At 45.2% G+C, this 129589-nt stretch overlaps 1 protein-coding gene across 2 annotated transcripts; it reads right to left on the reverse strand.

Annotated features, from left to right (window-relative positions):
* Positions 1-11638: 11638 nt before the first annotated feature.
* SLC45A4 (solute carrier family 45 member 4) lies at positions 11639-117409 on the reverse strand. 2 transcript variants are annotated; one of them, XM_060681798.2, is made up of 8 exons: positions 117170-117409; positions 51480-52234; positions 28674-28862; positions 22579-22758; positions 18099-19174; positions 16839-16938; positions 14339-14550; positions 11639-12642 (listed from the first exon to the last, which is right to left on the reverse strand). In XM_060681798.2, the coding sequence occupies exons 2-8, from the start codon at positions 51718-51720 to the stop codon at positions 12277-12279; spliced, it is 2364 nt and encodes a 787-aa protein (XP_060537781.2). In that variant the 5' UTR covers positions 51721-52234; positions 117170-117409; the 3' UTR covers positions 11639-12276. The 2 variants fall into 2 exon arrangements, with proteins under 2 accessions (XP_060537781.2, XP_087747075.1); XM_087890949.1 differs by lacking the exons at positions 11639-12642; positions 14339-14550 and adding an exon at positions 16436-16717 and having other exon boundaries at positions 16806-16938.
* Positions 117410-129589: the final 12180 nt, after the last annotated feature.

The raw sequence follows: 129589 nt of genomic DNA on the forward strand, positions 1-129589 counted from the left end.
GCCGAGTACTATACCGGTTCAGATTTCACCACTGCTTCAGAAGTTGTGAATGCTCCAACAGTGGAAGTTTTTAAGAAGATGTTGGATAACCATTTGTCTGAAGTGGTGTAAGGTTTCCTGCCTGGGCAGGGGGTTGGGCTAGAAGACCTCCAAGGTCCCTTCCAACTCTGTGATTCTGAGTGTCCAGTTCTGCAGAGAACCCTGATGTGGATTGATAAATGGCTGGATTTGCTCCAGGCTTCCATTTGTTCTACCCGGTGTAGCCACAGCTCTTCCTAAAAGGATTTTGAAAGGGGTTTGAAATGTAAGGAGACCGGCAGAGGGAAAGCTTTGTCCTCAGGCAGAGGTGCCGCTGAATTGCTGCTGTATGGAGTTGAAGTGGGAGAGAGTTGATCCGTGGGCTCATCCTGTAATGTTATTCTGTAATAACATCACAGAATCATAAAAATTCAGAATAACAGAGTTGGACGGGACCTTGGAGGTCTTCTAGTCCAACCCCCTGCTCAGGCAGGAAACCCTATAACATACCAGACAGATGGCAGTCCAGTCTCTTCTTGAAAGCTTCCAGGGATGAAGCTCCCACTAAGACACTGAGCCTGTCGATCAGAAAGGTCGGCAGTTTGGTGGTTCGAATCCCCTAGTACAAGTCTCCTGCATTGGACTAGATGACCTCCAAGATCCCTTCAACTTTGTTACTGTTACCTTTCGAACTTCTGGAGGCAACTTCTGTTCCATGGGTGGATTGTTCTCCTTATTTCCAGGTTGAATCTCTCCTTGTTCAGTTTCCATCCATTATTCCTTGTCTGGCCTTCGGGTGCTTTGGAAAATAGCTGGACCCCCTTCCTCCTCTCTGTGGCAGCCCCTCAAATATTGGAAGACTGCTATCCTGTCTCCCCTGGTCCTTCTCTTCACTAGACCAGCCATGCCCAGTTCCTGCAACCATTCATCGTATGTTTTAGTCTCCAGAGTCCCCTAATCTTCTTGCTTGCTCTTTTGTAAAAGCTGTATTGTAAAATGTAATTTTACAATGTAAGTGAAAAATGGAAGGGTTGGAAGATCAGTTAGTCCACTGCCCTCATTCTAGAAGAGAACCTCACTCATGGAACCATTTGAAACATCCCACTAGAAATGGATCCCTATTACCGGTAGTCCTTGACTTATGACAACAATTGAGCCCAAAATTTCTGTTATTAAGTGAAATGTGTCCATCAAGTTTTTGTCCCTTCCTTGCCTCTCCGGTTGTTAAGTGATTCACTGCAGTTGATATGTTAGTAACCTGGTTGTTAAGTGAACAACATGGCTTCCCCGTGGACTGTACTTGTCAAAAGTTTGCAAAAGGCAACGGGACACAGCGACGGTCGTAAGTATGAACCAGTTGCCAAGCGTCTCAGTTTTGATCACGTGATCACTGGGAACGCTATGACGGTCTTAAGTGTGAAAAAAAACGGTCCTAAGTCACTTTTACAATGCTGTTGTAACTTTGAACAGTTATGAACTAAACTAAATGAACTGTTGTAAGTTGAGAGCTTACCTGTATTCCCACGGGAGCAATTTCCAGGCAGAGGAGATGCACAACAGAAAGCATTTGAGGGTGTTTTCCCCTGCGATTGTGCGAAATAGCCACACCAGGGCACTCTTTTGCACACCTAATGCCCCTGCAAGCTTTCGTTCGCTTCCTTGAGGAAATACCGTGTGGCCTCAGGAAAAGGAACAGCCGAGTCACCCTGGAAATCTCTTTTGTCTGCCTCGCTGCCTTTTTTGTTCTCTGCATTTTGCCTCCTTTTGATAAAGTCGTGTGATTAAAAATGACCCGATGAATAGAAGCTTGGAATCCGAGTCCTAAATCCGCTCTCAGGCCAATTTCCTAAAGGAGTGGGTGGATGAAGTAGGCAAAGTTCTTATCCAAGGGAGAATATTTGGAGGACACAAACTGCCCCTTTAATGGTCAGGGCTCTTGGTCAAAGGAGGGGAGGGCAGCCCTCCCCGTTTTCTAATTGGGAAAGGGAAGAACCAAGCAACAAAGTGCGTAGTAGTGGTAGCCAAAAAAGCCAATGCAATCCTAAATTGCATTAACCGAGGGATTCAATCAAGATCAAGGGAGGTACTAATACCACTCTATAAAGCCTTAGTGAGACCACACCGAGAGTGCCGCATCCAGTTTTGGACACCACACTATAAAAAAGATGTTGAGACTCTGGAAAGAGTGCAGAGAAGAGCAACCAGGATGATTAGGAGACTGGAGGCTACAACATACGAAGAAAGGTTGCAGGAACTGAGCCTGGCTAGTCTAGTGAAGAGAAGGACCAGGGGAGACATGATAGCATCTCCCAATATTTGAGGGGCTGCCACAGAGAGGAGGGGCTCAACCTATTCTCCAAAGCACCTGAGGGCAGGGTAAGAAGCGATGGATGGAGACTGATCAAAGAGAGAAGCAACCTAGAATTAAGGAGAAATTTCCTAACAGTGAGAACAATTGACCAGTGGAACAACTTGCCTCCAGAAATTCATTAAGTTGTCGTTTAGGTTTGTCTAATCACAGAACTACCAGAACACTCCCACCAACATGGATAGGGCAAACCACTTATGCGTAAACAAGAGAGCCAACCCCACTCCTTCCTAGCACTGATGACGTTCCCTAGTTAGGTAACGAAACGTCTTCAAGAAAACAACTCTCAGAGAGCACCAAGAACCTCACAAGCTCTGAATGACATTTTGGATCAGTTCATTCATTAGATTTATGTCCCTCTTTCCTTCTGGAGTTCTTCTGAAGCTCTCCCTTTATTTAATCCCCACAACAACTTGTAAAGTAGGATGGACCGAGAGAGGGATAGGTCAAAGTGCCCCATTGAGTTTCCACGGTGGAAGATGGGTTTGTTTGACCCAGAGTCTCCCTGGTGCTATTCCTGCTGTGGTCTGCCAGCAGCCTGTGGAGTCAGACAGTGAGGAGGCTGGGGAGGACAACGGGCCAGTCCTGGAGTCAGGGGAAGGCCTGGACGAGGGCTCTGTGTCGGAGGCAGAAATGGGGCCAGGGCCATCTGGGAGCGATGCACGGACTACGGAGCCTCCAGAGGTGGACAGCAGAGGCGCAGAGGAACAGGAGGAACCTGTTCCTAGCGCATGTATGAGAAGAGCTGCCAGAAGGCAAGAGCAGCTGAAGCAAAAAGGGCGACTCAGGAGTAAGGCCAGGAGATGATTGGCCCCTCCCAAAACACTTAAAAGAGCAGCGAGCCGTTGGGTTCTTTGTAGAAAAGCAACGTTGATTCCTGTGCTTCTTGTCAACGTCTCTTGAACTTTGTGGGGTTTTTTTGCCAAGAAAAGCCTTTGGCAGGTTGCCAAAGACATCAAAGGTTGGTGATAAGGCCGACGGACTGGTTATGAAGAATTTTGTTTTGGAGTAAGCTGAGAATGAATTAATTCTCAGCTGTTTTAATAAAATAAGTTTGTTGAGGACTGAATTGTGTTTGGTAATCACTACTTGGGCCTCGGTCACAACTATTCCCCCACCAAAGCCATACTACTACCTTGGTTGCCATTTGTGGTCTGAGTCACAGGGAAGACGGAGGGCAATCCTTCTTTACTCTTTGTGGTGCTCCCACTGTTTCCTCACTGTTGTCTTCTTCTTCTTATTTTTTGGCAGCACTAAGTTGGCCTAACGATTTATACTATGAAAAAGATCTCCCGAGTTCATCCTTTATCCAGTGTTTATATTTAGACAGCCCACTCCAAAGCATTTGGCAATCCCCTAAATGGACCTGTCCATCATTCGAATCTGTCAACACTTCAAATTTCCTCACATTACATCTCCAAAGTTACAGGCGTCTCAAAATCTCACAGCCCATAACTCCCGCCCTGCCACCTTCCAGTGATTTCTTGGCAGCTTTGGCTCTCTTCATCACCACTTAAATCTCGTAGTTTTCAAACCCGATTCTGCCGACGGGGGGAAAAAAATAGGGATTTTCTAAATCTAAATTAATCTGATCTTGGTTCAGATGTGAGTGCGCTATCACTGTAGGTTTTTAGAAAGAAATTGGCCAGTTCTTTGTCTGAAATGGTAGAGGGCCTTGATGGCGAACCTGTGGCATCTGTGCCACAGGTGGCACACAGAGCCGTCTCTGCGGGCATGCCAGCCGTCGCATCAGCCCAGCTCCACTGTGCATGTGCGCATACCTCCTACCGGCCAGCTGGTTTTCGGGTCTCTGCCACGCATGCCCAGGAAGTGGGACACATGGGGGACATGCACATATGGGGGTGGGGTGCATGTACGGAGGGTGTTGCAGGTTGGTGCAGGAAAATTTCCAGGCCCAAAATGGGGCATTGTGGGGCCTTGTGCACCCCCCCCTCCGTGCCCCATTTTGGCTTCCAGGTTGGTGCAGAAAACTTTCCAGGCCCAAAATGGGGTGCAGGGGGTGCCTCACATGGCCCCCCATGCTCCGTTTTGGCTTCCAGGTTGGTGCAGCCAGCTTTCCAGGCCCAAAACTTTGATCATGTGACTGCGGGATGTTAGGATGGTTGTAAGTCTGAGGACTGGTTGCAATTTTTTACAGCACCTTTGTAACTTCAAACAGTCATTAAACAAATAGTCACTAGTCGAAAGACTGTGTGTGTGTAAATATGCACTCAAGTGTTGTGGCTGTTGGCCGCCGGCCCCTCCAAAAGCCAAATCAGAGGAGGAGGAGGAGGCGTGGGAGTCAAAGCCAACATCAAGGCAACCCGAGAGCTCCGAGGGGGAAGAGGGAATGGAGCTGGCAGACAGAGAGAGGTGGAGCCTGGGCGGTCTTGGAGGTGGCTGATGAGGAAGAGGAGGAATAGCTGGGTCCAGTGCCTGACTCGCGGATGCACAGAAGGCAGAGGAGAGGAGAGCAGTGGAAATCTATGGGCTGGTCCTGGGGAAGGAAGAGCCACTGCTGCTAGTGAAGTCCACTCTAGCTCTGGGGATAAAAGGCGGGGGCGGGGGTGGTGGAGATGAAACCTTTCATCTTCCGGCTGGCTGGACTTGTTAGCCTGCAAGATAAACTTTTTGCTGGGGCTGCCGGCGCTCCTAATAAAGGAATCTTGTTGAGTTCACGTCAGAGGGTTTGTCATGTTTGGGGAGCTGAGTCAGAACCAGTGGTGGGTTCCTCCCGGTTCGGTCCGGTTTGGCCGAGCCGGTAGCGGTGACGATATGATGTCACCAAACCGGTTCTCCTCCCCCCCGCCTTCCCACCCCCCCACGTTATTCTTACCTTTTATTTGGTCCCACCCCCCAATCTATTGCTGCCTCCTGAGTCCCAGCTGATGACTAGAGGGAAAAAAACTGTTTAAACTCTTGCCGCGGGGCTTCAAAGGGCCGCCCTACAGCTGATCAGTGTTAAAAGCAAACAAATGAGTCCGGTTGTAAGTGCGAGGACCTTCCAGAAATGACTCTGACCAGCTAGCCACGCCCACCTAGTCACATGACCTCCAAGCCACACCCACAAAATAAGCCACGCCCACAGAACCGGTAGTAAAAAAATTTAGAACCCACCCCTGGTCAGAACAGTCCGGAACGATTTCCCCCTCCCCATCCCCGCAGAGATAAGACAGAAACCAATCTCTCTTATTGAAATGTTTATTAAGATTGAACAGTAGAACAATGGATTGAGCACATGTAACTGTGAATTTTTTGAATTTTTTTTTTTTTTTACATTCAGCCACTTCTAACGATACATGGGAAAAAAAACGAAATATACCAACAGATCAAAAGTGCGGAACAGTTCATCGGTTTTCTCATGCAATGAAGTCCAGGAAAAAAAACAAAAAAAAAAAAAACAAAACCCCAAAACACCAAAAATGAAAATTATCTGTGGTGAAATCATATTAATGCCAGGCGTTCACGCCACTCACACTCCGCGTCTCGGTTATCCCTTTTCTCTCAGTCCACGTGAAACGTTATGTGTTTTAACACACACTTATAAACATTGCTAAACTCAGCAAGAGCTAGTATAGTGCTCCAACTTAATAAGTTGATAAAAAAGAAGTTTCTTATGGCCAGTTCACAATGGAACTAATTATAGATATCTATATATACTTATATTTATTTATTTATTTTCTTTATGAGATGCCTATATGCAGCTTTTCAGTAGATGAGGCATTTATTTATTTTTTTCAAAATAAAAAACAAAACAAAACAAAAAAAACGAACAAAATTCAGCTGGCCATTTAACTACCAAGCAAGTGGCAGGTCCAAGGTTGCACCAGAAATGAAAGAAGAACAAAAAAAAATGACCAACGTTGGAAAAGCTACTTCATTATCACCCGTTGAGACATTGGAGGCTGTGAAGGAAACGGACCTTACAGCTCGCCAGGGCTACCTCTAATGAAGGGGACCTCTGGGAAAAGCTGGACATCTCAGCCCCCTTTTTCCTGATTCTGAAGAAGCAAGATCTCAGCTCTTGAGAAGTGATCACCCCACGCCATCCCTTCCCGACGTTTGGACCAAATCGATGTGACAGCGACAGGAGAGCTTCCAAAGTTGTGTTTTTCGGCAACTTTGGAGGACGCTACAGAAAACCGGTCCGTTTTGCGATTCCTTGGGGACCGAGGAATTATTCCAAAGGAAGATTCAGTGATCCTCTCACTAAAGGCAGTTGCAATATCAGGAACCAATATCATCCTAAATTCGTTCTGTCACAGGTGGCAAAATATTTCAACAACTTAATGGAATTCCAACTGTCTGGGGGAAGTGCTAAAGGAGGAGAAACTCCTTATGATCCCATAAACCTTTTTCCCAATTGCAGATTCTCCCATAATCTCCACCCAACCATCAAGAAGATTCTAGTAAGAGGTATGTTACTGATGGAAGTTGAAAGCGCAACATGGAAACAGGGACTCTGGATATTTTTTTTTGGAAATGACTTTTTTTTTTACCAATGTAGTTTGATCTTTTTTTGCCAAAAATAAAACAAAATAATAATAATCACTGCTCTGGGACTCTACGTGCAAAATCCACAGCTTAGGACACAGCCGAAACAATTTTGGCTCCCCGCTCCACTTCTCTGGGTGTCTCTTCCTTTCTGCAACACGAGCCTCCCAATTTTCAAACTTTCTGCAACTTTGGATGTCCCTAACTTTTACTTGGCTTATATGAGCGAGAAACCAAAGCCGCCTGAACGAATGAACGAAAACAACAAGGCGCTTCTCCGATCGTCCCTGGTTCCTACGCATGACTGGCAGGACTTCGTGCGAGAGTGCTGAGGAAGCTGCAAACTCAAATCGAACGTTGCCTGCCACTGGTTAGCAGGGCATGGAAAAGGTGTACGCCTTGGCAAACACAGGGCAATGGACGGCGCACGGGTTCAAGTGGTTTAAAGGAACAAGGAGGGCTCGAAGGTGAATTGACAGAAAAGTAAAAGAGATAGATGAACTTTCCAAATTGAGCTGCAATCAAATTGGATCTAGATCAGGGGTCTCCAACCTTGGCAACTTGAAGACTGGTGGACTTCAACTTCAACACCCAGCTTTGCTGGCTGAGGAACTCTGGGAGTTGAAGTCCACCAGTCTTCAAGTTGCCAAGGCTGGAGACCCCTGATCTAGAAAGTCGTCACCAGAAGCTTCTACCCAGGAGTATCTGCCAGTTCTCTGTTTGGTTTTTTTTTAAAAAAAGTGCAGTGGCACAATGGCTCCTTTCTCTTCCCTCTTGTTCTGCTTGTACCTGAAAGATCTCCTTGAAGGCCCAGCCTGATTCTCATTTGCTACCAGGAGTTGAAGCGAATCAGGCGTGATACACTTCAGCTCTAACTGAACTTGTTGTTGTTTTTTTGCATCTCTGCCGGAGATCTTTCCAAAACATTTAAAATCAAAGAATGCCTGTTCTTCCAAAGTTCTTCCCTCCAGGAGGTTTAGCATGGAGGAAGACCACCATGATGGACTGGAGATCTTGTCCAGAAGTTCTCCAGTGGCAATGAATAATCTAAATTAAATGGCCCATCCGAGGACCTGAAAAAAAATCAAATTCCTTCTCAAGATGAGCTGCTCGCCCAACCTCTATTGTCTTTCGGAGTGAAGGAGAGGTCCCTTCGTTGACAAACCTCCAACAGGGTCTGAATGAGGTACTTGAAACATTAGAGAACATTTGAACAGCTGGTTGGGTAAAAGTCTTTATAATCAAATAAGAGCCCATTTCCAAAAATAAATGAAAAACGATTATTGCTTTTCCTCCCCCCCCACCTCCTAATTCATCCTAAAATGATGAAAAGTCATATCCAATAGAAAATAAATTTCTGTACTTCCTAAAGAAAATCTGGTCAACAGCTAAGCAGGACTGCAGAGAGCCAGCCGAATTTGATAGACAAGATAAGATGCATCACATTGAAGGAAAAATGTGGGTTTTAATTAAACAACCTGAAGGGTTGAGGATTTTTTCAATGGAAATAGAAGCATTCTTAGGCTGCAGTGAATTTCGTTTTCATCCCAAGGCCCAAACCAATATTGCCAGGGTGGCTTTTTGCTAGTCTAAAAACTCTCAAATTACGCTTTCAGTTTTTGTCCAATATAATTTGGGGATCTCTGAATTGAATGAGAAAGACCCAAATCGTGTCCTGGGTTTTAATGACATGTGATTAAATCATTTTCAATTAAAAAAAAAAAAAGCAAAGGGTGTGTTCCATCATCTTCCAGATAAGACAAATAGACCTACGGATCTAAAGCTCAGGTCTAATTTCCATTTAATTTAATACCAATTTAATGATAGCCTGCACGTCACTTTTCAGACATCAGGGCAGCCAAGTTTGAAAGCACTTCGACGTTCTTAAGAGAAACCTCCAGAGATAAAAGGGGAGGGATTCTGCCAGGAACTCTAAAACATGAGCAACGCTGAGAAGATGGGACTTTCAAGCCAAGAGGTCCTTCCTCACCAGAACTGGGCAGGAAACTAACTTGGGTTTGGCAATGTGGTTTATCCAATGGCTCAAAAGGAGAAGGACCCAAACACAAATCCACTTTCCTAGCCCAACATCTGAGAGGCCTTCCCTTCCCTTTTCCCATCCCAGAACCAAGAAGGATGTCATCGAACGATGGGCGAGGCCTTCTCACTTAGCCAGGAAGGACCAAGCACTCTCTCTGATGTTTTGACTCACCCTGGCCTAAAGCAAGGGTCTCCAATCATGGCCACTTTAAGACTTGGGGGCTTCAACTCCCAGAATTCCCAGCCAGCATGTCCACAAGTCTTAAAGTGGCCAAGGTTGGAGACCCTCCTCCCTGCCCTAAAGGAAGTTGCGGGGGGCGGAGGGAACCACCACACCGTTGCTTGTTTGATTTTGAGTCAGGCACAGATGAAGGCTGGGGTGAAGACAAAAAAAATCAAGATGGCCGTTATGGGAATCAAAGCTCCTCCCCTTTTAAGAGGTGCAATGCATGTGCGGGGAAAAGGGAGCATGGCATCAATCATACAATCGTGGCCACCACCTTGAATGCTTCGAGTTTCTCTGCCAAGCAGAATGTGGATCTATTTATTTAGCTTATTGATGGAACGGAATGAAAACTAGCTTTCGGGGAAGGGAATGATCAACTCAAAAGAGCAAAACTCCGCGGAAGGGAGATAGAGAGGATTGGGATTTTTTTTTCTTCCTTGTTTTTAACTCCAAGAAGAGAAAATGAGCATGGCATTAGCATCATGCTAATTAGCATGAAATTAGCATCTCAATTCATATGAATCATCGAGACTCCTATTCAGCAGGGCCCTTCTAAAAAGGCCAAGCGTCGTAGTTAAAATTGCAGATTTAAAAGGAATTGCACTGAGCAACTATTCGGAAGGGGGAGGTGAGGAGAAAACCCCCTCTCTCATGGTAAAGTCTCCGGGTGCGACAGGGTGCGACAGGAGGAGAACACGCTTAGCTAAAACCTCCGACGTAAAATCTGTTTCCCAACTTCGATGGCCTTCAGGTCGCCCTCTTTAAAAACAAACAAACCCTTAAGCAAATGTTCCAAATGACAGATTTTGGAGGGGGGTGGGTGGATGGGTGATGAAGAGGGAGAAAGGAAATATTATTTCGGTCCTTTAAAAAATAGTTCTATGAAACTCCGGTAGAAAACGAGCTTCTATGAAAACGAGCTTCTATTTAAAGAGGTAAAAGGACCACTGAAAAGCACGAGACGGGACTGGCCGAAGACCGAAGATGCGGAAAAACAGGGACTGTCCTCAGGCCGTGGTCGACCAAGTCAAAGATGGGGAACCGTTACGGTGGGATCCACCCGTCTTTGGTTGAACTCCCTCCTCCGAGCTCTCCAAAACCCCAGCTGAAGGACGATGGCTACAGCTATGTAAAACGTGAAACGTTTTCTTTTAAAACGGATCGGCAATTCAAGTAAGAGATTAAAAACGGCTTCTCTGAATTGGATATATAGAGAAAGATAAATACTTGCTTCTCAAGCGCTAGGCTCGCTGACATGCGTTTTACAGAGATGTTACCGGAAGGAGCAGCAGGGAAAATGAAAAAATACCAAGAGGGTCTCCCAAATTTGCAACACTCCACCTGAAAAATCTGCATCGGAAACCGTTTATGGGAGGAGAACTTTCTAGAGGAGCCAAAAACCAAAGGGGTTACATGCCCCGCCTTTATGTGGTTATGGAATCAGAGTCTGGCCTACTAGGGGCTCCCCTGGAATTCGTCCCGAATTATGCCTTTGCTTTTTTAGTTTTGAAGTGCTGGACCTGCCGAATTTCCGGCTTCCTCCAGTCGCAGAATTTCAGCGCCTTCGAAGGACACCGTTGGAGAAGGTGGGGGCCTTACGCACGGACTGTATGCCAAGCGCTCAAATCAAACGTCCGATCCAAAGAAACGAGAAAGGCGGGTCGGAATTTTCGACTGAGGAAAAAAAACTGAGCAAGAATTTCTTTTAGACTCCGGCGACATCTCACAGACACACACCCCTTTTGAAGCCGAGGAAAAAGCCGCAGCGTTTTGAAAAAAAAAGTTGCGTACTTGAAGGCCCAAAAGCTTTTTCTTTTTTAAAAAAAAATAAAAAAAAAATAAAAAGCAAGCAAGGAAAAAAAACAAACAATCGAACACGTAGGCAGACAAATATTCGCTACTCTGCAAAATCTCAGAGGTAGGCCTTTGGTTTTTGCGAGATCACCTGTTCGCCACCGTTTCCAGCCTGGAAAAGTGCAATCAACAACCCTCCTCCTCCCTTCCCCCACACCCCCCCCTCCAAAAAAAAAAAAAAAAACCCGTGGGAACCCACACAATCTACTCGAAGAGACTGACGATAGAGATTCCCCAAGCAGCTTTGTCGCAAAAGGAGATGAACGGCGTTTAAACGCCACTAAGCTGGAAAAACAAAACAAAACCAAAAAAAATGCAAAATTCAAATTGACCCAGTTTGTTGGTATCAATAGTCACTGCTTTTTTTCCCACTATCTTTTCCTCACTATCCCAAATGGCTAGAATTCTCTTTCCTTCCACCAAAAATAGCTTCTATGGATCCAGATTGCCCGGGGGGGGGGGGGGGTGTTCCAAAGTGAAAATTACCCCATCAGTCTGAGTTTTATTTTTTATTTTTTAAAATAAATAAATAAACGAACAAGCGTTCCCGCTGTTAACTCGGCTGCGATAATTTCACATTAAATTTGGGGGGGCTGGAAATAGCAGTGACTCCTAAAATAATGAGTTCCAGGCCAAAGTTCAAGAGAGGAGAGGGGGAGGAAACACCCCCCCCCCACAACCAAGGAAAGCTGTCGATTTTAATATTGCATCGATTCTACAAATGCACAAATTTCAACCAAATGCAATTGATTGTCTTAAGAAAAAACCATGCGGCCTGGATAAAATAACAGCAAAAGCTTTCATTTTCCTGAAAAAGCGGAAGTTAAGAACGGCTTAAGTTAAATCCCAAACTTTCCAATTGTCCAAAAAAATAAAATAAAAATTACAAAATGTCCAAATGAATAATTGGCGGGGGGGAAAAAAAAAGAGAAAGAAGAATGCCGCAACTTTTAAAAACCAAAACCAGAAGGACATTTTCCTGCTTGTTGATTAAAAACCGCCTCGGAAATCCAAAAAAGCGTTTCTCTTCGTTAAAAACACCTCTGAGAAAGGGGATATTTTTCTGGATTGTAGAGAAAGCCGTCAACATGAAAATTCTCTGGGCTCCACAATTGCAAAAAAAGAACTTCTCCCACCCCACCCTAAAATCCCCTGCTGCAAATTAAAACAGCGGGGGCTGCCCGCTAAAAATTCAAAATTTTGAATTTGCTTTGAAGGATGTTCTGGGTTTTTCATCTGGATTGCTTGGAATGTGCATGAGGGGCTGGAGATGCCTTCAAACGGCCGACTCGCTTTCCACCTCTGGCGCAGCTGGATCTTTTCCGCGGGTGAGTTTGATCACCATCGGTTTCTCCTGGTTCCCGTCGCTGCTTTCCGCTGTGGCAGGCGGGGCCAACTCCTTCTGCTCTTCCTTCGAACTCTCCCCAACATCTGGGTAAATCACCAAGAAGGTGGCCGTCAGGAAGCCCAGGAAAGAGCCCACGGATGCCACTACCGGAATGACCCGGACGGTGCCCACGGCATCCACCACTCCTCCAAGGGCGGAAGCTACCAGGATCTGGGAGATGTAGACCTGGCACGACAAGATGGCACAATCGATGCCAAAGCCTCGCTTGGAGTTACCAGGGCTGTGATGGATGTACTGCGAAAAAGAGCACAAAAACGAAACAAAACAAAAGACAAGTCAAGGTGAAGGAGTTTGCATTGGTGGCGCAGTGGTGAGGATGCAGTACTGCAGGCTACTTCTGCTGACTGCTGGCTGCTGGCAGTTCGACAGTTTGATCCTCACCAGCTCAAGGTTGACTCAGCCTTCCAGCCTTCTTAAGTGGGTAAAACGAGGACCTGGATTGTTGGGGGCAATATATGCTGACTCTGTAAACCACTTAGAGAGGGCTGTAAAAGCACTGTGAAGCGGTATATAAATCTAAGTGCTAGTGCTAAAAAGGAAGGAAGGAAGGAAGGAAGGAAGGGAGGGAGGAAGGAAGGGAAGAGGCAGATCGGTAGGTAGGTAAGGAAGGAAGGAAGGGAGGGAGAGAAGGAAGGAAGAAGGGAGGAAGGAAGGAAGGAAGAAAGGGGAGAGGAAGATAGGTAGGTAAGGAAGGAAGGAAGGGAGGGAGAGAAGGAAGGAAGAAGGGAGGGAGGGAGGAAGGAAGGAAGGAAGAAAGAAAGAAAGAAAGGGGAGAGGCAGATAGGTAGGTAGGTAAGGAAGGAAGGGAGGGAGGGAGAGAAGGAAGGAAGAAGGGAGGAAGGAGAGAGGCAGATAGGTAAGGAAGGAAGGAAGGGAGGGAGAGAAGGAAGGAAGAAGGGAGGAAGGAGAGAGGCAGATAGGTAAGGAAGGGAGGGAGGGAGGGAGAGAAGGAAGGAAGAAGGGAGGGAGGAAGGGAAGGAAGGAAGGTGGTGTTACAGTGGTAAGAATGGAGTATTGCAGGCTAATTCAGCTCACTGACAGGAGTTCAATCCTGACTGCTCAAGGTTGACTCATCCTTCCATCCTTCTGAGGTGGGTAAAATGAGGACCCAGATGGTTGGGGACAATAGGCTGGTTCTGTAAAACCACTTAGAGAGGTCTGTAAAAGCACTGTGAAGCGGTATATAAATCAGTGCTATTGCTATTGGTGCACAGGTAGTTCCCCATTTCTCCATCGCTTCTTCTGAAGAACCTCCAGAACTGTATTTTTTTTAAAAAAAGTACAGGTAGACTTGCCACAGTTCGCTTAGTGACTGTTCGAACTGGACTTCCTTGTTTTTCCTTGAAGACCTTTCGCTTCTCATCCAAGAAGCTTCTTCAGTTCTAGAAACTTCACCCAAGAACTGAAGAAGCTTCTTGGCTGAGATGGGAAACGTCTTCAAGGAAAAACAAAATCTAGTTGCCTTTTTGAAAAAGCACCTTTGGGACAACCATGACCAGGGTGACTGAGAATCTCCATGGACATAAACCTAGTAATTGCACAACAGTTCTAAGACCTGGTTAGTCTTAAAACGGTGAACGTTTGGTCGGCGAATATGCTAAAAGATCCCAGGCCATTTGGTGATTTAGTGCAGGGGTGTATAACTTTCGCAACTTTAACACCCGTGGACTGCAGCCCCCAGAATTTTGGGAGATGAAGTCCACAAGTCTTAAGGTTGCTAAGGTTGGGCATCCCTGATTTAGTGGCATTATAGGAATCCAAAAATGAGTGGAAGGTAAGAGATGCTCTATTACTTTGATTGGAAAGCACTTCCGTCAGATCCCGGAGAATCATCTCTGATCTAACTGATGTTCTCCAATCCCAAAGGAGGTCCAACCCTTAAGACTTTGTGGACTTCAACTCCCAGAATTCCAGCCAGAAGGTCACATACCTGCTTGATGTCGTGGTACTGTCCCAGAAGGGCATAGGGGCAATAGGAGATGCTCATCGAAACGATTCCCATGGTGCTGATCATGATCATGGCCACGTAGACGTTGGGAAACATGGCCATCACCGCCGTGCCGATGGAGAACCCGAGGGTGCCCAAGATGTAGATCACTCGTATGCTCAAGTCGTAATTGTCTAAGTATTTCTGGAGTAAAGCTGGGAAATCAATTGGCACAAGTCACAGTTACACAACATTCTGAACATCTACTTACTTACTTACTTACTTACTTACTTACTTACTTACTTACTTACTTACTTACTTACTTATTTATTTATTTATTATTCGAATTTCTATACCGCCCTTCTCCTTTCGGACTCAGGGCGGTGAACAGCCAAAATAAAAAACATTTATACATAAGTACGATTAAAAAATAGATTTAAAATAATTAAATTTGGCCCATAGTTTAAAATTTATCAATTTAAAATCCATATCAAAATTTAAAACCAACCATAAAATCATAAAATCAAGAGAGACCAGCTAACTGAAAGAGATGAGTTTTTAGGGCCCGACGAAAGGTCCGGAGGTCGGAGATCACTCGTATCTCTGGGGGTAGATTGTTCCAAAGGGTAGGTGCCACCACAGAGAAGGCTCTCCTCCTGGGGGTCGCCAGCCGGTATTGTCTAGCTGACGGCACCCTGAGGAGGCCCTCTCTGTGGGAGCGAACTGGCCGGTGGGAGGCTATTGGTGGCAGAAGGCGGTCCCGTAAGTACCCTGGCCCTAAGCCATGGAGCGCTTTAAAGGTGATCACCAACACCTTGAAGCGCACCCGGAAGTCCACCGGAAGCCAATGCAGCTCGCGCAGGAGAGGAGTCACATGGGAGCGCCCAGTCGCTCCCATAATCCCCCGCGCGGCCGCATTCTGCACCAGTTGGAGCCTCCAGGTGTACCCCAAGGGGAGCCCCATGTAGAGAGCGTTACAATAGTCCAGATGCGGACAACCTACTCTCCAAAACTCTCCTCTTTCCCATCAGGGAGTCAACCCACCCACTCAACCTCTTCCATCCATGCTTCCAGGTTAGATGTTCATAAATTCTCCAACCAACATTGGCTGGTTGGGGAATTCTGGGAGTTGAACCTATACATCTTAAAATTGCTCATTGGTTGAGAGAAGAGATGTTCCACCTTGGTACCTTAAGACCTGTGGACCTCAACTCCCAAAATTCCCCAGCCAGCCATGCTGGCTGGGGAATTTTGGGAGTTGAAGTCCACAAGCCTTAAAGTTGCCAAAGTGGGACACCTCTGGTTTAGAGCAAAGAGAGATAATCCTTCCAGGGTTAAGAGTTGTGTTAAACTCAAAACTGTTGGGAGGAACCACCTTCCCAAAAGTGTGAAATGCCACATCAAGTATCAGGCAATAATGCAGTTGATTAATCTCACGTTAGTTAAGAGAATGTGAGATTAATCAACTGCGTTATTGCCTGATAATTTAAGAGTTACATGATTGGCTGATTGTGTCTTCTATTCTTCTCCCATTCTATTGCTTGAAATTTGAGAGTGCAATCCTCAGGCCAAGTTTTGACGGCAACATCAAAACTTGTGGATTTCAACTCTCAGAATTCCTGGCTGGCTGAGGAATTCCGGGAGTTGAAGTCCACAAGTCTTAAGGTTGCCAAGTTTGGAGATTTCAGGCTTAGAGGACCCATATATGGTCTATAGGATATATCTTGGGACAATGGTGGGATCCTGCCGGTTTAACATCTTACCTTCTGCGTTACTGCTGGGGAGCTGAGACAATCCACTCTACCATACGAATCAGGTGAGAAGATATAGGTCAGTAAAGCCCAGGGGCAGGCGAGTGCCCCCACCTGATCGTCGGAGCTACCGGTTCGCTCCCAGCTGATCGTCGGAGCTACCGATTCGTCCGAACCGGTAGAATCCCACCCCTTGTCTTGGGCCAAAGATCTTTCTCCAGCCTCATGCCCAGAACTACAGGGATTACAATTCTCAACCAATGCAATTTGAGGGCAGCAATTTGGAAACAAATGATTAAGGAAGGGAGCTTTAGCTTTGCGGCAGAGAACATACTTTCCATGCAGAATGTCCCAAACTAACTAAGGTCTTGTCTGGGAGATTCGCTGACTTTCCCATTCTAATATGGAGACGTTATCCTTCAATATGTTCTAGTTCACCATCAAAGCTGAGACCGGCCAGAGCATCGGACAACTCAAAGAAGTAGTGGAAGATCAGAAGAAGTGGAGAGACCACCTGGCCCATGGGATTGCCAAGCGTCGGACATGGCTGAATGGATAACATCATCATCACGATCATCCCCTGGTTTACCATTCTGCCTCCTCTTCCCAATTATGCAACTATTCACCCAACCTTGCTGAGCACATTGTAAGCCGCCCTGAGTCTTCGGAGAAGGGCGGCATATAAATCAAATTAAAAAAAAAAAACAAAAAAAAAAAACCTTGATCTAGGACGGTAGCAAAGAGCCTCTCACCGGAACACACAGCAGCAGTAGCAGCATAGATGACCAAGCCCCAGCAGCCCATCTGGACGCCAGCGCTGTAGTCCTGCAGTTCGGTAGAATTAGAAGGGGCCTGCCAGGAAAGAAGAAAGCTTTGATCAAAGGCAGAAGACTTGCAAGGAATGATGGATTATCTTCCCCGCCCATTTGCTAGCTCCACTTCTTTAAAAGAGACGATTTGTAGCTTGCTCAGGGTTGAACTGTGGGGGTCCTTGGTGCTCCCTGAGCTTGGCGGTTTTCTTGCAGATGTTTCATTAGGTAAAGGTAAAGGTTTCCCTCACACATATGTGCTAGTTGTTCCCGACTCTAGGGGGTGGTGCTCATCTCCGTTTCAAAGCCGAAGAGCCAGCGCTGTCCGAAGACGTCTCCGTGGTCATGTGGCCGGCATGACTCAACGCCAAAGGCGCACGGAACGCTGTTCCCTTCCCACCAAAGGGGGTCCCTATTTTTCTACTTGCATTTTTTATGTGCTTTCGAACTGCTAGATTGGCAGAAGGGACAAGGAACGGGAGCTCATCCCGTTACGCGGCACTAGGGATTCGAACTGCTGAACTGCCGACTTTCGATTGACAAACTCAGCATCTTAGCCACTGAGCCACCGTGTCCTTTACTGATGTTTCATTAGCCAACTAGGTAACGTTATCAGTGCTAGAAGGGAGTGGGGTTTGTGGAGAAGAGGAAGAGGAGGAGGACTGCGGGGTCCTTGATGCTCTCTGAGCTTGGTGGTTTTCTTGCAGACATTTCATTACCTAACTGGGTAACACCATCAGTAATTATCAGCGCTGATGATGTTGTCTAAACCAAGCCCAGAGAGCACCAAGGACGTCACACTTCCACTTCCTCCTCCTACAAGGCTATTTAGAACTTGCCCTTAATAGAAATGTTCTCAGTTCAACTTACAGATACAAAAAGGTAAAAATGGTCTATCAAGTCAGCTTTATGGGTACATCCCAAGCAGAAAAAAAAAAAAAAACATTTTGGAACGCTTTCTCCCTGGTTGCCTAGACGTTACTATCCACTTATCACAGACAACTAGGCACAGGATGTTACACAAGTCTGAATAACTCATGTACAATGTTGTGTTGCCTTTACAAATTTCTATTGGGACTAAATCTGCTTTTAAGGAGGTACCCAACCTTGTTTGTGTGTGTGTGTATGTGGCTGTGTGTTTGTAGTTGTGCAAACTTTCCTTTTCTGCTCATCAGCCCCTGGCGACACCAGTGCTGTTCTTACCTTGGGATCACCGTGGAAGATGACCTGCCCCATGAAGTCGGTGTAGAAGACGGCTTCGGCAATGATGGAAAACCAGGTCAAGAGGTGACAAACGCAAAGCCGCAGCAGCTCTTTGGGCATCTTCAGCATGGACAACCACAAGAGTCTCACGGTGGTTTCCGTTTCGCCTTCCTCGCTCTCCGTGTCTCCGCTGGAGTTGGTCGCGCCGCTCGGGTTCCGGTGCCGGTATCTCTGCCGCTGCCTCTTCTGCATGTCGTAGATGTCGTTCATGCTCCGAGAGGACTTGATCAAGACCACGGCGTTGGCCCGCCGGAAGCGGTAGTGGTGGGACCCGATCTTCCCGTAGTAGGAGAAGGTGTTCGAAGGCTGGCGGTAGAACATGTGTCTCCGCCGGCGCATGGAGTTCGAGGTGCACGACTGCTTCATGCCCATCCTGACGTGTCCGTTCAGGAGATCTTTTGGTAGGGAGCCGTTCCCGTTGGGGACTTTGGCCTCGTTCAAGTGATTCTCAAGTAACATCTCCTCCTCCTTCTCGTTCTCCCTGAGGAAAGCGGACAAGCGGTTGAATTTGGATTTCATGAGTTCTTGGCTGGTGCTGTGCGGTGTCGCCGGGTAGGACGAATCCTGAAAAATGGAAGGCTCGATCTCGTGAAGGAAGAGCAGCTCCGATTCCATATCGAGGGTGGCGTCCGGCATGTGCAGGACCGAATCGCTCTTACTCCTGACAATGTCCACTTCCAGGAACTCCAGGTTGAGGTCTTGTTCGGACTGGACCTCGTCTGGGAAGAGGGAGTTCCCGTAAGGCTCCTCCTCGTTGATGATGTTGAGCCGGTTGAGGGGAGGGAGGCTGCCGCTCAGCTTCACGCTTGAGAGGGTCTCTGCTTCGTCATCGATCCGGTCCTGCTGTGGGTTGTATTGCTCTTCTTCGATGCTGCAGAGGTGGAGGACAACGGAAACTGAGAAGATAATGGCGGCAAAGAAGAAGAGGACTTGCTCCTGGGATTTGAAGAGGCTGCCTAAGATGGTGTGCATCCAGTCGAGGCCGCCCAGCATGTAGCCAATGGCTCCTCCCAGGCCTACGGATGAAGAGAAAGGCAAAGGTACAAAATGGCCACTCTGTGAAAGGCGGGAAGATCGGCACAGCTCCTCCCCCAAAGAGTGGCGGATTGTGGGGAAAAAGAGGAAGAAAGTTCCTTGAGGAACATCAAAGGATTTTCACCTGGACTTTTCTTGCGCTCAGCGTTGTGGATCTGAACATTGTCAGCAGAATATTTGTAGCTCACGGTTGAACTGTGGGATCCTTGGTGCTCTCTGAACTTGGTTGTTTTCTCGCAGACGTTTTGTTACCAAACTAGGTAATATCATCAGCATGCCAGCACTCACAGAATACCAAGAATCCCTTATCATAAGCATAACCAGGCGAACACCACTCTTCTCCCAATTTGGTGATGCGCAGAGGAGCTAGGACTACTAAATCCAGGAGGCCTGACCAGCATGGATTTGGTAGTTCCCCTGCTTGGGAAAAGCTGCAGTGGGTTATTCATGCTATGGTCAATAGTTTAGTCCAGGGGTCTCCAAACGTGGCCACTTTAAGACTTGTGGACTTCAACTCCCAAGAATTCCTCAGCCAGCCATGCTGGCTGAGGAATTCTGGGAGTTGAAGTCCACAAGTCTTAAAGTAGCCAAGTTGGAGACCCCTGCCCTGCTTGAAGCATCTTTGTGGAGAAGGAAACACAGCATCGATGCTTGTTCAAATTAAACAAGCATCGATGTTGTGTTCCACCCTCCCTCAAAAGGTGAAGTCAACTGCAGACGAAGGCTGGGAAGAAAAAGAAAAGTCAAGATGGCTGACTGAGGAATTCTGGGAGTTGAAGTCCACAAGCCTTAAAAGTTGCCAAGTTTGGAGACCCCTGGTTTTATTTTTTCCTGCAGTTCCCTCCGATTTCTGGCAATGATCAGAAGGTCTTTCTTTCAACCATCTCAAACTCATATTTAGTTGGGGTGGGGGATAGGATCGTCACCCCAGTGTCAACTGCAAATTGTGTGTGTGGGGGGGTTCAGCCCTGACTTTGCCGCTGTTAGGCAAGAGTGCTTCAAATTCACACCACCAATAAACATTTTTCCAGTTGCCTCAATCTTCGGCCTGCTGCCATCCAACTTCAGCTGCAAGATTGGGCTGCAGCCTCTGGGGGCTTCTCCCCTAGTCTTAAAGCTTTTAAAAGAGAACACAACTGACGGAGGCAATTTCTTTTAAGTGCATTTGTAAAGCGTTAGGAACTACTTCGCTCTTGCTAAGATTCCTCTTCCAAGCATAAAAGACTCCCAAGCAAGGAGGAGGTGGCTACTACTAGTACTATTATTTTTACTACTACTACTACTACTACTACTACTACTACTACTACTACTACTGATCATCGCACAGTCAGCCAGATGTTCAGACTGGGTTCAGCATTCTTGTGTACCTATCGAGTCCTTACCAAGGAGTGAGATAAGCAGATCTGGATGTTGGATGGTGTTACAGGATGGAAGCTGTTCCAAGTAAAGCCGCTTTCTGCAATTGACTAATGGCAAATTTGTCAATGCCAATAGTGTTCAAATGGTGCTCCAGTTGTTTTGGAACTGCATCCAAGGCGCTTATTACTAGTGGTACTACCCTTCCTTGCCTTTGCCACAGTCGTTCTATTTCTATTTGTAAGTCTTTGTAGTTTGTTGTTGTTGTTATTGTACAAGAAAATTATTATTATCATCATCATTATTATTACCCTGTTTCCCCCAAAATAAGACATCCCCTGATAATAAGCCCAATCGGGCTTTTGAGCGCATGGCCATAAGGCCAAGCGCTTATTTCAGGGTTCAAAAAAATATAAGACAGGGTCTTATTTTCGGGGAAACACGGTATTATTGACTTAGTTTTCAGTTCGATTCACGGTCTGAACGGTGAACGATTCACGGTTTGAACTAGTAAGTTCAAAATTTCCATGTCATCTAGGCAGCTCTTTGGGTATTGCTCCAAGGACTCCTATTGGTACAATCATTGATATCTTCCTCCATAGTCGCCCAGCTTCCATTTGCAAACCACAGTATTTTGTTATTTTTATTACTATTGTTGTTATTGTATGGCAAGCCATTGCATAATTATAGTTTGGCTACCAAGTTACAGCTCTGTCGTAGGAAATGTCTGTGTGCTTCCCAAGGTGAGCCACAAGAGGGCGAGCTGGCTTTGCACCAGAGAGAAAGGCGAGCGGCTCTTTTTGCAGCGCCATCCAAGGCTCGGAGTCACCTTGCAAACAGGCGCTGAGGCCGGGAAGGTTCAGAGCTGGCAGGAATCTGACTGCCTAAACAGAGCACCAACTCATCTCCCTACTGAAGTGGTACCCATTTATCTACTCGCATAAAACGAGCTTTCGAACTGTTAAATGGACAGAAGCTGAGATGAGTGATGGGAACTCATGTTGCCCGGCGGTGCTAGGACTCAAACCGTTGGAGCAGAGACCATCTCCGGGGTCATTAAGCCAGTGAGCCACCACGCCTCATGAAGGAAATGGTCAAAAAATATCAAGAGGGTGACTACTAGTTTATAAAAAGTTGGGAGGATTTATTCAAGTACAAGCTAGAATCACACCGCTAGGCCACACTTGAATAAATCCTACCGCTGCCCTACAAAAATCGATGAATATCCAGAGGCTGGGTTTAGCAGCAACACCGCTACTTAGATTAGAGGGATAAAATGTAGGTTTCAGAACAGCCTGGAAAGCTGGCTACAAAACGGCAAATCTCAGCAGCATGTTCTTTGCTGTCCTCTTTTTTTAAAAAATAAAATCAAAACGGTATTATTAAAGTCTTAAAAACACGCAGGGGGCTTCATAGATCTACTTTATGGAAGTCTTCAAACGGACAAACAGCCAGAGAAAGAGAAGGGACTGATCTGTCGCAATGAGATTACAACAAATGCCTTTTAAAATTTTAAATAAGTGGCTTCAAAAAGAAAGGGGGGAGGGAGGAGAGAGAGGGAGGGAGGGAGGGAGGGAGGGAGGGAGGGAGGGAGGGAGAGAGAGAGAGAGAGAGAGAGAGAGAAAGAAACAGCCATGTAATGCAAAACTTCTCAAGAACTTACTGTATGTCACTTTTTCCACCTTTTATTTACTAAAAATCTACTGATACATGGGGCATATGAATTATTTCAGTATATACGTTTATTAATTAAATGGATTGTTTAATTATATGGCTGACCAACTCACACACACTCCCAAGAGGCAGGTGGGATACAACATTAGTGATTACATGGTTACTAAAATATATTATGTTAAACTAGAAAGAAAGGGGAAAAAAATGCCCAAATTCAGTTATGCTTCCTGTCTTTGGCTTGGAATGATTTCAGAGGGGACCATGTATTCCCCTCACCCCCCTCCCCAAGCTTTCACAACAAAGACCAGCCTATAAAGCTGCAGGGTTACCATGGGGAATAACGTAAACATCGTACCGGCTGAAAAAGCATGGATATTGAGGGCCATATCCTGCTCTTCGCTGTCCACCACGTCCAGCAAATAGGCGCGGATGGGCCCCTCGGTTGCATCAGCGCAGAAGTCCAGCACCACCACGCCGAGAACGGTGAGGACGATGCCGATGGGCTGCTTGTCTGGGACATCTCCGATTGCAAGGCCTGGAGGTAAAGAAGAAGAAGAAGAGGAGGAGGGTTGTGGGTCGGTTTGTGTGAGAGAAATTCCAGGAGGGAAAATTATATATATATATGTGTATATATATATATATATGTGTGTATATATATATATATATATATATATGTGTATATATATATATATGTGTGTGTATATATATATATATATATGTGTGTATATATATATATATATATATGTGTATATATATATATATATATATATATATATATATATATATATATATAATTTAATATATATATTATATATATATTATATACATATACATATACATATATATATATAATATATAATATATAATATATATATATTTAATATATTTATATTATATACACACACACACATATAATATATATATGTTGGCAATCTGGCTTCAGGAGACATCTTATGGTATGATGAAGTAGTCAGTTCAACTCTGTCACCCAAGAAACCTTTTAATAGATTGGAAGCCAAGGCAGAAGGGGCCTTTTTAGTCCCTGATGGGAGTAGAAACCTTCGTTTGTCAGATTGGCATAGAAAAAAAAAGCTGGTGAAGTTATCTTCTTCTATAAGAGTTCTATAAGATTGGACAATTTGTGAAAATATTAGAGCCATAACTTAACAAGCAGGAATGGAGGGAGTATTAAAAAGCCTGCGTGACTTCAGTCCTGTATTGTCAAAAACTGGGAGATACTACAGAACCCATCAGCATTGGAAATTTTTCAAAGAATGGAGAGCCATGCTGCCTGAGGAATTCTGGGAGTTAAAAATCCAATGGCTGCCTGAGGAATTCTGGGAGTTAAAGTCCACATGGCTGCCTGAGGAATTCTGGGAGTTAAAGTCCACATGGCTGCCTGAGGAATTCTGGGAGTTAAAGTCCACATGGCTGCCTGAGGAATTCTGGGAGTTGAAGTCCACATGGCTGCCTGAGGAATTCTGGGAATTAAAATCCAATGGCTGCCTGAGGAATTCTGGGAGTTAAAAATCCAATGGCTGCCTGAGGAATTCTGGGAGTTAAAAATCCAATGGCTGCCTGAGGAATTCTGGGAGTTGAAGTCCACATGGCTGCCTGAGGAATTCTGGGAGTTGAAGTCCACATGGCTGCCTGAGGAATTCTGGGAGTTAAAAATCCAATGGCTGCCTGAGGAATTCTGGGAGTTGAAGTCCACATGGCTGCCTGAGGAATTCTGGGAGTTGAAGTCCACATGGCTGCCTGAGGAATTCTGGGTGTTGAAGTCCACATGGCTACCTGAGGAATTCTGGGAGTTAAAAATCCAATGGCTGCCTGAGGAATTCTGGGAGTTGAAGTCCACATGGCTGCCTGAGGAATTCTGGGTGTTGAAGTCCACATGGCTACCTGAGGAATTCTGGGAGTTAAAAAACCAATGGCTGCCTGAGGAATTCTGGGTGTTGAAGTCCACATGGCTGCCTGAGGAATTCTGGGAGTTGAAGTCCACATGGCTGCCTGAGGAATTCTGGGAGTTGAAGTCCACATGGCTGCCTGAGGAATTCTGGGAGTTGAAGTCCACTAGTCTTAAAGTTGCCATACTTGGAGACCCTTGTCTTAATAGGAAAGCTATAGATATGAAGAAGGTCTTCAGGTCAACAGTGGAGATGTCGTGACTTCGGATAACCGATCTTCTTTCTACTTGAATGGTCCAGGTTTAAATTCCTGATTTTTCCATGCACCAGAGTGTCCTTCCGATGTTTTGGAATTCAAAAATAAGCCCTGGTCAGTACCACCATTGGTCAAGGATGGTGGAAGATGTAGCAGAAGCATCTGGGACACCACATGAAGTAATACAGGTAGTCCTTGACTTACAACAGTGCATTTAGTGACCATTCGAAGTTACAGCAGCACTGAACAAAGTGATATATGACCGTTTTTCACACTTACGACCACCGCAGCATCCTCATGTGGCCAAAATCCAGACGCTTGGCAACTGGCTCGTATTTATGACGGTTGCAGGGTCCCCCGAGTCGTGCAATGCCCTTTTGAGACCTTCTGACAAGCCAGGTCCATGGAGAAACCAGATTCATTTCACAACCACGTTACAACTTAACAGCTGCGGTGATTCACTTAAGAACCGTGGCAAGAAAAGGTCATAAAATGAGCCAAGGCTCACTTAACAAGTGTCTCGCCCAGGAGCGGAAATCGTGGGCTCAACTGCAGTCGTTAAGTGAGTACCTGCAGTTGGCCTTGGGAATGCAACCGCTGCCATGTCTCGAGGGTGTTTCCCTTTTAAAGGCCCTGAGAAAAATCGAGACATTAGGAGCTCCAATCCAACACAAACCCTCCAAGGAAGCTTCGGGATGGTGGCACCGAAGGGGTTGCAAGTCATCTCGCTCCGAATGAAATATTGCTCTGGAACCGATTCTCAGGGCTAAGTTCCTAAAGATAGTAAATTCCCAGCTTCAATTGTTTTCCTCACAATGTTGTTGTTGTTGTTTTTTTTTGTCGAGAGGGATAAAGGAAAAAAAAAAAATTCTTCTCCATTTAGACATTCGATAAACAACTTTTTAAGACCGCGTTATAATCTTTTTTTGTCCTTCCACGCTTGGAGAAAAAGGAAAGGGGGGGAAAAGAACAACAACAACAACAACACAAAACCCCAAAATGATCTGGGCTTTTTTTTTTTTTTTTTGGTTGTCTCTCTCTCTCTCTTTTTTTTTTTTCAAATAACGCTGGAAACAGGATGTCTTTGCCAGATATGCATTAAAGGGAAATCAGAAAACAACAGGAACCGTTTCCCTGTGAAAAGGTTCCCGCTGGGTTCCCATGCCCAGAGCTGCCTCATTCATGCCGATATATTGTGCTACAACACAATTATATTAATGGGAAGGAGGTGTGCTCGTGAACACATTGCGCTTGCCCTTGAGGTAAACACGGCAGGAAAACACGGCTTAGGCAGGCTAAGGGGCTCCGTCGTCATGGTTGATTCATCATGGGCAGCTAAAGAGCTAATAATTAATTAGTTACAGAACAGAGTTGGAAGGGACCTTGGAGGTCTTCTAGTCCAACCCCCTGCTCAAGCAGGAGACCGTATACAACAGTGTTTCTCAACCTTGGCCGCTGGACGATGTGTGGACTTCAACTCCCAGAATTCCCCAGGGGAATTCTGGGAGTTGAAGTCCAAACATCGTCCAGCAGCCAAGGTTGAGAAACACTGCTATACAAAGATGTCAAACTTGCGTTATCACGGAGGCGTCACGTGACGTATCGGGACTTCCCCCCCCTTCGCTAAACCAGGTGCGTGACGCATCCGGCCCGCGGGCAGGGAGTTTGACCGCCCTACTATACAGGTAGTCCTCGATTTACAGCAGTTCATTTAGTGACCATTGGAAGCTACAACGGCACTGAATGGCTCATGACCATTTTTCACAATTATGATTGCAGCATCCCCGTGGTCACATAATCAAAATTCAGAGGCTTGGCAACTGACTCGTACTTATGACCGTTACAGTGTTCCGGGGTGTTAACAACTGCATTGCTTTGCTTAACAACTGTGGTCCAAAAGTCGTAAAAACAAGCTCACGTAACAACCTCCTTGCTTAGCAAGGGAAAAATCTGGTCCCAATTACTATCGTTAAGTTGAGGTCTATCTGTAGCCATTATTCTCTCATCATCAAATCAGTTCTTACACCATTCCTGAGCGCTCGGACTTCCCCGAAGAATAAAATCAGGAATGTGAATTCTAAGTTTCTGTCATTTTTTTTTTTCCTCTTTAGGAAAGATTCCTAAAGATGAATTCCCAAAGTATTTAGATGCCTAAACTATTTTAGGAATTTATATAAAATAGATTCCTAGAGATGAATTCCTAAAGTATTCAGATGCCTAAACTATTTTACCAATTTATATAAAATAATGTATATTCCTAAAGATAAATTCCTAAAGTATTTAGATTCCTAAACTATTTTAGGAATCTAAATTCCCAGAAGTCGAGACCGACTTCTGCCACCAGTAGCGTCCCACCGGCCAGTCCACTCCCACAGAGAGGGTCTCCTCAGGGTGCCATCGGCCAAGTTATGTCGGCTGGCGACACCCAGGGGGAGGGCCTTCTCTGTGGGAGCCCCAGCCCTGTGGAATGAACTGCCCCCGGAAATACGTAAGATCTCCGACCTCCGGGTGTTTCGCTGCGCTCTGAAGACCCTGTTGTTCCGCCAGGCCGGGCTATCAATATAATAATTTTAAATTGGGGTATTTTAAATTTTTGGGGGTTTTAAATCGGCCAAATCTATTTAATTATTTTAATTTTTTATTACTGTTGTATCTTGTGCTTTTAAATTGGCTGTACACTGTCCTGAGTCCTTCGGGAGAAGGGCAGTATAGAAATAAAATTATTATTATTATTATTATTATTATTATTATTATTATTATTATTATTATTATTATTATTATTATTTATTGGTTAATCTTTAGTGAGATTCACAGCCTTTGAGGCTGGTTAATAGCTCAGCAGCTCGAGTTCTAACCAAGGACCTAGGAACTGTTAAGGTATCGTCGGAGGATGTAAGCTGTTCCGAGTAAGGTGGTTTTTTGTAGAGTCAAAATGTTCAAGTCCGGCAAATTTAGGATTTCTAAATAGCGGGGTAGCCCTTTGGGTATTGCTCCGAGGGCTCCAATTACAATCGGGACAACACACGATTTCTTTTTCCATAGTCGCTCAACTTCAATTTGCAAGTCCCGGTACTTTGTGATTTTTTCTTGCTGCTTATCTTCAATTCGTGCATCACCAGGTATTGCAATGTCAATGAACCATACTTTTTTCTTTTCAACTATTGTTATGTCAGGTGTGTTGTGGACCAAGTGCCTGTCAGTCTGAATCCTAAAGTCCCACAAGATCTTGAGTTTCTCATTCTCTAATTATTATTATTATTATTATTATTATTATTATTATTATTATTATTATTATTATTATTGTTGTTGTTGTTATTATTATTATTATTATATTATTATTATTATTATTATTATTATTATTTTACCAATTTATATAAAATAATGTATATTCCTGAAGATAAATTTCTAAAGTATTTAGATGCCTAAACTATTTTACCAATTTGTGTAAAATAGATTCCTAAAGATAAATGTCTAAAGTAGTAATTATTAAAGTAGTAATTAGTACAGATAGTTCTCAACGGTTTGTTTAGTGACCGTTCAAAGTTACAACGGCACTGAAAGAAATGACTTACGGCCATTTTTTCACCCTTGTGACCATTGCAGCATCCTCATGGTCACATGATTTACGTTTGAATACTTGACAAGGGGTCCATATTTATGACGGTCGCAGTGTCCCGGGTCATGCTATCCCCTTTTGCGACCTTCTGACGAGCAAAGTCAACGGGGAAACCTTCCGTCGCGCGCTTAAGATGTTCCTATTTCATCAAGCTGGCCTGACCTAAATTTTCCTCTTTTAAATGGGAATTTTAAATTTGGTTTTAAATTATTGGGGTTTTAAAATGATTCAGCCAAATTTATTTAATCGGTTTTATCTCTATTTTAAATTTTGTATTTACATGTTTTATTTTATGGCTGTTCGCCGCCCTGAGTCTTTCGGGAGTAGGGCGGTATACAAATTTAATAAAATAAAATAAAATAAAATAAAATAAATTCACTTAACAACCAGGTTACTAATTTAACAACTCCAGTGAATCACTTAACAAAGTGGCAGGAAAAGTCGTAAAATGTGGCAAAACTCCCTTAACAAGTGTCTCACTTAGCAGTATAAATCTTGGGCTCCATTGTGGTCGTAAGTTGAGGACTACCTCTAAGCCCATTCCACAAATCCACCCAGCACATTTTTTGGGGTAGATTTAAGTCCCTCCGTCCCTTTTCCTTCCGGCCATCGAGGGAGGGGCTTCATTGCCCAAACGGGGCTTACTCCGGAGTCGGTAGGGCATCACTTACCAATAACGGATCCGTTTAAGAAAAGGGCGACGCCAATGAGGACCCCGATGCAAAGGGCGAGAATAAACGGCCGTCGGCGGCCCCAGCTGAGGGTGCAGCGGTCGCTGGCCGAACCAATTAAAGGGGTAAAGATCAGGCCCAGGATTGGACTAAGGAACCAGGTGAGGCTGTAGTACTGTTCAGGAAGACCTAAAAAGAGAAACCAGGAATGTGGGTTAGTTCGCAGGAAGGACTGGCGGGAAAAGCCTGGGCTATTTCAATTGGAAGAGAAGGAGCCAGGAGATCGTGGCCGCCTACATGAAGGAAACAGAGTCAGGGATGCTTTTGGTGCGAGTTTGTGTGTGTGTGTGAGGCCATAATAAAGGTAAAGGTTCCCCACGCACATATGTGCTAGTCGTTCCCGACTCTAGGGGGCGGTGCTCATCTCCATTTCAAAGCCAAAGAGACAGCCCTGTCCGGACGTCTTCATGGTCATGTGGTCGGCATGTATGTAACTATGTACATATGTGTGTGTGTGGCTCAGTGTGGCTAAGTGGCTAAGATGTTGAGCTTGTCTATCAAAAGGTCGACAGTTCAGAGGTTCGAATCCCTAGCGCCGCATAACGGGGTGAGCTCCCGTGTCTTGTCCCAGCTTCTGCCAACCTAGCAGTTCGAAAGCATGTAAAAAATGCAAGTAGAAAAAATAGGGACCACCTTTGGTGGGAAGGTAACAGCATTCCGTGCGCCTTCGCCGTTGAGTCATGCCGGCCACATGACCACGGAGACGTCTTCGGACAGCGCTGGCTCTTCGGCTTTGAAACGGAGATGAGCACCGCCCCCTAGAGTCAGGAACGACTAGCATATATGTGCGAGGGAAACTTTTACCTCTCTCTCTCTCCCCCCCCCCCCACATATATCTGCAATGCTAACATTTAGCCGGTAGATGGTGCCAGCTGCAGAGTAACCTTTTTAAAGCTTTTTAAAAGTCACACCAAGAACAGGCCACTTCAGTTGAGAAGTCCCAATGAGCCATCAGACACCCGAGTCAGTTTTGAAAATCTATAGAATGGAATGGAATGGAATAGAATGCAGAATAGATTAGAATGCAGAATAAAATGCAGAAGAGAAGAGGAAGAGGATAGGAATAGGAATAGGATAGGGTAGGGTAGGGTAGGGTAGGGTAGGGTAGGATAGGATAGGATAGGATAGAATAGAATAGAATGCAGAATAAAATGCAGAAGAGAAGAGGAAGAGGATAGGAATAGGAATAGGATAGGGTAGGGTAGGGTAGGGTAGGATAGGATAGAATAGAATAGAATGCAGAATAAAATGCAGAAGAGAAGAGGAAGAGGATAGGAATAGGAATAGGATAGGGTAGGGTAGGGTAGGGTAGGGTAGGGTAGGGTAGGATAGGATAGGATAGGATAGGATAGGATAGGATAGAATAGAATGCAGAATAAAATGCAGAAGAGAAGAAGAGGAGGAATAGGATAGGAATAGGAATAGGAATAGGATAGGGTAGAGTAGGATAGGGTAGGATAGGATAGAATAGAATTCTTTATTGGATTAGACACACAAGGAATTTGTCTCCAGTGCAGAAGCTCTCAGTATGCACACAAGCAACAAGTGATAAATCATGATCATAGTCTTCATAAAAATACATTCATTATAAGTCAAAACACTCCCTTGATTCTGGGAGTTGAGGTCCACCCATCTTCAAGCTACCAAGGTTGAAAAACACTTGCTCTAGACTCTTCTTAAAAGCCTCCAGTGATGAAGCACCCACAACTTCTGGTGGCAAGCTGTTCCACTGGTTAATTGTCCTCACTGTTAAGAAATTTCTCCTTAATTCCATGTTGCTTCTCTTTAGTTTCCATCCACTATTTCTTCTCCTGCCTTTTAGTGCTTTGTAGAATAATTTGACCCCTTCTTCTTTGTGGCAGCCCCTCAAATATTAGAATGCTATTATCTCCCCTAATTCTTTTTTTTTTTTCTAGACTAGCCAAACCCAAATCCTGCAGCCCTTCTTCATATGTTTTAGTCTCCAGGCTTTTGCTCTTCTCTGATTTTTTCCGAAGTCTCATCATCTTACTGGTATTGTGGTGACCAAAATTGGTTGCAGTCTTCCAGGCGTGGTCTTACTTAAAATGAGGACTACCTATATTATATTTGAGCAGAAGATGGAGCAACCCTTTACCTGATGCCATTTCAGGAAGACCAAAACGATCCCAGGGTTTGCAGCCAAAGAACTCCATGACCTGATGAATTGGATTCCCCAAATCTAACTGCAATATTTCAGTGGACAGATTTCTGGTCAAAAATGAAGAGTTATCAAAGTTATCAGCCCAAGAATGGCCTCTCTCTCTTCCAGGCCCCTGGAAGCCCTTGCTGGATTTATCTGACTGGATAATGGAAATTTCAGCCTGATAACATGTGATTATGTGGTACAGGTATTCCTCGAGTTACAACTCTTCGTTTAGTGGACATCCAGATAAATATCAGCCAGCAGTGTGCAGCGGCAGCCAAAAAAGCCAATGCAATCCTAAACTGCATTAACAGAAGGATACAATCAAGATCAAGGGAGGTACTAATACCACTCTATTAAGCCCTAGTAAGACCACACCTAGAGTACCGCATCCAGTTATTGGTCACCGCACTATAAAAAAAGATGTTGGGACTCTGGAAAGAGTGCAGAGAAGAGCTACCAGGATGATTAGGGGACTGGACACTAAAACGTACGATGAACGGTTGCAGGAACTGGGCATGGCTGGCCTAGTGAAGAGAAGGACCAGGGGAGACATAATAGCAGTCTTCCAATATTTGAGGGGCTGCCACAGAGAAGAAGGGGGTCAACGTATTTTCCAAAGCACCCGAAGGCCAGGCAAGGAATAATGGATGGAAACTGAACAAGGAGAGATTCAACCTGGAAATAAGGAGAAATTTTGTGACAGTGAGAACAATCAACCCATGGAACAGAAGTTGCCTTCGGAAGTTGTGGGAGCTTCATCCCTGGAGGCTTTCAAGAAGAGACTGGACTGCCATCTGTCCGGAATGGTACAGGGTCTCCTGCTTGAGTGGGGGGTTGGACTAGATGACCTAAAAGGTCCTTCCCAACTCTGTTAATCTTTAATAGTGACCAGTCAAAGTTACCATGCTAGCTTAGGACTATTTTTCACACTTCTGACTGCTGCAGCATCCTCGTAGTCACGCAATCAAAATCTGGACGCTTGGATAATATGCTGGCTCGTATTTATGACGGCTGAAGGATCCCGGGGTCTTTTTTGACAAGCAAACCCAATGGGGAAGCCAGATTCACTTAACAACCAGGTGACTAACTTAACGACTGCAGTGATTCACTTCAACAACCGTGGCAAAAAAAAAAGATGAAAAATGGGCCAAAACCCATTTCTTAACAACCATCTCGCTTACCAGTGGAAATTTTGGGTGTAATTGTGGTCGTAAGTCGAGGAATTATGGGAAAAGTCTGCATCTGTGGAAAAACACCCACCCACTCACCCCAGCTTTATGTATGAACAAATGAAGTTAAGTGCCTCCATCTTTAAAATCCAACCATCAACACTATTACCACTACTATTGCTGTATTGTATTGCATTGCATTGCATTGCATTGCATTGCATTGCATTGCATTGCATTGCATTGCACTGTATTGTATTGTATCGTACTATATTTATTGTATTGTAATTTTAATTTTAATTTTAATTTTTAAGCAAATTTATATGGCCACCCAACTCACTCCCGGTGACTTCAGGCAGCTTACAGAAGTAAAACCCCAAATAAAAAAATCAATAAACACACACACACACTGCCAACAACAATAACAGGACTCCAAGTTGAGTCAAGCTGATACCTCCCTTTAAAGCTTTAGAAGTTAAATATTGTTCTCAGCCTAATGCTTTTGCCTTATCTGACACAGAAAATCACACGGCGAGGGTCAAGTTATGCAAAATAAAAAGAACTTCTGAATTCCAGACTAGGTTTAAAAGAATGGGATTTCATGCACCATTAGCTTGGAGGAAGGTGCGCTCCGTCTGATTTGAGCTAGCCAAGCACAAAATTAAAACCCATTTGGAATGTTCTTTCGGTTGACAATAGGAATATATGTTTGCCCGGAGACCAAGAACGGCGATCAACGAAGCAACAGAAACCGCACAAGGGGATCCAATAGGGATGCCGAGCTGCCATTTATGAATTTTAAAACCTTGGTTGAGTTTGTGTTTTGCTTGCACAAGAGATATTTTTACAACATCTCAGAGGCTGATCTCCAGTGCGAAGGGTTTGCAAATTCTATGAGTAACTCAGATACTCAGTAAACTGGAATTATTATAACAGAGTTGGAAGGGATCTTGGAAGTCTTCTGGTCCAACCTCCTCCTTGGGCAGGACACCCCCATACCATTTCAGACAAATGGTCGCCCAATCTCTTGATAAAAACTTCCAGTGTTGGAGCATTCACAACTTCTAGAGGCAAGTTGTTCCACTGGTCAATTGTTCGTACTGTCAGGAAATTTCTCCTTAGTTCTAGGTTGCTTCTCTCCTTGATTAGTTTCCACCCATTGCTTCTTGTCCAGCCCTCAGGTGCTTTGGGAAATAATAGAGCAGAAAAAAAAAGAACAGAACAGGAGCTAGAAGGACCTTGGAGGTCTTCTAGTCCAACCCCCTGCTCAAGCAGGAAACCCTAAATACCATTTCAGGCAAATGGTTGTCCAATCTCTTCTTTAAGGCCTCTAATGATGGAGCACCTACACAGGTTCTGTAGGCAAGTTGTTCCACTGGTTAATTGTTCTCATTGTCAGGAAATTTCTCCTTAGTTCTAGTTTGTTTCTCTCCTTGATTAGTTTCCACCCATTGCTTCTTGTCCTGCCCTCAGGTGCTTTGGAGAATAGCTTGACTCCCTCTTCTTTGTGGCAGCCCCTGAGATATTGGAAGACTGCTATCATGGCATCCCTAGTCCTTCTCTTCATCAAACTAGACGTACCCAATTCCAGCAACCGTTCTTCGTATGTTTTAGCCTCCAGTCCCCTAATCATCTTTGTTGCTCTTCTCTGCACTCTTTCTAGAACCTGGCCAAGCTCTACCATTTATGACCCAGGTTCTTGATCTCTAACTAGGCTTGCAAAGATAAGGCACGAAGGAGGAACCTTCTCAAGAATGTGGTCGCTGAGGCTTGCTCAACTACGGGCGAAGGCCAAAAGTGACCAACATCCTGTTATTGGAGAGTTAAGAAAAGGGATCCTCGCCTCACAACTTCAAGCCTGATTTGAGTCCTTAGGTTCTTGTGAAGCTACAAAGCGAGAAGCCTGGGAGTAGCTTTAATGAAAAGAAGGACTAAGGGTGACATGATAGCAGTGTTTCAATATTTGAGGGGCTGCTAGAGAGATGAGGGTGTCAAGCTATTCTCCAAAGCACCTGATGGAAACTAATGGATGGACAATCATTTAAACATGAGACAGCCGTGAGCTGCAGCTGCCAAAAAAGCCAACACAGTTCTAGGCTGCATTAACAGAGGGATAGAATCAAGATCACATGAAGTATTAATACCACTTTATAATGTCTTGGTAAGGCCACCCTTGGAATACTGCATTCAGTTTTGGAATGGTTGCTGGAACTGGATATGTCTAGTAAATGAAAAGAAGGATTAGGGACATGATAGGAGTCTGAGTGGCGTAGGAGGCTAATGCCTCCTACTAAGGCAGCATTTAACATCCAGCTGCCTGCAATTACTGCGAGTTCAATTCTCAACAGGCTCAAGGTTGACTCAGCCTTCCATCCTTTCTAAGGTGGGTAAAATGAGGACCCGGATTGTGGGGGCAATAAGCTGACTTTGTATAAAATATACAAAAGTATGAAGGTTATTGCTTAACGCATTGTAAGCCGCCCTGAGTCTCCGGAGAAGGGCGGCATATAAAAATAAATAAAAAAATAAAAATTATGAATGATAGCAGTGTTCCAATATCTCAGGGGCTGCCACAAAGAAGAGGGAGTCAAGCTATTCTCCAAAGCACCTGAAGGCAGGACAAGAAGCAATGGATAGAAATGAATCAAGGAGAGAAGCAACCTGGAACTAAGGAGAAACTTCCTGACAGTTAGAACAATTAATAAGTGGAACAAGTTGCCTCCAGAGGTTGTAAATGCTCCAACACTGGAGGCTTTTAAGAAGAGATTGGACAGCCGCTTGTCTGGAATGGTATACGGTCTCCTGTTTAAGCAGGGGGTTGGACTAGAAGAGCTCTAAGGCCCCTTCCAGGGGTGATAGGATACCAGTCTTCCAGTATTTGAGGGGCTGCCATAAAGAAGAGGGGAGGTGTCAACCTATTCTCCAAAGCACCTGAAGGCAGGACAAGAAGCGATGGATGGAAACTAACCAAGGACAGAAGCAATCGAGAACTAAGGTGAAATTTCCTGACAGTTAGAACAATTAATCCGTAGAATGGCTTTCCTTCAGAAGTTTTGGATGCTCCTACCCTGCATGTTTCTAAGAAGAGCCTGGACAGCCCCTTGTCTGAAATGGTATAGGATCTCCTGCTTGAGCAGGGGGTTGGACTAGAAGATCTCCAAGGTCCCTTCCAGTTCTGTTCTGATTGATTGATTGATCTCTTCTTAAAAACCTCCAGTGATGGAGCACCCATAACTCCTGAAGGCAACTGGTTCCACTGTTCTAACTGTCAGGAAATTTCCACCCTTAACTCTTGGTTGCTTCTCTCCTTGAATAGTTTCCATCCATTGCTTCTTGTTTTGCCTTCAGGCGCTTTGGAGAATAAGTTGACGCCTTCTTCTTTGTAGCAGCCCCTGAGATATTGGAAGACTGCTATCATGTCTCCCCTGGTCCTTCTTTTCATTCAACTAGACATACCCAATTCCTCAACAGACAGACAGTTGCCTCCAGAAGTTGTGAATGCTCCAACACTGGACGTTTTTAAGAAGAGATCAATCAATCAATCAGAATAGAGCTGGAAGGGACTTTGGAGGTCTTCTAGTCCAACCCCGAGCTCAAGCACTGACACTGATTTATTATCTCTCCGACCAAGCCAGGGTCTCCCTTCCAATCCTCTCTCTCTCTTGACCTCTTGAGTGGTTGCGGGTGGGTGAAGAGGACGGAGCCGACGAAGGAAGTGCTAGAAAACAATCTGGGGAAACAACAACAACAAACAGGGCACCTCCAACGGCTCCCGATAAGCCAATCTGATTGTAACGTTAAGGAACAAAAAAACAACAACAAAAGGCCGGTTCTGCACAAAGCTTCGGGTCGCACACCAATCAACACAAAACAATTTCATTTGTCTGCAGCCGCGGCTGCCGCTGAGACCCCGGCAGAATGGCATTTCCCAGCCAGCTACAAACAAACAGGACATTATACAGTAAATAAGTTTTATTTGTTCTCTCCCCCCACGGCCCCCCCCCTCCGACTCCAGACAAAAAAATAAAGAAAGAAAGAAAGATAACGAGGTTTGATGACTGGTCAACAATAGTGTGACCCAAAGAGCTTGCGTTTCACAGGAAGCCGAGAGGACTAGCTGGCTGGTCACACGACAGAATCACAAGTTCTGGTATTTTAGGAAGGGGGGTGGGTGGGTTGGGTTACTCCATGCTGGCAAAACTTCCCTGCTGGCAAAAAGTCTAGTACAGCTAGTCCTCGACTTACGGCCACAACGGAGCCCCAAATTTCCGTTGCTAAGTGAGACATTTATTTATTAAAGGGCCTGGTGGCTCAGCAGACTGATAGCATTGTGATTAACACCAGCTGTCTGCAATTACTGTAAGTTCGAATCTCTCCAAGGCTCAAGGTTGACTCAGCCCTCCATCCTTTCTAAGGTAGGTGAAATGAGGACCCAGTTTGTGGGGGCAATAAGCTGACTTTGTATAAAATATACCAAAGGAATGAAGGTTATTGCTTAATGCATTGTAAGCAGCCCTGAGTCTCCAGAGAAGGGCGGCATATAAATCAAATTAAAAAAAAAAAAAAGTGAGTTTGGCTCCCATTTACGACCTTTCTGGCCATGGCTGTTAAGTGAGTCACTGTGGTTGATAAGTTAGTAACAGGGTTGTTAAGTGAATCTGGCTTCCCCATTTGCTTGTCAGAAGGTCGCAAAAGAAAACTGCAACCGTCGTAAATATGAGACAGCTGCCAAGCATCTGAGTTTTGATCATAAGTGTGAAAAACGGTCATCAGTCACTTTTTTCAGCGCCGTTGTAACTTTGAAGGGTCACTAAGTGAGCTGTCGGAAGTCGAGGACTACCTGTAGCCCTCGACTTACAATGTTTCATTTAATGACCATCCAAAGTTACAACCGCACTGAAAAAAAGAGACTTATGATTGTTTTTCACACTTATGACCGTTGCAGCATCCCCACGGTCCCTTGATCAAAATCCAGATGCTTGGCAACTGACTCACATTTATGACGGTTGCAATGTCTGGGGGGAGTCATGTGATCACATTTTGCAACCTTCTGAGCAAAGTCAATGGGGAAACCGGATTCACTATTGATTGAACAACTGCACTGATTCGCTTAGCAAACGTGGCAAGAAAAGTCGTAAAACGGAGCAAAACTCGCTTACCACATTTCTCACTTAATGACATACATTTTGGGTTCGGTTGTGGTCGCACGTCAAGGACCGCCTGTAACTTTTCGGGTGGGGGGGTGGGCGGGATCTGTTATATATCTTTGAATGGTTTCTAAGCAACCAGTCATAAGCCAAGGACTCCCTCCTCGGTCATAAGCTGAGGACTCCTTCCTCAATCATAAGCCGAGGACCCGCTCCGCAGGCCCCTTAAGCGCATGTTCCGTCGTGCCTCAATGGTTAGAAAGGGACAATATTTTGGGATTTCTAAAAACCCTTCACCATGGGGAGGGCAAGGCCGAAACTCAAAACATGGATGTGATCCCATGACACATGGAAAGCAGGACTGATTTTTTTTTTTTTTTTGGACGATATGCCAATTTTAGAATTTACACTTGGGATTCCCCCGCCTTCCTGCCTCAAAAGAAGCAAAGAATTGCGCTATTAATGTCCAGCTTTTGTGCAGTAAGGCAGCTCCGAGAAGTGCAGAAAAACGGGACTTCTGGTGGCTAAGACTTGATTGATGCATCTCGGACGTTCGCAATTCTCCCGAGACTTTTTAATTCATGCCTTTGTTTTCATTCAAAATAGGTCAGTGCCAGCGATTATAATTTTGGGAAGTGCTGTAGGAGCTTTAATTATGGAAGTTCCTGACATAGGGTTTTTTTTTTTTTTTTGTTAAATTTTGTTGGGAGTTTTTCAACAAAGTTTTGGATTACTTTGATATAAATCACCTGCAGTGGTGGGATTAAAATAATTTAACAACCGGTTCTCTGCCTTAATGACCGGCTGGTTAGGCGTGGCCAGGGGGTGTGGCAGGCAGCATTCGGCCTCCTGCACCCCCGTTCTGGGTCTAGGAGGCCTCTCTGCACTTACCTGGGAGCCAAAATGGGGCGCGTGGGGACACCTGGATGGGGCAGGGTGGGGCCAGTCAGCAATTTAACTACAAGTTCGCCTGAACTGGGCCAAACCGGTTGAATCCCACTTGTAAATTCCAGGTGATTATTAACACAGGTAGACCTCAACTTCTGCCTGGCCCTGCTCAAGGTAATGACAGACCCTGAAAAAGTTGCTCATCACCTGGATTCATTTTGGTTGCTCAAACGGGCCTGGCAAGGATGGCTACATTTGCAGCATCCCACCGTTGAGAGAGAACGAAGGACAGGCAGTCCTCGACAAACACGACCACAATTGTGCCCAAAATTTCTGTGGCTAAGGGAGACAGTTCTTAAGTGAAAGTTATCCCGTTTTTGCGGCCTTTCCTGCCCCCGTTGTTAAGCGAATCACTTCAGTGGCTAAGTTAGTAACACCGTTGTTATGTGAATCTGTCTTCCTCATTGACTTCGCTTGTCAGGAGGCCGCAAAAGGAGACACTGCAACCTTCATGAGTATGAACTTGCCTTGTGTCCGAATGTTGATCGTGTATCCATGGGGGATGTTGCAATGGGTTGTGAAAAATGGTGATAAGTCACTGTTTTTCAGTGCCATTATAACTTTGAACGGTTGCTAAATGAACTAGGATTACCTAGATTCCGGCTCTTTCGTCCCCCTGCTGTGGCTCCCTCTCTGCTGAACCCATCACTGGCTGGACCCGCCCCTCGCCCTCTCCTCCCCGTCGCTCCTCGCCTGGCGGCCTGAGAAGGTAAGGGCAACGGCGGGGATGGAGACTTGCTCCATATTCCAGAGCGGGAGCGAAGCACCCTTGTACTTGCCGTATCTCGCAGGCGCTTCTTCCGGACCTTATTGGTGCTGCGCACACCTCGGTCGCTCAGGGAGATGCGCGACTTGCTCTCCGCCCCGAGAAACTGCCCCAGTGCGGCTGCGGCCGATGCTCTGCATCGTAATGGGCTCCAGGAAGAGGAGGGGGCATCATCTCCCCCATTGTGAAGCGCGCTAAATTTAACTGTGCTGTGCAAGGCGCTGTGAGAACAGCAGGCAGGCTATGGAGGTGGCAATAGCAGCGGCTATTGGCCGAGACAGTGTCTCGGGGCGGACAGCAAGTTGCGGTTTCCCACAGAAAACACCAACAAAACCTGGATAAGCGTGACTGGGGAGGTCATGTGACTGGGTGGGAGTGAGTGATGTTGAGTTGGCCACCCCACCCAGGTTTTGTGGCTCCCAGTGATTTCTTTTCTGTGGGAAACGGGTCCAAATGGCTCTTTTGAGTGTTTAAGGTTGCAGACCCCTGACCTAGACAGAGGTGGTATTCAGCCGGTTCGGGTAAACCGGTAGTGGCGACCTTCCGGTGGGCCCGCCCCCACCCACCCGCCATCCCTAGACCTGTACATTTTTTCCAGCCCTTTCATTGCAGAAATTCCAACTTCCTGATTTAACAGATTTAACTTTCCAATATTTCATGCTCATTAGGGGATTCATTCTAGCTTCTCGTTTTACCACCTCTTCGGCCAAGAGGTTGCAGAAAAAAATGCTTTGAAAAGCCTCTGACGATTCCAGCTGCGTGATCATCAGAGGCTTTTTTTTTTTACTTTTTTACTTTTTTACTTTTTTTACTTTTAAAAGCATTTTTTCGTCGGAAGAGGTTGTAGAAAAAATGCTTTTAAAAGTTAAAAAAAAAAGTCTCTGATGATCGTGCGGCTCAGCTGGGCATGGTGGGGGGGGGAACGCAGGGACTTTTGCTACTGGTTCTCCGAATCACCCGCCGCCATCGCTACCGGATTGGGCAAGGAGCATTTCACCCCTGATCCATTGCTTCTACCTTCCAAATGTTTTGGAGCAGGGGTGTCAAACTCAAGGCGTGGGGGCTAGATCTGGCCTACGGGATGCTTAGATCTGGCCCTTGGGGCTGCCCTGGAAATAGGGAAGGACTGGCCCGTGGTGCCTCTACCAGCGAAAACAGAGCTCGGGAGGGCCGCGTGTGGCCCTCCCGAGCTCCATTTTTCCTGGCAGAGGGTTGCAGGAGGCCATTCCAGCCGAAAACGGAGCTCGGGAGCCTGTTTTTGCTGGCAGAGCGCCCGGGCCACCACAGGCACCCCCTAACACAAGTGACATCAAGTTGGCCACGCCCACCCCAGCCCCCTGAGGTCAAACACAACCCTAATACGGCCCTCAATGAAAACAAATTTGACACCCGTTTTGGAGAATGCACATGGTCCTCAACTTACAAAGTTCGTTGACTGACCGTGTGAAGTTACAATACAGCACTGAAAAGTGACTCAGGATCGTTTTTCACACTTACGACCGTTGCAGGCCTCCCTGTGGTCATGTGATGAAAATCCGACTGCTTTAGTAACTGGTTCGTGACGTTTGCAGAGTCCCGGTAGTCATGTGATCTCTTTTTGGCGACCTTCCAACCGGCCAAGTCAACGGGAAAATCAGATTCGCTTAACAACCGCCTTGCTAATTGAACAACTGCAGTGTTTTACTTAATAACCGTGGCAGGGAAGGTTGTAAAATGGGGCAAAAATCCACTGTACAATTGTCTCGCCCAGTAACCAAAATTTTGGTCGTAAGCCGAGGACTACCCGTAGGCTGGGCTTTGAACGTGACATGTGAAACGCAGCATATGCAACCTTGAACTGATTGTAGGTGACTAGAGAAAGATTAACAAAGCTCTTTCAGGAGCTTTTGCAGAGAACTGCAATAGTGACTCACTCCTGGCCATCAGCCAAACCCTCCTTGACCCTCTCCCAAATAAGGAAATGCATTAATTCTGGTTCCCCCCCCCACCTAAGCATTACATCACCGTGTACCCTTGACATATCCAGCATTATTTAAATCAGCCGTGGCTTGCATTCAATCCCTCATTCGGAAGATGTCAGCTGAGAACTAAAAATCCAATACCGAAGGCAGACCGATTAATCAGTTTTATTATATCACAGCGGGTCTGCGGGCGTTAAAGAGTTAAAATAAGGTCATCCAGGAGGCAAGGGATAAATTCTTGAAGTGAGACTTTACGGGATGCCAGGAAGGGGCAAAGAAAGAAAGAACGGAGCTGAACCGAAGCAACGCAGCACGTCTGAAAACAGGAAAAAAAAAAAAAGCATCTTTTGAGTAGGCACGATATATTAAAGGGAAATAAAAGCAGCGTGAAAGCAGTTTTTCTGCGGAAGAATCGCGGAGGACGTAAAGTTGAAGTACCCGAGTTGCTAGCGGTGAGAAAGACACAGACGCTGCCCGCCTCGAAGCACTCAAAAGCTCCTTTTCCCCATCAAGGGGACAAGAAAAATAGCAGCCGTAAAAAGTGACAAAAAAAAAGAGATTTGTGGGAATCCAGAACCTGCCAACTTAGCACGGCACCGAAATCACAAAAGACTTGGTTGGCAAGGCCTGGTGTAGAGTAAAAACAACTGGAGGCAGGACTGCAATTTTAAGTAGCCAAATTTATACTTATTCTCACACAGTCGAGGCTGTGGTTTGGGAAATTTACTCTTTGGGGGCTACGGTGTTGTCCCACAGGTTCCTTTAGTCAAAGGTTTTTGAGTCAAGGGGTCCACAATCTCCTGGCCACAACCCACTACTAGGTTGAGGCCAGTAGTGGGTTCCAACTGGTGTTACCACCGGTTCTCTTTGCGCGCGATCGGGGGCGGGCGGGAGGGCCCAGTTCATAGTTTTAGAGAACCGTTCGCCGACGTAACATCATCACCATTACCGGCTCGCCCGAACCGGGCCGAACCGGGAGCAAACCACCACTGGCTGAGGTCTGTTTGAAACTGGGCCACGGAAGAGATAGGCAAGCCCGTGTGCGGGAAGCTCCACTCAGGTGAACGGCGAACGAGCGTGAATGTGCTCGCGTGCAAAGCTCCACTTGTGTGAGTGCAGGGCATTTGCGCTCGCCCGCAAAGCTCCATTTATAGTCGTAACTCAAGGACCAACTGTACTTTCAGTTTCCAGCAAATGCTGCCCCGCAGCGTACAACAGGCTCACTTAACAACCGCTGTTTTTGCTTAACAACAAACATTGCCAAAAAAAAAAAAGGTCATGAAACTAGGTGCGGTCGTGTGGTGACTCGCTTTGCGACCGTCACGGCTTATGACCAAAACTGTGGGTTCAATTACAGTCGTTAAGTCAAGGATTACCGTATTTCAAACCTCCAAATGAGTTCTTAAAAAGACACACCCTTGCTGATTTATACTCCCCGATGCTTCCAATGACGGCACAATCTTCTCAGCGCCAATGCGCAAACACGCACACAAAATCTGCAGCAACTGAGTGTCTTGTTGTTTTGCCAAATAGCTATTAAAATTTACACAACCCTTGTGATGATAGTGACATCGCTGGAAGTTATTGCTTCCTATTGGCTCCCGTGAGATGCACCAGCCCTAACCGAAATTGTGAGCTCCGTTCTGGGAGGGGTATATGTGTGTTGTCTGTCTACACCAGGGTTCCCCAAACTTGGCAGCTTGAAGACTTGTGGACTTCAACTCCCAGAATTCTCCAGCCAGCATAGCTGGCTGGAGAATTCTGGGAGTTGAAGTCCACAAGTCTTCAAGTTGCCAAGTTTGAAGACCTCTGGTCTACACAATCAGAGCATAGAGGAAAGCTTCACGTAGTAGCATATTGGTGGCTAACCGAAGTTAATTCAGGAGCAGAAGGTGATCCGGGCTTAAGGGCATGAAAGGGCTTTTGTGCCCGTAGCACTTAATGCTGCCAATAAAAAGAGAAGAATTTTATTCGGAAATAAAATCCCGCTGGCAGTTGCTCGGCTGGAGGCTACGGCCCGTACAATCCTCCACCAGTTTTTATTTATTTTTTATTTTTTTAAAATCTGAAGCGGAGAGGAATACGGGGAGTCCTTGACTTACGGCCACAACGGAGCCCAACATTTCCTGTCGCTAAGCGAGACATTCGTTAAAGGGAGTTTTGTTCCGTTTTACCCAAACCTTTCTTGCCAACCGTTGTTAAGCGAGCCACCGCAAGCTGTGAAAGTTAGCAACACGGCTGCTAACTGAATCTGGCTTCCCCGTGGACTCTGTTGGTCAGATGTGTGAACACGTGACCCTGGGATACTGCAACCGTCATAAATATGAGTCAGTTGCCAAGCATCAAAATTTGGATCGCTTGAATCCAGGCAAAATTTGAAAACCTGTTGAACACGCGAGACGCCAGGAATGGGACGTAAACGCAAAATGACTCGACTTAAAAAAACCATTCGTGCAACAGCCACATAAAGTTACGACGACCCCGGAAAAAGTGACTTACAACTGGTCCTCACACTTACGACCGTCGCAGCATCCTCATGGTCACAACGTTCGGGCAACCAACATTTACATGGGTCTGCAGGATCCCGGCGTTCCCACGATCTCCACCTGTCGCCTTACCAGCCAGCTTCCTGAAGAGCAAAGTCGACGGGGAAAGCCGGATTCATTTAATGACCGCACGATTCACTTAACGACTAAAGTGAATCGCTTAACAGCCGTGGCAAAAATCAGCCGTCAAATTAGGTGCGACTCACTTAACCGTAGGAATCCCGGTCCCAATTGTGGTCGTAAGTCGAGGACTACCCGTATATTCACGCACATCTGTCACTTTTTATGGCTGCCGTTTTTCTTGTCCCCTTGATGTGGAAAAGGGGCTTCGGAGTGTTTCGAGGCAGGCGGCGTCTGTGTCTTTCTCACAACTAGCAACTCGGGTACTTCATCTTTACGTCCTCCGCGATTCTTCCGCAAAAAAACTGCTGTGGTGCTTTTACGCTGCTTTTACTCCCCTTAATGTATTGTGCCTACTCAAAAGATGCTTTCTTCTGTTTTCCATCCGGGTTAATCTGAGATTTTGTTTTGTTCTGATCACTGTAGCCTCCCGGGGAGCATTTGGCTTGTCGTCCTTTGTGGTCTCGTTTGTTGGGCATGTCCACAAACGCTAGGCACTTTGAACAACCAAAAGTCACTTGTTTGTAACTTGCAAGCAAAGGAAGGGTACATCGTGTGCAATACTGCTTTGGAATCTTTGATGAATGCTCCTAAGACAGGAGGAGTCATTTTTTTGGCATTACGCAATTTGCAACAACATCCACCGATGTTACAGAACTCACCTTATGCCAAGACTGGGGGGGGGGCGCGAGGGGGGGGGATGAGAGATCTGACTTGGAAAAAAAATAAATCTACTAGATTACTAGGAGGCCCGATGGCTCATAGCCTGAGTTTGAGACCCAGTGCTGTGCGATGGGGTGAGCTCCCATTCCTTGCTCCAGCTCCTGCCCAGCTCACAGTTCGAAAGCCTGCGAATGCGAGTAGATAAATAGATACCACTTTGGTGGGAAGGTAACAAAGTTCTGTGCGCCTTTGGCGTATCGCCATGCTGGCCATATGACACATGATGGACACATGATGGAGAATGCTGGCTCCCTTGGCCAAGAAACTTACATTTACAGCCGTTACAGTGTCCCAAGGTCATGTGATCAACTTTGGCAAAATCAACGGGGAAGCCAGCTTCACTTAACGACGGTGTTACTAACTTATCAACTGCCGTGACTCACTTAACAACAGTGGCAAGGAAGGTCGTAAAAATGGGGCAAATCTCCCTTAACAAAAAATCTCTCACTGAATAAAATTTTGGGCTCAATTGTGGTCGTTAAATCGAGGACTACCTGTAACAGAAAATAGAATTTAGAGTCATCATCTGCCCACGGTGTTGTTTACTGGGATTTTTGTTTTGTTTTTAAAAAGAGAAGGAATGCATTTTTAATATTTTGCCCTGTTGATGTTTTCTTAACGTTTTGAAAGCCATCCAAGGTTTCTCGGTGCGTGGGTGGGCTTTCGAAATCAACTAAATAAAATTACATCATGATGTTCCCGTATAACCGTTTGGTGGGGTGTGTCTGAGTGGGACTGAAAAACTGGTCACTCCGCTTTAGCGATTTAAGGCTTAAATAAATAAATAAAGGCCGGCCCCTTGAAATACCTGCTCTCCTCACCCTGGAGAATACAAAAATTCCACCGTGCCACTTCTAAACAATATGGTCAGTGTGTTTTCTTTGCAATTAGCTCAACCGTCACCTGCATGTGCCATGCACTTAAATGCCCACATAAAACCAGCTGATGAGCTAATTGAGACCTTCAATCAGCTTTCAGGTTAAGAGTGAGAGAGGTTAGGTTGGAAGGCAGTGCCACTCTGAAAAGGGACCAGAAGCATTCGGGCAGATTATGTAACAGCTTCAGTTGCGTCAGGGTTGAGGTCTTTGCCTCTTTCGCCAGCACTTGTTGTTCACACCTTGAATGGAAATCCAATGGTTAACCCAAATTCAGAATGAAAATCCGATGGCTTCCCCAAACTCAGAATAGAAATCCAATGGCTTCCCCAAATTCAGAGTGGAAATCTGATGGCTTCCCCAAATTCAGAATGAAAATCCGATGGCCTCCCCAAATTCAGAATGGAAATCCGATGGCTTTCCCAAATTCACAATGGAAATCCGATGGCTTTCCCAAATTCAGAATGGAAATCCGATGCCTTCCCCAAATTCAGAATGGAAATCCGATGGCTTCCCTGAATTCAGAATGGAAATCCGATGGCTTCCCTGAATTCAGAATGGAAATCCGATGGCTTCCCTGAATTCAGAATGGAAATCCGATGGCTTCCCCAAATTCAGAATGGAAATCCGATGGCTTTCTCAAATTCAGAATGGAAATCCGATGGCTTTCCTGAATTCAGAATGGAAATCCGATGCCTTCCCCAAATTCACAATGGAAATCCGATGGCTTTCCCAAATTCAGAATGGAAATCCGATGGCTTTCCCAAATTCAGAATGGAAATCCGATGGCTTCCCTGAATTCAGAATGGAAATCCAATGGCTTCCCCAAATTCAGAATGGAAATCCGATGGCTTCCCCAAATTCAGAGTGGAAATCCGATGGCTTCCCCAAATTCAGAGTGGAAATCCAATGGCCTCCCAAAATTCAGAGTGGAAATCCGATGGCCTCCCAAAATTCAGAGTGGAAATCCAATGGGTATATATTTATGACGGTTGCAGAGTCCCGGGGTCCCTTTGGCGACCTTCAGACGAGCAATGTCAACGGGGAAGCTGTATTCACTTAACAACCAGGTTACTAATTTAAGAACTGCAGTGATTCATGTAACAAGAAAGATTGTACAATCGGGACAAAACTTCCTGAGTAATGCCTTGCTTAGCAATGGAAATTTTTGGGCTCCGTTGTGGCTCGTACGTTGAGGACTGTCTGTACATAAAACTGCAATCCCAGAAGCAAAGAGCTTGTTCCTACCGCCTTTGCAAAAACCGCAAGCGATAAAAAGATGAAAAAACAAAACAGAAACAGGCTGATCAACCATGTGGATATGATGTACTAATTTCCCACCGCAAAAGGCAGAGCCAACAGATTCCCCACCCACCCACCCCCAGGACTGTTTACAGAATATTTTTTTTAAAAAAAGAAGTTTTCAAGCACAAGGAAAAAGCTGTAGTTTAGCAAAGAATAACTATTTCTTTGTTCACAGAAGGTGCCAGATTTAATCTTTCGCTTCTTCGAGTAAGGATGGGAAAGAATTCCAGTTTGAAAATCGCTGCCTTGCAGTTTTCCGGGTTCCTATTATTCACTGGGCCTGGTGGCTCAGCAGACTGATAGCACTGTGATTAACACCAGCTGTCTGCAATTACCGTAAGTTTGAATCTCCCCAGGCTCAAGGTTGACTCAGCCTTCCATCCTTTCTAAGGTAGGTAAATTGAGGACCCAGTTTGTGGGGGCAATAAGCTGACTTTGTATAAATATACAAAAGGATGAAGGCTATTGCTTAGCGCATTGTAAGCCGCCCTGAGTCTCCGGAGAAGGGCGGCATATAAATCAATTAAAAAAAAATTTAAAAAAATCACGTGACAGTCAAAATTGGGAGGAAACTGCCAATAATACCTAACACAATCTTAAGTGTGTTACTGTCCTGGGTCTTTGTCGTGCAACATTAAAGCAGAGTACAAAGGAGAAGAAACGGGAATGTCAAGGTGCAACTTACAACTGCATTTATACGACAGGTTTGGGCAGAGGTCTTCAAACTTGGCAGCTTTAAGACTTGTGGACTTCAGCTCCCAGAATTCTCCAGCGAGCATAGCTGGCTGGAGAATTCTAGGACTTGAAGTCCACAAGTCTTAAAGGTGCCAAGTTTGAAGACCTCTGGTTTAGGGGAAACCTGGCTCAAAGGCAGTAACTGTGAGAGGGACCTTGGAGTCCTACTGTGTTTCCCCGAAAATAAGACATCCCCTGATAATAAGCCCAATCGGGCTTTTGAGCGCATGCACTAAAATAAGCCTCCCCCCCAAAAATAAGCCCTCCCCAATTTAAACGCAGAGCTGGAAATCAGGTAAGATGGCAAGAGGAGCCCCATCTTGCTCCAAGTGCCCCAAAATAATGAGACCTTCCCGAAAAATAAGGCCAAGCGCTTATTTCGGGGTTCAAAAAAAATATGAGACAGGGTCTTATTTTCGGGGAAACACGGGTAGCGGACGATCGCTTAAACGTGAGCCAGCCGTGTGCGGCAGCAGCCCAAAAGGCTAACACAATCCTCACTTGTATAAACAGAGGCATAGAATCAAAATCACGTGAAGTGTTAGTACCGCTTTATAAAGCCTTCGTAAGGCCGTGCCTGGAATGCTGCATCCAGTTTTGGTCCCCACATTACACAAAAGAGGTGCAGACTTTGGAAAAAGTGCAGAGAAGAGCAAACTAAGATGATCAAAGCAGTGATGGGATACAGCCGGTTCGGGCAAACCGGTAGCTAAATTGCTGGCTGTCTCCACCCCTCCCCTCCCCGCCCCTTCCAGGAGTCCCCACACGCCCCATTTTGGCTTCCAGGTAACTGCAGGGAGGCCTCTTAGGCCCAAAATCCAGCCCGTTTTCACTCCCAGGAGGCTTCAAAGAGGCCTTCTAGGCCCAAAATGGGGTGGCACCCCCCCGTGACCCATTTTTGCTCCCGGGGGGGGTGCAGGTGGCCGTGTGCTGCCTGTCACACACCCCTGGCCACGCCCACCATGGCCACGCCCACCCAGCCGGTCATTAGGGCAGAGAACTGGTTGTTAAATTATTTGAATCCCACCACTGGATGAAACAAAAACATATGAAGAACGGCTGCAGGATTTGGGTTTGGCTAGACCAGAGAAAAGAAGGACTGGGAGGGGAGACGGGACATGATAGCAGTCTTCCAGGATTTGAGGGGCTGGCTGTCAAAAAGAGAGAACTTCCAGTGTTGGAGCACCCACAACTTCTGGAGGCAAGGCGTTCCACTGATAACCTGTTCTGTTAGGAAATTTGCCTTTAGTTCTAGGTTAATTTCTCCTTAGTTCTAGGTTCGAAGCTGGCTTCCTTCAAGGAGGACAAGTCTCATGAACTTGGCAGTTCATACAGGCATGTCAGGGCAGGACGGAGCTCACCAGCTTCAAAGGAACATCTTTAAGAGATTTCCAAGCCGAGTTACATCACCGAGGAGTCTTTCCAGACTTAGCATTTCGCAAGCTAAGCTCCTTATTTGCTGATGTTTTGCAAACTTCGCCGCCGGCTATTTACCTCCTCGCGGCTTGACGTGACTTAGCAAAACGGGGCTGAAGTTTCCACACAGCCTACATCGTCCATGCTTCTTCAAGAGGCGAGTGGACTTTCTGGGTTTTTTCTTTGAAGACGTTTTGCTTCTCTTCCAAGAAGCTTCTTCAGCTCTGATTGGATGGTGGGGAATGGGAGGATTTATATTCCTTGCAGACAGATGGACATTTGCATCCCTTTTGAGGGTTGTTGAGGCCACGTGGAGGTTTAACTGTAGTAGTAGTAGTAGTAGTAGTAGTAGTAGTAGTAGTAGTAGTAGTGGAAACGGGATTACCCACACCCATTTGCACTACTCACGTGACCTTTGGAGGTTTATCTGTGTCGTCTGTGTCCAATGGGTGTGGATAAACCCATTTCCACTACTACTACTACTACTACTACTACTACTACTACTACTACTACTACAGATAAACCTCCAAGTGGCCTCTACGACTCTCTATAAAGATGCAAATGACCAAGCTGTCTGCAAGAAGTATAAATCCTCCCATTCCCAACCATACAGTCAGAGCTGAAGAAGCTTCTTGGAGGAGAAGGGAAATGTCTTCAAAGAAAAACCAGAAAGTCCAGTTGCCTCTTTAAAAAAAGTCACCTTTCAGACAACGTGACCTTTGTGACGGAGAATCTCCATAGAACTACATCATTGACTTTCCAATTCACCTTCAATTAGGAGACCAATTTAAGATAGGATCTTCAGCGGCATTATCGCTGTGGCTTCCAGCTCAGGTCAAGTCCTTTTTTGAATGTTAGCATTAAACTCCAATTTGCCCTGCATGAAGGGAACTGGGGAAGCTTAACAACGGAAATCTTGGGCTCAACTGCGGTCGTTAAGCTGAGGACCACCTGTAGTTCCTGCGGCCAACTTTCTTTGACCAGGTTTTAAATAAGAAATTTTGTGGAGGTTTTCTCACTCTTGTCTTAAAAGAGCTGGAAACAGAGTTAAGATCCTTATCATAAGCGACGCTGTGTGAGGTCGGTTAGGCAAGAGATGAGCTGGCTGAGGCTCGTTTAGCAAAATGCTTTTATCTCCTATCCAGGCAGATAAAACTAAAATACCAGCCACTTCATCGGCAATTTAGACAACTGAGTAAGGTTTGGAATAAGACACGAGGCAGCTTTGAAGAATCAATTCCGTCTCCTTATAAAAAAAAAAAAAAGGTTCGTTCCGCCGATCATCGGGGCCCGCCCGCTCGCCATTGCGCTATACCTACTTTTATTTCCTTTGTTTGAAGCCCAGCTGATCAGCACGGCAGCGCGGATTGCCGTGCCTCAGCTGTTTTATTCACCGGAGCTCCAGTAGAAGGTGCTGTTTTCAAATGTACTGCGCGCGGGTGGATCGCCCGTTTGGCGCTCGTTTGGCGCATGAAGCAAAACGGTTGCTACACCAGTTGAATTCCACCACTGCCTTTATGGGTATCATGGGGAAAAGTTGACAGAGCATCAAGAACCCCCACTAGTATATTATATGAAAACAAACCCCACTCACTTCTAGTACTGATGATGTTCCCTAGTTGGGTCATGAAATGTCTGTAAGAAAACCATCAAGCTCAGAGAGCTCCAAGGACCCCTCGCTTCAACCCCGATCTACAAATATTCTCCTTGATGGGGTATCATTGGGAAAAGTGGACCGAGCACCGAGAACCCCCACTGTAGAGGTGGGATTCAGCCGGTTCTGTCCAGTTTGGGAAAACCTGTAGTGGCGACTATGGGAGGCTCCACCCAGCCACCCAGATGTAATGTGCGAGAAAAGCAGGGGTGAAATGCTCCCGGTTCGGACCGGATCGCCCGATCCGGTAGCGATGGAGGTGGATGGTTCGGAGAACCGGTAGCAAAAATCCCTGCCCCCCCCATGCCCAGCTGAGCCGCACAATCATCAGAGGCTTTTTTTTTTTTTACCTTTAAAAGCATTTTTTCTACAACCTCTTCGGCAGAAAAAATGCTTTTAAAAGTAAAAAAAAAAGCCTCTGATGATCGCTAGGCTCAGCTGGGATTGTCAAAAGCTTTTAAAAGCATTTTTTCTACAACCTCTTCGGCAGAAAAAATGCTTTTAAAAGTAAAAAAAAAAGCCTCTGATGATCGCTAGGCTCAGCTGGGATTGTCAAAAGCTTTTAAAAGCATTTTTTCTACAACCTCTTCGGCAGAAAAAATGCTTTTAAAAGTAAAAAAAAAAAGCGTCTGATGATCGCTAGGCTCAGCTGGGATCGCCAAAAGCTTTTAAAAGCATTTTTTCTACAACCGCTTCATAGGTGGTAGAAAAAAATGCTTTTAAAAGCTTTTGACGATCCCAGCTGAGTTGCCTGATCGTCAGAGGCATTTAAAAGAAAAAAAAGCCTCTGCCGGTCAGGCAACTCAGCTGGGATCGTCAGAGCCTTTTGAAAGCCTCTTCGCCGAAGAGGTTGTAGAAAAAAAATGGTTTTAAAAGTAAAAAAAAAAAAAATTGGCCACGCCCACCGTCACATTACCTTCCCCCCACCAAGCCACGCCCACAGAACCGGTAGTAACAAATTTTACATTTCACCACTGGATTAAAGCGCGGAAGGCCGTGCACATGCGCAGAGGAGCGCTCACATTTGTGAATCGGTAGGGAAGTTATTTGAATCCCACCTCTGCCCCACTAGTGTACAAAAAGAGAGCAAACCCCGCTCCCTTCTAGTCCTGATGATGTTCCCTAGTTGGGTAAGGAAACGTCTGCAAGGAAACCGCCAAGCTCAGGGAGCACCAAGGGCCCATCTCCTAAGGAGGCCCGGCATCCATTGGACTTACCAATTTGTAACAATACCGGTGTCACCAAAGCTGTCTCCATGGCGTAACAAAATTCCCGGCCAAACATGACGGCGCCGTGCATCACCCATAGCCGTACCGGGATACGGTCTATGGATCCTTCGCTAATCGTCTCTTCTTTACTTTCGCGCTCCTTTTCGGGTTTCTGGAGCTGAACGCCTGGAAGCTCTTGGACTTGCATAGATTCTGAGTCAGCATTCTGGGGAGCCATTTTCATCACCATAAAAAATACATATATTTATATATCTATCTATCTATATCTACCTATATAGATTTTTAATTTTATTCCTTTCTCTCTCTCTCTCTCTCTCTCTCTCTTTAAAATCTCTATATAAATAACTCTATCATCTCTTGCGATAAATTAGGCTGCCTTCCGCTGTTCCTCATGGCGTCCCGTTCCTTGCGGTGCAAGCAAAATATTTGTAATTTCCCTCGGGAGCAAACGGGTGGTTTTTTTGGCATCGAATCTTCACAAAGGCTTTTCCAACATTCGGCGAGGAACATCCAACTTATTTGGTAGAAAGAAAAGGATTTTTTTTCAACATATGGCTTGGTGGGCTTCCGTTTTTTGTTGTTGTTTTTTTTTTTTTGCTTACTGGGATCTAGAGTTAAAAATCCATAATTGCCATTCAGTTAATACCAGTTTCATAATGAGAACCAAAGAGGTGCTGAACTCGTTCTGCTGGCTACACAAAGGTGAAGAGGAGATGCGAATCCCCATCGAGCGGCTGATAAATCTGGAAGCAAAATTTAAAAAAAAAAAAAAGGGAAAAAGAGAGAGAGAAAAAATCAAATCACGGATTAACAGGCATGTAAAATAGCCACCCCGCCTTTCATTCACTAAAAACCAGGCCTCCCTTCACTCCTGTGGACTCTCCTGGCCAAAAACAGGCAACTGTTTGAAGCAGCTCTCTAGACGTATCTGATTTATTTTTTTTCCAGGCAATCAAAAAAACTTTTGATTTATTGTTTATAAAAAATGCATGCCCCTCTTTCAAAATGGTTTGGAGAAATTAGAAAGAAAGAAAGAAAGAAAGAAAGAAAGAAAGAAAGAAAGAAAGAAAGAAAGGAAGGAAGGAAGGAAGGGAGGAAGGAAAAAGAAGGGAAGGAAGGAAGAAAGAAAAGGAAGGAAGGAAGAAAAGAAAGAAGGAAGGAAGGAAGGAAAAAAGAAAAAGGAAGGGATTTAGGTAGAAAAGAAGAAGGATGAGGGGGGGAGAGGAGAAGGATGGAAGAAGGGAAGAAAGAAAGAAAGAAGAAAGGAGGTAGAAAAGAAGAAGGAAGAAAGGAGAGGGATAGAAGAAGGGAAGAAAGGAAGAAGGAAGGAAGGAGTAAGTTAGAAAATAAAGAAGAGAGGAGGAGAGGGATGGAAGAAGGGAAGAAAGGAAGGAAGAAAGGAAGGAAGGAAGGAGGAAGGAAGGAAAAAGAAGGGAAGGAAGGAAGGAAGAAGAAAAGGAAGAAAAGGAAGGAAGAAAGAAAAGGAAGAAAGAAGGAAGGAAAAAAGAAAAAGGAAGGAAGGGATTTAGGTAGAAAAAAGAAGGATGAGGGGAGGAGAGGATAGGGATTGAAGAAGGGAAGAAAGAAAGAAAGGAAGAGGAAGGTAGAAAAGAAGAAGGAAGAAAGGAGAGGGATAGAAGAAAGGAAGAAGGAAGGAAGGAATAAGTTAGAAAAGAAAGAAGAGAGGAGGAGAGGGATGGAAGAAGGGAAGAAAGGAAGAAAGGAAGGAAGGAAGGAAGGAGGGAGGGAAGGAAGGAAGGAATAAATTAGAAAAGAAAGAAGAGAGGAGGAGAGGGATGGAAGAAGGGAAGAAAGGAAGAAAGGAAGGAAGGAAGGAGGGAGGGAAGGAAGGAAGGAGTAAGGTAGAAAAGAAGAGAGGAGACTAGAAGAGGAAAGAGATGGAAGAAGGGAAGGAATAAAGGAAAAAAAAAGGAAGGAAGGAAAAGGAAGGAAGAACCAGCGTTTGAGAACATGCTCTTTTTTTTTTAATAAAAAGACCCCAAAGCTTGTGAGAGGAAGACCAGCGATGGGAGTTATTTCTCCACAGAAAGGATATTTATCGGATGTACAAAAGAGGAGGGATGTTTTTTTGCTCCTTGAAAAGTTTCCAACGTTCGTTTTTCAGGAACGGGATAAGAGATCTCTTGTCCCAAACGTTTTGCAGGTAGTCCTTGACTTACAACCACAACGGAGCCCCAGATTTATGTTGCCAAGCGAGGCAGTTGTTCAACGAGTTTGGCCCCATTTTATGACTTTTCCTACCACAGTTGTTAAATGAATCACTGCCGTTTATTAGTAACCCGGTTGGTTGTTAAGTGAATCCGGGACACTGAAGCCGTCATAAATAGGAACCAGTTGCCAAGCGTCTGGATGTGGATCACGTGACCGTGGGGGAAGCTGAAATGGTCGTACATGTGAAAAATGGTCACACAAGGCCCTTTTTTTACGGCGCCGTTGTAGCTTCGAACGGTCACTGTGTGACACGTGGTAAGTCGAGGACTACCTGTACTCTTCCTTGAAGTGTCACAGCACGCACGGTGTGTCAGAGGAAGGAGGCAGCTGGTTCCCCTGCTCTCCTGAGGGACCTGGGCGTGTCCACAGGTGGTAAGATTGATAAGAGGAGATAGATGAGGTCACCTTTATCGTCATTTTTTACACTGACAAGAAAGCACACTGGCCCACATTAAAAATGAAATTTGGTTGCCTGCTTTCAAAAGGAAGTATTTATCTACCCATACATATAAATAACACATACGTATATACACATCTTCCCTCCCTCCCTCCCTCCCTCCCCTGTCTGTCTGTCCGTCCATCCATCCATCCATCCATCCATCCATCCATCCACCCACCCACCCACCCACCCACCCACCCATGGAATGGAATGGAATTAGAAATAGAATAGAAATAGAAATAGAAATAGAAATATAGAATAGAATGGAATGGAATGGAATGGAATGGAATGGAATGGAATGGAATGGAATGGAATAGAATAGAATAGAATAGAATAGAATAGAATGGAATGGAATGGAATGGAATGGAATGGAATGGAATGGAATGGAATGGAATGGAATGGAATGAGAAATAGAATAGAAATAGAAATAGAAATAGAATAGAAATAGAAATATAGAATAGAATAGAATAGAATAGAATAGAATAGAATAGAATAGAATAGAATAGAATAGAATAGAATAGAATAATAGAGTTCGAAGGGACCTTGGAGGTCTTCTAGTCCAACCCCCTGCTCAGGCAGGAAACTCTACACCACTTCAGACAAATGGTTATCCAATCTCTTCTTAAAAGCCTCCAGGTGCTGGAGCTTCCACAACTTCTGGAGGCAAGGTGTGTGTGTGTGTACATATACATTTACATTTACATATGCATATACATATACATATACATACATATATATCAATATACTGTGTCTGTGTCTGTCACAGTATACACACACATACACACATACATACAAACATTATATACTGCTCAAAAAAATCAAGGGAACCCAAGCAGAAGACATCCAAGATCTGAATGAATGGAATAGCCTTATTAAATACTTTGTTCTTTACATACAGTAGTTTATACACTGCTCAAACAACTAAAGGGAACACAAAACTACTGTATGTAACGAACAAAGTATTTAATAAGGCTGTTTCATTCATTCAGATCTCGGATGTCTTCTGCTTGTGTTCCCTTGATTTTTTTGAGCAGTGTATATATCACACACATATACTTATACATACACACACTCCTACACATACATACACACAAACAAACCATACACACACACACACACACATACACACACACATATATACATACACACATATACACATACATACATACATAGGCAAAAGTAAAGGTTCCCCTCGCACATATGTGCTAGTCGTTCCCGACTCTAGAGGGCGGTGCTCATCTCCGTTTCAAAGCCGAAGAGCCAGCGCTGTCCGAAGACGTCTCCGTGGTCATGTGGCCGGCATGACTCAACGCCAAAGGCGCACGGAACACTGTTACCTTCCCACCAAAGGTGGTCCCTATTTTTCTACTTGCATTTTTTACGTGCTTTTGAACTGCTAGGTTGGCAGAAGCTGGGACAAGTCACGGGAGCTCACCCCGTTACGTGGCACTAGGGATTTGAACCGCTGAACTGCCGACCTTTCGATCGACAAGCTCAGCGTCTTAGCCACTAAGCCACCGCATCCCTTACATATATACATACATATACACACACACACATATGAGTGATGGGTTGCTACCAGTTTGTCCCGGATCGGGCGATCCAGTAGCGGCAGTGACGGGAAGCTCCGCCCACCCACCCGGACGTCTCTGCGCAGGCGCAGAAGTGTTGCACGTGCACACAAGCGCGTGCGCGCCCATGAGCGAACCGGTAGCGACGGGATTTGAATCCCACTACTGACACATATACATACACATACATATACACATATTCATCAATCACTGTCCATTTTGAATACACCGAGGGAAGAGGCAACCTGAGAGTTCAGGATGTTGTATGGAATAAAACCGTGACCGAATCTGGAAGTTCTGCTTCGGGTACCGTTAGGAAATGATTATTACCTAACTTGTTGGGTCGGCAATATATAAACCATAAATATAGCTTTAAGACTGCTGTACGGCTGTATTGCATCATACTGTGTCCTGATTGGTTAGCTCTCTAGCCAATGTCCTTAAGAGGGAGCTAGAAACCTGGTTACCTGGTTGGGTAATGAAATATCTTCAAGAAAACAATCAAGCTCACAGCATCCGTCGGCTGGCGGCCCCCAGGGGCAGGGCCTTCTCTGTGGGGGCACCCGCCCTCTGGAACGAGCTACCTCCCGGAATACGGCTGATCCCGGATCTCCGCACTTTCCGTAAGACCCTGAAGACGTTTTTATTTCAGCAAGCCGGCCTGGCCTGAATAGGTTTTAGGTTTTTTTTTAATTGTATTGCTAGGGATTTTAAATTGGGGCGGCTGTTTAATTTAATTTATTTTTAATTATTTTAACTTTTATATTGCATGTTATTTTAATTCTCGGCTGTTCACCGCCCTGAGTCCCTTCGGGGAGAAGGGCGGGATATAAATTTAATAAATTTAATAAATTTAATAAATTTAATAAATAAATAAATAAATTTAATAAATAAATAAATAAATAAATAAATAAATAAATAAATAAATAAATAAATAAATGAGTCCGTAGTCATTGCCCTAAACTTCCCCCTCCTTCTCTTCTCCACAAACCCCACTCCCTTCTAGCACTGATGATGTTACCCAGTTGGGTAATGAAACATCTGAAAGAAAACCACCAAGCTCGGAGAGCATCAAGGACCCTCCAGTTCAACCCTCAGTGACAAATATTCTGTCAGGACTCTGTAACTCCTTCTGGGCATTTCAACTGAGAGTCCTGGGAATTGCAATTTTAACCCATATAGAGGGCACCAGACTAGCAAAGACTGAATTAGATCAATACTTCCTTTCTAGATCAAGCCATGCTCAAAAGAACGTATGACTAAGAAAGCACTATTAATAGCACGCAATTGATATGCAAAGCCAGCAAATCAATGAGCTGCGGAGGAAACAACAAGGGAATATGAATAGTTGTAACAAAAAATCCTTTTGCATTAAAGCGTCGATCTCCTCACAAGGATAAGCATAGAATAGCAATTTAAATCCAGAAATTGTGACTCACATTTAAAAATAAAATAAAATAAATAAAGCTGGTTGGGAATATAAACTCTATTATCACTAGAATGACAGAAAGTACATTTAATATTTATTTTACAGTACATGTAATATTTATTTTATTTTACGTAACAATAGATTTCAAGCCTTAAATCCAGGGGTGAAATCCAGCAGGTTCTGACAGGTTCTGGAGAACCGGTAGCGGAAATTTTGAGTAGTTTGGAGAACCGGCAAATACCACCTCTGGCTGGCCCCAGAGTGGGGTGGGAATGGGAATTTTGCAGTCTCCTTCCCCTGCCATGCCCACAGAACCGGTAGTAAAAAAAAATTGGATTTCACCACTGCTTAAATCTATTGTTACAACAAGCAGTGATGATGCCACATTTAGAAAACAAACAAACAAAGCACAATTTGCTAACAAGTGGCTCAGTGGCTAAGACGCTGAGCTTGTCGATCGAAAGGTCGGCAGTTCAGCGGTTCGAATCCCTAGTGCCACGTAACGGGGTGAGCTGCTCCTGTTACTTGTCCCAGCTTCTGCCAACCTAGCAGTTCGAAAGCACGTAAAAAAATGCGAGTAGAAAAATAGGGACCACCTTTGGTGGGAAGGTAACAAGCGTTCCGTGTGCCTTTGGCGTTGAGTCATGCCGGCCACATGACCACGGAGGCGTCTTCGGACAGCGCTGGCTCTTCGGCTTTGAAACGGAGGTGAGCACCGCCCCCTAGAGTCGGGAACGACTGGCACATATGTGCGAGGGGAACCTTTACCTTTACTTATGCAAGCAACTATCAATGTTATAAATTCCAAAATTGTTGTCAAATAATTATTTAGGGATATCTCTTTAAATTAGGTAAGTGTGTTTGATTTTATTCTTATGTAATCCTGGCATGGAAAATCTATTCGCGTGGTCTACGCAGACTTGACAGCACGTAATCAATCAGATAGGGTGGATTTGGTAATCACCTTGTCAGCGGTATATTTCCCCTACATCTGGCTGCCATTGTGCAAAGCCCAATTAAGATTATTGATTGCACTGGGCGTTGTCTTGATTGATGATCTCAAGTTGGACAAGTCTGGGCTCCCGGGATAATATCTCCTTTCCCACCAGCCTGCCATGGACACCGCCAAAGAGAATGCAAAGCTATCGGCAATTAACTGAGAACCAGTTTGTGGCCTAGTGGTTAAAGCACCAGGGTAGAAAGCGAAAGACCATGAGTTCAAGTCCTGCCTTAGAAATGAAAGTCAGCTGGGGGACTCTTCATCAATCACTGTGAGTTCTAGTCCCGCCTAAGTCATGAAAGTTGACTGGGGGATTCTAGGCCAATCACCAGGAGACTGTGAATTCTAGTCCTGCCTAAGCCATGAAAACTGACTGGGGGAACTCGTCATCAATCACTAGGCGACTGTGAGTTCTAGTCCCGCCTAAATAATGAAAGTTGACTGGGGGATTCTGGGTCAATCACCAGGAGACTGAGTTCTAGTTCCGCCTAAGCCATGAAAACTGACTAGGGTAACTCGTCATCAATCACTAGGCGACTGAGAGTTCTAGTCCCACCTAAACCATGAAACTTGACTGGGGGAATCTGGGTCAGTCACCAGGAGACTGAGTTCTAGTCCCGCCTAAGCCATGAAAACTGACTAGGGTAACTCGTCATCAATCACTAGGCGACTGAGAGTTCTAGTCCCGCCTAAGTCATGAAAGTTGACTGGGGGACTCTGGGTCAATCACCAGGAGACTGTGAGTTCTAGTCCTGCCTAAGCCATGAAAACTGACTTGGGGAACTCGTCATCAATCACTAGGCGACTGTGAGTTCTAGTCCCGCCTAAATCATGAAAGTTGACTGGGGGATTCTGGGTCAATCACCAGAAGACTGAGTTCTAGTCCCGCCTAAGCCATGAAAACTGACTAGGGTAACTCGTCATCAATCATTTGGCTACTGAGAGTTCTAGTCCCGCCTAAGTCATGAAAGTTGACTGGGGGACTCTGGGTCAATCACCAGGAGACTGTGAGTTCTAGTCCCGCCTAAGCCATGAAAGCTGACTGGGGGAACTCTTCATCAATCACCAGGAGACTGAATTGTAGTCCCGTCATAGGTGTGAAAGCCAGTTGGGTGATTTGGGGGCCAATCCCTTTCTTTCTCAGCCCAACCCACCTCACAGGGTTGGAAAACAGGAGGAGGAAGGTGTGTTGGATATGTGCGCCATCTTGAGTTCTTTGTAGAAATAATAATGGCGGGATGCAAATATATAAAACTAGACACATAGGGTCCAACAATCTTTTCAAATTGAGCCAAGCTTTTAGCAAGGCCGTTATGGTATCATGATATCATCTCGATAGAAATATGCAATGCAATATTAATGCACAGTAAAATAGAGAAAGCTGCGGTGAGTAAGCCGAGAGCTGATTTGCATTTTTGACCTGAAAGCTGTGGACCAAAGAGAGAGATCTGTGTCCCCCCGCCCCCCACCCCCGGATTATGTTCCCCCAACTTTGGTGAATTCTTTTCGATATAGCAGTTTCATTTAAGCCAATCCAAGAAGAGACGGGCGCAATAAATCTTAATAAAATTCCCGTTTTTTGTTTTTTTTTGCTTTCCTGGCAGTTAAGATCTTCTCCGGAAAGCCTTGGAAAACGAACCTAAGGAAGGGCTGGAAAATAATAAGATGCTGGAAGCTGAAACAAGGATGAACAACTGCTGAATCACGTACCACCTACCTTGCGGTACTGCGTTTTCCTATCCGAGGGCTGCAAATTACATTTCCGGCCACAGACTCACATAGGATTTGACAGGGCCCAAACTCAATCCTGTCAAAATCCTTTTGACCCTTGAGCCCGTCTTCTGTGATCTTAGCAATCCCTATCAGCTTTATGTCATCTGCAAATTTGATAAGCACTCGACATCTATGATAATTTATGAAAATGTTGAGGAGCACTGGACAGAATCCTGGGGTGCTCTATTGCGGGAACTGGTCTACTCTACAGCCATAAAAACCAAATGTATGTTGGGTCACCAGGAGGCAGGACTAGCACCTGAACTAGTTCTAGTTCTAGAATCCAGAACCACCCTGGTTTCTGCGCCTTATCCAATACAGAGAGTCCTCAACTTATAACCATTCATTTAGGGACCATTTGAAGTTACAACAGACTGCACTTCTAACCCTAAAAATGTCCAGATTTTTTTTTTTTTTGATAGCTAAGAATACAGTGAGAGACTAGGAGAAAATGAAAACAAGGGTCTCCAGCAGGGGTGAAATGCTCCCGGTTCGGACCGAATTGCCTGATCCGGTAGCGATGGAGGCGGGTGGTTCGGAGAACCGGTAGCAAAAATCCCTGCCTCCCTCCCATTGCCCAGCTGAGCCGCGCAATCATCAGAGGCTTTTTTAAAAAAAAATTTAAAAGCATTTTTTCTACAACCTCTTCAGCCGAAGAGGTTGTAGAAAAAATGATTTTAAAAGTAAAGAAAAAAAGTTGGCCACGCCCACTCAGTCATATTACCCCTAAGCCACGCCCACAGAACCGGTAGTAACAAAATTTACATTTCACCACGGGTCTCCAGCCAAGACCAAGCTGGAAGAGGCTACACTTTCAGAATGTCAGGATTCCAAGTAATACATCCATTGCAAACAAGACTCCGAGGCCCTCGAGTTCCTCAAAGATTACTTTGATTGGAAATATCGTATTATTGGCACATATCTGGTGAAAACCGACTCTGAAACTCCCGTAGTTTTCACCCCATTAAAAGTGAAAGTTTTTCTACTTCCTCAAAACTCTCAGTCACATCAGGGCCCAATCATCTTGTAGTGCGACAACTGGGTGGCATCACTCCGCCTTCCTCCCTCCAGGTGTTCCCAGGAGAAAGTACTTTATTTAGGCTACAAAAATCCCTCTATCTCAGATTTCCCCTTCCCTAACCCTCAGCTCCAGTGTGGCAACACTGAAGCAGACAAAAATGGCTTCGGTCAGGACGGCTTCACGGTTGACAGCTGGAACCAAGCCCTCGGCCAACTCACAGCGGGGAGATAACACAATTCCCACACCTGGCACTCCTGTCCTACCGTTTTACATCAAAAGAGATGCACAGAACCTTCCAAGCTGTAGCAACCCAAGGATCATAAAAGCTCTCCACAACTATATGGTTTCTGGATGAGGCCACCATTCAAACTGCAGGGCAGTATTATTATTATTATTATTATTATTATTATTATTATTATTATTATTATTATTATTATTATTATTATTATTTGAATTTGTATACCGCCCTACTTCCGAAGGACTCAGGGCAGTGAACAGCCAAATAAAATACACATAATACAAATGTTAAAAAACCATTAAAATACAATTACATAATTGGCCCGAAAAATGAAATTTAAAACACCCCAATTCATAAGACAAATTTAAAATTTTAAGAATTTTAAAAATTTTAAAAAGTTTAAAAGAGAGGTTAGGCCAGGCCGGCCTGCTGGAAAAGAAATGTTTTGATGGCACGGTGGAAAGTGCGCAGGTCCGGGATCCTCCGTATCTCCGGGGGGAGCTCGTTCCAGATGGCGGGTGCCCCCACAGAGAAGGCTCTCCCCCTGGGGGCCGCCAGTCGACATTGTTTGGCCGACGGCACCCTGAGGAGCCCCTCTCTATGGGAGCGTAATGGTCGGTGAGAGGCCACTGGTGGCAGAAGGCGGTCTCGTAGATACCCCGGTCCTAAGCCATGGAGCGCTCTAAAGGTGGTAACCAAAACCTTGAAGCGCACCCGGAAGACCACCGGGAGCCAGTGCAGCTCGCGCAGGAGGGGGGTCACATGGGAGCGCCCCGTCGCTCCCATAACCACCCGCGCGGCTGCATTCTGGACCAGCTGGAGCCTCCGGGTGCTCCTCAAGGGGAGCCCCATGTAGAGAGCATTGCAGTAGTCCAGGCGGGAAGTGACGAGGGCATGAGTGACCGTATTTAACGAGTCCCAATCCAGAAAGGGACGCAACTGGCGAATCAGGTGAACCTGATAAAACGCCCTCCCTGACCAAAAGCCTGCATTGGCTTTGATAGCTGAGTGCTATCAAAGGAAGACATCCAGGCAAGAGTTTTTTTTTTTTTTTAATTTGATTTATATGCCGCCCTTCTCCGAAGACTCAGGGCGGCTTACAATGTGCTCAGCAATAGCCTTCATCCTTTTGTATATTTATACAAAGTCAGCTTATTGCCCCCACAACTGGGTCCTCAATTTACCTACTTTAGAAAGGATGGAAGGCTGAGTCAACCTTGAGCCTGGTGAGATTTGAACCCTGCAGTAATTGCAGGCAGCTGGTCTTAATAACCAGCTTAATAACAGGGTGCCTTAAACCACTGTACTACCAAGTTGCCAAAAAATAGTCCATCTCTCTTGAAAAAAACTTTTGCTGGGAGACAATTGACTCTAACTTTAATCTTTGGAGGTAGATGCCAGCCAGAAGTGTTGAAATCTACAATTTCCCCAAACGCCAAAGCAGATGCTGGCTCGGAAGATTGTTCTTCCTCCGTTTATCCCCAAAGGACCTTAGTTTGAAAATACTTTTTTTTTTCCATTTAGAAGAAAATGCTTTAAAAGCCAAACCCAAACAACTATAATGCCAAGAGGAAAAATACAATGGTAATCATACAGTTTAAAAGGAAGCTCCATAAAATGCTTGTGACTGTAGTTAAAATTTTGTCGTTTAGACTCGACCAAATGAAAACCTACTGCTTCATCTTCTTAGGTTTAGAAAGATTTTTTTCCCAAAAATAGGTAAAGGACTCATACCCTAAATTCATTCCTTGGTATCAGAAATACAAGTTTCTTATACGATTATTCTATTTCTGAGCTGTGAAAGAGATAGCCAAAGCACTGAATGCCAAATTCTACCATTTAGGAACATAGTTTAACTTCAGATTTACGTCTTTATTCTTATATTTCTTTCCAAAATTGTATTGACCTATGCTATGATTTGGAATGAAAAGAAAGCTATGGCTGAACAAGAACAAATCATGAGTTTAAAACTCTCAAATTTCTCAACAATGCCAACACAAACATTGATGTCCAACTTTTTAAAAGCATTCTTTGAGGGATCCAAGAGACATGAAAAATATTTTCTGGTTAATTAGTTTAATTCTAAAATCATCTAAGTATCTTTCACATTTCTTAATACCCATAAGGATCAATCTCAATACTGGGTATTTCAATTCTTTCGTCCGCAGTTCGGATAAATAAATAATGCTGAACCTTTTAAAATAATTCCTTCTAAAATTTAATTGCTGCTTTCAATTCAAGTGCTCCATCTCTTAAGGATCCTAGAACTGTATGAACCTCTGAGACTGTTAAAAGGCCACACTATTTAATCACTATATATTTCAACAATTTATATTGTCCTTTCTAGGATCCTCCCTCTTGACCCCCTCTTCCCACAAAGAAGAGGGGGTCAAGCTATTCTCCAAAGCACCTGAAGGCAGGACCAGAAGCAACGGATGGAAACTAATCAAGGAAAAAAGCAACCTAGAACTAAGGAGAAATTTCCTGATAGTGAGAACAATTAACCAGTGGAACAGCTTGCCACAAGAAGCTGTGGGTGCTCCATTACTGACATTTCTAAGAAGAGATTGGACTGAGATGGTATAGAGTCTCCTGCTTGAGCAAGGGGTTAGACTAGAAGACCTCCAGGGTCCCTTCCAACTCTGTTATTCTGCCAAGTGATATAATGAATAAATCATGTTCAGAATACGACTTCTCAAAAATTTAAAAGTATTTGTAATAAATCGATAGATTTAAAGATTTGTCCCTTGTTTCGACCAGACCTTCCCATGGGAGTATCTTCCCTGACCACTTCAATTTTGGATTTTTTTTCCCCCTCCAACAGCGATTTCTTATGTAACTCTAGATCTAAACTTAACACCTATTATTAACAAAATGAGTCTGGCAGCACTCATGGCTTGAAATGAAGATTTCTGCTTAACTGAACTAAATCCTGGCAAGATTTCAAAGGAGTTAAGTAAGAGACTTGGTCTCCTGAGAAGCCCAGAGGGCAATATTTGAAAAAGTTCTTGTCCAGAAAAAATATATATAGATATTAATAGCAATAGCACTTATATACTGCTTCATAGTACTTTTTCAGTCCTCTCTAAGGGGTTTACAGAGTTAGCCTTTGCCCCCAACAATCCGGGTCCTCATTTTACCCACCTCGGAAGGACGAAAGGCTGAGTCAACCTTGAGCCTGGAGAGATTCGAACTGCCAAACTGCAGCCAACAGTCAGCTGACGTAGCCTGCCTGCATTCTAACCACTGGCCACCTCGGCTCTAAAATAAAAGTCCAAGAGCATCGTCCAAAATCTGGCATGTTGAAGCTGCCTTTTATCATAAAACAACCCGAATTTGGCCAAAGATATTTATTTGCCTGTTAATTTGTCTATCTGTGTATAGGAGCATCCAATAAAAATTATTCCTGGATCGAAAAGAAAAAAAATACTGCATCCGCTCTTAAATTAGCAATAGCCCGTAGATTTATATACCACTTCACAGTACTTTTACAGCCCTCTCTAAGCTGTTTACAGAGTCAGGATTTTGCCCCCAACAATCTGGGTCCTCATTTTACCCACCTCGGAAGGATAGAAGGCTGAGTCAACCTTGAGCTGGTGAGAATCGAACTGCCGGCAGTCTGAAGAATTAGCCTACAATGCTGCATTTTAACCACTATGCCACCACGGCTCAAAATACACACTAATCTCTCTGTAATATTCATTTTAATTACGAAACTCTTATACAGCAGAGACTTAAGAAAAGCTTCCACCGCTGAGAAATTGCATCCACCCAACAGGTTCAAAAATATCGGTTTATTTTTATAGGTAATCCTCAACTTACAGCCATGTGTTTGCTGACTGAAGTTACACTGACAAAAGTGACTTATGACCGTTTTCCACACTTACGACCATTGCAGCATCCCATGCAATCATGCAATCAAAATCTGGAATCTATTTATGACGGTTCCAGGGTCCCAGAGTCACACCATCCCCTTTTGCGACCTTCGGACAGGCAAAGTCAACGGGAGGGGGGGGAGCTGGGCTCGCTTAACGACCATGTGATTAACTTAATGACGGCAATGATTCGCTGAACAAGACAAGTTGTCAAATGGGGCAAAACTATGTTTTGCTTGGCCATGGAAATTTTGGACCTCTATTGAGGTCGTACGTCGAGGACTAGTGATGTACTTATTCAATCAGGGACAGTCAGAATAACAGGAATGAAACTAGTGGTGAAATCCATTTTTTTTTTTTAAACTACCGGTTCTGTGGCCGTGGCTTGGTGGGTGTGGCACGGGAAGGATACTGCAAAATCACCATTTCCTCCCCACTCCAGGGGGAAGGATATTGCACAATCTCCATTCCCACCCCACTCCAGGGGAAGGATACTGTAAAATCCCCATTCCCACCCCACTCCGGGGGAAGGATATTGCACAATCTCCATTTCCACCCCACTCCAGGGGAAGGATACTGTAAATCCCCATTCTCACCCCACTCCAGGGGAAGGATATTGCAAAATCCCCATTCCCTCCCCACTCCAGGGAAGGATACTGCAAAATCCTCATTCCCTCCCCACTCCTGGGGGAAGGATATTGCAAAATCCCCTTTCCCTCCCCACTCCAGGGGAAGGATACTGCAAAATCCCCATTCCCACCCCACTCTGGGGCCAGCCAGAGGTGGTATTTGCCGGTTTTCCAAACTACTCAAAATTTCCGCTACTGGTTCTCCAGAACCTGTCAGAACCTGCTGGATTTCACCCCCGAATGAAAGCAGAAAACAATCGACATTCACTAAATTTTTTGTCCGTCAAGAATGAACGTCATGGCAACTCTGCTACATTTCCACCATCCCTTTCATCTCCTGAACTCTTCCTCCGGGTCTGAACAGTTCTGATTCTTGAAAAACAAGGTCTCAAAATTGTGATTTATTTTGGTCCACGACACCTACTTCGTGCCTGGTGCCATTTAAGGTTCCATCAACCAAGCAGCATGGTGGCCTGCAGAGAGGGAAATAAATATATATAGATATATATAGATATATATTCATTCCAGCAGTCTAATTGTCATTTGTGAAGGCAAAAGTAGGGGAGGGAGCCGCAGTTGTCCGAATTAACAACTTCCTCTATTGCCTGGTTTGAAACGCAAAAGGAAACCGTTGCCAAGCCACGTGACTTCCAGCTGCAATGCAGAGGAATGTGTGCGATAAGCCACTAATGCTGGCTAACGGCAGATCTTTTTATCAGAGACCGTGAAACGAAACAGCCAGACAGCATTTGGGAATGGACGCTTTCCTTTTGAAGACACAATCCCGTTCGAAGCTGTTTTAGATTCCCAGATACCGGTGTAGAGGGGAAAAAAAAAGAAATACAGGTAGTCCTCGACTTAACGACAGTTCGTTTAACGACCATTCGAAGGTCCTGTGGGAAGCCCCCTCCTCCTTCTAGAAGAATGAAATATTTTTGGGGAATATTAAAAAGGCAGAATATTATATTTCCCCAAAAGGGGGAAATGGAGAAACCTGTTTTTTTTTAGAGGCAGAAAGCAGTCCCCACCTTTTCTTCATAGCCCACAACAGATGTCAATACTTAAGAGATAGCTTATTGAAAGACGACAACTATCTAGATGGCTCTATTCATAAGCAAAGCAAATACTGCAGGCAGAGATCCATTCCAGATGGGATATTTCAAAACCGCTTGCAGCGAAGTTTGACAGCTAACAAAGGCAGAACGGTAGAATTAGAAAGCAGCCCCTCACCCAAGATCCAACACAGGACGAAAGCCATTAGGAATTGCCCAACCCCCATTCAGAACACAAGCCACTTTGTATGTCCCATCCCAGAGCAGCCCAAGCCTGGGAGCTCAGGTAAACATTAAGCCAGAGGTTGACCAGATTAGCTCAGACAAGCATTTCAGATTTACATTTCCTCTTTTGCCTGTAGCCTATAGAGCCAGCTATGACCCCTACATGACCCCACCACAGGAATCTGACAACGAACAATAGAATACATGTTCTTGCACAGGAACAGGAAGCTCAAGTGCAAAGCCCAGAGAAGGTATAAACCCTCCTCCCACTCCCAGCTCCATTTTGTTCAGGTGCCCAAAATCACACGTGGTTCTGCTTCATCAATAAACCCTCTTTCCAATCAGCCTCCATATTTCCAGGGTCTTTCTCCCAGTGTCAGCACTTCAAGCTGCATTTACTCTAGTGCTGACATAAGAAGGAGAAGCGGAGGTGTCTGGAAAGGGACGTTTGACTTTTCACCTACTTATTTTCCCTGGAGATAATATCCCCTAGGAGATGGGATGGGAGGGGGGAAATTCCTTTGAGCTGGAGCAGTAGATTAGGGGTAGAGTGACTTGGAAGATGGCCAATGAGTGCAGAGGAGTGGGGAACGGAAAGGGAGGGTTTTGGGGCTGGAAGTCAGTGTTGGCTGCAATGGAGTTGGAGTTAGAATGTCGTGCTTAATAAATGGAAGTTTTTCATCGAAGACTTTGTTTGAAATGCAATTTATTTGAGATGACCTCGAAACCTGACACCCAGCTTGGAACGGAACCAGATGGGTATTTCTTCCAAAGTCCCGTGATCAAAATTCAGACGCTTGGCAACTGACTGGTTGCAGTGTCCTGAGGGGGAGTGTCGTGCAATCCCCTTTTGCGACCTTCTGATGAGCAAAGCCGATGAGGAAGCCAGATTCACTGAACCGCCCCGTGCGACTAACTTAATGACTGCAGTGATTCACTTAACAACAGTGCCAAGAAACTTAATAAAATGACAAGTGTCTTGTTTAGCAACGGAAATATTGGGCTCCACTGCGGTCAGAAGTCGAGGACTAGCTGCAAAACTGGGATCCATTTGGAGTATTTCTACATTTCCTCAGTTCACGGTGGAAGTTCTCAATGCAGGTAGTCCTCGACTTACAAACAGTTCATTTAGTGACGGTTCAAAGTTATAACGGCCCTGGAAAAAAAGTGACTTACGACCATTTTCACACTTACAACCTTTGTAGCATCCCCACGATCAAAATTCAGACGTTTGGAAATTGGTTCATACTTACGACCGTCGCTGTGGGTGGACTTCAACTCCCAGAATTCCCCAGCCAGCAATGAGTTCTAATTCCGCCTTAGGCATGAAAGCTGGCTGGGTGAATTTGGGCCAGCCTCTCTCAGCCAAACCTACCTGACAAGGTTGTTGTTGTGGGGACATTAGAAGGAAGATTAGTGTGTGGGAGATATTCACCTTGAGCCTTGAGTTATTTGTAAGAACAGTAAAGGCAGGGTGCAAATAAATTAAATAAAATAATAATTAGCTCAGCTGGTTATCTCTCTCCTATCTGGTCTACCTGGCACTTCCTGTTGAATAATCTTAGCCTGTTATTTCCCCATAGCCTATTCTTTATATTATCTTTGAGTTTGGAAATCTTAACGATTAATTGAATTAATGTAAGAAATGCAACCGAGGTGAAACGGTAGCAGCTGAGATCAAAGTGTATAATACTAATAGAACGTAACTGATAAGTAAATGCAGTGCTAAGCATCTCTTTGTGCAGCCGTTCAATTCATGTGCGGGGACTCAGGTCATGTGTCATGGCTCAGCATACCTATTCTTTAAAGCAGGGGTCTCCAAACTTGACGACTTTAAGTGTTATGGACTTCAAGTCCCAGAATTCCTCAGCCAGGTAAGTGAATTTGGGCCAAGCACCAGGAGATGGGGAGGTCTAGTCTCACCGTGAGGATGAAAGCCAACACTCGGCACTCAACACTCCATGAATTCAGCGTTTGTTCCTGACAAATGCCCCCCCCCACAGTGTCTCCTTAAGGCTCAGTCCCCAGGTGCGTCTTGTGAAGAGAGGTGGGGTGCTCTCCTCCTGAGTAGTTGGGTCAGTTTGCACCGTTCTCGCCTTCTCTCCACTCTCCATGCTCGAGGATCAAGAGGGGGTGGTCCTTGCTGATTCGCCTGAGCTCTGTCGCTCCTCATGTTCACTGCTGAGCCTCTCTTGGTCAATCCTGCCCTGCTTCCTCCCTCCCTGCAAGTCGTCCCAATTCTGAAAAGCCCCGGCCTGACCGGGCCTGCTCCTCCCCATTTTCCTCCGAAGCCAACGAAGCCAGCCCCTCGATCTCCGTCTGCTCCACTTCCGTCACGTCTTGCTCCGCAGATTCAGGCTCCGACGGAGGCATGACAGTTCTAGTCTCACCTTAAGGATGAAAGCCAACGGGGTGATTGGGGCCAATCACCAGGAGATGGTGAGTTCTAATCCTGCCTTAGGCATCAAAGATGGTGACTTTGGGCCAGTCATAGGGACAATTTCTCGCAGAAACGTCTGCAAGAAAATGATCAAGCTCAGAGAGCACCAAAGTTTCACAGTGGAACCCTGAGCTACAAATATTCTATGAGTAAATGGTCTTTAATTGATTAAGAAAATGGTTAGTGCCATTAAATGCCTTATTAGAGAATTCTAGCCTGTCTTATAGATGTCATTAATTCTAGACCATATTTGGTTATCATGTTAGACAGGTAGTTCTCGACTTACGACCAGAACTGAGCCTGGAATTTATGCTGTTGAGCGAGAAATTCGTTAAGGGGGTTTTGCCCCATTTTACGACTTCTCTTTCCAGCTTTTGTTACGCGAATCGCTGCAGCTGTTAAATCAGTAACACGGTTGTTAAGCGAATCCGGCTTCCCCATAGACGCAAAAGGGGATGGCGTGACCTCTGGAACACTGCAAATGGTCATAAACACGAACCGTTTGTATGTAAATCACATGAAACCATGGGGATGCCGCAAAGGTTGTTAAGTGTGAAAATCGGTCGTAAAGTCATTTTTTTCCAGGGCCGTTGTAACTTTGCACGGTCGCTAAGCAGACTGTTGTAAGTAGAGGACTACCTGCAGACAATTTTTTTTTTCCAATGAATATATGCCGAACGATCTATTTTCTCCTTTTTAAAATTCGTATAAACAGCTCTCTAGGTTTATTTGCTAGAGAAACAAAATTGAAAAAGTTCCTGAGACATAAGAAGTCCTTTCATCTAGTTAAGAAAGCCAACAGCTGATAGGGAAATGGGTGTCACGCAAGATAAGTGTAGCAGTAAACTATCCTAGCTACTTTTTACTCACTGTCCTATCAGTCTAATGCTGCATTGCTATCTCTCCGAAGAGATAAATATTCTTTCGAAACTATTAATTGAGGACTTTGAGCGGAACATATGCTAGCAATAAAGGAATTAATAATAGCTGTTGGGACATTCTGTTCCCTTGCTACTCTTAAGGTGAATTAAATAGCCAAGGAAAAGCAGCAGAAAAAATGATAATCCTTCTGCGGACAACCTACAAAGCAGAATATTTGTAGCTCAGAGTTAGGGTCGAAATTTATTTATTTATTTATTGGTTCGATTTATATGCCGCCCTTCTCCAGAGACTCAGGGCGGCTTACAATGTGTTAAGCAATAGCCTTCATACTTTTGTATATTTATACAAAGTCAGCTTATTGCCCCCACAATCCGGGTCCTCATTTTACCTACCTCGAAAGGATGGAAGGCTGAGTCAACCTTGAGCCTGGCGAGATTTGAACTTGCAGTAATTGCAGGCAGCTGGTGCTACTTAGCAGCACTTTAGTCCGCTGCGCCACCAAGGCTCTTGGTGAGGGGTCTTTGTTGCTCCCTGAGCTTGGTTGTTTTCTTCTGGACGTCTCATTACCCGACTAGGTAATACTATCAGTGCTAGGAGGGAGTGGGGAGGTTTGCTCTCCGACTGTCCACAAGTGGCTTGCCCTGTTGGTGTTGGCGAGAGTATTCATGGTGGTTCCTTGTTTAGGCTGTGGTTTGGTGTTAGCTTGTTTGAGTTGGTAGCTCCTTGATTGATGAATGCTGGCTGGAGTATTCTGGGAGTTGTAGTCCGCACATCTTAAAATGGCTAAGGCTGAGTAACCCAACTCAAGGACAATCTTGGTTTCAGTCAGCTGACACAAGCTTGATGCTAACTTAGGATTCCTAGACACTAATTTGAAGGTGGGCAGATCCAAGCCTGCTGCTCTCCTTGTTTTGGACTACAATTCCTATTGGTCCCAGCCATTTGCTCTAGAAGCTATAGCAGGTTTCCTTTCCCGGGCTCTCGTTTAGCCCAAGGAAGTCTTGGATCACGAACGCTCTTGAGGGATCCTTCGTGCTCTCTGATCTTGATTGCTTTCTTGCAGATGTTTCATTACCCAAATTAGATATCATCATCATCATCAACTACTAGCCTTGATGATGTTACCTAGTTTGGTAATGAAATGTCTGCAAGAAAAGAACCAAGCTCAGAAAGCACCAAGGATCCCACAGTCTTCTCCTTCTCCTTCCTCTTCCTCCTCCTCCTCTAACCCCATTCTCTTCTAGCTTTGATGATCTAACCTACTTGGGTAATGAAATGTCTCCAAGTCAACAACCAAGCTCAGAGAGCACCAAGGATTCCACAGTCCTTCTTCTCCTCCTTCCTCTTCTCCTTCTTCTTCCTCCTCCTCCTCCTCTTCTTCCTCTTTCCTCCTCCTCCTTCTCTAACCCCATTCTCTTCTAGCTTTGATGATGTTACCTACTTGGGTAATGAAATGTCTCCAAGACAACAACCAAGCTCAGAGAGCACCAAGGATTCCACAGTCCTTCTTCTCCTCCTTCCTCTTCTCCTTCTTCTTCCTCCTCCTCCTCCTCTTCTTCCTCTTTCCTCCTCCTCCTTCTCTAACCCCATTCTCTTCTAGCTTTGATGATGTTACCTACTTGGGTAATGAAATGTCTCCAAGACAACAACCAAGCTCAGAGAGCACCAAGGATTCCACAGTCCTTCTTCTCCTTCTTCCTCTTCTTCTTCTTCTTCCTCCTCCTCCTCTTCTTCCTCTTTCCTCCTCCTCCTCCTCTAACCCCATTCTCTTCTAGCTTTGATGATGTTACCTACTTGGGTAATGAAATGTCTCCAAGACAACAACCAAGCTCAGAGAGCACCAAGGACTCCACAGTCCTTCTTCTCCTTCTTCCTCTTCTTCTTCTTCTTCCTCCTCCTCCTCTTCTTCCTCTTTCCTCCTCCTCCTCCTCTAACCCCATTCTCTTCTAGCTTTGATGATGTTACCTACTTGGGTAATGAAATGTCTCCAAGACAACAACCAAGCTCAGAGAGCACCAAGGATTCCACAGTCCTTCTTCTCCTTCTTCCTCTTCTTCTTCTTCTTCCTCCTCCTCCTCTTCTTCCTCTTTCCTCCTCCTCCTCCTCTAACCCCATTCTCTTCTAGCTTTGATGATGTTACCTACTTGGGTAATGAAATGTCTCCAAGACAACAACCAAGCTCAGAGAGCACCAAGGATTCCACAGTCCTTCTTCTCCTTCTTCCTCTTCTCCTTCTTCTTCCTCCTCCTCCTCCTCTTCTTCCTCTTTCCTCCTCCTCCTTCTCTAACCCCATTCTCTTCTAGCTTTGATGATGTTACCTACTTGGGTAATGAAATGTCTCCAAGTCAACAACCAAGCTCAGAGAGCACCAAGGATTCCACAGTCCTTCTTCTCCTCCTTCCTCTTCTCCTTCTTCTTCCTCCTCCTCCTCCTCTTCTTCCTCTTTCCTCCTCCTCCTTCTCTAACCCCATTCTCTTCTAGCTTTGATGATGTTACCTACTTGGGTAATGAAATGTCTCCAAGACAACAACCAAGCTCAGAGAGCACCAAGGATTCCACAGTCCTTCTTCTCCTTCTTCCTCTTCTTCTTCTTCTTCCTCCTCCTCCTCTTCTTCCTCTTTCCTCCTCCTCCTCCTCTAACCCCATTCTCTTCTAGCTTTGATGATGTTACCTACTTGGGTAATGAAATGTCTCCAAGACAACAACCAAGCTCAGAGAGCACCAAGGATTCCACAGTCCTTCTTCTCCTTCTTCCTCTTCTTCTTCTTCCTCCTCCTCCTCTTCTTCCTCTTTCCTCCTCCTCCTCCTCTAACCCCATTCTCTTCTAGCTTTGATGATGTTACCTACTTGGGTAATGAAATGTCTCCAAGACAACAACCAAGCTCAGAGAGCACCAAGGACTCCATAGTCATTGTCCTCCTCCTCCTCCTCCTCCTCCTCCTCCTCCTCCTCCTCCTCCTCCTCCTCCTCCTCCTCCTCCTCCTCTAAACCCATTCTCTTCTAGCTTTGATGAGGTTACCTAGTTGGGTAATTAAATGTCTGCAAGACAAGAACCAAGCTCAGAGCGCACCAAGGACTCCACAGTCATTTTCTCCTTCTCCTCCTCTTCCTCCTCCTTTCCACAAACCCCATTCTCTTCTAGCCCTGATGAGGTTACCTACCTGGGTAATGAAACATCTGCAAGACAACAACCAAGCTCCGAGAGCACCAAGCACCCCATACTTCAACCCTGGGCTACAAAACATTTTCCTTTTTTATTGGTACTCTTACTGTTACTAGCTAAGTGGATGCCTTTTCACAAAATGTTGACACTCGCAGTTTATCCTCCCACGGGGAAGCGGGAGACCTGCAAAGAATTCGTAGCAGAAACCGTGGCAGATAGCAAAATAGGAAAGGACAGGAGGAGCTTGTTTTTAATCGCTGCTATCTGGAAAATAAAGCCAGGAATCACAAGCACATTACATCTGGGAAGGAGGAATATTAAAACCGGAATGTCTCTGGAGTTTAGACACACCACCCGAATTAGTATTCTAGGATTAGACTCTGCAATACAATATTTCCAGCACCAATAATTCAAGGCACAGAATGTTTGCTCTTAAGGGCTCCAAATCCGTGTCACGATTTAGCACGGTTTGATTTAGCAACAAAATATGAAAAAGACCATTTGCAATAGGCCCTTCAAATCTCCTGGAGGTCCAAATGCCACAGGATGGAAAGAGAGTTGGCTAACAGAAACTTTCCTTTTTAACTTTCGCTTTCACGCCCAATTAAAGCACAATCGCCATCTTGGTTTCACTTTCTCCCCTTAATAAGTGAGAAGGAAGTAATACACATTTGGAGTTAAAGTTCAGTACTTGCAGATCTCATCTCTCCTGAGTTTGCTCAGCCTGCTTCCGAATGATGTTTATTCAAGCGTTGTTTGCAGGGGTGGTCGCGGCGTCTTCTTCTGCTTGAAGCAGAAACGTCCCGGATCCGGAGCTCTGTCGGGCTTCCAGGGAGCTCTCACCCTTCGAGCCCCAGAATAGTTCCTGGGGCTCCTTGGGGAGCTCTACCTACGCCCGTCTGCTCTCTTCCTCCCCTTTTCCCAGGGATAAAGTTTTCAAGCCGCTAGACAGCTGATTTGCGCTGTTCTAGCGGCTTTATGAGATCACGGGGCTGGCGCTCAAGAGAAGAGCGTCCTCGGTGCCTGCGGTGCCACCAGAAGTCCTCCCCACCAAAAGTGACTTTTGACCGTTTTTCACACTTATGACCGTTGCAGCATCCCTGTGGTCACGGGATCAAAATTCAGAAGCTTGGCAACTGGCATGTACTTATGACTGTTGCGGTGTCCCGTGGTCACATGTTCCCCTTTTGCGACCGTCTGACAGTTAACGGGGAAGCCAGATTCACTTAACAAACGTGTCACTAATTTAACAAGAGAGGTCGCAAAGCGCGGCACAACTCACTTAACCATTGTCTTGCTTAGCAGCGGAAATTTTGGACCCAATTGCAGTCGTTAAGTCGAGGACTACCTGTCCTGAATGGCTGGTCCTAAACTACTTTTTCAAGACAATTCCTACATTTGTACATGAAGGTTGAGGATAGCTGAAGTCCACCCATCACTAACCAAAGAAAGAAGCAACCTGGAATTAAGGAGAAACTTCCTAACAGTGAGGCTCAATTAATCATGAATGGAGGTTTTTAATAGGAGACTGGACAGTCACTTGTCTGAAATAGTATAGTTTCTCCTGCTTCAGAAGGGGGCTGGACTAGAAGACCTCCAAAGTCCTGTCCTTCTATTCTATTCTATTCTATTCTATTCTATTCTATTCTATTCTATTCTATTCTATTCTATTCTATTCTATTCTAATTCTAATTCTAATTCTAATTCTAATTCTAATTCTTCTATTCTTATTCTTATTCTTACTGTTCTGTTCTGTTCTATTCTATTCTAATTCTATTCTATTATTCTATTCTAATTCTTCTATTCTGATTCTGATTCTGATTCTGATTCTTATTCTTATTGTTCTGTTCTGTTCTATTCTATTCTAATTCTATTCTATTATTCTATTCTAATTCTTCTATTCTTATTCTTATTCTTATTCTTATTCTTATTCTTATTCTTATTCTTACTGTTCTGTTCTATTCTGTTCTATTCTATTCTGTTCTATTCTATTCTACTCTGTATTCTATTCTTATTCTTATTCTTATTCTTATTGTTCTATTCTATTCTATTCTATTCTATTCTATTCTATTCTATTCTATTCTATTCTATTCTATTCTATTCTCTCCAGTTCTAATTCCAATTCTATTTCCCATTCGCATTCCTATTCCATTCCATTCCAAAGTTTTCCAGGCTGAGAACGATGGGCTTTGAAGTTCTCCAACAGTTCCATCATTCTCCAGTCACTTCTCCATTTCAGTACCCTGCCCTTGCCCTTGGCACCTAGCCAGTTATTCATCCATAATCCGGGCACTTCTTCCTATATAAACCCCTCTGAGTCATTTCCCTCTGGGCTTCCTGTCGCATCCGGTCCTTAGGCTCTCCATCAGTTCGGTAACTGGCAGAGAGGGCAGGTCCCCAAGGTGGGAAGATATCGGGGGCATGAGAAAGGGCAGCTCGGAAACCAACTGGCATCATGGGGGTGGAGGGGTGGGGACAGCAGTCAGGAGAGGGCAGGATGCATTCCTGTCTTTAAAAACATTGATTAAGGGGGTTTGTTTTTCGTGGTCCGACTTGAACTGGCATAGATGTGCCTATTGTTTGCAAAGTGCCGATAGCCAGAGCTGGAATAACACAAAACAGGGAGTTTTACTGATCTGTCAGGCTCCTTTAAGCAAAGCAGACTACAGGTAGTCCTCGACTTATGACCACAATGGAGCCCAATGTGAAGCGAGACATTTCTTAAGTGACTCCTGCCCCATTTTACGACCCGTCTTGCTGTTCAGTGAATCACTGCGGTTGCTAAGTTAGGAACTCAGTCATTTAGATCAACGGTCCCCAACCTTTCGGACCTCAGGAACCACTGAATTCATAAAATTAATTAATTAATTAATGATTGGTTCGATTTATATGCCGCCCTTCTCCGGAGACTCAGGGCGGCTTACAATGCGTTAAGCAATAGCCTTCATACTTTTGTATATTTATACAAAGTCAGCTTATTGCCCCCACAAACTGGGTCCTCAATTTACCTACCTTAGAAAGGATGGAAGGCTGAGTCAACCTTGAGCCTGGCGAGATTCGAACTTGCAGTAATTGCAGGCAGCTGGTGCTACTTAACAGCACTTTAGTCTGCTGTGCCACCAAGGCTCTTTTAATTTTAAATCCCACGGACCACTAATATGATCTGCCTAATGACTGGCTGGGTGGGCATGGCTAGGTGGTCATGTGACTGGGTGGGCGTGGACAACTCCATGTCACTCACGTCAAGGGGCACCTCGCCAGCCTCTACTCGCTCCTCCCCTCCCAGCCACTCCTCGCCTCCCCACCCAGGCCCCTTAGGGCCCCAACAGGAAGCAGTGGTTGGAGCTAAGCAGCCACCACGAGAAAGAGTTGGCAAAACAGCTGGCTCAGTTCAAATTGGATCTGACCGAGAAGGAGGCTCAGCAGAAGCACCTCACTGAGGACTAGGAGCATAGGCTTTCTAAGCAGAGGGAAGACCTGTGGGAGTGCAAGGCCAGGTACCGGCGCGTGGAGGCTCAGTGGGCTGAGATGGTCAGCCAGTTCCAGACCATGATGCAGTCCCATTGGAACGAGGCTCTCGGGCTCTTTGCCACTAGCAGCCCTTCCCTCCAGCCTTCGCCCAAAGCCCCACACCAGGAGGCTGAAGCAGACCCCAAGTCAGAATTTCTGCCCCCCTCAGACCCACACAAAAAGACCCTGAAGGGGGAGACTCTCTGCAGCAACACAAATGTTCATTGCACATATCTGTCCCAGGGCCCGTAGTTTGAGGACCTCTAATTTAGTGCAATATAAAAAAATGCAAATATTTTTTCTGCGGGCTGCCAAAATTTTCTCCCGGACCACCAGTTGGTGACTGCTGGTTTAGATGAATGTCGCTTCCCCCGTTGACTTTGCTTGTTCGAAGGACGTAAAAGGGGATTGCGTGACCTTGGGACACAGCAACGGTCGTTAAGTAAGAACCAGTGGCCAAGCGTCTGAATTTTTACTGCTGGTTCGAATCTCTCCAAGGCTCAAGGTTGACTCAGCCTTCCATCCTTTCTAAGGTAGGTAAATTGAGGACCCAGTTTGTGGGGGCAATAAGCTGACTTTGTATAAATATACAAAAGTATGAAGGCTATTGCTTAGCACATTGTAAGCCGCCCTAAGTCTCCGGAGAAGGGCGGCATATAAATCAAATAAAAAAAAAAAAAATTGACCATGGGGATGCTGCCTTGGCCGTAACTGTGAGAAACAGTAAGTCACGTTTTTCAGGGCTGCTGTAACTTCAAACAGTCACTCAATTGAATTTGTTGTAAGTTGAGGACTACCTGTACAGTATGAGTTTAAGACAATACATACTTGATGGGTTTCCTAGATGGTACGCTCAATCGCTCACAGTCATCTTGTCCCTATAGGTAGTCCTTGGCTTTTGACCACAATTGAGCCAAAACTTCTGTCGCTAAGCGAAAAAGTTGTTATGCGAGTTTTGTCCCATTTTCCAACCTTTTCAACAATCGTTAAGTAAATCAGTGCAGTTGTTAAGTTAGCAACACGGTTGTTAAGCGAATCCCCATTGACTTGACTTGTCAGGTCGCAAAAGGAGATCAACATGACGCCAGGACACTGCAAACCATCATAAATATGTAGCATCCAAATATAAATCATGCGACCATGGGGATGCTGCAGTGGTCGTAAGTATGGGAAATGGTCATAAGCAGGGGTGAAATGTAAAATTTGTTACTACCGGTTCTGTGGGCGTGGCTTGGTGGTGGTGGTAGGTAATGTGACTGGGTGGGCGTGGCCAACTTTTTTTTGTTTTACTTTTAAAAGCATTTTTTCTACAACCTTAAGAGGTTGCAGAAAAAAATGCTTTGAAAAGCCTCTGACGATCCCAGCTGAGCCGCACGATCATCAGAGGCTTTTTTTTTTTACTTTTAAAAGAATTTTTTGGCCGAAGAGGTTGTAGAAAAAATGCTTTTGAAAACAGCCTCTGATGTTTGCACGGCTCAGCTGGGCATTTGTGGGGGGGGAGGCACAGGGATTTTTGCTACCGGTTCTCCGAACCACCCGCCGCCATCGCTACCAGATTGGGCGATCCGGTCCGAACCAGGAGCATTTCACCCCGGTCATAAGTCACTTTTTTCAATGCCGTTTAAATTCAAACGGTCACTAAACGAACTGTTCTAAGCCAAGGACTACCTGTTTTCTAAGCTGCCCAGAATCAGTTTGTAGAGACATGGGCAGCATACAAATTTAATAAACAGAAAATAAAAATAAACGAATAGGTGTCATTCGTGTGGAACAAGTACCGTATTTTTCCGACTGTAAGACGCATGTAAATTTAGAAGAGGAAAACAACAACAAAAAAAGATTTTGGCTTCCCTTTTTGGGGGGCTTTTTTTGGCCTGTTTTTGAAGCTCTTTTTTTTTTGGCCCATTTTCAAGGCGTTTTGGGGGCTTTTTTTGGCCCATTTTCTGAAAAAATGGGCCAAGAAAAGCCCCCCCAAAAAAGCCTGAAAAAAGGCCCAAAAACAGGGTGTGCAGAGGCCAAAAAACAACCGGTAGGTGAGCAAGGCTTCAGCAATATTCAGTCTATAAAATGCACAGACATTTTCACCTCCTTTTGGGAGACAAAAAAGTGTGTCTTATAGTCTGAAAAATACGGTATTATGTCCCAAAGGTGCTTTATTCCACCCACCCAAAAGGCAACTGGACTTTCTTGGTTTTTCCTTTTGAAAACGTTTTGCTTCTCATCTGAGAAGTTTCTTGGATGAGAGGCAAAACTTTTTTTTTTTTTTTAATTTGATTTATATGCCACCCTTCTCTGGAGACTCAGGGCGGCTTACAATGCCTTAAGCAATAGCCTTCATCCTTTTGTATATTTTATACAAAGTCAGCTTATTGCCCCCACAATCCGGGTCCTCAATTTACCTACCTTAGAAAGGATGGAAGGCTGAGTCAACCTTGAGCCTTGGAGAGATTCGAACTTACAGTAATTGCAGACAGCTGGTCTTAATCACAATGCTCTTAGTCTGCTGAGCCACCAGGTCCTTGTTTTGAAAGAAGAAGAAAAAAACAAGCAAGTCCAACTGGTTTTTGGAAAAAGCACCTTTGGGATAACCATGACTTGGATGACTGAGAATCTCCATCTACAATTATTAGGCAAACTTTAGCTTCCGGGAAAAATAATATGCAGCAGTGGGTCTTGTTTTCCAGAGCTTAAAGACCATCGCAGTCACATTTGGGGGTTTTTTTTTTGCAACCGCTGCAGAAAAGGAACGAAGAAAGACTTCTTGTGGGTGAGGTTATGCTTATCAGGGACGCATCGTGCATCCTTAAAATTCAAGCTGTCATGTGAAGGCCTCAAGAAATGGCAGATCAGCAGCTGAAGGAGTTTCCTTCCCCTTTCCTTATAAACAGACTGGTTGAGAATTCAGAGTATTTTAATTGCACAGGCTAAAGAGCCTAAGACAACGAGGCGATTGGAAGAATGGCCAAGGAAGGATTGCAGAACCTTGCGAAGAAAAAGCCTTAACTAAAGCATCATAAAACATGCTTTAGATCAGGGGTCCCCGATCCCAGGTCTGCAAACTGGTACCGACCCGCAACTGCAAACTGTCATTTGCATTCTTTTAGAGTGTCATTGAGGACACTTGGAGGTTTATTAAAAGAGCTTTGGTGGCGCAGCAGACTAAAGTGCTGTTAAGTAGCACTTAGCTGCCAGCTGCCTGCAATTACTGCAAGTTAAACAAAAGTATGAAGGCTATTGCTTAACGCATTGTAAGCCACCCCGAGTCTCCGGAGAAGGGCGGCATATAAATCAAATTTTAAATTTTTTTTTTTAAAAAAAGTTCAAATCTCACCAGGTTCAAGGTTGACTCAGCCTTCCATCCTTCCGAGGTAGATAAAATGAGGACCCGGATTGTGGGGGCAATAAACTGACTTTGTATAAAAAAGAACACCGCTTAGGGGGGGCCAAAAGCCCTACTAAGCAGGTATATACAAAAGTATGAAGGCTATGGCTTAACGCATTGTAAGCCGCCCTGAGTCTTCGGAGAAGGGCGGCATATAAATCGAATCAATCAATCAATCAATCAATAAATAAATAAATATCTGTAGTAGTCGTGGAAATGGATTTATCCACACCCACTTGTACTACTCAGGTGACCCTGAGGACGCAGCTAAACCTCCAAGTGGACTCAACGACTCGCTAAAAGGATGCAAATGACCAGCTTTTGTCTGCAAGGAGTATCAATCCTTCCATTCCCCACCATCCAGTCAGAGCTGAAGAAGCTTCTTGGAGGAGAAGCGAAATGTCTTCAAAGAAAACAAGAAAAGTCAGTTGCCTTTTGAAAAAAAGCACCTTTGGGTTTGCGGGAAGCCTTTAGGCCATTTTGCTGATCCTTTTTGTACCCGACATACATTCTTGGGTACATTCAGATGGCTTAGAGCTCGGTGTTTACCGCTAGCAGCTTATATTTTTAGCCATTTAATCTCCTGACGTCGACATGATCCCAAATGTTGACCAGAGCTAGATCAGGTTTGCTCCAAAACAGCTTGGCAGTGATTTATGCAGCTGTAAGCAAAGTGAACAACCAGCCCTCCGCGAACGTCGGACATGGTGCCAGGGGTGAAGAGTTGCCATTATTGAAATAATGGATGCCAGGGGCACCTGTCCAACTCCATTCATTTTAGCCAGGGCCGCTTTAACCTTTGCCACGAAGGAAGCAAACAAAAGGTTTTGCCGTTTGCAAAAGGAGGCACCGGTCCAATTTTGCAACGGGAACTTTTCAGCCTGTGCTATTAAAAAAAAAAAAAAGTTACTGAAGTTACAAGTGACAAGATCTCATGCTCCTTTCGTTCTGTGAGACTAAGTAGAACAAGAATGGTTGCAAGAACTGGGTATGTCTCGTTTAGTGAAAAGAAGGACTAGGGGAGACATGATAGCAGTCTTCCAATATCTCAGGGGCTGCCACAAAGAAGAGGGAATCAAGCTATTCCCCAAAGCACCTGAAGGCAGGACAAGAAGCAATGGGTGGAAACTAATCAAGGAGAGAAGCAATTTGGAACTAAGGAGAAATTTCCTGACCGTGAGAACAGTTAACCAGTGGAACAACTTGCCACCAGAAGCTGTGGGTGCTCCAACACTGGAGTTTTAAGAAGAGATTGGACAGCCATTTGTCTGAAATGGTATAGCATCTCCTGCCTGAGCAGGGGGTTGGACTAGAAGACCTCCAAGGTCCCTTCCAGCTCTGCTTTCAGGGTGCGTTTCCGAAGGATCTTTCCGGAAATATCCCTTTTCTTTCATTATTTAAGGAATGAAATTAAGTCTGCTTTTGTTCTCCACGCTGCATGCTTTTTTCTCATGTACGAAGTCTGAAATGTGCATCTCGATTATTGGCGGAAGAACGTGCGTGTCCTTCTTTTGACAAGTGAGACTTGTGAACAGACACACAACATGCCCGGGGAAAGATGCTGTCACCTACGCCTTATGAAATGTGAACAAAAATAGAGTGAGAAAGAAGAACGTTGCCCTGACAAAGGATGCCCTATAAACTGCTACACCTAAACTTACCGTGCATACGAACTATATGTCAGGCCTGGAAGCCATCTTTTGCACTGAATCTTCAGGCCTGCCACATTTACTCCTATGGGAAACTGGGAGGGGGGAGCCAGGGTGATATGTAGTCATAATAACATTCTTTTCTCTGAGAGTCAAGGACATCTTGCCCTGCACCTGGAGGAGTGTGACTGGGAGGCATCTCCAGTTGGGACGGTGCTTTGATTGGACCATGTGATGGACATGTGGGTGCTGGGCAGGGACTTGGACTTTCTTTTGGGTGGGGAAAACCTGGAAGCTTTCAGATTCGGGTTTTCCCAGATGTGCCAATATGACATCTCTAATAAAATGGAACTTTGAGGAAACTCAAGCCTCAGAGTTTTCTTTCATTGGGGGTGTTAATTGGAACCCTGACACTATATGTATGTTGTCCTTGACTTAGGACCACAGTTGCGTCCAAAATTTCTGCTGTTAAGTGAGATACATTGTTGTTAAGTGAACGCTGCTCCATTTTACAACCTTCCTTGCCATGGTTGTTAAGTGAATTACTGCAGCTGTTAAGTTAGTAAGACGATCATTCAGTGAATCTGGCTTCCCCATTGACTTTGCTCGTCAGGCAGTCGCAAAAGGAGACTAACTTCACATAACCCCGGGACATTGCAACCGTCGTAAGTACATGCCAGTTGCCAAGGGTCCAGATTTTGATCATGTGACCATGGGGATGCTGCAAAGGTCGTGTGAAAAATGGCCGCAAGTCACTTTTTCCAGTGCTGTGTCCACTTTGAACCGTCACTAAACGAAAGGTTGTAAGTCAAGGACTACCTGTATCTAGAAAAGACTGAATCAGAATAACCGACTAACCGATTTGGAAGGGACCTTGGAGGTCTTCTAGTCCAACCCTCTGCTCAGAGAAGAAACCCTATACCATTACAGACAAATGGTTGTCCCATCGCTTCTTAAAAAACTCCAGTGATGGAGCACGCAGAACTTCTAGAGGCAAGTAGTTCCACTGGTTAATTGTTCTCACTGTCAAGGACATTTCTCCTTAGTTCCAGGTTGCTTCTCTCCTTGATTAGTTTCCATCCATTGCTTCTTGTCCTGCTTTCTGGTGCTTTGGAGAATAGGTTGACCCCCTTTTCTTTGGGGTATCTCCTAGATCAGCGATGGCTAACCTTTTTGCCATTGCGTGCCAAAAGCGAGGTTCGCGCGTGCATGTGCCCACCCATAATTCAATGCGCCCCACGCGATGGCACAGTGGGCCCAGTAGGCCCATTTTTCACCCTCCCCAGGCTCCAGAGGCTCTGGAAGTCGGCAAACCGGCCATTTCCAGCCTCCAGAGGGCCTCTGGGGTGGGGTAAAGAAGGCCGTTTTTGCCCTCCCCAGGCTCCTAGAAAGCTTCTGGAGCCTGGGGAGAGTGAAAAACAGGCCTTCCCCACCCCTAAGAGGCCCTCCGGAGGCCAGAAACAGCCTAATACCCGATTTCCGGTGGGCCCAGAAGGCCTGAAAATCAGCTGGCTGGCGCGCGCATGAACACTGCAGCTGAACTAGGGCAACGCTTATGCGCCCACCGATATGGCTCTGTGTGCCACAGGTGGCACGTGTGCCATGGGTTCGCCATCACAGCCCTAGATATTGAAATCATGTCACCCCTAGTCCTTCTTTTCATTAAACTAGACGTACCCAATTACTGCAACCGCATGTTTCAGCCTCCAGCCCCGTAATCACTTTTCTTGCTCTTCTCTGCACTCATTATAGAGTGGTTGTAAGGCAACCATTGCGCGATGTGTCCTATCCAAATGATCATAACTGGAAACGAGGATGGTTATGCTTAGTTTTGAAAAAAAAAAAAAAAAATCCTGTGGACCCAGTTAACAATTTTCCCCCCGATGGCAAAATAAAATGCTGGGGACTGCATGGATAGTGACTTAGCATAAAGCTGGCTTCATTTGCTCAAGTCTTCCCTATTCCACTTTTTCACGCCAGCCCAATATTGCAAAATAAACCTTAATAAGCCCGGTGTGCTGAGATTGCAGTGTGTTGAGACTGCACGACTTATGCGCTAATTCCGTGAAGTATGGAATTTATTTCAACACAGTCGTCATATTCTGATTTTTCCAAAGTCTGGATTTCAACCTTGGTCTCCTCACCTACAGGACAGTTGGCTCAAGTCCAAGCATCTGGGATAAAGGCTACACAGGTGGGCCCTTGGCTTACAAGCATCTGTTTGCTGACCATTTAAAAGTTAGAATGGACCTGGGGGGAAAAAAGTGACTTATGACCGTTTTTCACACTTACGGCCGTTGCAGAAACTGGCTCATATTTATGACGGTTCCAGTGTCCCAGAGTCACGTTGGGTTGGGTTGGGGTGGGGTGGGGTTATTATTTTACTAATTTATTATTTTATTATTTATTTCTTTTACATGGTTTCTATAAGAGCCGTGGTGGCGCAGTGGTTAGAGTGCAGTATTGCAGGCTACTGCCGGTGCAGTTTGAAACTCACCAGTCTCAACCAGTTGACTCAGCCTTCCAACCTTCCGAGGTTGGTAAAATGAGGACCCAGATAGTTGGGGGGCAATAGGCTGACTCTGTAAACTGCTTAGAGAGGGCTGTCAAAGCACTGTGAAGTGGTATATAAGTCTAAGTGTTACTGCTATAAAAAACATTCCCACTGCCAGCAGTTTGATTCCTATTGGTCAAGGTTGACTCAGCCTTCCAACCTTCCGAGGTGGGTAAAATGAGGACCCAGATTGTTGGGGGAAATATGCTGACTCTGTAAACTGCTTAGAGAGGGCTGTGAAGCACTGTAAAGCGGTATATAAGTCTAAGTGCTCTTCCTGTATCTGTGTAAGCCACCTTGAGTTGCCACGTGTGAGTAAGTGGCAATACAAATTTTCTAAAATAAAATAGATAAATCCCCTTTTGTGACCCTCAGACAGGCTCAAAGGGAGAAGAAGCCAGGTTCCCTCAACAACCATCTCTTACTAACTTAACAACTGCCGTTCTCACTTAACAACCGTGGCAAGAAAGGTCGCAAAATGAGACTCACTTCACCACCGCTTCGATTAACAATGCAAAATTTGGGCTCCATTGTGTTTGTCATTTAAGGATTACCTGTCACATGAGACCGGTTATGAAAGCTACCCCACCTTCTTAAACCATTGTTTTATTCTTGCCAATAAGCCACACATTAAAAAAAAAAAAAAGCTTATATGGATGAAAAGGACATTTTACAAGGCTGGCTCAAAAAAACACTAAAAAAACCCAACAACAACCAATTGATCTGTTGACCAAAAAAAAAAAAAAAAAGGAAACTGAATGAAAAGATTGAAAAGTCCAACGCATAATACATCTGCTCATGTAAATAATTCTTCATTTACTAGCGGAACAATGGTTCATTCAAAGGGAATTAATAAACCGTTCTGATTTAAACTGAAGTGTTGCATTTTTTCCAGGATAAACAGGCCAGGGGGGTTAGGATGGAGTTTGCTTAAAAGGACTTTTAAAAATGCATATTATTATTTTCCCTTGGCCCACTAATGTGGGAATGAAGAAAGGCAGGTTAGGATCACCAATGCATTAAAGATAGTCCTCAACGTACGACCAGACCTGAGCTCCAAAATTTCTGCTGCTAAACAAGACATTCAGTGACTTTGGTTCCATTTTATGACCTTCCTTGACATGCCGGTTAAATGAATCTGGATTCCCCATTGAATTTGCTGGTTAGGTCGTCACCAAAACCAAAAAAGGATCATGTGACCATGAGACATTACAACAGGCGTAAGTACATGCCAGTTGCCAAGTGTCCAAATTTTAATTGCATGAACCATGGGGTCATGTGATCAGCAAGTCATCAGTGTGGAAAAATTGTAATTTTCGAACGGTCACTAAATGGACAGTGGTAAGTCAAGGATCACCTGTAATCAAAAGGTTGACGTCAGTGTCGCCTGAAGCAGCTTGTAAGTTAGCCAGGATCTCATAACAAGAGTTTGAACAGTGGAATTTTTTTAAAAAAAATTTGATTTATATGCCGCCCTTCTCCGGAGACTCAGGACGGCTTACAATGCGTTAAGCAATAGCCTTCATACTTTTGTATATTTATACAAAGTCATCTTATTGCCCCCACAAACTGGGTCCTCATTTAACCTACCTTAGAAAGGATGGAAGGCTGAGTCAACCTTGAGCCTTGGAGAGATTCGAACCAGCAGTAATTGCAGGCAGCTGGTCTTAATAACAGGGTGCTTTAGACCACTGTACTACCAAGGCTCTTTTTAACCTGGCCTGCAGGCTGCACATCTCTACAGACAATGAGGAAGCATCAAACAATATGCATTCTACGCGAAAGAGGAAAACAGGAACAGATTATTTTCTCTCTCTTTTTCTAAATCATGCGCAACACAGAACCCATCGGCATATATATATATATATATATGGAGAGAGAAAGGAACTCAAATTACACACATTTGCAAGAAGGAGGTTTCGCATTCAGGATGCGTTTTAATCGCAAACCTGGTTTGCTCAGTAACTTACGGTAACTCTCAAGTTCTGGTCCATAAATAGAAATAGAATAACAGAGTTGGAAGGGGGACCCTTGGAGGTCTTCTAGTCCAACCCCCTGCGTAGGCAGGAAACCCTACACTACTTCAGACAAATGGTTATCCAATCTCTTTTTAAAAACCTGCAGTGTTGGGAACATTCACAACTTCTGGAGATAAATTGTTCCACCGATTAATTGTTCTCACTGTCAGGAAATTTCTCCTTAGTTCTAATAAGTTGCTTCTCTCCTCGATGAGTTTCCACCCATTGCTTCTTGCCCTGCCCTCAGGTGCTTTGGAGAATAACTTGACTCCCTCTTCTTTGTGGCAACCCCTGAGATATTGGAACTCTGCTATCAAGCACTCGTCACTTCCCGCCTGGACTACTGCAATGCTCTCTACATGGGGCTCCCCTTGGGGTGCACCCAGAGGCTGCAGTTGGTCCAGAATGCGGCCGCGCGGGGGATTATGGGAGCGACAGGGTGCTCCCATGTGTCACCTCTCCTGCGCGAGCTGCACTGGCTTCCTGTGGTCTTCCGGGTGCGCTTCAAGGTGTTGGTGATCACCTTTAAAGCGCTCCATGGCTTAGGGCCGGGGTATTTGCGAGACCGCCTTCTGCCGCCAATAGCCTCCCACCGGCCGGTTCGCTCGCACAGAGAGGGCCTCCTCAGGGTACCGTCGGCCAGACAGTGCCGGCTGGCGACCCCCAGGGGGAGAGCCTTGTCTGTGGCGGCACCAGCCCTCTGGAACGACCTACCCCCAGAGTTACGCACGATATCAGACCTCCGGACTTTTCGTTAGGTCCTAAAAACACACTTATTCCATCTAGCTGGGCTGGCTTGATCCCGTCCTCTCAGTTTTAATTGATTCGGTTTTAATTTGGGTTGTTTTAAATTATTTGGGCCAAAATTATTTAATTGTTTTTAAATTGTTTTTTAAATTTTGTATACAATGTTTTATTTTGGCTGTGCACCGCCCTGAGTCCTGCGGGAGAAGGGCGGTATAGAAATAAAATAAATAAATAATAATAATAATAATCAGGTCTCCCCTAATCCTTCCTTTCATTAAACTAGATATGTCCAGTTCCTGCAACCGTTCTTCATATGTTTTAGCCTCCAGTCCCCTAATCGTCTTTCTTGCTCTTCTCTGCACTCTGAATTTCCCCATCTGCAAAGACATTTAATAACAACAACAACAATGATGTATCCGAAAAGTCATGGGAACATAAAGTAGAAAAAAGTTGTCAAAAATGAGAAGGTGAAGATCTTGTGGGACTTCCAAATACAGACGGATCGTCATTTGGAACGCAACACGCCAGATATCACAGTCGTCGAAAACCGAAGCGTACAGTTTATTGACATTGCTGTACCGGGAGATGCCAGAGTCGAAGAAAAAGAACTGGGGGAGAAAAAAAATCACAAAATATCGCGACCTGGCCATCGAAACTACGTGATTATGGATGAAACATGTGACAGTGATAGCCATTGTCATCGGGGCTCTTGGTGCCACGTCCAACAACTTTGCAAAATACATCGAGAAGTTGAAGCTCCCTGCAATAACACCAGTGGAACTGCAAAAAAAAACTGTGCTACTCAGAACATCGTACATTTTAAGAAGAAACTTGGTCAGTACCCTAGGATGCTGGCAGCAACTCGTATCAACCATCAGCTCCAGTCAATGATATTTGTGATACATTTTTAAATGTTCAATTGACTGAGTTTCATGTTTAATGAATAAAAGTTTATAATAATAATATTTTTTTTTTAAAAAAAGTCACCAGGAACCGAAGTTGCAGAAAGAGGCTGTTTGTCTACAGATCAGGCGAGACGTCACAATTTCCCCACTGCTGAGTCATTGCCCTGGCCAACATCGGAGACACGCAGCTGTCTCTTCGCTGGTAAACACACTGAAACTCTTGGATGCCTCGCTGAAAAGTTAGCCAAGGCCTTCAGGAAAAGCACATTTCTCCACTCTGCCCAAAGGCGGCCAAAAGGATGACGTTCTGCAGAACAGAGCTTCTGCCGATGGAAAGAAGGCCCTGACTAGATCTGTAGCTACCACTTTGCAAAAGCTGGCCGGGTCTTCCACCCTAATGTCATTTTCTCTCCCCTCCCCCCCCATATGTAAAAATTACATACACTAATATTCCTTATTTCTATCTCTTATTCTAACTTTTAATCTTGTCACCCTTATATTACAAAACATTTTCTTTCAATCATTATCATATCATTAAGTGTTGTACCTTATGATTCTTGATGAACGTATCTTTTATTTTATGTACTCTGGGAGTATATGCACCAAGACAAATTCCTTGTGTGTCCAATCACACTTGGCCAATAAAAAAATCTATTCTATTCTATTCTATTCTATTCTATTCTATTCTATTCTATTCTATTCTATTCTATTCTATTCTATTCTATTCTATCCTATCCTATCCTATCCTATCCTATCCTATCCTATCCTATCCTATCCAACTTCTAGTCATGTCACCTACCCAACAAAAGAAAAGAAAGCGAGAGAAAAGGAAAAGCAAATCAGAACAACATAAAAGAGAAATAATCTATCCATCGTCTCTTGCCCGCTTCAATCCTTTAACTGCTATGCTTTTTTTTTTGACTCCCCTCCCACATTCCTCTCTTGAATCTTTATCTCTGTCTGCATCTACTTTTTGGCTGTTCAATCTAGACAAATCTTTTCTTTCTATCCTACCTAACTTCTAGTCATGCTAACCACCTAAAAAAGGAAGAGAATGAGAGAGAAAAGGGAAAGCAAGTCAGAACAACCTCAAAAAAGAAAAATCATCTATCCGTCATCTCTTGCCCGCTTCAACATTTTAATTGCTATGCTTTTTTTGGCTTGCCTCCCATATTCCTCTCTTGAATCTTTATCTAACCCTAACGTCATTTTCAATGGCTATTTTCTTCCCGTACACCGAGATTCAGAACGAAAGATGGGAGAATCAAGTGTGTTCCCCCCAGTCCCCTCCCCCCCCCGTGAAAGCTGTCTATCAGGGCAACCTGGTCTACCCAAATATGGGACAGAGCATACTGCTTCCGCTTTCGCCTTTTAGCGCCAATCCAGGGGCCTATGCAGGCAGTCGCTTTTGCCACAAACTATTTTTGTGTTGGATATAAATTTAACACAACGATGGGGGAAATCAGTTGCTGGCCAAGTACGGGTAGTCCCCAACTTATGACAGTTCACTTAGTGACCGTTCAAAGTTACGACATCGATGGAAAAAAGTGAGTGGCGGCCATTTTTCACACTTACAACCATCGCAGCATTCCCCAGGATCGAAATGCAGACGCTTGGCAACTGACTCATGACGGTGGCAGTGTTCCGGGGTCACGTGATCCCCTTTGGCGACCTTCTGACAAGCAAAGTCAATGGGGGAAGCCGGATTCACTTAACAACCACGTTACTACACGTTACTACACTACTACAACAACCACGTTACTACAACAACCACGTGATTCACTTAACAACTATGGCAAGAAAAGTCGTAAAACAGGGCGAAATTCACTTAACAAATGTTTCACTTAAGAACAAAAATTTGTTATGGTCGTAGGTTGAGGACTATCTGTATGGAGGCTGGTCATAAACAGGGAAGGGCATAGGAGTTTTGCATTTCAATCTAGAAACTCGGGCTGAATCAGTATCCTTTTCTTGATTTTCTGCAAGGGGGAAGGAAGCAAACGAGAGGAGTGGTTCGACTTTATTTTACACAGTATCTCCTTCTATTCTTTCATTTCTTCCTTTCTTTCTTCCATCCCTCTGATCTCATCTCCTCTCTTCCTCCCTCCCACTCTTTCTTTCTTTTCTTTCTTTCTCTCTTACTCTTCCTTCCCTCTTTCTTTCCTTTTTTCCTTTTTTCCCTTTCCTTTTTCTTCCTTTCTTCCTTCTCTTTTTCCTTCCTTCCTTCCTTTTTCTTTCTCTTCTTTCCTTCCTTCTTCCTTCCTTCCCCTTCTTTCTTTTTCTCCTTCCTTCCTTCCTTTTATCCTATTCTTTTTCTTTCCTATTCTTTTCTTTCTTTCTTTCTCTTTCCTTCCTTCCTTCCTCCCTCTCTCCCTCCCTCCTCTCCTTTCCTTTCTCCTCTCTCCCTCCCTCCTTCACCAAATGCTGATTTCTTATATGGTAACATTGCAATTGTCAGTTTGTGATGGTGGTAAGGGTGGCGGACGGGGAGGGGGGAACCGACTGCAAGAAAACCAACAAGGTCATTTATTTTCAGGAATTAATTACGAAGCTGGTTTGCTGGAATAACTTGCACTCAATGACTAAGCCTCCCTTCTTCTGGAAAGGGGCGAGAGAGACCCATCAGCTAAAATCCAAGACAAAACCAATAAAATAAAATAAAACAAAACAAAACAAAACCAATCCACCGTTCTCTTGGGCTTTTTAAAACAAAAGCCCAGGCCCCTCACTCCCTTCGCCCTTCCCATATTTCCCGCCACCAAGTGATGATGGGTTTGTGTGAAAATGGCTTGTGCTTGCATCAGAAGGCTGAAGAAGACTGTGGGCATCTTGCTAGGTCTACTCCAGAAGAAAAATCGAGAAGCCGGAGAAAGGAAGGCAAAATTGCAAGAGACAACGGCAAGGTTTCAGCTACGAAAGACTAAAGTTCATTTGTCTTTGCAATAACCTATTGCCTCTTTGGCTGTAAGCTGCTAGAAAGAAAACAGAACGGGACACTGGTTGGTAAGCCTCCAGGTAAGGCTATTACCGCCTGCTAATTAAAAAGCAAGCAAGCACTGACTGTGACATAACTACTCTGGATTTAAACTGCAACTCAAACCAGGAAATGTAACCCGAGGCGGGCAGCCATGCCCGGCCTGTCTTTCAAAACAGCTTGGCGCAGAGCCTCTTCTCAAAGCAAAAGATCTCGAGAGCAAGGAGGGGTGGGGCAGGTTTTGAAATTATAGTGAGTGAAACCTTAGGGACTAGAAGCGGAAGGTTAGCAGCTCTGCGTTGCAAAAATCTGGATCGGCACTCACTATCGGCTAAGAGTTGGTGGTTTCCAGAATTTCTCGGCTGGGTCAGGCGGCCCTGAGTAACGGAGGGATGGAAGCTCTTTTGGGAAGTGTTTCTCAACTGTGGCAACTTTAAGAAAGGTAGACTTCAATTCCCAGAATTCTCCAGCCAGAATGCTTTAAGATACCTGGACTTCAACTCCCAGAATTCCAAGCCACCATTCTTTAAGACATTATATTCCAAAATTACCCAGCTAGCATACTCTAAAATGGGTGGACTTTAACTCCGAGAATTCCTCATCCAGACTGCTTTAAGATATGCGGACTTCAACACACAGAATTCTCCAGCCAGAATGGTTTAAGAAGGATGGACTTCAACTCCCAGAATTCCAAGCCAGCATTGCTTTAAGAAGGGTAGACTTCCACTCCCAGAATTCCCCAGCCAGAATGTTTTAAGAAGGGTGGACTTCAACTCCCAGAATTCCAAGCCAGCATTCTTTAAGTCACGTGGACTTTATGATTCCAAAATTCCCCAACCAGAATCGTTTAAGATATCCAGACTTCAACTCCCAGAATTCCCCAACCCGAATGCTTTGAAGTTTGGACTTCAACTCTCAGAAGTCCCCAGCTAGACTTCTGGGAGTTGAAATCCATACATCTTAAAGCATGCTGGCTGGAGAATTCTGGCTGTTGAAGTCCATTCATCTTAAAGTGGCCAAGTTTTGAAAAACGCTGCTTTAAGGAACTTTAATCACCAATGAGCTTAAATGGCCCCAGCGAAGAGGATCTAAGATTTGGGTGCTATTTATTTATTGCCCTGCATCCTGCCACAATCCCACAAGACTCACGGAGAGTTTACAGGCAAGGAACCTTTAAAAGAATCCCTGGTCTCAAACATAAAATATACAAAAGAGGAGAATCTTAGAAAACCATCCAGGGAAACAGAAATGTTATGGAACAAGTTAACCTGCTGGAATCTTGGCACGACTACACCTTGTGTATCCCGAGTGGTGCCAAGAAGATTGTCAATACTAAAATATTTATAGGCATTAGTGGGTAAAAGGCAAAGCAAAGAATCAAGTATTTGTTTTGGTAAGCTTTTATATCAACATCTACTGGACTTGTGGAATTCTACCAGAATTCAGCTCCTTTGCTTTTCATTTTAGTGAAAACAGTCTCCCCCTACATGTTTGTGGAGATTCTCAAGTCTTCCAGGTCGTGGTTGTCCCAAAGGTGCTTTTTAAAGAGGACTTTCTTTCTTTGAAGACGTTTTGCTTCTCCTCCAAGAAGCTTCTTCAGCTCTGACCGGATGGTGGGGAATGGAAGGATTTATATTCCTTGCAGATAGCTGATCATTTGCATCCTTTTTAAACAGTCGCTGAGGCCACTTGGAGGTTTGCTCTGTGTCCTCGGGGTCACCTGAGTAGTGCAAATGGGTGTGGAGCTTCCTTGGAACTGTTCCACACCTATTTGCACTCCACACACATTTTCACCACTCAGGTGACCCTGAGGACACAGACAAATCTTCAAGTGGCCTCAACGACTCTCTAAAAGGATGCAAATGACCAGCTGTCTGCAAGGAGTATAAATCCTTCCATTCCCCACCATCCAGTCAGAGCTGAAGAAGCTTCTTGGATGAGAAGTGAAACATCTTCAAATAAAAACCGAAAAATCCAGCTGCCTCCTGAAAACAAGCACCTTTGGGGCAGCCTCCCCCTAACCTGGAATCATCTAAGCGTATCAGGATTACAATTCCTAGCAATCCCAACTAGCTTTGTGAGAGTTTCCATGGCAACTGAGAAATCCAGGCCTAGTTATCCCAGATATATTTTTTTCCCCCAATAATTTTTTTATTTTTTCCAATACATACATACATATTTTGTGGACAGTGCATTGACTGGATCAAGTCTTTTTTTATACAACGTTAACAATAATAATACAAATAATATGTGGAGTTATAATCTTCCAACTTCGAACAATACTAGTCTCATTTCATATTCCTTTTACATTTTCCCATTGATTCATTTAAGCAGAAATAACATTTCTTTCCACCCTGTGTTTGTTATCCCTTAGTCAATGTTATCCTTCCATATTTTAAAAATCACTCATTATTCCACCACAGCATCGATATTCCAAATATACAGGATGACTAATAACACCAATCGTTAACAATATTCAATCCATCACGGGAGTATATCTCAAAATCCCCACCATTGCTAATCCTTAATATTTTAAATTCACAATATGTTTTAACACACAGTTAATATTAATACTATAGTTAAGTTGCTTACTCTTAAATTACCATCTAATAATCTGAACTTATTAGGGTTATGGTATTTTCCCATTTTATTAATATAGTTTCTCATCATCCATCACCTCTTAATCTTTCTAAAATTCCATCATGTTATCCCAGATATCTGATGGGCACCCAGGGGCAGGAGGTTGACTATGTTAGGGTTTCTCTACCTTGGCTATTTTAAGTCACGTGGAGTTCAACTCCCAGAATTCTGGGAGCGCGAATGAACGCTGGCTGGGGAATTCTGGGAGCTGAAGTCCAAAATTGCCAGGTTATGAAACACATATTGGACAGAAGTGCATGATAAGAGCTTGCCTTGGATTCTATCACTTAATTAGATCCCGGTACAGATGTGAGGCTACAACATGTTATATTATACTTGCTTTAGTTAAAAGTAAAAATAATCAAAAGAGTCTTCGGACACTTTTTTTCGGTGATGTTGTAACTTTGAATGGTCTGTAAATGAACTGTTGTAAGTCGAGGACTATAGAGGCGATAAGACTGTTTCTAGCCGAACAGATTTCCGATTCTTCCTTTACATATTTCTTTAGTTGTTGATTGCCACTATGAGCTTGTCTGGCTTGGGATGTTAAAATAGATTGATGGGCTGAGATCCTGCCAGACAGACCTTCATTAGAAGGCACCTCCCGTTAAGTTGCTGAAGAAAACAGAATGGAATTTCAGCTGCAGATATTCCTCGACTTACCAAAGTTACAATGACACTGAAAAAATAGTGACTCCCAACCGTTTTTCACAGGCTTGGCAACTGGCATGTACTTATGACGGTTGCGGTGTCCCTTTGGCGACCTTCTGACAAGCAGAGTCAACAGGGAAGGCGGATCCGCTTAACAACTGTGTTCCTCACTTAACAACTGCCGTGATTCCCTTAACGATGGCGGCAAGGAAGGTCATAAAAACGGAGCAAAACTCACTTAGAAATAGAAATAGAATAACAGAGTTGGAAGGGACCTTGGAGGTCTTCTAGTCCAACCCCCTGCCTAGGCAGGAAACCCTACCCCACTTTAGACAAATGGTTATCCAATCTCTTCTTAAAAATTTCCAGTGTTCCAGAGCATTCACAACTTCTGGAGGCAAGTTGTTCCACTGATTAACTAACTGTCAGGAAATTCCTCCTTAGTTCTAAGTTGCTTCTCTCCTTGATTAGTTTCCATCCATTGCTTCTTGTCCTGCCTTCAGGGGCTTTGGAGAATAGCTTGACTCCCTCTTCTTTGTGGCAGCCCCTGAGATATTGGAAGACTGCTATCATGTCTCCCCTAGTCCTTCTCTTCACTAGACCAGCCATGCCCAGTTCCTGCAACCGTTCTTCATATGTTTGAACATCTTCATATGTTCATATATTATATGAAGATATAACATATCTTCATATGTTCTCCAGTCCAATAATAATAATAACAACAACAACAACAACAACAACAACAATAATAATTTTATTTCTATACCGTCCTTCTCCCGAAGGACTCAGGGCGGTGTACAGCCTATTTAAAAACAGAATCAACATCAATTTAAAATAATTTAAAAATATTAAATAAATTTGGCTTAATTTAAAACCCCAAAAATTTAAAACATCCAATTTAAAATTAACCCAGCCTGGCGGAACAACAGGGTCTTGAGTGCGCAGCGAAATACCCGGAGGCCAGAAATCTTACGAATTTCCGGGGGCAGTTCATTCCACATCTTGGTTGCTCTTCTCTGCACTCTTTCTAGAGTCTCAACAACTTGTTTTACATCGAGGCAACCAAAACTGAATGCAAGGTTCCAAGTGTGGCCTTACCAAGGCATTATAAAGTGGTCTTAACACTTCAGAACGGTCTGGCTTAGCAACAGAAGTTTTGGGCTCAATTGCGGTCGTAAGTCGAGGATTGTGAAATCCTGTTGTGAAAATGAGTCTTACTTCTCCACGAGTCCAATTTCAAGCACGATCTTCATCTGGAGATCGGACTGGATCAACCTTCAATACAAAGGATCAGGAGGACTGACTTCCAAATTGGACCGGATCCAATAAAGTGCTGTTCAGCGGCGAAAAATATCAGGTTCTGCACCCAGACAGGAAAAACCAGACGCACAGGTACAAAGTAGTAGGCGGTAGGTGAAAGCCTGCATTTGAAGACTTACAGGCGAAGGAGGATATTCAGGCAGTCCTCGACTTACAACCACAATTCAGCCCAAACTTTCTGTTGTTAAGCGAGACAGTTGTTCGGTGAGAATTGCTTCATTTTACGACCCTTGGCTAAGGGAATCCCTGCAGCTGTTAAGTTAGTTAACACGGTTGTTAAGTGAATCTGGCTTCCCCTGTTGACTTCTGGCTCGTCAGAAGGTTCGCAAAAGGGGATCGCATGATGCCCGGGAACACTGCAACGGTCATAAATACGAGTCCGTTGCCAAGCGACTGAATTTGGATCGTGGGAACGATGCAATGGTTGTAAGGGTGAAAATGGGTCATAAGTAACTTTTTTTCAGGGCCGTTTGTAACTTCAAATGGTCACTAAATGAATAATTGTAAATCGAGAACTACCTGTACAGACCAAGCAAGGGGGGGGCACCAAAATAACAGAATAACAGAATTGGAAGGGACTTTTGAGGTCTTCTAGACCAACCCCTGTTCAAGAAGGAGACCTTATACCATTCCGGACAAGTGGCTGTCCAGTCTCTTCTTGAAAGCCTCCAGTGATGGAGCGCCCACAATTTCTGAAGATAAAAAATATATATTGATGTTGCATTTTATATACAGGTATTTGACAGCAACGTTAAAACCCACTGGTTAAAAAAAAATCACCTACTTCACCTCATTTATTTTTTTTAAGCCATCAGGAATAATGGCTTTAGTCTTCTGGTGTAAATCCCTGTAAATGGGCATGCTGGCCCATGAACTTATATGGCCAGAAATACGAAGCAAACAAAGGAAGAGAAATGGTTTGTAAAGCTGCAGACTCTCCTGTCCAAAAGGATGACTCTGAATTTAGAGGCTGGGAAAAAAAACTCATTTGTCTCCATCGCCTCTAACAGATTCTAACAGATTCACAGAGTTGGAAGGGACCTTATAGGTCATCTAGTCCAACCCCCCGCTCAAGCAGGAGAGCCTACACTATTTCTGACAAATGGCAGTCCAATCTTTTCTTGAAAGTCTCAAGTGATGAAACTCCCACAACTTCCGAAGGCAACTTCTGTTCCATGGGTTGATTGTTCTCACTGTCAGAAAGTTCCTCCTCATTTCTAGGTTGAATCTCTCCTTGGTTAGTTTCCATCCATTATTCCTCGTGTGGCTTTCAGGTGCTTTGGAAAACAGCTTGACCCCTTCCTCTCTGGGGCAGCCCCTCAAATATTGGAAGACTGCTATCATGTCTCCCCTGGTCCTTCTCTTCACTAGACCAGCCATGCCCAGTTCCAGCATCCATTCTTCATACGTTTTAGCCTCCAGTCCCCTAATCATCTTGGTTGCTCTCCTCTGCACTTTTTCTAGTCTCAACATCTTTTTTATAGTATGGTGACCAAAAACTGGATGCAGTATCTAGGTGTGGTCTTACTAAGGCTTTATGGAGTGGTATTAGTACCTCCCTTGATCTTGATTGTATCCCTCTGTTAATGCAATTTAGGATTGCATTGGCTTTTTTGGCTGCCGCTGCACATTGCTGGCTCATATTTAGCTGGTTGTCCACTAAGACTCCAATATTTTTTTACCTATGATTTTGCCTCATTTTTTTTTACTTAGTGACTTTTAGATTGCAAAGACAATTTAGGTTAGCCCCTGCCACTGAATGTAAGGACGACCCCGCCGTTTCAAAAGTAAATTATTTGGAGGAAAACATCCCCTTGAAGTGCAAAATAAAGGAATTGCAAGGTGCGAAGACAACACAAAAGTCAGCAGCAAAAAGCAGATTGTAGGAAAATGACCTGCTGTGAGACGGACCAATGGCCTGGGCAGCTGGGCATTGTAAACAAAGACCCATCGCTCTGCTCCAGGGTTTCACCCCGATGCCTGAGAGTAAATCGGATGCCCCTTTTCGAGAGAAGCAGGTGCTGAGCTCAGGTGCTTCCCCAGCCTCACAACTGGAGGAAGCAGAAGAGCCAAACAAAAATACTGAAACGTCAACATGCGACATGGACATCGCCCTCATAAAATGGGTTTTTGCTTGATTATGAGGGATATTTTCCTCTTGGGCTTTACTTGCCAGAGCATTAATTGACCCGGGGGGGGGGGGGAAAGAAAGAAGGGACAGAGAGGAAGGAAAGAATGAACAAAAGAAAAGACAGAAAGGAGAGAAAGGAAAGAAAGAATGGGAAAGAGAAAGAAAGGAAGAGACGAAAAACAAGAGGGAAAAAGGAAAAAGGGAGGGCGGGAGAAAGAAGAGGGAGAAGGAAGGAAGGAAGAAAGAAGGGATAGAGAGAGAGGAAGGAATGAACAAAAGACAGAAAGGAGAGAAAGGAAAGAAAGAATGGGAAAGAGAAAGAAAGGAAGAGACAAAAACAAGAGGGAAAGAAAGAAAAAAGGAAGGGAGGGGGAAGGAAGAGGGAGAAGGAAGGAAGGAAGGAAGGAAGGAAGGAAGGAAGGAAGGAAGGAAGGAAGGAAGGAAGGAACTCTAAGCATCAATTTTGGAAAAAAAATGAGAGGGATCCTTTGCCTCTAAAATTTATGGGCAGGTAATGAAATATCCCCCCCCCCAAAAGAAAATCCAGTGAGGTTTTTGTTCTCTTTGTGCACTTGGCCGGCCTTTTCTTTTCCACTTGAATGGAGGGAAACGACCACAAGCAAAACGCTGCCAGCAATTTTGAGATGACTAAAGTTTAGAACCCTGTCGGGTCGTAAAATTTCTCTTCTCACGCAGGGGGGCCCAAGAAAAACACCAAGAAGGCCATGATGGGCAGACAACCCAAATCCACAATCACATTTGCAGCAAGGTATTTGCTGGGCTGCCAAGTCTGTGGCCTCTTCTAGGTCAGGGGTCTCCAAACTTGGCAAATTTAAGACTTGTGGACTTCAACTCCCAGAATTCCCCTGACAAAAATGCTTCAAGATGGGTAGACTTCAACTCCCAGAATTCCCCTGACAAAAATGCTTCAAGATGGGTGGACTTCAACTCCCAGAATTCCCCTGACAAAATGCTTCAAGATGGGTGGACTTCAACTCCCAGAATTCCCCTGACAAAATGCTTCAAGATGGGTGGATTTCAACTCCCAGAATTCCCCTGACAAAATGCTTCAAGATGGGTGGACTTCAACTCCCAGAATTCCCCTGACAAAATGCTTCAAGATGGGTGGATTTCAACTCCCAGAATTCCCCTGACAAAATGCTTCAAGATGGGTGGACTTCAACTCCCAGAATTCCCCTGACAAAATGCTTCAAGATGGGTGGATTTCAACTCCCAGAATTCCCCTGACAAAATGCTTCAAGATGGGTGGACTTCAACTCCCAGAATTCCCCTGACAAAAATGCTTCAAGATGGGTGGACTTCAACTCCCAGAATTCCCCTGACTAAAATGCTTCAAGATGGGTGGACTTCAACTCCCAGAATTCCCCTGACAAAATGCTTCAAGATGGGTGGACTTCAACTCCCAGAATTCCCCTGACAAAAATGCTTCAAGATGGGTGGACTTCAACTCCCAGAATTCCCCTGACAAAAATGCTTCAAGATGGGTGGACTTCAACTCCCAGAATTCCCCTGACAAAATGCTTCAAGATGGGTGGACTTCAACTTCCAGAATTCCCCTGACAAAATGCTTCAAGATGGGTGGACTTCAACTCCCAGAATTCCTCTGACAAAATGCTTCAAGATGGGTGGACTTCAACTCCCAGAATTCCCGACAAAAATGCTTCAAGATGGGTGGACTTCAACTCCCAGAATTCCCCTGACAAAAATGCTTCAAGATGGATGGACTTCCAGAATTTTCCAACCAGACTTCTGGGAGTTGAAGTCCAGCCATCTTGAAGCATATGCTGGCAGGGGAATTCTGGGACTTGAAGTCCACAGGTCATAAAGTCGCCACCATTGCCCAGGGCTGCTCTAGAGCTCTCGAATCGAAGCGCTCAATCTGGATTTTCCTGCATTCGCAGCCATCTTAGATGGGTTGACTGGCTGCACCCGAGGTGCTGAAGACCGAGACTTGTGTCTTGTCAGCCCTCACACAGATTACTGTAATTTGCTTTCTGCGGGGCTGCTCTTGAAGATGACTTGGCATGACAGCTTACGAGAACGACGCCCGTTTCGCCGGAGAGATGACCTTGGAGAAACTCAAAAGAGGTGGTTTCAACCACGTGTTTGGCATTTAAGAGAAAGAAATTTAAATAGACTCTGCTTCAATTCCCTTTAGTATAACAGGGAGGGGAAGGAAGAGAAGGTCTGGCTTTTAAGATTCTGTTACAGGTAGTCCTCAACAGGGTGGATAAAAATCAATGATTTTTTTTTAAAAAAAATCAAAAAAATCAGATTTTTTTGATTTAAATCGGATTTTTTTGATTTAAATCGGATTTTAAAATATGGGTATTTTAAATTGGGTATTAATTCAGCCAAATTTATTTAATTCATTTTATTCGATTTTAAATTTTGTATATCTATGTGTTTTATTTCATGGCTGTGCACCGCCCTGAGTCCTTCGGGAGTAGGGCGGTATAGAAATTCAATAAATAATAATAATAATAATAATTTTTTTTTATTTTTATCGAATTTATTTTAATAAAAAACTTTTGGGGTAAAAATCTATCGTAAGATAGTTTTCTATTTAAGATACATAAATAATTTAGTTTATTCAGCATGAAATGGAGCTTAGTTATGTAGCATGAGGCTGTGTATTCTGCAATACTGGGACTATCGGTGAGTCAACAGCGGGTCAAAGGAGTATCAGAGATGACAGTTGCTCTTTAAAAATTATGATTTAAATCGAGTTGATTTAAATCAAGCCTTTTTACTAGTGAGTTAAATCATGATTTAAATTGTGATTTAAATCAACTCAGTTTAAATCAAATCCACCCTGGTCCTCAACTTATAATCATTCGTTTAGTGACCATTCAAAGTTACTGTCAAAATTGACATACACCTTCACAAAGCTCGCAGCTTGACAATAACAGGGAAGTGGGGTGGATGAATGCAAGGGTGGCAGAATAGCAATATCACTTAGACTTATATACCGCTTCAAAGTGCTTTACGACCCTCTCTAAGCAGTTTACAAAGTCAGCATATTTACCCCCAACAATCTGGGTCCTCATTTGACTGACCTCGGAAAGATGGAAAGGCGAGTCAACCTTGAGCCTGGTGAGACGCGAACTGCCGAATTGCAGGTAGCTGGCAGTCAGCAGAAAGTAGCCTGCAGTACTGCATTCTAACCATTGCGCCACTACAGCTCTGGTATTTAAACATCCTTCGGCTGCCGTGGGACACTGCTGGCATCTCAAGGACACACCGAGCAGCTGTCCCGGCGTGGCTGGCTGTTGCCCATAACAAAATGAACAGGAGTGATTGGTGGACGTTACGGATTGTGGACGGCCAATAAAGAAAAAGGGGAATGAGCTATGCTTACGTTCGTGCGCAAAACCCAGAGCTGGTTTTGCTCTTTCTGTGGCAATGTGGTCTATTCAGTAAAGTTTTATACTCTTGGTCAAATAATGTCCCAAGTCGTAAAACGGGGCAAAACTCACTCAACAACGGTGTTACTCAGCAATGCAAGATTTGGGGCTCCAGTGTGGTTGTAAGTCGGGGACCTGTAGTCCTTCACTTACAACCATAATGGAACATGCCCATTATGGTCGTAAGTCATAAAAGTGGCTCATCGTGTCACTGACCCAACTTCATAACCTATTTTTGCAGCAATGATTGAGCAAATCAGCATGGTTGTTAAGTGAATCCATGGTCATGAAGCAAATGCATTGATCACTATGGGGCGTTTTTGTCCCAAACCAGAAGTAAACGCCAGGTTTTAGCAAAAACATCGAACATCAAAAATGGTTGTCAGATTTTGGGATGTTGTAAACAGCTATTGCTGAACACCTTAAGGGGGGGTGTCATGTGACTGTGGGGGGGGGGGAGAGCTGTTAGAATTTCGAAACCAGGTCGTAAATTTGAACAGTCACTGGCCTTGAGTCAAGGACTACTTATGATTACACATATAGCAATATACAATTTTTTAAAAGGAGAAAATAGATTGCTCAGCATGTACTTTCAAAAAAATGTATACTGAAGTACTGTATAATTATATTTTTCCAGTTTAATGAAAAGAAGGACATGATAGCAGTGTTCCAATATTTGAGGGAGCTGCCACAATTATTCTCCAAAGCACCAGAGGGCAGGACAAGAAATAATGGTTGGAAACTAATCAAAGAGAGAAGCAACCTGGAATTGAGGAGAAACTTCCTAACAGTGAGGACAATTAACCAGTGGAACAGCTTGCCACCAGAAGTTGTGGGTGCTTCATCACTGGAGGTTTTTAAGAAGAGACTGAACAGTCACTTGTCTAAAATGGTGTAGGGTCTCCTGCTTGAGCAGGGGGCTGGACTAGATGACCTCCAGCTCACTCTATTCATTCATATTCTCCAAAGCACCTGAAGGCAGGATAAGAAGCAATGGATGGAAACTAATCAAGGAGAGAAGGAACTTAGAACCAAGCAGGAATATCATGACAGTGAGAACAATCAGCCAGTGGAACTGCTTGCCTCCAGAAGTTGTGAATGCTCCAACACTGGAGGTTTTTAAGAAGAGATTGGACAACCATTTGTCTGAAATGGTATAGGACCATGATGGCGAACCTATGGCACGCGTGGTACAGGTGGCACACGGAGCCATATCTGTGGGGCACGCAAGTGTTGCCTTAGCCCAGCTCCAGCACACCAGCTGATTTTCAGGCCTTCTGGGTCCACTGGAAGTCGGGAAATGGGCTGTTTCCGGCCCCCGGAGGATCTCCAGGGTGGTGGAAAAGGCCATTTTTGCCCTCCCCAGGTTCTAAAAAAGCCTCTGGAGCCTGGGGAGGGCGAAAAACGGGCCTACTGGATCAGGGGTGGATTCTACTTACCTTTACTACCAGTTCGCAACAGATACGTGCCTTGCTTCTGCGCATGCGCAGATAGACGATAATGACATCCGGGTCGGTGGGCGGGGCCTACTGGTTCTTGCGAACCGGGGGCAACCCACCATTGTACTGGGCCCACCATGCCATCGCGTGCCAAAAGCGGTGGGGGCGCAGATGCAGGGGGCATTGAATTATCGGTGTGGGCACACATACGCACGACCCCCCCCTGCACTCCCCCCGCTTTTGGCACGCGATGGGAAAAAGGTTAGTCATCACTGGTATAGGATTTCCTGCCTGAGCAGGGGGTTGGACTAGAAGATCTCCAAGATCCCCTTCCAGCTCTATTTTGTTAGTTAGTAAACTTAATAGGAGATAAAACAATTTAAATACCCATAATCAAAACTTCGACCAAAAACATGTTTGTACAGATGGAAGTAATTAGAAAATATACTGTTTTCTTAACATGTGTTCTTGATTTTTTTAAAAACTATCAACCAGCTTTAATTAAAGGATTTTTTTTCCCCCAGGACTCTTTGCTGCTGTGTTAAGTTTTCAGCCAATTCTATTTCCCGTTTTTTTAAAAATACATTTGATCCAAAGAAACATGTACTTCAGTTTTCCAGTGGGTTTTTTTTTTTTTTTTTTTTGTAAATCTGGCTTCTAACAAAATGTAAAATAAAGTGAATTAATTTCTCGTGCTCTCCCATTTTATATATTTTGCAACGATCAAGAGAGCTTCTTGTTTCTGATACAAAGGGTTGCTATAATATGGAAAAGCTCCTTTGATTTTCAGTGATGTGGATGTGCATCATTCTTTAAATGTTTTAATGATCCTTGACCATTTCATGACCTTAAGAAATTGTCTATTAGCAAAATTGCAACTTGTGACTGATTGTTCTCTGATATTCAGAAGAATGAAGTTTTTTTTCTCAATAACCAAGTCTCTAATCCACCAAAAACAACCAAACCTCATTTCCCCATTCTTTTATATGATCGACACTGTGACTCCTGAGGACGTGGACAGGATCCTGGGGAGGTTAAATGCAACCACATGTTAATTGGACCCGTGTCCCTCCTGGCTGGTGCTGGCCACCCGGGAGGTAACACCAGGCTGGCTCCAGAGGATTATAAATGCTTCTTTGAGAGAGGGTTTCTTGCCTCCCGCCTTGAAAGAGGCGGTGGTGAGGCCCCTCCTCAAGAAGCCTTCTCTGGACCCGCCTGTAATGGCAAACTACCGTCCGGTCTCCAACCTTCGCTTTATTGCGAAGGTTGTTGAGAGTGTGGTTGTGCGACAGCTCCCACAGTTCCTGGATGAAACCGTCTATCTAGATCCGTTCCAGTCCGGCTTCAGGCCTGGGTACAGCACGGAGACGGCATTGGTCGCATTGGTGGATGATCTCTGGAGGGCCCGGGACAGGGGTTGTTCCTCTGTTCTGGTCCTGTTAGACCTCTCAGCGGCTTTTGATACCATCGACCATGGTATCATGCTGCGCCGGCTGAGGGGATTAGGGGTGGGAGGCACCATACTGCGGTGGTTCTCCTCCTATCTCTCTGACCGGTCGCAGTCCGTGTTGGCAGGGGGGCAGAGGTCGACCTTGAGGCGCCTTGTTTGTGGGGTGCCGCAAGGGTCGGTCCTCTCGCCTCTCCTGTTCAACATTTATGTGAAGCCGCTGGGCGAGATCATCCGTGGTTTTGGGGTGGAGTTCCATCAGTACGCTGATGACACTCAGCTGTACATCTCCACCCCAGACCACTCCAATGATGCCCTCGAAGTGATGTCCCAGTGTCTGGAGGCCGTGCAGGTCTGGATGGGGAGGAACAGGCTTCGACTCAACCCTTCCAAGACCGAGTGGCTGTGGATGCCGGCGTCCCGATATAGCCAGCTGGTGCCATCGCTGGCTATTGGGGGCGAGTCATTGACCCCCACAGAGGGGGCTTGCAACTTGGGTGTTCTCCTGGATGCACGGCTGTCTTTAGAAGAACATATGATGGCCGTGGCCAGGGGGGCTTTTTATCAGGTTCGCCTGATATGCCAGTTGCGCCCCTTTCTGGATCGGGACTCCTTATGCACAGTCACCCATGCCCTCATCACGTCTCACCTGGACTACTGCAACGCTCTCTACATGGGGCTCCCCTTGAGGAGCACCCGGAGGCTCCAACTGGTCCAGAATGTGGCCGTGCGGGTGATTATGGGAGCGACGTGGCGCTCCCATGTGACACCTCTCCTGCGCGAGCTGCACTGGCTCACGGTGGTCTTCCGGGTGCGCTTTAAGGTGTTGGTTCTCACCTTTAAAGCGCTCCATGGCTTAGGGCCAGAGTACTTATGAGACCGCCTGCTGCTACCGATAACCTCCCACCGGCCAATACACTCTCACAGAGAGGGCCTCCTCAGGGTGCAGTCGGTCAAGCAATGTTGGCTGATGGTCCCCAGGGGGAGAGCCTTCTCTGTGGGGGCACCCGCCCTGTGGAATGAGATACCTCCTGGAATACGACTGATCCCGGACCTCCGGACCTTCCGTAAGGCCCTGAAGACTTATTTATTCCAGCAAACCAGCCTAGCCTAAAGGGTTTTTAATGGGATTTTTTAAATTTTATAGACTTGAGGTTTTAAAATGGGAAGCCGATTGATTTAATCTTTTTTAATTATCTTAACTTTTGTATTGTATGTATTTTAATTTTGGCTGTTCACCGCCTTGAGTCCCTTTTGGGAGAAGGGCGGTATACAAATTAAATTAAAATAATAAATAAATAAAATATCAAGGCATTACAACTTTAAAATGTGAGTGATCCAGAAATGGTTGAAAAATGGAAAAATCGATGACCAACCATTGAGTTTTCTACTATTTTAAATATGGATTTTTGACCCTAGATATTAATTTCTCAAGATCGAGAAGAAATAGACAGACCCAAGGAGCATGTTTTGGGCTCTAAATCATTGGAATTGTTTTGATATTTAAATTTAATAGCATCAAAACAACGGCTCACATTTGGTGTACTTAAATCTCCATGCTGCCTTGCACCAAGATTAAAAAAAAAAAAAAATTTATGAAGAATGTAAGAACTCTTTATCACGTACCAAACCAAGTTATAGAGGTTTCAGAAGAGTTCAAAATTTGCATCTTCATATTTTCAAACAAGCAGGTACTCCACTGATCTGGAAGCTGCCTTAACTTGAAAGTGACTTTAACAAATTTATAAATGACCTTACCAGTCATTTAGTTATTAGACCCAAATTTAGCAGATGGATAATCTGAATGATATTGTTGTAATCTGGTCCTGCAACTTTGCCAAATGCACAGATATACAATAGGGTGGTAGCTGGATCAATAGTAGTAACTGTGAGAGGGATCTTGGGAGTCCTAATAGACAACCATTTAGATATGAGCCAGCCATGTGCTGCAGCTGCCAAAAAAGCCAACACAGTCATATAGGCTGCATAAACAGAGGGATAGAATCAGGATCATGTGAAGGGTTAATACCACTTTATCATGCCTTGCTAAGGCCACACTTGGAATCCTGCATCCAGTTTTGGTCGCCACAATGTAAAACAAGATGTTGAGACTCTAGAAAGAGTGCAGAGAAGAGCAACAAAGATGATTAGGGAACTGGAGGCTAAAACATATGAAGAACGGTTGCAGGAACTGGGTATGTCTAGTTTAATGAAGAGAAGGACTAGAGGAGACATGATAGCAGTGTTCCAATATCTCAGGGGTTGCCACAAAGAAGAGGGAGTCAAACTATTCTTCAAAGCACCTGAGGATAAGGAATTTGTCTCCGGTGCATAAGCGCTCAGTGTACACACATACAACAATCAAATGATAGGTCGTCGAGCATAAATCAAATAAATTACAATCATGAATCATATCAAAACAACAAGTGATTAATCATAAGATACCATAAGCGAGTCGTCGCACGATCCATGCAATTTTATAACTACTTTTTGCATGGATAGTGAAGCAAATGCAGAGGTCATTAAGCGAATACTGCGGTCGTTAAGCAAGCCCAACAAGTCACTGTTTTTCAGAGCCGTTGTAACTTTGCTCACTAAACAAATGCTTGCGAGAACGACCCCATAGCCATTAAGCAACGATTACCTGTATATCAGTGGTAATCCTCCCGGTTCGGCCGAGTCTGTAGCGGTGACAATATGATGTCACTGAACCGGTTCTCTTTGTTTGGGAGCTGGGCCTTCCGGCCCCCCCGCCCGCGTTATTCTTACCTTTTATTTGGCCCCACCCCCAATCTATTGCTGCCTCCTGAGTCCCAGCTGATCGGCTAGAAGGAAAAAAACTGTTTAAACTCTTGCCGCGGGGCTTCAAAGGGCTGCCCTACAGCTGATCAGTGTTAAAAGGCAGTGTGGTGGTAGACCAGTGCCTCCAAAAACAAATGAGTAGACCGGTGCCTCCAAAAATGAATGAGTAGACCAGTGCCTCCAAAAACGAATGAGTAGACTGGTACAGCTCTGCAAGCAGTTAAAAGCCTGGTAGACCAGTACCTCTGCTAAATCCTAAAGAATTATCACATGACCATCAAGCCATACCCACAAAATAAGCCACGCCCACAGAACCGGTAGTAAAAAATTTTAGAACCCACCCCTGCTGTATATGGACAACCCCCAAAACCCTCTTTTTCGGTCCTACATATGCATGGAATAACTATTGTCTCCTAAACCTTTTTCTCAGGTTTCACTGCATAACAAAGAGCGCACCTGTTTCACCCTTTGCAAACAAGGAAACAAACACACACAATACACACAAAACAGCAATCAAAACAAAAGATTAAGGCCCCACGGGATTAAAAATGCACTTGGGATAACTTTTCCCCCTGTTTATTTTTCAAGACAAGAGTAAGGCTAACGTTCCCTCGATAAGTGCTTTTTATTTCAATCTCAGCAAATGTCATCTTTTTTTTTTTTTTTTGGGGCAGCCTCCCCAGCGAAAAGCAGCGATTCCCGGAGAACGTAAACGATGCACACTTTCATCTTTTTTTTTTTTTTTGCAAATCGGGCCTCCAAAACCAGATTTCCCTTTTAAAATCCCAAAAGCCCATTCTTTAATGAAAATTCGTTCCGAAGTGGCCATTACAAAAAAAAAAAAAAAAAAAAGCATTTAAATTCATTTTAAAGGCACAGCAGCCCTGGGGTATATATATCCCAGTTTTTACTGGAAAGACAACTCAATTTTTTTTAAAAAAACAAACAAACACCAACACCACCTTCAAAGCTCACCTTTCTAATTGCAGCAAACAAAACCGCCTCGCTCTGCAATGGCAATTAAAGAGAAGGTTCCGTCCTGAACACAGCAAACACACCAAAAAACACACTTAAACCTTAGCTGCTTGCAGAGCTAAGAGGACGGTTTCGACCTCCGCATTAGCAGGCCGTTTGGGAACTTCATGTTTGTTCTTCAGTCGCAAAGCCAAGCCAACGCCTGTCCGTCCGTCCGTCCGTCCACCTGCACCAGCCCGTATTCTAATAAAACCTTAGCAGGGGTGCCTCAACCAGGCAATGGAATGTAACACATGCCGCCGTCACCAACAACATTCTGGCAAGCCATTTTAAGCAGGGGACGGCTTGCATAAGGTCTGGGTTGTTTACAATTCTCAGCTGCAAGACGGTGCCAAAACGGGCATCCTCGCTTTGCGTGGAATCTAAACAGCCCCCCCCCTCCAATTTTAGTATTGGGCAGGTAAGGAGGAGCCGAGATTTCTCTTGAGTTTTGCAGAGGCTATACAGCTCAAATCTGACCCCTTGCTCGTGCAGGAGGTTGGGGTAGAATTGGGGTCCTCGACGCCCCCCCCCGGTCCGTGGACTGGCACCGGTCCATGGCATGCCAGAAACCGGGCCGCGCAAACAAGCCAAGCCCCATCTGCGGGATGCAGACAGCCTGCGAAATCATGCCTGCTCCGGTCTGTGAAAAAAGCTTTCTCCTTGGAACTGGTCCCTGGTGCCCAAAAAGTTGGGGGCCGCTGGACTAGAAGACCTCCAAGGTCCCTTCTAACTCTGTTATAATAGGTACTTCTGGGCATCCTTGGCAGGGGTGAAATGTGAAATTTGCTACTACCGGTTCTGTGGGCGTGGCTTGGTGGGGGGATAATGTGACTGGGTGGGCGTGGCCAACTTTTTTTAAAAAAAAAAACTTTTCAAAGCATTTTTTTCTAATGCTTTGAAAAGCCTCTCTTGCGATCAGGCAACTCAACTGGGATCATCAGAGAGGCTTTTTAAAAAATGCTTTGAAAAGCCTCTCTGCCGATCAGGCAACTCAGCTGGGATCGTCAGAGACGTTTCAAAGCATTTTTTTTACCACCTCTTCGGCCAAGAGGTTGCAGAAAAAAATGCTTTGAAAAGCCTCTGATGATCCCAGCTGAGCCGTGCGATCATCAGAGGCTTTTTTTTTTACTTTTAAAAGCATTTTTTCATCAGAAGAGGTTGTAGAAAAAAATGCTTTTAAAAGTAAAAAAAAAAAAAAAAGCTTCTGATGATCGTGCGGCTCAGCTGGGCATGGGGGAGGGCAGGGATTTTTGCTACCGGTTCTCCGAACCATCCTCCGCCATCGCTACCGGATTGGGCGATCCGGTCCGAACCGGGAGCATTTCACCCCTGATCCTTGGGCTCTTTCTTGTTCTGGTGCTGGAATCCTTGTCCATAGCACCACAAAGAGAGAGCAGAAATGGGGGTGGGATGCTAACAAGCAAGGGACAGAATTGTGGGGACGGGTGGACGAAAGCAAATTGTGTTTTTCAAAGGTCAGCTTCAAGGTCATCAAAGTCATTGGATAGGATTTGCCCCCACTCCCTAACTCTGCAAAATGTTTGGAACCATGAAAAGAAAAGAAAAAAAAAAAGCCAGGTTGGTCTCGTGATTAAGGCACCAGGCTAGAAAGTGGGAGGTAGCGAGTTCTAGTCCCACCTTAAGCCATAAAAGCCAGCAGGGTGATTTGGAGACAATCCAGCAGGAGACGGTGAGTTCTAGTCCTGCCTTAGTCACGAAAGCCAACTGGATGACTTCGGATGTATCACCAGGAGGCTGTGAGTTCTAGTTTCCACCTTAGACATGAAAACTAGCTAGGTGACTCAAGTCCAATCCACCAGGAGGCCGTGAGTTCTAGTCCTGCTTTAGGCATGAAAATCAGCTGGATGACTTAGGTCCAATCACCAGGAGACAGCAAATTCTAGTCCTTCTTTGGGTATGAAAATTGGCTGAGTGACTTTGGGCCAATCATTAGGAGAAGATGAGTTCTAGTCCTGCGTTAAGCATGAAACCTGCAGAGGCGATTTTGAGCCAATCACCAGGAGATTGTGACTTCTAGTCCTGCCTTAGCCATGGAAGCCAGTTGGGTGGCTTTGGGCCAATCGCCAGGAGATGGTGAGTTCTAGTCCTGCCTTAGTCATAAAACCCATCTGGATGACTTCTGGCATATCACCAGGAGGCTGTGAGTTCTAGTTTCCGCCTTAGGCATGAAAACTAGCTAGGTGACTTGAGTCCAATCCACCAGGAGACTGTGAGTTCTAGTCCTGCCTCAGCCCTGAAAGCCAGCTGGGTGACTTTGGACCAGTCCATCTCTCTCTCTCTCAACCCAGCACACCTCACAGGGTTGTTTTTGTGGGGAAAACAGGAGGAGTATGGTGTATTGGACATGTTCAGCGGTTGAGTTATTTGTAAAAACAATGAAGATTATAAACAAACGAATAAAAAAATATGCCCTCTGGCTTTATCGTAAGAACCAAATTTCCTGACAGTTAGAACAATTAACCAGTGGAACAACTTGCCTCCAGAGGTTGTGAATGCTCCAACACTGGAAGTTTTTAAGAAGATGTTGGATAATCGTTTGTCTGAAGTGGTGTAGGGTTTCCTGCCTAAGCGCGGGGTTGGACTAGAAGACCTCCAAGGTCCCTTCCAACTCTGTTATTCTATTCTATTCTAAATGATGAATATCCATGGTAAAACGAAAGATAGATTTCAAAAACTCCGGTTCTTTTTAATACAGGCCCGTGCCCTGTCTGTGAGCAACCAGTTTTTTTTTTTTGAAAGCTTCAAAAATATATTTTAGACCTAAGAACCACCCGAATGTCACACGGATACGCTCTCCAAACTTGCAGGTCAGCAGTTCGCCCTGCCTGCATCTCAAAGGCAAGAACGCGCCGACTTCCTACTCCGAGACAAGAGGGCACAAGATTTTCACCCTGCTCGGAGGCCGAACCACAAATATGCAAACTGAAGCATTTTTTTCCTTAATCATCCGTGAGTGACTGTTTACATTACGGTCAGCATAACTTTAAGTGGATTGATTGCTGGGGGTTTATGACTGATATGTAATTATTCCTGAGCCATAAAGAAATTCCCACTGTGGCTTCTTCCAAACGAGATCCAACGTGGTCCAGAACAGGGGTCTCCAAGCTTGGCAACTTTAAAGACTTGTGGACTTCAACTCTCAAGAGTTCCTCAGCCAGCTTTGCCAAGCTTGGAGACCCCTGGTCCAGAAGCAGGGTGGATAAAAATCAATGATTTTTTAAATTTTTTTTTAAAAAATCGGATTTTTTTTTATTTAAATCGGATTTTTTTTATTTAAATCGGATTTTTTTTGATTTTTATCAAATTTATTTTAATAAAAAACTTTTGGGGTAAAAATCTATCGTAAGATAGTTTTCTATTTAAGATACATAAATAATTTAGTTTATTCAGCCTGAAATGGAGCTTAGTTATGTAGCAGGAGGCTGTATATTCTGCAACACTGGGACTATCGGTGAGTCAAAAGTGGGTCAAAGGAGTAGCAGAGATGACAGCTGCTCTTTAAAAATTATGATTTAAATCGAGTTGATTAAAATCAAGTCTTTTTACTAGTGATTTAAATCATGATTTAAATCGACTCAATTTAAATCAAATCCACCCTGGTCCAGAAGCATTGAAGTTCCCCCCAAATCCTTGTCTCCCCACAAGCCTTGTTTTTAGAAAGACCCCCTTCTGACCTGCACTGCAGCGACACCCCACGGCAGGCTGATCGGCTGCCTACAATTCGGCAGTTCGAATCTCACCAGGCTCAAGGTCAACTCAGCCTTCCGTGGTCGGTAAAACGAGGACCCAAATTGTTGGGGGGGGCAATAGGCTGATTCTGTAAAACCGCTTAGCGGGGGATGTAAAGCACTGCAAAGCGGTATGTAAGTCTAAGGGCTGTTCCAATTTGCAGGAGCTTACTAATTTATGATAACTGCCTTATAGGCAGTCCTCGGCTTACAACAGTTCAATTTAGTGACCGTTCAAAGCTACAACGGCGCTGAAAAAAAACGGCCTACGACCGTTTTTCACCCTTATGACCGTTACAGCATCCCCCCCAAGGTCACATAATTTATAGTCGGACGCTTGGCCACTGGTTCAGCTTTATGACGGTCGCAGTGTCGCCTGATCCCCTTTTACGACCTTCTGACCAGCAAAGTCAAGGGGGAAAACAGATTCGCTTAACCGTGTGACTCATTTAACAACTAATCAGGATTCCCTTAACAAACGTGGCAGGAAAAAGTCGTAAGATGGGGCAAAAAAATGGTGGTCATAAGTCAAGGACATTTTCTGTATTTGCAGGCGTTTATTACGAAAGGCAAAGAAAAAAAAGAGCGTCAGCCCATTCTAGGCTACTAAAAATTAAAAACAAAAGAAAAACTTTCGGGGAAAGAGCCTTGGTAGTACTAGGGTTTAAGGCACCCTGTTATTAAGCTGCTTAAGACCAGCTGCCTGCAATTACTGCAGGGTTCGAATCTCGCCAAGGCTCAAGGTTGACTCAGCCTTCCATCCTTTCTAAGGTAGGTGAAATGAGGACCCAGTTTGTGGGGGCAATAAGCTGACTTTGTATAAATATACAAAAGGATGAAGGCTATTGCTGAGCACATTGTAAGCCGCCCTGAGTCTTCGGAGAAGGGCGGCATATAAATCAAATTTAAAAAAAAAAAAAAAAAAAAAAAAAAAAAAAGTCGAAGATATGCAGATAAACTCAAAACCTGACAATGAAAATAAGAGAGCCAATTTGGTCTACTGGTTAAGGTGCTAGGATAGAAAGTGGGAGACCGTGAGTTCTAGTCCCGCCTCAGCCCTCAAAATCAGCTGGGTGACTTTGGGCCGGTCACTCTCTCTTGGCCCAGCCCACCTCAAAGGGTTGTTGTTGTTGTTGTGGGGAAAATAAGAGAGGGAAGGTGTGCTCAGTAGGTCTGCCACCTTGAGTTATTGGCGAGAATAATCTGAAAAAAATGACTCGTGACCGTTTTTTCACACTTAAATACCGTCGGTTGCAGCACCCCCGGGGTCGCATGATCAAAATTCAGACCCTTGGCCACTGGCTCACATTTATGACGGTTGCAGTGTCTTGGGGTCATGTGATCTCCTTTTGCGACCGTCTGACGAGCAAAGTCAATGGGGGAAGCCCGATTCATTTAATAACTGCGTTACTAATTTAACCACTGCCAGGGATTCACTTAACAACTGTGGCAAGAAAGATCGTAAAATGGAGCAAAAACCCACTTAACAACTGTCTCAATTGTGGTCGTAGGTTGAGGACTACCCGTCTCTGATATGAAGCTCTTTATCTCCTTCAGAATTTAGTCTTCTCTCCCTAAATTCATTCCCTTCTGACAGCTTCCACTCCCAGGAACAGACTCGGTTCCTCCTTTCATTGCTCAGTCAATGCGGGGGAAAAGTGGGAAGGGGCTTCAAAGGGGAAGGTTAAGCCTTCTGACTTGCTATATAGCAGTGATGGCTAATCTTTTTGCCACTGCGTGCCAAAAGCGGGGGGAGGGGGGTTATGCACGCGCGTGCCCACACCCATAATTCAATGCGCCTTGCGCATGCGTACACGACCCCCCTGGGCTCCCCCCGCTTTTGGCACGTGATGGCATGGCGGCCCCGGTAGGTCTGTTTTTTGCCCTTCCCAGGCTCCAGAGGCTTGCTTGGAGCCTGGGGAGGGCAAAAACGGCCTTCCCCATTCCCCGGAGGCTCTCCAGAGAATGGAAATGGCCCATTTGCCAAGTTCCAGTGGAACCAGAAGGCCTGTTTTTCACTCTTCCCAGGCTCCAGAGCCTTTCTAGGAGCCCGGGGAGGGCGAAAACATCCTCCCACCCCGGAGGCCGGAAATGGCCCGTTTGCCAACTTCCAGTTGGCCCAGAAGACCCGAAAATCAGCTGGCGCTGATTTTATACAGCCGTGATGAGGTTCGCCATCACGGCTATATAGGATCATCTATTTGGCAGCCTTATTTCTGATTAAAACAGAGCGACTTGAATCACACACTAGAAGGAAAGGTACGATTTATCTGTTAGAACTAATAAACAGAATGGCTGTCCGGTGAGTCTGAGCTCCAGAATTTCTTTTCCTATGAGAGTCTGTTCAGGTTTAGGCACAGCCCAGATTTTTGCTTTTCGGCTGCTGGGCTGTGTGGAAAAAACAATATTTTCTTGCTAAACTGCAAGTCATCCGGAGTTCCTGATTTACCTCCGACTTTGTTCAGCTTTTGGTTTCGCTACCTTCCTTCTTTCGTTTCTTCCTAAGCCCCAATACTCCTGTTGGGCAAAGATTTTTGCTCTCTGCACCGTAGGAAAGATATATATTTTCATTTTCTCTTTCTCTCCAACCCCAAAACCACGTTCTGAACAGTAACCTACACAAGCATACGAAGAAGTAGAAAACGGATTTCAATTTCTGTTTCCAGGATCTATCTATCTATCTATCTATCTATCTATCTATCTATCTATCTATCTATCTATCTTCCCTTTCTTTCCTTCCTCTTTCTTTCGTTCTTTCCTTCCTCTTTCTTTCTTTCTTTCTTTCTTTCCTTCCTCTTTCTTTCTTTCTTTCTTTCTTTTTCTTTCTTTCTTTCTTTCTTTCTTTTTCTTTTCTTTCTTTCTCCTTCCACCTTCTTGCCTAGGCTAACATAAAAAGCGGTTTAAAGGGGAACGGTACAGTTGCCTCTTCCTTCATCTTGCCTGGATGGGCTTCCCTCCTCTTTGGAGTCTAAAATCGCTTATCCTCTCTGGAAACCAGTGAGACCATCTGTATAAATCCCCATGCAGATATCCTGAGGTTCATTTCTCCCTTAGCAGGAAACGTCCCCCCCCCCCCCACCCACCAGGCTTCTGTGACTAATTCAAAGCACCACCAGCGTGAAATCTCTTCCAACTGCCATCCCCCTCCTCCTCTCTTCTACCTGGCATCTGCAAAAGCATTCGGACAACCCTTCTGCTTCTCTTGCTTTTGTTGCATAACCCCTGAGAATCTCTTCCTCCTGCACCCTTCGCAGCACCTGCCCTGCTCACCTGCCTCCTCCTCGTGCCATTAAACCAGCTTCTGATCGTTTTGCAACCAGCAGTTACTCCTCTCTGAGGTTTGTTCTTTTTTTCTCTAACCAAGCAGGTACAAAACTCTTCCCACGCTTCCACCCTCTCTTCTGGGTCTACTCCTTCGCCAAATCCCACCCCATTTCTTCCACTCAGTGACCGACCTTCTTCAATGTCCCGAGTTCTCCTTCTTTGCCAGAAAAGTCTCATTAAACGTTCCCATTTGCAAGGCGTTTCTCGCATCCAAGACCTCTCCTGTGTTCCACGAAGGCATCACTTCACACAAGGGGGTCTCTGTCCGAAAGCCCACTCCCCCCCTTCCCCACAACCTCTGTGTGCCTCCCAAGAGGCCCACACTGTTTGACCTCTGACTTTTCTCCCCAATCACTACAGCCGAAGAACAAACGATTCTGTGCCCGTCCATTGAACAGGAATCTTTTCATCCACCCTCCTGCCTCTCCGACAAAACCCCACACTTTCCCCCCTTCCAAAATTTTCACTCGGGATATGTTCTAATCCTTAAGTTGCATAATAAAGCACATCGGTCCATATCAGAAGATCTCCCTCCGCGCCAATCTTTTCCATCTCCTTCCAAAGTTAATGTTCCTCCTGTAAACCCACCCTTTCTCCCCCAGATTCGGAGATCTCCTTGGCGATCCTCTTTTTTTAACCTGTTAGGACCGTTTTGGTCCAGGAAAGCATGAGATCACCAACGTCCTCCTCTTGCAAAAAAAAAAGAGGACGGACAAGATCTACCCAGAGAGTATCATGCAGAGAAAAGGCTGATTATTCCCCCCTCCTCAGCAAACTGACCCCAATGTAGGTCGTAAGGACAAACTCATGCAGAGACACGGTTTCTGATGATGAGCCTCTCAAGGGCTTGGGGAAACCATGCCAAAAAAAAGGGGGGGGGGGATTTTGCAGCCAGGGAGGGAGGTGCACCTGGGGGGGGGGGGAAAGGAGTTTTAGGGATCCAGCAAGGATGCGCTTCTCCCAATCCTGGGATTATGTAACAGTTGCATCGGGGCTTGGAGTGACAGGATGGAGAGCCAGCCTCAAGCAGGAGAGAGCAATCGCGGTAACCGGAGAGAGGCCAGCCTGCTGCATCCTTACACCCGCCATGCAAAGCGGGGGGGGGGGGGGGAGGTTGTCCAAGGGCCATCTATCCGCTCCAACCCAGCCAGGGGCAGCCCCTCTTTTTTTTAGGGGGTCGGCTGGAAGGAGGGCGGCAGAGGCATTTGATGGAAAGGAGACCTGGCAAATCCAGAAGGATCAAGCAAGGCTCCATCCTCCTCCTCCTCCTCCCCCAAACCCCACCACCACCATTGCTGCCTCGGCTCCTGCAGCCACGTTCCTCCCCAAACTGGTGCCCCCCCCCGCCAGATGTGCCAAGGGGTCCCCCATCATCCCCATCTCATCCATCTGGAAGGAGGGGGGAAGAGGCATTTGATGGAAAGGAGACCTGGCAAATCCAGAGCAAGAAAGGATCAAGCAAGCCCCCCCACTCCCCACCATTGCAGCCACGTTCCTCCCCAACCTGGTGCCCTCCAGGTACGCCAAAGGGACCCTAACCCCCATCATCCCCATCCAGCCCGTCTGGAAGGAGGCGACAGAGGCATTGGATGGAGACCTGGCGAATCCAGAGCAAGGAAGGATCAACCAAGCCCCCCCACACACTCCCCATCATCCTCCCCAATCACCATCGCAGCCTCCCCAACCTGGTGCCCCCTCCAGTTGCGCCAAGGGGGGGGGACCACCCCACCCCACCCCACTCCCAGCATCTCCATCCCGCCCCTCTTTTTTTCTTTGGATCTTGCCCCATCGGGAGGGAAAAGAAGGTCAACCTCATCTCCCTGGAGGGGAGGCGGGAATCTTGACGTCGCCAAAGCATTCCGACGTGCAGATGCGTGTCGCGGGCAAAGAGGTCGTGAGGACGCCCTTCCACCACCACCACCCCGATCCCGCGTGTCCAACGGCGCCCGCGCGTGGGAAGGCCCTTCTCCGGAGCGGGTGGGGGTATGCGCGGAAGGAAGGGAACCCGAGCTCGGCCGGTACCTGCTCCTCGCGGACCTCGCTGCTCCGCCGGGGCCCGGCTGCTCCCCCCGCTGGGCAGGGGCCGGCTGCGTGGACGGCGCTGGCTGGGGACGGGGCTGCTCCGGGGGCGCTGGCGGGTCGGTCCGGCGCGGCCACGACTCGCGAGGGGGCGGCAGGAGAGGCGACGGGGCCAGCGGCGGCAGCGGCGGCGGCGGCGGGCGCTTTATACCCTCGACTCCTCGGAAACCGTCTCCGCGCAACGCTTCCGCTTCCGCCCCGCCCCCCTCATGAATATGCAGAGGAGGGGCGGGGCGGGCGAGCGGGCGAGGCGCGCGGCCAATGAGGGGGCGCGGGGAGGGGCGGACCCCACACAAACCTTCCCACCCCCACCCACCCCCCACTCCTCCTCCTCCTCCTCCTCCTCCGGCGCCCTGATTGGCCGCGCGCGGGCGAACCTGCGGAGCCGATGACGTCGCGCGCGGGAAGGTGGAGGAGGTGCGCATGCGGATGTGGTGGGTGGGTGGGGGGGGTTGTTTGAGGGAAGAGCGGGCGCCGCCACGTCCCTCCCGCCGGCCTACCTCGCGGGGTCGTTGTGAGGAGGGCGAAGAAGCACGGGTTTTGGGGGATCCTTGAGAGACAGTTGGGAGATCAGGGCAGTGGAGGAGGGATCTGAGTGTCTCCCCCGTGAGGGTAGAGGGTGAGGGGCGGTTTGTTTATTTATTTATTTATTTATTTATTTATTTATTTATTTATTTATTTATTTATTTATTGGTTCGATTTATATGCCGCCCTTTTCCAGAGACTCGTGGCGGCTTACAATGCGTTAAGCAATAGCCTTCATACTTTTGTAAATACCTGCTTAGTAGGGCTTTCGCCCCCCCCCAAGCGGTGTTCTTTTTTTATACAAAGTCAGCTTATTGCCCCCACAATCCGGGTCCTCATTTTATTTACCTCAAAAGGATGGAAGGCTGAGTCAACCTTGAGCCTGGTGAGATTCGAACTTGCAGTAATTGCAGGCAGCTGGTGTTACTTAACAGTGCTTTAGTCTACTGCGCCACCAAGGCTCTAAGGTTTAAATCCAGGCAGGGGTTATTTATTTAGTCCTCGAGCTATGGTTGTCGTTGAACCCAGAATTTATGTCGTTAAGCGAGACAGACGTTCACTGAGGTTTGAGCCCCGTTTTACGACCTTTCTTGCCCCCATTGTTAAGTGAATCGCTGCCGCTCTTGAGGTTAGTGCAGGTAGTCCTCCACTTAACGACCACACTTGAGCCCAGCGTTTCTGTGAAGTGCGACATAATTTCTGGCATTTGTTCAGTGAGATTTGCTCCGTTTGATGACATTTCTTGCCACCGTCCTTAAGCGAATCGCTGCAGTTAATAAGGGAGTAGGATGGTTGTCAAGTGAATCTGGCTTCCCCCCTTGACTTTGCTTTGTTGAAAGGTCGCAAAAGGGAGAATCACATGAATCCGGGACACTGCGACCGTCATAAATACGAGTTCAGTGGTCGAGGACTTGGATTTTGATCGCACGACCACGCAATGGTCGTAAGTCTGAAAAACAGCCCTAAGTCACTTTTTTTCGGTGCAGTTGTAACTTTGAACAGTCACTAAAGGAACTGTTGTAAATTGAGGACTACCTAAAAAACTCCTCCAGTCTCCCTTCCTGGGGGGGCGGGGAGGGGGTTTCTCCCACTGCGAGGTGAGACCCCACCTTTGGGTCAGATGCAGTACAGACTATCATGTGCACCTTTTGCACAGTCTATATGCAGGTAATCCTTGACTTACGACCGTAGTTGAGCCCAACAGTTCTGATGCTAAGCCAGGCGTATCTTAAGTGAGTTTTGCTGCATTTTATGCTTTTTTTTTTGCCACAGTTGTTAAGCAAATCACCGCAGAATCATGCGGTCGTTAAGTGAATCTGGCTTCCTCCCCCCTTAACTTTGCTTGTTGGAAGCTGCTGGGAAGGTCACAAATGAGGATCACATGACCCCAGGACAGTGTAACCATCATAAATATATGCCAGTTGCCCATCTAATTTGATCACGTGACCAGTGCGAAAAACGGTCATAAGTCACTAAACAAATGGTTGTAAATCGAGGACTGCCTGTACTTATCTTTTCAATCCCTCTGCCTTGAGGGCTCCTGACTTCCAGGGAATTCTACTTAAAACTGCCCGCTTAAAATACTCCCTTCCATGAAGTCTTTTCTTTTCTTTTTTTTAATTGAAAAGTTTTAAAATGTTTTATAAACAATTTCCCCCCCTTCCCCTTCCCTCCCCTCCCCACTTCCCAGAGCAAAATACAGAGTGTTGCATTTAACAAACATAATCTAACATAAGCAAACTAACTATAAACTCTTAACTTCCCCTTACTCTTTAACTCCCCCATAGGTTCTAAAATGTCAAAGTAAAAAGAAAAATCATCTAAATATTTCATTCATAAGCTATTTGCAACTTTTTAGTCCCATATTTGTTTTGTATATAGTCAATCCATCTTCATGAAGTCTTTTCATTGACTATATATTATTTTTAGAATGATGTCCTGCCTTTATTTGACTGTGCACTAAAGGCAGGGCGCATAACATTCGTGCTTCCTATTTTTTCCCGCCACAACGACCCTGTGAGGTAGGCTAGGCTGACAGGCCCAAAATAATTTTGCAACTCTTCCTTCCTAAATTTTTAATCCAACATTTTACCCTCTGCACCAAGCCGACTCTCTTTTTAAACACCTCCATAATGTTACTGTTGCCATATTTGACACATGGGAACAAAAACATGTTACCACTTGCCTGTTTTTGTATTTATGTGGCTGAGATACTTCCTTTTCCCTGGCCCAGTATGTAGATTTATCTTCTTCTTTTTTCTAATTGTTCCTCCAGATAGATTTTAAAGTGGCATGCAGAGGATCCATTTTACTCTCATAAAAATCCCGCCTAGTGTTAATAAAACAGCAGAATTCCAAGGAACACTCATTATTACACTATAATGAACAGAATGTATTTGTACACTTATCTTAATTGGTATAAAATTAAAAGATTCTGAACAGTAAGAATAATTTATGGTGGAACCAATGACCCCAAAATGGTGCACCTTTTTCTATTGAGGAAATGAAATTCTAAAAGTTAGAGAAACAAACCTGAACATGTTTACAGAATCAACACCAACAGTAAAAAAAAATAAATATTGCCTATCATAAAAAGGAAGGCCGTAACCTTAACTTTGTCTCACAACTGCCTATGTACACGATGTGTTATTTCACAACTATTGCCTGCAGGTTATGAGATGAAATCCAGTGGAGCCAGCTAAATTTCATTAAAAGACAAAAAGCAAGGGATATATAGCCTACAAACAGCCCTAGTGACAGGATTTCTGGAGAAAAGGCTGGAAAAATAATACATTTCCAGATTAAATTGTGATGCGGTGTTTTTCAAACTGGAAAACTTTAAGATGCTGGCTTGGGAATTCTGGGAATTGAAGTTAACCCGGTTTAAAATTACAAAATTTGAAAAACATTGGGGGTGGGGGGGGAGAGGAGAAAAAACATTTTAGTTTCCAGAAAAAGGGATAATGTATCTGATTATTTTTCCTAAATTCACCAAATACAATTTGTCTCTTTCAGCCCTCATTTATGATATTGCAGTAATTATATACTGGGAAGAGTTTGACTCTGTGGCTCCTGAGGACGTGGACAGGATTCTGGGCAAGCTTAACGCTGCCACATGTTTATTGGACCCATGTCCCTCTTGGTTGGTACTGGCCTCCCGGGAGGTTACACGAGGCTGGCTCCAGGGGATTATAAATGCTTCTCTGAGTGAGGGTGTCTTTCCCACTGCCTTGAAAGAGGCGGTTGTGAAGCCCCTCCTCAAGAAGCCTTCCCTGGACCCGGCTGTATTATCAAATTATCGTCCAGTCTCCAATCTTCGCTTTGTTGCGAAGGTTGTTGAGAGTGTGGTGGCGCGACAACTACCCCGATACCTGGATGAAGTTGTCTATCTGGATCCGTTCCAGTCGGGCTTCAGGTCACGATACAGCACGGAAACGGCATTGGTCGCATTGGTGGATGATCTCTGGAGGGCTCGGGACAGAGGTTGCTCCTCTATCCTGGTCCTATTAGATCTCTCAGCGGCTTTTGATACCATCGACCATGGTATCTTACTGCACCGGCTGGAGGGGTTAGGAATAGGGGGCACTGTGCTTCGGTGGTTCTCCTCCTTCCTCTCTGACCATTCGCAGTTTGTGTTGGCAGGGGGGCAGAGGTCGACCTCGAGGCACCTTATTTGTGGGGTGCCGCAAGGGTCAGTCCTCTCACCCCTTCTGTTCAACATTTATGTAAAACCGCTAGGCGAGATCATCCGTGGTTTTGGGGTGAGTGTTCATCAGTATGCTGATGACACACAGCTATACATCTCCACCCCAGACCACCCCAATGATGCCCTTGCTGTGATGTCCCGTTGCCTGGAGGCCGTGCGGATCTGGATGGGGAGAAACAAGCTCAGACTCAACCCCTCCAAGACCGAGTGGCTGTGGCTTCCGGCGTCCCAGTATAGTCAGTTGGTACCATCACTAACAATAGGGGATGAGATCTTGCTCCCCACAGAGAGGGCTCGCAACTTGGGTGTCCTCCTGGATTCACGGTTATCTTTAGAAGATCATTTGACGGCCGTGGCCAGGGGTGCCTTTTATCAGGTTCGCCTGATCCGCCAGTTGCGTCCCTTTCTGGATCGGGACGCCTTGCGCACGGTCACTCATGCCCTAGTTACCTCCCGTATGGGCTACTGTAATGCTCTCTACATGGGGCTCCCCTTGAAAAGCACCCGGAGGCTCCAACTGGTCCAGAACGTAGCCGCACGGGTGATTATGGGCGCAGCTCGTTACGCCCATGTAACACCTCTCCTATGCGAGCTGCACTGGCTCCCGGTGGTCTTCCAGGTGCGATTCAAGGTGTTAGTTATCACCTTTAAAGCGCTCCATGGCTTAGGACCTGGGTACCTACGAGACCGTCTTTTGCCACCAATAGCCTCCCACCGACCGGTTCGTTCTCACAGGGAGGGACTACTCAGAGTACCGTCAGTCAAATTATGTCGACTGGCGACTCCCAGGGGGAGGGCCTTCTCTGTGGGGGCTCCAACCCTTTGGAATGAACTGCCCCCGGAGATACGGAATATCCCTGATCTCCGTGCTTTCCGCCGTGCCCTCAAGACCCTGATGTTCCAACAGGCGGGGCTAAACATACGAACATGTGAATGATTTTTTAAATGTTATCTAATTCTGGGTTTTATTTAATTGACCAAACTAAGTAATAATTTTAATTAGCAATTTTATGATGTTTGTGTGTCTATATTTTTCTTGACTGTACACCGCCTTGAGTCCTATGGGAGAAAGGCCGTATAGAAATAAAATAAATAAATAAATAAATAAATAAATAAATAAATAAACAAACAAACAAACAAACAAACAAACAAACAGGGACATTGAGACATTCTAGATGTAGACAAGGCAGGTTTCTCCATCTTGAGAGTTTTAAGACGGGCTGGGGGATTCTGGGAGTTGACATTGTTGGAAGAAAAATGAGGTCCAGTTCCAAGCCGGGAGAAAGACGCTGGAAACAAAATGGAGGCAGGCTGCAGGAAAGGAAGGTTTCTGGGGTAGCTGACAAAAAGGGATTGAGAGTAGGTGGGCTTTTATACATTCTTTGGGCCTTTGTGATTGAGATGCCTGTTCCTGTGCAAGAATATGTCCTTTAATATTTAAATTTAATTGATTCCAATTCAATCATGTAGGTCAGAGGTATCAAACTCAAGGCCCGGGGCCCAGATCTGGCCCATAGGGTGCTTAGATCTGGCCCGCGGGGCCGCCCTGGAAACAACAAAGGACCGACTCGCAATGCCTCTGCCAGCGAAAACGGAGGGTTGCAGGAGGCCGTCGCAGCTGAAAACGGAGCTCTTGAGGGACACAGGCGCCCCTCCCAAGCCCTGTTTTTGCTGGCAGAGGGTTGCAGGAAGCTGTCGCAGCCAAAAACAGAGCCGGAAGCCTGTTATCGCTGGCAGAGTGCTCAGGCCACCACAGGCGCCCGCCCTGGCCATGCCCCCCCTGCCCCCCCCGAGGTGAAACACAACTCTGATGCGGCCCTCAATGAATCAAGTTTGACACCCCCGATGTAGGTCATGTAGCTGGCTCTACAGGCACAAGGAGAAATGTGAATCATAGGTGTTTTGTTTGTCTGAGCTAATCTTGTTAGCTTTGGTTCTTGCCTATTGTGTTGCTTATTTAGAGTTTCTGGTTGCTCTTTGCTTATGAATAGATTGGCCTAGTCTTTCTGAATGGATACAAAATCTCCGTTCCTTAAAGACTGGCCTCTTCATGCTTCTGCTTGAGGCTGTTTTCCTACAGCAGGAAAACCCGAGCTACTTTCTGCCTGTAAGAAGATGCCTTCTCCTCTTCTCCTTCAGGAGAAATATTCCATTCTGTTTCTTTTTAATATTAAGAATAAACAACATTTTGTTCTGGGGAGGTGGGGGTGCTTTCCTACAACATCCACATGTATTAAAGTTGCCAAGGTTGAGGAACTGTGGTCTAAAACAGGGGTGAAATCCAGCAGGTTCTGACAGGTTCTGGAAAACCGGTAGCGGAAATTTTAAGCAGTTCGGAGAACTGGCAAATACTACCTCTGGCTGGCCCCAGAGTGGGGTGGAAATGGAGATTTTGCAATATCCTTCCCCTGCCATGCCCACCAAGCCATGCCCACCAAGCCATACCATGCCCACAGAACTGGTATTAAAAAAAATTGGATTTTACCACTGGTCTAGAACATGTTGAGAAATTCTAGGACCTGAGTTCTGGCAGATCAAATCTCACCAGGCTCAAGGTTGACTCAGCCTTCCATCCTTCCGAGGTGGGTAAAATAAGGACCCAGATTGTTGGGGGCAATAATTTGACTCTGTAAGAGCTGTAAAGCACTGTGAAGCGGTATATAGGTCTAAGTGCTATTACTATTTTGCTTAAACCTTAGCAGCCCAGATTAAACCCTGAATCTCGCTTAGTCTTGACGTCTTTTGATCTTGTTCCCTGAGCTTTCTGCACCGGACACTTTCTAAGTAACACTTTCGGTCACTTTTTGGATGCGTTCATCGACCCTTGCTTGCAGCCCTGATGTTTGATGAAGCCCGAGCAGAATAGATTGGAGAGAAAAACAGGACATATCCCAAATATGCTGTAGGAGGTTAGCACTCATCCCTCTCCTAGGAAAATGAGATATTTTAGGAAATATTAAAAGGGCAGAATATTTCCCCTAAAAGGGAGGCAGAAACTCAGCTTCCCACCTTTGTCAATGGCCCATTAAGGCCTGGGCCAGTCTGTTCTACATAACAAAGATCTACCTCCTGCAGGCAGACCCATAGTAGGAATTGCCCAAAGCCCTTTCATTACATCATCACCCAGCAAGAGTCAACCAAGCCTGGGACTCAAAAGACAACCTACAGAGTTACCCCTGCATGGCCCCATGGGAGTCTGACAACCAATCAGATTCAAAGCTCAATTTCAAAGCCCAACAGAGGGCATAAAACCCAGGGACTATCAGCATCTCTGCCCTTTTCTGCCCAGGATCTCAAGCCATGTGATCCTGTTCATCGATAAACCTTCTTTCCAAGCAAACTTCCATGAATCCAGTGTCTTTTTCCCCACTTGTAACTGAACCTAGATGGGTGAGATCATCCGTGGTTTTGGGGTGGAGTTCCATCAGTACGCTGATGATACTCAGCTGTACATCTCCACCCCAGGCCATCCCAACGATGCCTTGGAAGTGATGTCCCAGTGCCTGGAGGCCGTGCGGGTCTGGATGGGGAGAAACAGGCTCTGACTCAACCCTTCCAAGACCGAGTGGCTGTGGCTGCCGGCGTCCCGGTATAGCCAGCTGGCGCCATCGCTGGTTATTGGGGGTGAATCATTGGCCCCCACGGAGAGGGCCCGCAACTTGGGTGTCCTCCTGGATGCACGGCTGTCTTTAGAAGGGCATACGACGGCCGTGGCCAGGGGGGCCTCCTATCAGGTCCGCCTGATACGCCAGTTGCGCCCCTTTCTGGATCGGGACTCCCTACGCACGGTCACTCAAGCACTCGTCACCTCTCGTCTGGACTATTGTAACACTCTCTACATGGGGCTCCCCTTGGGGTGCACCCAGAGGCTCCAACTGGTGCAGAATGTGGCCGCGCGGGGGATTATGGGAGCGACGGGGCGCTCCCATGTGACTCCTCTCGTGCGTGAGCTGCATTGGCTCCCGGTGGACTTCCGAGTGCGCTTCAAGGTATTGGTGATCACCTTTAAAGCGCTCCATGGCTTAGAGCCGGGGTATCTACGGGATCGCCCCCTGCCACCAATTGCCTCCCACCGGCCGGTTCGCTCCCACAGAGAGGGCCTCCTCAGGGTGCTGTCGGCCAGGCAATGTCGGCTGGTGACCCTCAGGGGGAGAGCCTTCTCTGTGGCAGCACCCACCCTCTGGAACAATCTACCCCCAGAGATACGAGTGATCCCAGACTTCCGGACTTTTCGTCAGGCCCTCAAAACCTATTTTTTTCACTTAGCCGGGCAGGCCTGATTTTATGATTGGTTTTAATAAATTTTGATATGGCTTTTAATTGGAATGTTTTAAATTAATGGGCCAAATTTATTTAATTATTTTAAATTTATTTTAACTTTTGTATATAAAATGTTTTATTTCTGGCTGTTCACCGCCCTGAGTCCGAAAGGAGAAGGGCGGTATAGAAATTTGAATAAAGATAAAGATAAAGACATTTCTTCCAACTATGCGTGGTATAAATAAAATAAAACAAAACATAAAACAATAAAACCCAACAGTTGACAGCAGCAAGACTATTGTATGCACAAAAACGGAAGGACACTTCGATTCCTACCATGGAAGAATGGTTGTGGAAGTTGATGGAGATGGCTGAAATGGCAAAACTGTCTACTTTAATTAAAGAAAAGAACATAAGTACTTTTGTTTCCACATGGAAACCACTTCTGAACTTCGTGCTTGATGTGGAAAAGAATAAAACTCTGTCTTTGGGTTTTAGAGATTAGACTGATAGACCTTTATAGAAATGACTGGTTCGTACTATTGTGAGAAAGCAAAAAGTTGTGATTTGAAGCGAATGCCTTATTTTACTGGAACAGAGGGAGTCGGAAGTCAGTGCTTCTTTTTCTTTTTTTCTCCCCCTATCTTTCCTCACTTCTCTTCCCCTTTTCCCCTCCCCCCCTCACTGCTCTTCTGTTTACTTTCGCATTTTGTATTTTGTAATACTCTATAAAAAAATATGTTTAAAACACAAAACAAAACCCAACAGTTCCTGCTTGGCAAGAACTGTTTCAGATGCTGACCGCAGCAAAAATTAGTAGGCTGGCTTCACGCAAGACAAACAGAATTTATAATTCCTTTTTTCTGTTTGTTGAAACATCACTCTAATACAGTATTTCTCAACCTTGGTAGCTTGAAGATGGGTGGACTTCAACTCCCAGAATCCCCCAGCCAGCAGCGCTGGCTGGGGGATTCTGGGAGTTGAAGTCCACCCATCTTCAAGCTTCCAAGGTTGAGAAACATTACTCTAATAGGACGATATGGGCTATAGCTTCTGGAAATATGCAGAGGAAAGTGTTCTGATATCTTTTCTCTTATGCCGTTTGTGTGTGTGTGTCTTCTTAAATGTTGTTAACAATTTTAAATCACCCAGAGTCTCTGGGAGTCAAGCAGCATATACATTTACTAGATTATTATTAGTACAACAAGATTCACATACAGCACTAAATAATCATTGATTATTTAGGTCGGGTGTCGGCAACCCGCAGCTCCAGAGCCGGATGTGGCTCTTTGACTCCTCTCCTGCAGCTCCCTGCCAACTCGGTCGCGCGACCTGCTCTCTGCCCCGAGAAGGCATGAGCCTCTCTGCAGAGTCGCGCGGCTGAAGCGCCCCTAGCGTTTTCTCTACACTGCCAGTGACCGACTGCTTTTTGCAATTCCGCATCCTTCGCGGACAGCTCAGCACCAGCCTTGGTCCCCTTCATGTCGGCTGAGGAAGTAGGGCAATGGGGAGGACCAGCCATGGCCACCGGATGCAGGAAGGGAAGAGCTCCAGCTCTCCTGCGCAGCGCGGCCAGCTACTCACTTGAGTGCGCAGCAGAGACGGGTTTCAGCAGGTTCTAACCAGTCCTGGGAAACCAGTAGCGGAAATTTTGAGTAGTTCAGAGAACCGGTAGTAAAAATTATGACTGGCCCCGCCCCCATCTATTCTGTGCCTCCCAAGTCCCAGCTGATTGGGAGGAAATGGGGATTTTGCAGTAACCTACCCCTGCCACGCCCACCAAGCCACACCCACAGAACCGGTAGTAAAAAAATTTGAAACCCACCACTGGTGCACAGTGGCGGCAGCGGGAGGAGGAGTCGGCGTCGCCGCCATGATCCTGGCCCAGGAGGGTATCCCGCTTGTACGTGAGCGAAACAGAGAGAGAGAGAGAGGGAGGGAGGGAGAGGGAGAGATGAGCGAGAGAAAAGGGGAGAAAAAAAGAGAAATGAGAAAATGATGGAGGGAGAGCGTGAGAGAGAGGGAAAAGAAACAAATGAGAGAGGAGAGAAAGAAAGAGAGAGAGAGAGAGAAGAAAAGAGAGAAAAACAAATGAGAGGGAGAGAGAGAGAGACCCATAGAAAACACCAGGCACCACAAAACCTGAGTAGGCTTGGCGGGGGAGGGGGGCGGTCATGTGACTGGATGGGAGTGATGTTGAGTTGGCCACGCCCACCCAGGTTTTGTGGCTCCCGGTGTTTTTGTTTTCTGTGGGGAAACGGGTCCAAAAGGCTCTTTGGGTGTTTAAGACCCCTGATGTGGGTAGTCCTCGAGTTAGGACCGTAATGGAGCTACCCATCATGGTCATAACTTGTGATGGTCTTAAATCGGGTCACCCATGTGACCAATCTGATTTTATGACCTTTTTCCAGAGGTGGTTGTGTGGTCGTAAAGCGACCTCTATTGTCTATAATCAGACTATTTGCCTGCTGGCAAAATCACCTACAGGTAGGCCTCATTTACTGCCTGCCTCATTCCGTGGCCAAAGTTATGGTGGTGCTGAAAATTTTTTATGACCAATGCCCCCATTTATGATCTATACAATGTTTTTCAGTCATGTCATCACCATTACCATATGTCCTGTGACTGATTGCTTTAAAAGGTTGTGTGTGTGTATGTATGTGTGTGTGTGTGTGAGAGAGAGAGGGGGGCGGGGGAGACAGAAATTTAAAAAAAAGGAGTTAGTTTTGTAGGCAATCTCTCGTGTGCCTTTTTCTTTGTCTTTCTCCATCCCTCTCCCGCATAACAGAGAGATTGAAGAGGAAGGGATTTCAAGAGAATAAGCAGGCACACCAGGCTGTTTGTGTAGCAAACATGAAACTTCCCTGGGCCACCATATTCCTTCCTGTGTTTATTTATCATTGTATCCCTGCTTACTCTCTTGGAATCTATTCTATTCAAACAATGTGTTTATTTTTTCAATTGCCCATTAGATTATGAATCAGGAGAAGACGACAAACATCCATTAAGTGGAAATGGGACAAAGGTATCCTGGAACACCGTAGGCTCTGTCCACATGCCATATTAGAGCTATAATTGCACTCAACCATGAACTAGGGCCACCATCAGTGAGCTGTTGGACAGCATTACTTGGTCTACTGTGTGGATGTTTGGGTGGTTTAGGGGTGGGGAATTTGTGGTGGGTGGGAGTGTGTTTGGGGATTGTTTTGTGTGTTGGACCTGGTCTTTGGGTGTTAAATGAATTTCGTTGTATGGGTATACTGTGTATACACGTACAATGACATTAAAGTTGTTATTGTTATTATCTTTATTCATTAAACATGAAACTCAGTCAACTGAACATTCAAAAATGCATCACAAATACCATTGACTGGTGCTAATGGTTGATACGGGTTGCTGCCAGCGTCCTAGGTATCAACCAAGTACCTTCTTGAGATGTACGATATTCCAAGTAGCGCAGTTTTTTTGCAGTTCCGCTGGTGTTATTGCAGGAAGCTGCAATTTCTTGATGTATTTTGCAAAATTCTTGGACATGGTACCAAGTGCCCCGATGACAATGGGTATCACTGTGACGTGTTTCATCCATAGCCGTGTAGTTTCGATGGCCAGGTCGTGATATTTCATGATTTTTTCCAGTTCTTTTTCTTTGACTCTGGCATCTCCTGGTACTGCGATGTCAATAAATTGTACGTTTTGGTTTTCGACAACTGTGATATCTGGCGTGTTGTGTTCCAAGTGATGACCCGTCTGTACTCAAAAGTCCCACAAGATCTTCACCTTCTCATTTTCTATAACTTTTTCCACTTTATGTTCCCATGACTTTTTGGATACAGGAAAGTCGTATTTTTTACATAATGACCAGTGGATTAATT

This window comes from Pantherophis guttatus, chromosome 3, assembly GCF_059756535.1.
Source record: "Pantherophis guttatus breed Tessera chromosome 3, ASM5975653v1, whole genome shotgun sequence".
NCBI lineage: Eukaryota > Metazoa > Chordata > Lepidosauria > Squamata > Colubridae > Pantherophis > Pantherophis guttatus.

Bases quoted from the DNA above. Each gene is read 5' to 3' on its own strand.
- SLC45A4 (XM_060681798.2), bottom strand. From the start codon at position 51,720: ATGGTGATGAAAATGGCTCCCCAGAATGCTGACTCAGAATCTATGCAA. The intron at 14,551-16,838 runs GTGAGAGGCTCT...TTGATTTCCCAG, and splicing joins TACTGCTGCTGTGTGTTCCG to CTTTACTCCAGAAATACTTA. The intron at 12,643-14,338 runs GTATGTGACCTT...TCTTTTTCGCAG, and splicing joins AGTACCACGACATCAAGCAG to TACATCCATCACAGCCCTGG.